This window comes from Ixodes scapularis, unplaced genomic scaffold (assembly GCF_016920785.2).
Source record: "Ixodes scapularis isolate PalLabHiFi unplaced genomic scaffold, ASM1692078v2 PGA_scaffold10__122_contigs__length_95168666, whole genome shotgun sequence".
Taxonomy (NCBI): Eukaryota; Metazoa; Arthropoda; class Arachnida; order Ixodida; family Ixodidae; genus Ixodes; species Ixodes scapularis.
The window spans coordinates 27,181,824-27,326,002 of record NW_024609836.1 but is presented as its reverse complement, the minus strand read 5'-3'; the positions used below and the strand labels follow the sequence as shown (position 1 = coordinate 27,326,002).

General features: G+C 47.5%; 3 protein-coding genes and 1 pseudogene across 3 annotated transcripts; 2 read left to right on the top strand and 2 right to left on the bottom strand.

Annotated features, from left to right (window-relative positions):
* The first annotated feature begins 41,866 nt into the window (after positions 1 to 41,866).
* Positions 41,867 to 43,568, top strand: LOC120850336 (annotated as a pseudogene).
* A 35,246-nt stretch (positions 43,569 to 78,814) lies between these two features.
* Positions 78,815 to 99,956, bottom strand: LOC8038499 (SUMO-activating enzyme subunit 1). Its single transcript, XM_029971496.4, has 9 exons — positions 99,578 to 99,956; positions 99,358 to 99,469; positions 99,233 to 99,292; positions 95,642 to 95,901; positions 91,642 to 91,741; positions 89,027 to 89,129; positions 85,315 to 85,447; positions 81,082 to 81,151; positions 78,815 to 79,873 (listed from the first exon to the last, which is right to left on the bottom strand). The coding sequence occupies exons 1-9, from the start codon at positions 99,670 to 99,672 to the stop codon at positions 79,784 to 79,786; spliced, it is 1,023 nt and encodes a 340-aa protein (XP_029827356.3). The 5' UTR covers positions 99,673 to 99,956; the 3' UTR covers positions 78,815 to 79,783.
* Positions 99,957 to 101,166: 1,210 nt separating this feature from the next.
* On the top strand, positions 101,167 to 103,470 carry LOC8038498 (signal recognition particle 14 kDa protein). Its single transcript, XM_002412661.4, has 5 exons — positions 101,167 to 101,242; positions 101,427 to 101,499; positions 101,696 to 101,817; positions 103,221 to 103,253; positions 103,328 to 103,470. Exons 1-5 carry the CDS (start codon positions 101,219 to 101,221, stop codon positions 103,409 to 103,411), a joined length of 336 nt encoding a protein of 111 aa, XP_002412706.1. The 5' UTR covers positions 101,167 to 101,218; the 3' UTR covers positions 103,412 to 103,470.
* A 4,176-nt stretch (positions 103,471 to 107,646) lies between these two features.
* Positions 107,647 to 142,628, bottom strand: LOC8038497 (Golgi resident protein GCP60). Its single transcript, XM_029971498.4, has 9 exons — positions 142,453 to 142,628; positions 138,632 to 138,773; positions 136,226 to 136,366; positions 134,355 to 134,468; positions 120,507 to 120,594; positions 118,627 to 118,855; positions 115,420 to 115,517; positions 113,030 to 113,216; positions 107,647 to 111,439 (listed from the first exon to the last, which is right to left on the bottom strand). The coding sequence occupies exons 1-9, from the start codon at positions 142,625 to 142,627 to the stop codon at positions 111,207 to 111,209; spliced, it is 1,407 nt and encodes a 468-aa protein (XP_029827358.2). The 5' UTR covers position 142,628; the 3' UTR covers positions 107,647 to 111,206.
* Positions 142,629 to 144,179: the final 1,551 nt, after the last annotated feature.

Genomic DNA, 144,179 nt, shown 5'->3' with positions numbered 1-144,179 from the left:
ACCTACACGCTAATTCAGCTTCCCCGCCAAACTGGGTGGGAAACATACATTACGGGACGCCGACTGCACATGGGTGCAACCACGAGCTACAGCTAACGCTAAACGCTTGTCAGGTCAGAACGTTTCACGCAGCCAACAAAACTGCCTTGCAATTTGCCACGCATTGTTGTTTTTGTCGTTTTTTTTAATTATTATTCCGCGCTCCCGCAAACAGCACTTCTTTTAAAGTCACTCTGAGCTCCGTGAAACTTCGCAGTATGTGTAATCGTATATGCGAAGCTCGTAGTATCTGTAACCCTATATGCGCAAGAATCTCGTCTTCCTCGTTAAGAAATACATTAATCATTACAATCATGACTCACTGCTCAATAAACGTAGAGTGTGGCGACTACTAAGCATCTTACTATCACTCAGCCCTCAATGAGCTTGCGGCATCAGTCCATGAGAAAGCTGAAAAACGAATCGCAAAACGAGACCTTTGAGGATAACAAGCGGCCACAGCTACTTTTGTTTTTTCTTTTCGTTATTTAGTCGCCTGTCCCCTCTTTCTCCCTTTGTCACAAAAAAAAAAAAAGGAAAAACGTCCCGTCGCGGAAGCGGGAAGCCATAAAAACACACACACAAAAGCAGTAAGCAACCCGGATCTAATGCCGAGGGCTCGACGCAACATCGACCGCAGTGCCGCCGCGGCAATCACGTCCACCGCTCCAAAACCCAAGAAACAAGAAGTGAGCATCAGACACGCGACCCGCCAACAAGCAAGCAAAGTACGCAACACGCCAACGCTGCTTGTTGTCCCTCGGGGGACGCAGCCGCTATTTTTCACATCGCAGCGACATTCATACTCGACGGAAACGTTAACAGCAGCAAGAACGATCGCAAGTAATCTCAACCAATTCTTTTTTTTTTTTTTTGTGTGTGTGCGTTGTTTAAATAACGTTTGACGGATACAAAAGGACGACTGTAATCACATTAATATGGACGGGAATGGCATAAATATGATGCAAAGGAAGCGGGGGATTGCTGCTGCTGCCAACTGCACGTGACTACGAAGCGCGAATGAAAGGTAATGGGAGGCTGCTTTTGTTTTTCTTTGCAAACAGGTAGACAGACAGTGTTGCACTTTTACAGCGGAGCTGTTAAGGGCTAGTTTCCCCAGGATTGTGTCCGTCCTCAGATTGCCTGGTGACACAGAACTCTGGACAGCTACCACCATCTATGAGCGACGGCGGCAACCAGAGAACCGGCTTGCCGGTTGTCTGGTTGCCACCGTCGCTCATAGATGGCGGCAACCTTTCCAGCCATTCCACTCTGGCTTGCCAACTTGCGGCCGGTCATTACTTCATTTCCATCATAGTAGGTTTTTTTTTTTTTTTTTTTTTTTTTTTTTAAGTAAATACATTTACGTTTCTCAACATGTAGTTGGACCGTCGGAGCCTTCAGCATTCTGTCGCAACGAGTGAAGGCCCGAGCTCCGTCCGCTAAGATACGACTTCACGCTGACCACTGTGGGCTATAGCACACGGTAAACTCTACCCATGGTCATAATATTCTTAACAGTTCATGGGGAAATATTTGTAGGTGATGTGAAACCTGGCAAACTAACTTAAACTTCCGTAAACCCGTTTCTTGACTTTTTCTGGACGTTCATCACCTTCTGTGTTTAAATATTCACTTGACGGTTTATCCCGAGAAAGAGTTTTCTAATATAAATGCTTTGGCCTCATCTTCGCGCCAAATGTATGTTGGTCAAAGCGCATTGTCACGACATGTAAGAAATCTCTTAAAATACTTGGATACCTGCGGCGTACTTTACGTGTTGCACCACTGGATACAAAGCTTTTAACTTTTAAAACTTTAATTCCCCCAAGCTGTGATTGTGGTTCCATAATTTGGTTTTCCTACAAACAATCTGACATAAATAAAGTCGAATCAGTTTTTACAAAGAAAATCAGTGCTCTTTATTTGTCATCGGTATGACAGAAACTTTTCTCCTTCCTCCACCCTTCCTGTGTTAGGCCTAAGTCCTCTTTCTGAGCATCGTTGTTTTGAGCGCCTAAAGTCATTGTATTTTATTATGAACTCATCACGTCTCGCCTCTCTAGATAACTACATAAAGTTTCTCAAACCAACTTTAACAAGGAGCCGCGAAGATTTAAACATTTCACCTTTTCATGCGCCTACCGACATGTTTAAATACAGTTTCTACACCATGACGCAAATGAACGTTGGAATTTGTCACCAGGAAACTATCGGTCACTACGACCAGGCGAATTTCTGGGTGCCGTTGATTGTGGTTGATTGTGATGTCTTGGCTGTCAGCATATAATCCCCATTCCTGCCATAGCCCCACTGGAGTGACTGCAGTGTGTAAAAATATATAAATAAATACGTGTCTTGGCGAATGACGACGACGCGTTTCTCAGGATGTGGCAGAGATGCGTGATTCATGCATGCCTCGACCTTCAAGAAGTGGCAACTGCAGTGTGACACTCTATGTAACCCGAACTTAACGCCGCGTAAAATCTAAAAGTTTTTACCGCAGAAAAAAAAAAAATCTCCACAAAAAAAAATTTTTGTTGTTGTTAAAAAGAAATTTTGCCAAACACTTTTTTACGATGTTTCAATTGTTTTTGAAACATTCTAACCAATATTTCGAATGTCAAAAATGCTACTTCGAAATGTTTAAAATATATAAAAGTGTATAAAATATATACAAATATATACAAATATATTTCCCGCTAAATTTAGCGGAAAATTAAGCGAAAATTTCCCCGATCAAATTAACGGGTGAAGTTTCCCCGCTAAATTTAGCAGGGAAGTTGACGTCATGTGGACCTCAACACCAATTTAGTATCCCCGCTAAACTTAGCGGAGAAACTGTGACGTCCCATAATGCAACGCGCGCGCTTACGCCAACGCCGACGCCGCTCAACCCGAAAACGGGCGCCTAAGAGCTGCTCTTTAAGATTAATAATTCAGTGGAAATAGTAACAGCAAGAAGTGTAGCACTAGCTTGATCATGCTGAAAAAGACTAAAGAGAACAGAATGTGATGTGATTGAGCCAGGCACATTCTAGGCCTGTGTGTGAGTATGTGTGCGAGTGACTTCAAGTGACGTCATGAGGCCACATGACCATGTCGCCGCAAGGCGTCACGTTGTCACAAGGTATTATGACGTCAGGCGACGTCATGGCGTCGCAGATAAGACACGGTCAAAACACGTCATAACGTCACGATCTTTTGCGACGGCTTTTTGTGACAATGATTTATGCAAGCACTTTCATAGAATTCGGCTCATATTAAAAAGAAAAATCCTGCAAAGGATAACGGCAGCAATCAACCCAAATGGTCCTCTTACTGAAACAGCTCACTTCACATCACATCCTTTGTTTCACGATTGATGGCGGCCGAGGTATACTAAGACGAGGCTTTATATTTTGCGTAAGAGCATCGCCGACAGTTTCCGGCGCGATGGCGTGACCACTCTACCTTTTTTTCCGTCAACGAGAGAACATATCACGGCCTCTCCGTGAAAAGAGCCCCTCCTATCGATAAATGTGGTGAGCAGATAGGGATGAGATTTTGCCGTGATCGCTTTTATTGCACTATTATCTCCCCCTCTTTCTCGGCCGTTTTTAGGAACACGCTTGGAGGGAGTCATGGATGCGTGTTATTAGTCGGACCGCGCCACGCCCCCTCCCCCTTGGCGGTCCCCTTTGCAACCCCTGTGGAGGCGGCATCCACGCAGTGCTTACACACCGAACTCGCGCACGTGTTTGATTTGAGTGCTTTGTTTGACGGCGTCCCACGATGTTCTCGACGTTTCCAAAACAGGGAGGAAACAAAATCAATACGGACCAGAATACGTCTAGCACGACACCACAATTCGCGATTTCCGTGTGTATAGTTCCTCTACTTCAGCCAGCAAATAAATGTCCGTATAAAATAATCGAAAGACGGTAAACAAGGTCTCCCAAAAGGACAACGTATCATTGGGCTGCTCAAGTAAAAAAAAAATACCACAGAGAGAATAGTGTATTGTTTGAAACGTACTCCACGAACACCCGTTATTTAAAACAAAAACAAAAAAGTGACGTTTCATATTACTTTTATGCAGTGTTTCTTTTTTTTGTTTTGTTTTTTAAGGTAAAATAAATGTTTACATAAAAGAAAAATATCGTTTTATCTATTTATTCTTGAGCGGCAACTCAAACAGGCGCACGACAAATGTTGGGTGTTGCACATTTACACCGCTGGTGACCGACGACAATACCGAATACGTGTTTCATAAACACAGCTAGGAAAAGAACAATATTCGGGAATTCAAACAAAGGAAACAGTACAGACTGCGAGTGATGTTAAAGTACAAATACCTATGATTATAGCCTGGCGGTATAAAAGGTCCAAATAAAAACCTTTGGAATAAAATACATTCGGCTAGCATCACCATGTACGCTTGAAATTTTGTTTTTTTTCCTTTTTTCTTGAAAAAAAAAAACTTTTTTGAGTCTCTTTTCCCGCGCGGCTCTAGTTTTTCCATAGACGCTCTCTGTCACATTTGTTTTATGTCCGCTCCTGTTTGAATGTTCAGACCGCAGCGTGTTTGTAGACGTCGCGCTTCTATGACTGTACAAGCCACGACCCTGGCAGTGTCCCAGCAGCGGTGGTGTTTTTTGGCAGACGCCTGTTCTGCTGCAGGTCATTCTCTAGTTTTGACAGTTCACGGAACTTCAGGAGCCAGCAGTTGTCCCTCCGCAGCTACAGCGGCACTCGCGTTCGTACTGACTTCTTTTTTTTTTTTTTTGCCTGTACTTTTAGCTTCAACCGCCAGGATCGCGACATTTGACAGCGTGACACACCGACTTCTGTGACGTCGTTTGTCGCCAGTTAGGGGCCACTTCCGATGTAACGGGCAAGATAAGACCCCGAAAAGAGACCAGCGGAAGACGCGTTCCAGGCAGCCATCAGACACCCGTCCACCCCGACTTTCGTGCCAATGCTTGTTGTCAAAGGACACCGAGAGGTTCTAACCGCCTTACTCACATCTTACACCCCATAAAAACACCTAGAAGACAAGGCCTGCGCATGACGTCATCGTTAGTGGACCCCCAGCCACCCAAAGCGAGAAACACGCTGAAGCTTAACGACAGTCGCCGCGAAGCGACAGACGCGTCCATCTTGGCATCGCCTTGTGCTAGCATCGCGCTCGTGATGTAGGTGGCACTGCGTCGTTCCACTATTGATGGCGGATGGGGATAGAGAAGGAGAAAAAATGGCGCAGGATTTTTTTTTCGGGGGGGGGGGGGGGGGGGGGGGAGGTGGAATTTGGTTGTGTTTTTAGCTGAGCTACAACACCACCGCTCGCCTCTCTGGCCAACGTGCGCGGAAAAGGTCCGACTTTACAGCGTGTTGCGAGATCCTGCGGAAGCACGTTAACGGTAAATCAAGCTCCCATGTCAGAACGAGCCTGGGCGTCTCCTACCTTGTACGCAATGAATTTAAATTGTAATCTCACACCGTCGTTCATTCGCGGCTCTGGGGTGTCCATTCAGCTCTCCCAAGCTCAAGCCTCGACCGAAGGTCTCGCAAAGGCAGACCCGGTGGGGATCGCCATTTGTTGCCAGGAATGGGGAAAAACCATAAACTCAATTAACGGGGTCTTTTAGCGCGAACCGCTTTTCATTAGGCCGGCGAGCATAAGCCTCGATTTGGGTCTTCGTAAAAAGCAGCGCTGTCCGCAGCTCAGGTCTTGGCGTCACGCGCTTTCCCGCTGACGAGGAACAAATACGGACATGTGGCAGATGATGACCCATCTACGGCGCCGCGGGTGTCATCGTCGGACTTGACTTGGCAAAAGAGAGGGCGATAAAAGTGGTGTATTTGCATATACGTACACTAAACGTCTACCTGATATGTGCTGATTTGCTGTTTCGCGAAAAAGAAAGGAGGGATTAAGGTTAGAGGCAATATATTTCATTTCACTCTAAGTCTGACTACAGCCAACGGTGCACATGCATATGGCATATGGCAGAAAGGCAGATGCATTTAGCTTGAGCGAGCATGATATGGATGTGAGGTCTTCCCCTTCCGGGGCCATATGGTGGTACACTGTGACAGGTACGGGTCTGTGCCAGGCTTTACTGACACTGCAATTGTGACGCGGAACATTATTCAAAGCTAGGGAGATAGCGGAGGCGTTCAGAATGTCACGATGCGCAGAGGGCATGTGTGTCAGTTCCCCGTCTATCGCTTCGTTTAACAGCGAGATTGCATACATCTGTCATTTTGAAGCGAGTTTGTAAATACCTTCGTAAGATATGCAGACAGGCAGTGTTTGGCGTTTTTGGCGTTTTTGGTGGTTCGACGGCTTTGTTTTTTTTTATACTAAAATTCAGTAGTAAGTCACCACCTGTCGTGTCTACACCTTCTAGGTGACCTTTGTCACTTTTTGCGCTATTTTTTGTTAGTAATGTAGCACCAACTCGCCCAAGTTACCCCTCTTATATAGCTAGCTTTGCGTCTACCCGTTAGTCATTCCAATCAGAGATCGGTGTTCCAAGCCCCCCCCCCCCCCCCCCCCCCCCCGAGCGCTCTCGTCTCCACGTTTTCCTTACTTCCTTCCCGCATAGGCAAGATAAGACGGGGAAGCGCTCAGAGAGAAGGAACAATATGAAACAACAAAGAAACAAACACTGATACGCGTTATTCACATCCTAGCCTAGAAAATTTTGTGCAGACGAGGATTGCTTGGCCTCTTTAAGAAATACGCAGGGCGATTCCACTCTGACAGTGATCATCCACTGACCAATGACTATAAACTAGACTATGCGTGAAAAGAGCCCAAAAGTGCCATGCGGCAATTTAGCTGATATATGCGAAAGAACCGACAAATATTTTACATGTCGGCCTTTTAAAACTAGCAAATATATCATGCGCAACTTGTCACGCATGTAGCGGGCACCAGTAAAATATTCCACCTTTCTCTTTCGCAAAAAAAAAAAAAAAAGAGCGTCAAAAGCGACTGTTACGCAGAGAATGACTATCCCACGCACATTCCGAACCGCCCAGGCCAACCGCGTGGGAACATTCGAAAGCCAAAGCACGGCTCGCTCCCTCAGTTCTTCCCCACTGCACTTTACTTAATCACTGCCCTTAACTAGAGAACTGCGAGGCGGCTCTCGCCCGTGCATAACCCAGAACGCCTCGAGCAATGAGTAAAAATGAGACCGCAGTAGGACTTCCCACTGTGAACCCGCAATCCGCTTCCCCAACCCCACTTCAAATCCTCCATCATTACCGAGCGCACTCAATCGCGGCAAGTGTGAACTGCCACACTAACCAGGCTTTCTGCCACTTCCTTTCTTTCTCTCGTTTTTTTTTTTTGTTTTTTTTTGAGTTATAGCGAAATTGATGGCACAACAATAACCCCATAGAGTCAACTGAGGCTAGCTATTACAACCCAAAGCCGTTCGCAGCGAGGAAATAGACCCTTTTCGAAACCTCATCAAGCAACGTTAACGGTCTCCATTTTGGGGAAACGAAGCAAGTACAAACCCAAAACAATGGTGGGCACAAATATTTGGCGGAGAAGCTACAAGATTGCGCCCGCATTCAGAAAGAGTCAGAGACGTTCTTACTAAGAAAGTTATAGGCCTTCTTAAGGACATTTTGACAGTCTGGCAACCACAGCAGCATAGTCTGACAACTGGGGGATGACTACTTCAGTCCGCCATTTTGGAACTCTGACTCGTAGGGATTCTATTCGATTTCTCAGTAATAAAGAAGAGAAAGGAGTAACAACATTTTGTATTATCGCGGAATCGGCTTGTTCTAGCGAGAAATAAGCTCCGCCCATTGACCACTTTCTTAGTTGAAACGGCTCTGAAAAGGGACCATTGCCAACAGCGGCAAAGAAAAAGAAAACTGGGTAAATTGCGTCACGATGAGTAAATCCGCAGAGTCCAGCCATCGTTGTCCTATAGTCATTGTGGGAGACTCGTCGTTGAACCAGTCAATCACCAGCCTGGTGCCACGTGACCGCACACTCCAGGGCTGGCCTGCATACGCGAGCGACGCGACCACGTTGTGTAAGAGCCAATCTCGATTGACACAGGTTCTGCAGGTGAATGAAGTGCGAGCGGCAACCAGGGCCGTCCGCGACCACCGAGTTTATTCGTCCGGGTCCAGATTAACGAGGCTGGCACGCGCCACCACCGCGGGATCTACGCTGGATGTACGGCCTCACAGCGACGGGGGTTGCGCAAGCGGTGCGCGTGTCCTAACTGTACGGCAAGGGGCGCTGCGACGTCCCGACGGGCACGAGCGGGGCACGTGCGCTGCCCAGCCATACAATCAAAATAACGTGTGAGCGGCCAGCTCTAAGTAAACACAATGACTTTTTTTTCTAATGGAGTTGCCCTTTTACCCCCTTTTTGTTCCCCAATCATGATTAAAGTTATATTCCTCGGAAAAATGTTTTCGGCTCTGGTTTTAGGGTTTCTCTTAAAGAAAAAATCTCGCCGGCCCACGTCTATACTTTGTCTTGTCCTACAATGGACTAAAGCAAAAAGCTACGGATCGCCAGGTTCAATCACGAGCCACTAAAACATTGCGTGGCCGTGACAGCCTTTCACGCAAAACCGGCTCAACGAGGCCCCTCATGTCGCTCACAAAAGCCCACTGCGCGTTCTCCTCGACCTCACACCGTTTCAAATAACTTGAAATAGCTGAAAGGGCCCTAAAAGAACTCTATACTCGAAAGTGAAGCGTCGTCTGCTCACAGCGACAGGTGTCACGCACGGAGAAGAGCGGTCGATCGGGGGACGTGGGCGAACACGACACTTCGGGTCCGGAAGGTTCGGAGGCGCGAGAGAAACTCGAGTTGCAGGACGACTCAATCTCTGACGTCACTGCACTGGCACGGATCGCGCGGGAACTTCAAAGTTGGTTTTTGGAAATTGCTTTTTTACACCACAAATATTGAGTTCCCAAGTTTCAAATTGTTTGGGTAATGTCCATGCATCGTTTCCAATCGAGAGCAGAAGGCGGCAAATCGCAAGTGCCAACATCGGTTGTCCCGAGAGAACGAAAGAGAGTAGAAAAGAGCTGTCAAAAGAAAGCAGATGAAAAGTTGGGCATGTTCGTTTCTCCGCGAGAAGTTGAAATTGTTCGAGTACTTGTTAACTTTACTTTTCTCAGAACAATGGCGGTGTTTTAAGCAAAATAAAGCTGGCAAACAACTAGGTACAAACCTTGCAATTTGTATTTTGCCACCTGGTTGTGTACACTAAAGTGTCGCCAGCAATATGGCACCCCTGGGCATACCAATGTCCGCGTTTATGCCCACCGGTTCGAAGCAACCGAATGCATGAGAAACTGGAGGACCTTTTTCTACAGATTATAATTTTAACTATATGTCACTAGTAAACAGTAGCTAAAAGTTCAAAGTCTCTACTTCGCTTCCCATGGGTCGGAGTAGCGAATGTCAACCAAGCGCGTCTGTGGTCCGCCGCAGGGGGCCGCCGTCCCACGTATGCGACGTCCATTGTGCAAGCTTCTCGCCTCGGCGCCCCTTAATTATTACTCCCGCGAACAAAGTGCCGACGCATGACCAGCCGAAACCGAGTGCTCCCCCCTCCCTCCCTCCCTCTGCCCCCCCCCCCCCCCCTCCAAACCGGGGTTACAATTCAAAATGCAAGAAATGAAAAAATAAAAAAAGTTACGATTCTGTTTTGAATTGCAATCTTTTTATGAAGGATCGCCTCCTATACATAGTGGGGACGGAAATGGTGGAGGGGGGCGACGGTTGCCAAAAGCCGACGCTGCCCCGACTGAGAGCGCATGAATGTCCCGCAATTTTACCAGTACCGGAGCTGGAATGAACAGGGAGAACACATTTGCGCCAAAGGAATAGTTCTGAAAAAATTCCGGTTCCTTGCCGTGCCCCACAAATGAACTGCGGCAACAACCGAGACGCTGCACAGTGCAGCACCGACACCACCAATTCTGCAATTCACCTCAAGAACCATACTTCAAGAAAACCCCAGCTTCTCGCAAAACATTACTAATTTCTCCCTTCCTGCGTTGAATTAGGATACATCATGTATGTTGGTAAGTATATACCTTATGTTAGCTGAACGTTCTTTTATGGTTCTATCGAGACGTACAGGTTCCAAAAGCCATAATCATCGCTTCTTTGTTCGATAGCCAAATCTTGTAAGAACTACTCCGGACGAACGCGTGAATACGCAAAAAAAACTTTTGTTTAATATTATCATTTATTGATGCGACAACGAGCATAGAATAACCAAAGCCGGTGCACTGGAATTGTGACGTCATCAGGGTGAGATTAAGCGAAGACACGGATTGGATACGAGTGCTGCCTCAGTGCTCGGCAGGACCTCGTATCCAACCAGCGCGCCTAACGCTCGGCATCGGGCTCGGGTCCAATTGCCGAGTTGGCGCCATTCGACTGTCATGACGTTCCATGGATGAAGAAGAGGTCGTTCGCAGACCTCGATTATTCTAGGTGGTATTACTTAAGTTCCTCGATACTTCTTTTTGCAAGTAACGACAACTAATACTAATGACAGAGCACATTCCGTTGGAACGAAATGGCGTCATTCGGTGCAGTCGTCTGCTGTGCGCCGCCATTTGTTTCCTAAAACCAGCACCGTCAAGCAGTCGGCGCTTCAAAGAATGTCGCTACTTGTAAGAAACTCTTATCTAGGAACTTTAGGTTTTTACAACTGCCGTGTTTAAATTTGGCGGAGTAACGTTCAGGTAAACTTAACGGACGGTGTTCACGCGAGCAGACGATTCGCTCTGTTGTTTACTCACTTTGCCTACTGGGAGATGGCGCCACAAGTTAGTACCGTTGCTACTCTGTCGTCTGCGAATACGTACGCCATTAACCCTAACAAATTTGTTAATCTTATTAGTTTTTTTTTACAGAAAGGAAGCTACGCCTTGAAATTTCACAAACTAATATGCACCACTTAAAAGCACGTTCTGCGAAACATTAAATTTTCAATGTGCAGGTAAAACTTCTTTCGGCCCGTTTTACCCAGCGAGATTTACGCAGCTACTTTACAGAGTGTCTATTCAATTTTTAACCTTAACATTTTTTGTTAAAAAACGACGTGAACGGTTTATGCAGGTGGGTTATACGGCCAAGGGGACATAGTACAGTTGGCTAATCGTAACCATCAGTCAGATAAATATGTATAATTTGTTAATCATAATTTGTTAATTAGTGAAAACAGACATATGGTTACAATTAGAAACTTGCTAAGCATCATCGAAAATCACCAAATCAACTCATTTTTAGGAAGATATAAGACCGGGCCATCATTTTACGGCGTTCTGATAAAACGCTCAGTTTGGACGCATTTTTAGGCTTCAGTATCTTATCGGAGCGCATTTTTGCGGCCGCTATCCTGCTCCCCAGTGGTCGCGGCGCGAAGCCACTCCCTCGCCCCCCTCCTAGGATGAGGCGAAGTAGGGTGCACGTTTGTTGCGCGTCTCAGCCACTGGGAAGCAGGACCGCTGGCACAAAAATGCGCTCCGATAAGAAACCGAAACCTAGAAACGCGTCCGAATGAAGAGTTTTTACGGAACTCCGCAAAATGCTGCCCCCGCGTTATATATTTCTAAAAAAAGAGTTGATTTAGTAGTTTTCGATGACGCTCACCCACGTTCTAATTAGAACTATATGTTTCTTTCGCCAATAAAAAAAGTTAATTAACAAATTTTACTTAATTAGTCGACTGATCGTTACGATTGGGCCCCTATACTATGTCCGTGTGGCCGTATAACTCACCTGCACAAGCCGCGTAAGTGTAACTTTCACGGCTTTTTATAAACAAATCTGTAAAGCTTAAAGAAAAAACACCCTGTATAATCGCCGCTGCACAGTCAACCTGGACAATCTCTCTGACTTTTCTTCTCTTTCTCACTCTCTCTCTCTCTTTATTTCTCTGCATCTTTTTTATATCTCTCTTTCTCGTTCTGAAGGCTCGTCAGTAATAAATTAATTATAAAAATTCGAGGACAGGCCGGTAAGGCGGCGGTCTCAACGCTGTGCGTCGTTCTAAAACCCGGCCTTCCTGTTCGACTAGGCAAACAAGCGGCAACACGTATAGACATCTCAGCACTGCCGAAACAGCGGGACCTGAAGAAAGAAATCCCCTTCCTCAAACGAAGAAAAAAACGCATTCATATACCAATTAGGCACAAACAAACATGGCCGTTGCAGTTCGAATTTGCATTAGATGCCGACGGCTGTCGCGTGCGCGGCACGGCGATCTCTCTCGAAACGCAAACCCTAGAAGAGCCGTTGTCGGAGGGCTCGAGCCACGGGTTCAGGAAAAACTGGCTCGGCAAACAGGGACCCTAAATGTCAATATCGTGTTCCGCTCAAATGTTTGCCCAGCCGTAGAAATGTCGCCCGCGGTCCGCAATTAGAAATACAGCGCCGCAATAACATTCGACCGACCCGCCACTGAATAGGCAAGCCGTAACGACCTGTTCGACTTTTGGTCTAAGTTAAATAAAAGAAACTCTCACTTTTTTTTTTTTTTTTTGGCTGCTGCTTTTTGCGTATGATAGCCATTTACTTCACTGCACCATTTCAACTGTTTTCTTTTACCGCGTTAAATCAGTTTCTTCCACGCTTGTCTAGCGTGCTCTTAATGAAAGGGGAAATCCGGCGAAATGTTTATGGTCATTGCTTTGCTTCCAGATCGGCTTAGCATATAAACATCTGAACGGTAACTTATTTTACAAGTCGCAATAAGTTTCTTTTTCGCCAAGTTATTACATTTCTTTAGAGGATTTAGTGGCAGCATTCAAAAAGTCAGGTTGGCTTAGAAAGGCGAGGGTATAAATCATACTTTTGATTTCTAGGCTAGGTGGCGCAAGCTGTCCACTATAAAGGGTACAACCATTAGCATCCATCCATCCATGCATTCAGTGCTGTGATATGGTGGCGGTACAGCTTGTTTCCGACGGACTACAAAAAGTTTGATGCTAGGAAGTGAATTCTAGTGAACCTCACGCCAGCAAATTGAAAAAAAAGAAACGCGCGAAATACTGTTTGTTTTTACGGTGCCAGCTAGATTTGCAAGTTATACAAAATGTGAAGTCGCCCCACTGGAGAGCGCGAAAAAAACTTTGTAATGTTCTGTTTGGCGTAACTTTCATTTGTCGTTATCGCAATGGCTGTTTTGACCTTAAAGACAATACTAGATAGCACACCGGGAAGAGTAAAGCCTAGGCATTCCGAAAATGCGTTTAGTTTGAGTGTGTGTTTACCGCGTCCAGAAAGGTGGTCCATCGAATTCCACCTGATGACATCATGGAAGTATCATAATGTCGCCGGCCGCAATCCTGGCGGTGTGTCACAGCAGCAGGGGTGAATGTGGCAGACGCGCCTGTTCTGCTGCAGGTCCATTTCGAGCTCGACAGTCCACGGAAGCTTCGGCAACCAGGAGTTGGCCCGCCGCGACAACAGCGGGGCTCACGTTCGATCGTGCTTTTCGCAAGAACATTTACGACCAACCGCCAGGATCGCGACATTCGACAGCATGACACCCGGCTTTTGTGACGTCATCTGTTGACACTTCGGGACAAGTTTCGCCGCATGGACGCGCTAAACATTACAGTCGCACACGCGTTTCAGGTACCGTAATTTGGGTAGCCCTCAATAAATCGTCGACCCTTTTTTCTTGAAAGGAACCAACGACGGGGGGCCCTAGGCATGTGCATCGATCGTTTGGCGGTCTCCTGCTTTACATAAAGTGGCAAAAAAAGCGTGAGAAGGGGGAAAAAGGGGGAGGGGGGAGAAGCTGTCGAGCTCTTGTCCACTTCCTGACCCGATATGAAATACAAAATATCTCCATAAACGGTAGCTTTCTGCTATGCTCTAACAATTATATTTTCCAACCAAATATTACAAATATTACCATTCATATACAAAACATAACCGGAGCCCTAATAGATAGTTATCCTTGAACCATTCCGTCACACGCATATCACCGGTCAAAAAATAAATTCGGGGCCAGAACCACATGGCGAGGGTTCCGGGGTTCCTTTCTAGAAATATATTAACCGATTCATGCGCCATCAGTGAAACAAGAACAAGTGGCAGCCATACAGTTCTGGGGAAAAAAAAAAGAAAAAGAAAAAAAAAAGAGAAATCAAATTATGCAATCCCACAAACTGGGATGCAAGTTACTCCTCTTTACAACTCCGCTGGATAGAGCATGCGCGCACTGCGCTCCCCGTGCCCCCGAGAAACCGGAGGGAGAAAGGTTGTGACATATGCCGGCCATCGAAACTGTCAGACTCGGAACCCGCGGGCACCACCTCGGCCATATTGCTCCCCAAACTTCGTTATACGCGTCTTCTTCGTTGTAGGCAATCTTTCGTCGAGCCGTCCACAAACAAAGAGCTTCGCAGCAGTGAAAGCATCGCTGAGCACGCCATCCGCAGCTTACGGAGAGTGCCAAGAATTGAAATACGTGGGTAAATACCGGGCAGGGGCCGGACGCTTTTTTTTACGGGATCGCTCTTTATTGCCGTGGAGCTGTGCGCTGACTGCCCGGTACTTTGTTCCGATCTCAGAACGTGCAATAACACACAAGAAAAAACAAAAAAATCAGATCGGCACAAGTGATTGGCGGCCAGTGCGGTGAAATTGCCACTTGCGTTGTCGGAAATACACCGAGATCGAGAGTGTTCGGGCCGTTCCCTCTTTGTAATCTCGGGGGTTCGTCAACAGGTATGCCGTAAAGAGAGATAACTTACTTTACATCAAGAGAAAATCGGCTGAAAATATGGAGTGTGCTAACTTTGGGTGTACAATCAAGAAAAGTTTTAAAAAATTGCTATCTTTAGACTTTAGGTCGTGCCCCTTCCAAGCTTGTTATGGTGGCGAGGGGCAACGAGGCAAAGATGACTGTATCTTCCCGGTCAGCAATGCCGCATTCAAGCCGAGGTCATCATTGATCCCAACACTACTATTACTAGGAGTGGGATATCATTCGGTGTTCAAAAAAATAGAGCAAATCAAGCCAAATATGGGGGTGGGGGTGGGCTATCTCTCGGGATGTCACGTAGTCATATTTTCAAAATATTTTTTTTCTCCGCTAACTTGAATCTGCCATCAAAATCTTTAACCAGTTTAGTGCCTTCGTGCATTTCTATACACTGTTTCACTTTGCGTATCCGACCGCAGCCGACCTTACGGTCCGATGGTGTCAATCAAGCAGCACCAAAATCGCATTGTCACGGCGCTGGTTATCTGGTGGGTTTGCCATAAACGGCTAAACCATTCGCTCACAGATAAGGATCGCGGGATCTCGGCCTCTTCACAGCGCTTGTGTCGTTTCGGTCGGTGACGGCAGACGCAGACGTACGCGCGAAGGGGATAAGCGCTGTGGCGTCATGATGCCACTTGAAGTCATGATGTCACGTCACTCTGTGCGCAATATCACGTGACGTCACGACCCACTTCAGGGGACATCGTGATGCATTGATGTCACGTGACCGTCCTTCGTGACGGTTCTTGGCTGTGTTGTGCGAAACGACGTTTCTGAAACGCGGTTTTTTTTTGTTTTTTTTTTTTTGTTTTTTTTTAGGAAGGGAAGAACGCCTCCGTTTCGTCACGCATCGGTGAAACTTGATCAGACACTCGCCACGTTTTCGAAAAACAAAACAAAAAACGGCTGTCCTTTTTTTAGTTACCCTTTTACTTGAATTTAGTAGCATTCGTGGTTTTTATCATCGACTGTTTCAACATCAGAGTTCAAAGGATGGGGAAGTGTCCTAGAGACAGTCGAAAACAAGGAACTGGAACAAATGTGATCGTGTCAACTCGACGCGTAGTTTGACATATATTTTCGCCTGGTCGCTCTATTTTATCTACGGATTATCCGGCACAATATTTTATTAAACGACGAAACACGTAACGTTAGCGTAACAACAGGTTTCAATCTTAAAAAGGTAACGGTAACGCGTTCCTTCAGAACAACTTGAACATGAAACGGGAACTCGTTCCACGATTGAGGAAGAACGAGGAAAACGAGCTCTCGTTCCTGTTTTCATGAAACGCCACAATGCCTTTCTTGTTTTAGAGCGTAGCTCTTAGGCCCCCGTTTCGAGCTTGAGCGGCGTCGCCGTCGGCGTAACCGCGTGTTGCAATATGGGACATTTCTCGTGACTTCACACGTGACGTCACGAGGAATACCAGTGACGTCACTGGTATCACGAGTGACGTCGCGAGGGTTACGAGGGAAGAGGAGGGGGAGGGGAGGGAGAAGAAGGAAAGGAGGGGGAGAAAGGGAGGAGGGTACGAGAATGAAAGGAAGGGCAGAGGGAGGACGAGGATGGAACGAGCAGAAGGGAAGGAGGAGAGTACGTAGGAGGAGGAGGAGGAGGAGGAGGGGCATAACCTCCGTTTCGTACCCTCTCCTCCTCCTCCTGCTCAAGAGCTGCGCTCTAATTCGGCACTACAGGAAATTGTAAACGTCTTCCGTATTTTTAGAATGTTCTTTGTGTCGGTTTCTTCATAACATTTGGCTGATAAAACACACTTTGTGTTAAAAGTTCAAAGGAAAAAAATTATGATCGATGCATCCTTTCATGAAGCTCCTTGTTTCTTGTCCCAGCCTACGCCTTTCATGTCCCTGCCGCGCCAATAACAAAAGAAAACACTCCTCGTCGTCGGTACACTGTTATCGAGTTAGGACGTACATGATGAAGTCGAGGGTGAAAGTGTCCCCAAACCGCAGAACCGATCATGAGCGCAAACTTCCTGCAACGCGTGCACAAAATAAATCCACCCACGGAGATCCGAGACAGCACAAAATACAAGAGGGAAGAGAACAAAGAGAGGAGAAGAAGAAAAAGAAAAGCGGTGAGAGCTCCCCTCGTGTCGAGTTCGTTCACCGTTACGTGCGGAAAACGTTCTGAACTCTTTTCTTCCCGCTTCCGAATTCCGGAACTAGATCCCCCCGTCTTCCCGCAAACGAGGAAGGGGAGCAGAACGGGTTGCCGATGATTGATCGCTGTGCGGAGAACCTAGCAACCATGTGCCTCATCGCTACATTTATTAAGGGACATATATATAGTATATATTCAATCTTGGGGGGGGGGGGGGGGGGGGGGGGCTATTAGGTTCCCTCTTTGAAGCACGAGACACTGATCCTTCGTCATTTGTCTCCTTCCCCTTTCGTGCCTTTTTTTTCTTTTATGACTCTGAAGCGCAATTGTCGTGTAATCAGTGTGTGCCTGTAATTGCAAATACCCTCCCCTTCTGAAGCTTCAACAGAGGCATTCCGTATTTGCCGAGGAATGCACGTTGATTCGTCACATTAGATTAATCAGGGGTAACAATTTCAGACACTTAAAGGGTAATGTATCATACTCCCATTTATTAAAAAAAACTACTTTCTTTTTCGACGAACTATGCCTGAAACCGTCGCATGCAGAATGTGGGTAGACATTGAGGGAGCGGTGGAGATTAGAGCGCGAGGGGATACCAGAGAGCCGAGCTCTGACTGCAACGATTAGAGGGTAGACGCAAAGCTGGCTGTCTTTGTCTCACTCACTGTTCGAACGGGAACGCCGGACGCTCGCGTTCGGCCTTCGAACGCCGTGTCAGCGTTGCCACGTCCTTATTTTGTACCGTTTCTCTTGCGTGCGTGCGAGCGTGCAGTTGTGTCTGTGCGTGTGCGTGTGTGTGTGTGTGTGTGAGCGTGTGTGTGTGTGTCTGTGCGTGTGCGTGCGTGCGTGTGTGTATGTGTGTGCGTGCGTGTGTGTGTGTGTGTGTGTGTTTGTGTGTGTGTGCGTGTTTCAAAGGCTTCGCAGTCGGCAGTCTTCTCTAAGCGTCTCGGAGTTGTCTCTGATACTCTCTATTTTATTGTTCGTGTGTATTTTTTTTTTCTTTTCTTGTGTAACCGAAAGAGCTCAAGACCTCGCCACGCTTCACTTTTTTTTTAAGCCAAATGAAACTTATAATTTCTTTAAAAGTGCAATTCTGCGTTAAAAATGACTAGGATTGTATTCACCCGAGACGATAACAAAATACTTTTCGATCATTCTTGGGATCAAAATGACAATGCGCTAATCTTGTTGCGTGACATAACTATCCGATTTTCGACACGTTTTCAAGGCATGCGTAGAACAAGTGAACAAGAACCATCATTAATTAGTTTGATTGTCCATGCTTTTTTTTAGCCTCAACGTCTTCGGGTAGCGGTGAAATTCAATACCGGATTCTTTTCCGTATTCGCATTGCGGCACTGAACAGCGGGTCAGCGTAGTCTCAGACGCTGCGGTCGTGAGAAAACAAGCGCGGGGAAGCAAGACGGGCGCCAGATAGCGAAGCGGAGTCCTTCCCCTGATGTCACGGTACAGCTTGCCCAATCAAGGCGCAGCGACCGCAGCAACGCTTGTGTTTGCTCTCGAGTCTAATACGTGGTGTTGACTCAGCCCGCAAGTACAGCCCACAACCGCCACGATTCTCCTTCATGGTCAATAAATATTCTCCCGTCATAAATTGTGGAGGAAAAAAAAGAAGAGACCATAGAAAGGACCTTCTAAAGAGAGGAAAAACCCGGGAATAAAGCGGGCGTCATTTTCAAACAAGGAACGCGATGGCCAGTTTCGGCCGACTTGAATCCCGCGCATAAATTTGCATAATTGATTACGCTTTTTCCTTCTACGGCAGACCGACACGCGTTACGCTCCCACGCCGTCGCCACCGCACTCCGCTCGAAGGCACAAAAAAAAAATGGCCCTCAATTAGATATGAGAGGTCTGCCGAGATAAAAGCGATAATTCTTTCTCCCCGAGCTGCTTTGTCTAGTTTGTTCCCCCTTTCCTTTCTTTTTTCTGGGCGGCTTGCTCCTAGTTGTAAAAGGCTAACTTTGTTCCCTCCTCGTTCATCTCCTGGAGTCGGGGTTTCACCTATATGGGACACGCGGTGCGTCACTCATAATCGCCTCTCGTTAGCCGACCGTTCTTTCTCGTAATTAACGTAAGTGCGTTCGTCGCTCACTCAAGTGCGCACCGGATTGAAATTTCCGCGAGACTGATAGTCAGACCCTTTCTGGGCGCTTGGAAACCCTATAGTCTCACAGATGACTAATAGGGACTGACCAGGAAGTCCTCCCTCTCTCCTGAGAACAAAGAAACGGAAACAGGATTGCGTAAAGACTCCTCAAAATAAATTCCGAATAAGACTGATTTTCTAGTTATCCAGAACAGAGATGCGCAAAATGGGGGTCGCGAGACAACGTCTGTGGGTCGTGGGCACCTCAGAAGGCCGAGGTGCTGATAACGCGTTGATGCTGCTCTAAATACTTTGCTATACACTCCGTGCGACGCGACTGGCGCGCCGCCGCGCGGCCGTTACCGAAGGTAGGCAGTGAGAACCCCAGAGAAAACGAAACCGAAACCACGCCACGTACTACGTTGGTACGCATTGTAGTCGGAGCGGTGCGGTTGCGCTGGGTTCACGGCATGAAGCGCTTTCGGTGCTGCGTCGTTAAGTACTTCAATAGTTATGCGTCGTATCTCGTTGGGACAACGTTTCACAGTTTTTCACCTCGCCGATGTTTTGTGGGACAGCGACAACGATGGACCCGTTCCTTACTACACAAAAAATTTAGTCTCCCAATCATATCTGCCACTGTGTCGGCACGGCTGACATAATCTACTCTGCCGCTTTGCGCTCTGCGTTTGTTTTCGTACCAGTGACGCCTGCATGTGTTAGCGCCGATGGGACGAACTGAAATGCTATCCCACACTCGCAGGTATGCAGTGCAAATTTCGTTGGATGAATGCCCTCCAAAGAAGTTTCGTCCCCATTGTACGTGTCGATGATATTTCCGGACAAATATGGCACGCAATCTGTACTTCATGTAAAAGATTGGAACGGTAAAAAAAAAGTGACAAATATGAAATTAAGGAAAACTACAATGAAACTCGGAATCACTGGAGGATCGACGATTGAGTATGGAAGTTTATGTGTTGTGCTTTCTTTTTTTGATCAGCCTCCTTTTGGATGTGGAAACGCTGACACCCCGAGTTCTGTAGACAACAATTTTTTTTTCATCGGCTTTAGAGCCACCTATTACAAAGTTGTTCGAACTGGAATTACCATCCACTTGTCCCTTCCTACCTGTAAAGTGTGCACCTCCCACGATGAGTGGTATTATCTTGACAGCCTTTGAAGGTCAAAACTGGTTCCCGTTTAGTTACGCCGCCCAAACTAAATTTCCACTTGGTTTCGCTATGCCACCTCTTTTTGGTATAATAAATTTTGTGTCAAGTTACGGTCATGTCAAGTACATGTGTGCCGAAAATCAGCACCTCGCGCAACAGGTTATTACACAACAGCTGACCGCAAAAGCCTTTGATGGCCAAACCGTGTGTTGGCCGACAACTTTGTTTTCTCGGCTTTAGAACCACCTTTCGTGAATTTTTTCAATTGGGAGTAGAGACTACTAGTCCCTTCCTACCTGTAAAGTCTCCACGTCCCACAACGAGTGGTATTCTCTTGACAGCCCTTTCATGGTCAAAACCGGTTACCATACGCCGCCCAAAACAAATTTCCACCTGGTTTCCTTATGGCACCTCTTTTTGGTATAATAGGTGCTGTATCATGTTACTGTCAAGTCCAAGTACCTGTGTGCCCAAATCTGCACTTCGCGCAGCCCGGTTATAACACAACATTTTGGGTCCAATATTGGATATCCTGTACAGCTTTATTTCTTTATTCGGTAGAAACATAACTTTCACACCTGCTGTCTTAATGAAACTTGACACACTTTGTGCACAAACTTAGTGAACATCTCACTCGCCTCCAAATATCATCGTTCCAGCAGTCCCGTTTACAGCGACGAGCGAAACAAATTTCCAACTCAGAGCAATTATGATGGCGGCCGTTTTGCTTTTCGGAAAATTGCTCCAACCCCTTTTTCGGCCGCAACTAGAGAAATTACGCCTAATAACGACTTAAACTCAATATATAAGAAGTGGAGAACAGCTAGATGCCCTTCTTAGGTCTGCCCCAGTACTCATGCAACGTCACCCTCAACGTATTGGCTCAAAAAGCAAAAGTTTCGTCCGTGCACGCTTCCGCCGCCAGAGCTTGGCATGCGAAAAGGCGCCGCAGGCTGCTGAACGCGCCTCACTGTCGAACGCCAGCTCCTCCGCTAGCGGCGCTACGCGCGTTTTTCAAAGCGCCCCCTATAGTTCCCGCACGGAGCGTATATCAACTTCGAACAGGAAAACTTCTTCGATTCACTTCGCGGCGCACTTGCAGTAAAACTGAACAGCTGTTGAGATGAGCGCGGAGGCTCAAAAGGCCCAGCGGCCATGGTGGTGTTACTTGGCAACAAGCATGAGAACAAACAAGGAATCGCGCCATTTGGTCAAACCATACAAAATATTGCTTTCCGCGAAAGGCGCGAAAGGCGGAATAATCTAAACAAAAAATAGGCAAAAACAAATAAAACATTCTCCAGAATTCGCGTCATCCCATAGGAAGCGAGCGCGCCGGTCGCGTCGCGGCGGTCGCCTATTGTTTGCCGTCCCCTAGCGGTAGCCGGCGCAAAATCACCGGGGAGCAATGGAGACGAACGGAACAGCGGACGGTGTCCCCGTCGTGATTACGACGGGATTTAAGGACAGTTACGAATTCGGAAAGTTTCTTTGGTAGCCGGTGCCGCCGGCGCAGAGTCATCGGGAAGCACAGCGGACAGTGTCCCCTTCGGGGTTTAAGGCGATTACGAATCCGAAAAACGTCTTCGGTAGCCGGTGCAGAACCATTGGGGGAGAAGCAATGGCGACGAGTAGCACAACGGACAGCGTTCTCGTGCTGATCATGACGGGGTTTAAGGCGCTTACGAATCCACAAAGGTTCTTCCATGGTGCCAATATGACGAAAGGAAAACTGCTTCATGCATCTGGCCGCGTGTACGACGTGAAGGAGGTCCGTTTCGACAAACAAGTAGATGTCACGGCGCGTCGTACCCCGCAGACAAAATTGAGCGCGCCCGCAAAAAAAAAACTTTGATTTTCTTGTGGGCGTTGAGTGGACTGCACCAATTATGTACGTTTATTATTTTCTGAATCAGCTTGACAATAACTGGGCGATTGTTTTCGCGCCGTTCCGCGATTCCCGCTATTATCTTCCTGCAGGCTGATGGGAACATCCATGGGTGGGCTTCGGTGGGCGACCGCATTCCGCTTCTCGATTCCGGTAAAATACAGGGTGTCACAAATGAAAATTTACATGGTCTTTTTTACCGCAAAAATAAACATCGCCGAACGCTCATTCTCCGCCCAAAGGTAGAGCTAGAGGTCACAACCAGATGCCAAAGTTTCAGCCCGATCCGATAACTTAATCAAAAGGTATAACTGATTTTCTGAAAATTTCAATGGGAAAATGGAGCCCATTTTTGCCCGTTTTCGGTTTCTGGTGCCATAGAGCCCCATGTGTTCAAAAACTCCGTCGGCCATCATTTTCCCATTGAAAGTTTCAGAAAATCATTTATAACTTTTGATTAAGTTATCGTATCGGGCTGAAACTTTGGCATCTGGTTGTGACCTCTAGCTCTACCTTTGGGCGGAGAATGAGCGTTCGGCGATGCCTAGTTTATTTTTGCGGTAAAAAAGACCGTGTAAATTTTCTTTTGTGACACCCTGTATTTGCTGCATAGTTTAGTTCGCCGTACGTGCCCATGCTGTTCCATCGTCGCTAGAATAGAAAAAAAGTTAATGCTATTATTCGTCAGCAGCTTAAAGCAAAATGCGAACTGCAAAGTAAGAAACGCCCCTTACCTGCCTCGACGAACAAGTCGCTCCCAGATCGTGCGGCACTCCGCCTCGCACGGCTTTGAAGGGAAGCCGCAGAACTTCGTGCCGTGCACGCCCTTGTACGTACTGCTGCAGCCGACCGCGCAGTAAATGTTGTGGCTTTCTTGGTGCGGAATAGCCAGCTTAGAAATTGCAGTGCTAACCAGCTACAACGCTCAACCAACGCGGCGGCGGGCAGAAGCTGCCCGATGCAACGGACCCGTTTGCCGCTAGGGGCGCCCTGGTCGGGGCCTGAATTAAATGTGCACGGTTCCTATGCCGCTTTTCGCTACAAGCATAGAGTCATTATATGTACGCTAGAGGTTCAAGTGCCGCTAGTGCGCTGACGCAAATTGAAGCAGACAGCAACCAGTCGAAAACTGACTTCCGGTAATGCATTTTTATGGGAAAAAGTGAGTGAATTTCCTCACTGCGCTCGATCATAAGAGCAAATATCCCGAATAATTCGTACGTATTAGGTAGCTTGGGACATTTCTCAGTCGTGCCGATGAAATAATTGGTCAGTTACGGCGTTTTTCTTTCAAACTCATCGCATTAAAAACGATGCTAAAACGGCTTAGTGCGTGTATTTATGTGCACTGTGGGACACTGTTAGCGCGAACGCGACGCCGACGCTTTTTAGCATGAGAAATATACGTACTAAACGAACGAAGGACATCTGGAAATAAAGGGAGATGGACGGCAAGAACTACGAAGTAACACTGGATCAGTAACTACCCGTGCATGTGCGATCAAAATGTATTAAAAGCCACGTAATAGATTCCGATTTTCAAATAAGTACTGCTTTATTCCTTCTGCTCTGTGTGAAAATACTTATTCTACCTTCAAAACATCACCCGCAGGCTCGAAATCTTTAACAATTGTTCTCAAAGATTTATCGGGCACAAGTGACCAATATAAGCTGTCCGGCAGAGAAAACAATACGAAGAGACACCTTTCATAGCCCACGTACTTTATTGTTTACGTTTTGAATGTTTTTATCCGCTCATGCACGACAAGGTCATTTTCATACAGTTACAGGACTGGCATATTATCAATATATAAGCGTCACCGGAATGCTGGCGAGCCTTGAACACACTCTATATTCCTTTCGATTGAAATTTCGCTTTGAATCGTCGCTTGTTTTTGCACACCTGCTGCGGAACACATGTTTGAAACTGAAATGTAGCGAAGTTAAACATCGTCTACCGATGAAGAAAAATGGGTTAACTAAAGCAATTACACTTTTACAATGTTAATCGGGGTACATACTATTCGGCACGCTCCAAATAACCAAAGTGTTCCATGTTATTTTCCGGCGAAGAGACAAAATGCACTCGCGTTTTCCCATAAAAATGCACAGGAGCACCGCAAAAGTAGACTGGCTGCTGTCTGCTTCAATTTGCGTCACGGAAGTCGCATAGACACTAGCGCCAGTTGAACCTCTAGCGTACATTATAATAACTCTATGGCTACAAGTGAGTCAACGTCAATGCACGGTAAAATCTTTAGCCCAATTCAACATCTTATCAGTTCGTTCGTCCATGCATTTTCCGCTAAATTTAAAGGGGAAATAGACGTCACGTAACCTAATGCCAATGAACGGCAGAAGCTTTTGCCCTTCATACCTTTTTTTTTTTTTTTTTTTCCCTATTCCTCTTTTTTCTGTGGGGTACGCAGGAGACGGAACGCAGGGGAATAATTACATGTTGCCTCGAAATTGAAAGAAAGTGTAGTTTTCTGCGTCTTGCTTTCTGTTTCGGGGCTCAGGGGATATCTCGTCACTGGAAAGATGATCGCAGTTATGATATCGTCCTGTAAATTTGCGACACTGCCCAGAAGATGCCCTCAAGAGAATGACAATTTAATATATACTTTATTTTTGCTTCGCAACTTTCATTTCAAGCACACGCGTATTTTCTAAACACGGAAATTAATAAAGGACAGACTAATAACATTGTGTCAGTTTATTTAGGTCGAGCAATTAAAAAGGGCGAGAGGCGAGGCGGTCACTCACCGCAGCAAAGTACCCGTATACACGTGGTAAGACGCTAGTAAACTACTAAGAAAATATCACGACATGCAGTAATGGCAACACTTCCTATCGGTTTCAGTTTTAAACATAAAGCCACAACAGCGTGCTCCGAACCACATAGTTTGTCAACTCTCGAGAAAAACACGCACACACACGCCACGTTTCACGTGTCAAGGAGGGCTTCTTGTGGCTTGCACAGTTTGGAGTTTCTTGGCTTTTGGATTCGCGAATGGTTTACCACCGCTTTGTGATTTGCAGTTGACGAAGGAATTGTGGCTCGAGAAATAGCAAAGATAAGACGTAAAGCGCGCGAAATAACTGGGTACCGGTTGTCTCCGTGTAACATCGCAGTGCTGACGACGGGAAGACCGAGTGACTGCTTTCGAAATGCAAGTTTCTTTGCCTGCGGGGGGAAGCCGGCTTCGGAAATAAATACAGACCACGGAAAGCTCGTGTATACGCTTTTCTTTGCTGCTTCTCTCGCCACGTACAATAGGTGTAGCGACCTCGTCAAGCCTTATTGAGGTCGATTTGCTCGATTCAGGGCCGCTATAATGAGATGCAGGCGACGGAGGAACTCTGCTCCTCTGCTTCCAGGGCAGAAGTTTCTCCCTTTCTGAAGGAATATATATGTGTCGAAAGCGTTCCTCCCTTTAGGGAGGAAAACCCTTTTCGTTTTTAAAGAGTGCTCAGTATCACTCAGTTATTCCCTGAACACTCTGCGGTCGCACACGTTTACGGGTTGCTTCGCCAGATATCCGCCTCCGATTCGCATCTGCAGCCCCTGGCATCCCAACCCGATCCGCAGTCCGCCAAATCTGATTCATTTTTATCCGCATCCACGTGTACACTGCGGATATACGTGTATGATCCGCGGGTAATCCGCAGATATACAGGGCCTTATGACGTTGTGACCTTTAAGTTTGACCTACAGAAGGTTTCCTCAGTGAGCCGAAAAAGGCACAGGTGGTTAAAACGCACGGCTCAAAAAGGTCTCCAATAACAAGTTTGATTTGTGACAGTTGTGAGGAACCGCCGACTTCCAAAGTGCCGACAGTTGTTGACCAAGCGGACAAGGCTGCTCAAGCTTCAACCGGCCAACTGTTCCGAATATGTTTATGTTGCAGAGACTTACGCACATGACTGCACATTTCTAACGGCCACATTTTGAGTGATGCACCCATTTTAAGAAAAAAAATAATAGCAAAATTTCTATAGCAAAAAAAAAATATTTTTGCATGGAACACCATTCATATTTCGGAGGGTGCGAAAAGGGTGTGGAAAAGTGTGCTACGGTAAAGTGAGGCGAACACCCTTTTGGATGCGTGTTCGCCCTTCAAAATCAGCTTTTGCGGAGTGAAGCGAGAAACACATGTATGACAAAACCGTCCGATCCGACGTGCGGACTGCCGGGATGACCTTCGGGGGTGAGGGTTTTCGTAGCACCGGAGAGCGTTGAAAACCCTCGCCTCCGACCGTCGTATTGCCTGATCGGACGTCGGATCGGACGGTTTCGTCGTACATGTGTTTCGCGCTTTAGTTTGGCAAAGATGTTGAATAATTTTTACTTGTATCAATTATATTTTTAAGATATATTATACTTTACGTGATATATCAACGACAACAAAGTTCCTTCGTAGTTGCGGAGAAGATCACCCGCGAATGAGCGTCTCGCGTGATTTACTGTGTCTGCATTGGCCTTCTCTGTGCATATGAGAGCTGCATATGGTGCTTGTTTTTTGTAAGCTTGTTGCTCGTAAACGCATATCCGTTGGAGGCTGCTATAGAATTGCCGGCATCCTATTTTGTCGTGTTTACCAGCGGTCGATGGGTGTTTTTAACACACCCTAAAAGTGTGAGCCCTGGGACTACTTTTCAGTGTGTAGGAAGTAATGCACTGGTACACGGCGCGCTCGTCCTACCCCGAGCGATACTTTTGAAACGGAGTTATCTGCCGGATTTGGCCACACTGACGTTTAACATGAGCTTCCGTTTCGAACGTCTTGTACAACTGTTAAGAAGCAGTTTAGCTTGTATCTAATCAAAACGGTCTGTCCTCCTTCTTGTTAGAACCGAAGTACAGCGTACTTCTTGCCGCAGGGTCGCGATGTCGTCCCAGCGCAACCATGCGAAGTCAACACCACTTAGAATCACCAAAGCCTCTGCACTATAATTCTGACGTCGTCACCGTAAGATCGAGAGAAGACACAGATTGAACACGAGTGCTGAGTCAGCGTTTGGCTGGCCCTTGGGTTCAATCAGTGCGTCGAAGGACGCATGGCGTCGGGTTTGGACCCAACTTCTGATTTGGCGCTATCCGAGTGTGATGATATTAGGTGAAGCTAGAAAAAGCTATCCTCGGGCTTTGATTATTCTATAGGTGGTGTTGAGAAAGCACAGCCTCCAACAATGTGAAACACCCAATCGCCTAGACAGTTTTTACGGCGGTTCTATAGCAAACGCTGCCCTTAGGAACTGTAGGTGTAGAGCGAGAGTAGGACTAGAGTTAACTTATTTCACCGCCCCAAGCTATGGGGACCCGGTGAAAGTGAATTCAGTGCAGCCGCCTGAAACTGCATCGACGAAGGGGTCTCTCAGATTGGCAGGAACTGTATATTGTCACGAATGACAAGAGCAGAAGCGACGAAAATCCTGCTTCAAACTGAAAGATTGGTGAGCGAACTTGTGCCAAACGAAATAAAGAACGAGAGTCAAGACAGCAGAAATGAGGGCGGCGATAAGGCGGCGTAACAGCAAGCGAGAGCGAGACTGACTCGACAAGGTCCCGGGCAGCTCCTTATCTGTTGTGCGTAGGCATCGAGAAAATTCGGCCCAGAAGGTTCGAGCATCGAGCGTTTGGGGTGAGAATAAACCGACACTTTCGAGAGAAAGTAGGACGAAATGATAAAAGTTACGTCCCGAGTAAGAATAAACATAAATATTCTAGAAGTCCGTGACCAAGCGTTGCGTGCTCGGCTCTGCGCGCGGCAATATGTCATAAAACGCTGTCATGGGTGCAGTCTCGAACTGTTAGCGTGGAAGCGTGACGTCCAATCCCGTACCTTGACGATGTACAACCTACAAAGTAGAGTACACGTCATCGGTAGGTCCGCGCCGAAAAAATAGCGTCCTTTAAGAAAACTGTCGTCGAAGTCCCTTTTGTGACCTGGTTCGGTTAGTACGAGAGAATATTATGCCAGCGAAAGGACATACTACAGGCACATCTCTTCCGTACCCATAAAATTTTCCGTTTCCAAGACGCGTAGATTCCAGAGGCCACTGTCAAGAAACAAAAAAAAAATTTAATTCAACAAGGCCCAACCTTCGACCCCATCAGCTTGAGTCTCCTGGTGATGCCGCATCTGTTTACACAGCATCCAATCTGTCCGCCCCACGAATTACGAAAACATAGAAACAAAAGAAATGGTCGAAAATCTGCGGGTCTCTACTCCTGTTGAAAGAGAAGAGAGCGAGAGAACTAAAGACTAGAGCGTGGACAGCTTCCCATTGACCAACGCGTTCCGAGCAGCTGGAGCTTATCCAGTACCACAGAAAAACCAGGCCTGCCTCTCCTCCTTCCAAAACGTCATAGTTTTTCTAAGTTCACAGAGCGCCTCCTAGCTCGCATAAGCAACGCCGCCAGTGGGTCTTCTAGCATTTCGGAACAAGCGGGATACATAGCACGCGGCGACACCGCAAGCGCATGTCCGCAGCTTTGCGCCGCGGGTCGGGGATCCACCACCGATGACGTCATAGGCGGGCCTTGTCTCCAAGGTGACACCGGCTGACCCCGGCTGATTCCAACCGACAGAGCGCGGGGCGTATATATATATATATATACCTACACACACAGAGGAAGCGACGAGGGGCGCGTACCCACCGCGGGCGCCCCCGAGATGCTCCAATTCGATTGGAGCTGCCAGTCTCCCCACTCGTGTCCCGCATCGGTGAAAAACGACGTCAATAAGAGCGGGCCATCTCCGCACTTCGACGCCGTTTCCCCCGACTGGCCGCCGCCGTTCCCCTCGACAGGGTTTCTTTCTTATACACCGTTCTGGCAGTGCGCGGTAGGAGCTACGTGCTCGTTGCACCGGTCACGTGATCGCGCTCCCGCCCACAACCATGTGCAGAAAGCGGGGCCAGGTGGTGAGAGGAAGGCGGCTGATTGACACAAGCTGACAATGGCCGACGACCACCACTATCAGCTTGGTGGTCGTCGGAGTATCTTCCGCAGACGAGTGAACGACGCAAACGAACCGAGGCGAGCGACCAACAAAAATGTCAAAAGAAGATTCGGCAAGACGGGAATCGGACCCATAAAAGGTCGCTAGGCTCTCTATTTCCTCCCCGCAGACAGTGGTAGTCTGTTGCCGCCTGGTCCCGCTGGGCTGGCAATGGCGCACTTTTGCGAGTGCACGTTAGACACCGCTGTGCTTAATGAAATAGGGAAACGAGGCAACAGTAGGCGCCACTCGGTGTTCAACTTCACACATCTGCAATAAAATTTCTCGTTGTCCGCGTTCACGGTTCGTCCGTGTCCATGGTCTCCACCATAAACTTCCTTCGGTAAGATGCACAAAGAACCTAAGTTTTTTGTCAATATTTATGTCGTTTATTTTCGTACTAAACCTTCGTAAGCCAAATTAGACATTTTCTCCATTTCCTTTGTGTTGCCTTTGTAATAATAAAAAACAAATCTTACGTCGAAAGGTCACTGAACAGCTGGCTCGAGATAATGAAAAACTGCGCGACACACGCGTTACTACACAATAAAGAATATATACTGAGTCAGGGCTTTAGAATATGTTTTAAAAAAAAACCTTAAAAGATTTTTTGTTGTTTTTTGTGACCGGCTGGCATAAACGCAGCAACCGCGCGACAGCCCATTCTCAACGACTACTGTAGCGTAACTGCCGCCGGGCAACCCTAGCGTGCGAAGTGCACGTCGGGAAAGAAACCCTGATGAGCCGAAGTCCTCCCGAAAGAAGAACAGTGGTCACGCGCCGAGCCGGAACCCAACATGAACGTCAACTCCTCTCGCTCCCCCGAATTTTACCGCCTTTCCCGATCCAGATGCGGGGCGAAGGATACAAGGCCCGGGATCTTTTGTTCCTGACGCGGCTTTTTTATGGGTGTCCTCCCGTCAAGGCATGCGTCTCGGACGATGGTTCTCCAACGCATCTCGCGAGCGGAGGGACATTTCGAGGGACCCCATTCGCCGTTTGTGCGGACGACCCGCCATTTTCGGCCCCGTTTCGACTTGATCAGAACGGAAAAGGATCCTTCCCGTCATGCGCCCCAAGAGGCCCGATTCCCGGTCCGCCATTAGGGAGTTGTTTTAGACAGAGCGCAGCTCTAAGGCGCCCCTTTCCGGGCTTCGCGGCGTTGGCGTCGCCGTCGGCGTAACCGGCCCGTTAAATTTAGCGGGAAATTGAATTGATGTTGAGGTCAAGTGACGTCAATTTTCCAGCTAAATTTACCGGGGAAAATGGCGTCACATGACTTTGTGTCATGTCACCTTCGAACAAGTTCAGTTACTCCGCTAGCTTTAGCGGTCAATTTTCCCGCTAAATATAGCGGAGAAACTGAATTTGTTCATGGGTGACGTGACACGAGGTCCATGTGACGTCCTTTTCCCCGCTAAATTTAGCAGAGAAACTGAACTGGTTTGAGGTACGTGACGTCAATTTCCCCGTTAAATTTAGCGGGGAAACTTAACCCGCTAAATTTAGCGGGGAAATTTAACGGGAGAAGGAGAGGAGGCAACGAAGAGGAGGAGGAGAGAAAGAGGGGCATACCCTCCCCTCCGTACCCTCCCCTCCTCCTCCTCGAGAGCTGCGCTCTAATTTCGCATTACAGAGAACTGCAAACGTCTTTCTTTTTTTTTTTTTTTTTGCTTTCATGTATTTAAGACAGTTCTGTTAGTACAATCATTGTCTCGGGTAACATGGACGTAAAGGCAGATTGAACGCGTGACGAAGCCATGCCACCCTTTCAGCTACAGCGACGGCACATAACGTGCATGCTAGTAGAAAGCTTTAGTATATCGTTCCGATACCTCCGATACCCCCGATAACGATTCCTGATAACAATAGAGAGTTTTAGTAGATCGTTCCCATGACTCCGATAACGATATCCCGATACTTCGCCACCGCCTCCCTTGCGCATGCATAGTATCGTTATCGGGGCTATCGGAAGTATCGGAACGATCTACTAAAACTCTCTAATAGAGAGTTTTAGTAGATCGTTTCGATACCTCCGATAGCCCCGATAACGATACTATGCATGCACAAGGGAGGCGGTGGCGGAGTATCGGGTATCGTTATCGGAGTCATGGGAACGATCTATTAAAACTCTCTAATATGATGCACGCGCAAAGGCGGTGGCGGAGTGTCGGTTATCGTTATCGGAGTCATCCAAACGATTTACAAAAACTCTCTAAAAAGACTATATATCGTTCCGATGACTCCGTAAGGATAGCCAATATTCCGCCGACGCATTTTTGCGCATGCATCGTGTCGTAATCGGGTACCGCCGTCGGAGGTATCAAAACGATCCACTAAAACTTCATGGTAGAGAGTTTTAGTAGGTCGTTCAGTTGACTCCGATAACAATACCCGATACTCGTGAGACGTCTTTGCGCATGCATTGTATCATTGTTGGAGGTATGGGAACGATCTAATAAGACTTTATATTAGGGACTTTTAGCAAACCGTTACCGTGTTCAGCGTACCGCACTACCGGAGCCTTTGAAGCACGATTTTAAGCACGCGCCCGGGTGATACCAACACCTCCTAGTCGTTGATGATACCGTGACCGCGGGGCGCGCGCTTAGAAGCACGCTTCAAAAGCTTAGGTAGTGCGGTACGCGGAACACGGTAACGGTTTGCTAAAAGTTCCTATAGGCAGTATTCACTGGCGGCCATATCTGCGTGCATGGTTGCTGAGCGCGTGCTGACGGCGAGCTTCCACAGTTCTTTTGCAACGTGCATTCCACACCATCAAGATTGCCGGTCTTAACAGGCTATTAATGTAAGCTCGTTCTGAGCATGCGCCCTAAACATCGCCCTCAAATATGGCGTCCAGTGAATGCCGCCTATATATTGTCGCGGGAAGGATGGCTGCGTCCGACGGTTCGACCCAGAATGCACAGCGCGAGGGCAAAACGGGTTCTTCGAGGCTATAAACTAATAGGGAGTTTTAGAATAACGTACGCAATTTTAGCGCACGCTAGCGCTAAATTTAGCACTTGTATTAGCGCACGCGACGCAAGAGAGTTTTAGAATAGCGTTTCTCCGCCGCGACGCAAAAGCCCAAGCATCTCGCGCTTGCGACGCCACCAAGATACAGTAAAAGAAAATTTTATTTCACACACGAAATGCTGGAACTTTAGAAAAAAAAAACGAGTTTTTTTTAGCTAGAGTAGCATTTTAATTTGTTTAAACATGAGAACGCGACGCGAGCGGTTGACCGGTCGTGTCCGCTTGCGTCGCCTCGGCAAGAGAGGTATCGTGTACTGACCTTCGCACATCGTTCCTTCGCCGTGAAATGTTCGCGCGTCGCAAGCATCAAGTTGCCGGTGATCACTGCCAAACCGAGTACAATGTCGTCCCGTATTGAAAATTGCAGTCGCAGGGATGCCGCCGACGTCTCACTCACGACGCCGCCAAAGCAGCCGCCAACATAATCCTGGAAGCCGCCATTTTTTTTAAACTGTGCTCGTCTTGGCTTTAGCCAACTTCTCATCACGAATCCTCATTGGAGAAGCGCAAAGACTCTTGCGTACGCACGCTAATTCCGAGAAATAGCGCACGCTAAAATTGCGCACGCAAAGCGCAAAACCTGGTTTGCGTTCGGAGCATGCGCAGTGGCGACGACGCTATTCTTTGCGTACGCAAAGCTTTAGCGTGCGCTATTCTAAAACTCCCTAATAATAGGGAGTTTTCGTAGGTAGCTTTCACCGTCCCACAACGCTCTCTGCTAGCCACTACGACCCCCAGAACTATACAGTCAAGGCCATTGGCGTGCAAGCGCAGTAGCGGCTTCTTCATTGCGGAGGGTTTAGCGGAAGGGGAAACGCGTTCTACGAAAACTCCCTAATAATAGTAACATATAGCTTATTCTACACTTAAACAAATGGCGGGGAAAGAGGAAACAAATTTAAAAATGGTGTTTGACGATTTCTTCGATCCACCGGCCATGGGTGAACCAACAGTTTATGCAATGAATGAACAACACTCACACAAAAGTACGCTTTTATTCAGTGATTGAAGTAACAGTGGAAAACCGCTACTGGAGTCAGAAGAACAAAATAAAGAGAGGTTCAACTACGTTCCATCACGCTAGAAAGCTCAAAATAGGCTTAATTTTGTAAAACGATGAAAAGTAAATATATTGTAGAAATTGTGCCCAAATTTGTGTTAATGTTTCTAGGATGGTTAAAAAGCCGAGAAACGAAATACCGAGGCATTTTTTCCCCATAATTAGATCTACATGTGTGAACCAATATTTTTTATGACGGGAAAGGTAAAAGAAATTATTTTGCGCCTTACGTTGCTATTTTTTATGAGAGTTTTTTTTTCTTTCGTATTTTTTCTGTTTACGTTGATGCTTACTTTATAAGTATACTTAAAATTTGGAGTCTGTTAAACATGGTCTCGGTATGTGAATTGAAAGGGCCATTAGAAATCGCTCTCACTACTTTCTTTCCTTGTGTTGTCTCTTTTTTTTTTTTCAAATCAGGTAAATCTTATTCGGATAAAATTCCGTCGTCGTACCCTACGCGAGACTGCATGGAGCTCCAATAGTGTGCTCGCATTCCACAAACCACTCTTACATGACGGGTATCCCTCGCGCACTCCGCTTTCAGGAATGCTTTATAATGGGTTCTCGCAGGAAACGACAGGAATAACATGATGTGTGAACAGGGTTGTCCTGAAAAGTGCCAACGCCACTCTCCTTCCCAAAATTTGCCGCCGCCCCAATTTCGGCCGCCCTAGGCGGCTGCCTCCTCCGCTTATCGGTGAGCCCTCCCGTTTGGACCTAAATAAAATACCGCGCAATCTCGCGCCATCGCTTTCTAACCACTACAGTTTAGATGCGCGCTTGTCACTCTCCAACCACCAAATGCGCTCCTTGAACACGCGGTCGTATGCGCCCGGCCTCGACGTACGCCATGGGAGGGCCGGGCCGCGCATTTCCAACTTCGGGCACGGGTGACACGCGTGCGGTCGAGCCATCCCCGGGGCATTCACGCGACCTCGCCAACACAGCCCCAAACAACACTCGAGTTCAGCCCGCAAGCGAACTCCTCCCTCCGCACGGTCGACGTCCGAATTATCGTCGCTGTCCCCACTGCTATCGACTCTCTCCGATCCGCTTCTTTCCGAATCGTATGCCCGCCAGGCCGATGTTCAGAACTGTCTACACCGACCAGAAACGATCAGAGGGCAGAGGCATTGTGGAGAGCAAGTTCGTCTGCTTCTTGCAGAGGGGTTGCGATGATGTCAGAACGCAGAGCTCTTATTGGATGATTAAAAAGTGAAAGCCGTTTACAACTCCCTGTAATGCCGACTTCGAGCGCAGCTCTTGAGGAGGAGGAGGGAAGGGTACTGAAGGGAGGGTAGACCCCTCCTCCACCTTCTCCTTCTCCTCCTGCTCCCCTCATTCTTTAATATGCTCCGGGGGGTCACCTGACCTCGGGGGGAGGGGGGGGTTGTCGCGTGACTTGGGGGGGGGGAGGGGGGGGTCACGTGTCCTCGGGGAGGGGGGCCACGTGATCTGGGGGGTCACGTGACTTTGGGGGGTTACGTGGGGCCACCTTGGGGTCACGTGACCTCGAGGTGACCTTGGGGGTTACGTGACCTTGGGGTCACGTGACTTTGGGAGGGGTCACGTGACCTTGGGAGGGGTCACGTGACCTTGGGGGTCACGTGACCTTGAGGCGACCTTGGAAGGGATCACGTGACCTCGGGGGGTCACGCGACCTTGGGAGGGGTCACGTGACCTTGGGGTGACCTGGGGGGTCGCGTGACCTTGGGTAACCTTGGGAGGTCGCGTGACCTTGGGGTGACCTTGGTTACGCCGACGGCGACGGCGACGCCGCTCAAGCCGGAAACGGGTGCCTAAGAGCTGCGCTCTAAAAACAAATATTAGGTAGACCTCAAGGCATCTAGCATTAAGGTCTACCCACTACCCCTACAATCAAAGCCAATCAGCACTCGGCATCGTTCTGACCTCACCGCAACTCCTGCGCAAGAAGCAGACGACTTGCTCACCGCGTAAAATGCGTTCAAGAACGAGCCACACACCTTTGCCCCGTGTTTCAGCACGAAAAATAATCCGTCCCAACTGCGAGCTAGAAAAACATACTTTTCGGGTAAGGCTTGTCAAAATATTAGGAGTTGAAATAAAAAAATCTGCTAAACTAATCTGCGTTACGTCATTATTTCGAACTCTTTTTGTTCGTTCCGCTCATGGTCAAAAAGCTCAAGAACGCACCTGACCTCGCGGCTCCAGCGTCTTCCGCACAATAAAGTCCGTCTGGTGTGGTCAGCGTCATCATGGCAACGAAGCGTCTTCTTTATGAACGAACGCGCAAACGCATGCGTCTAAGCCAACAACGGCAGACGGAAGACGCCATGCATGTTCCGAATGCACACGTGGGACTGATCCGCGGACGGATTGATCACGTGACGACATGTCCGCGGTTCATCCTTCTCCGAAGCGCATCTACACGAGGGAGACGACGAGCAGAATCCAGCGAGGACGTACCGAACAGGTTCGGTACGCCTTCGCTGGCGCCTCCAACATCGCACCGTGGCACTGTTGTCCAAGAGAGAAATCAACGTTTGCTACCGCGACAAAGGATCGTACGCCGCTGTTGCGGCACTGTTAAGTACATATCGAGACAGAACACCGTGATAGCAAATCAGTAATGATTCCTGGAGGAGGGGAACAAAGGGGACAAAGGACAATCACACATGGTGCGCGCCCGAAAAAATCTGCCTGTTCCGGGTATCGAACCCGGGATTTCTCCATTCTCTACCGACTGAGCTAATCAGGAGTTAGACGTCAGTAGAGCAAACGGGTTTTATCAGCTGCCACCAGTCTAACACCAACAAGGGTGAACGGCCTGTATTTTTTAAGGTTATGATTAAGATCCAATTAATGCAAAGGTACAAGCGAGCTGGACAAGAATGGCAATAATGACCAGGCGGATTTTTTCGGTCGCGCACCAGACACTCATGGCTATGTTCCGAGATTTGTGTTTGTCCTTTGTCACCTTTGTTACAATTCTCCCGTGATTATTATTGCCATCCTTGTCCAGCTTGCTTGCACCTTTGCATAATTTTGCATCTTAATCATAACCGTTAGGCTTCGCGCCAAGCGCCAACCTTCACTTACCCAATGCCTGTGCAATGCCTGTGGCAATGCCTGTGCCGATGTCGTGCCTTGCAAGGCACGACATCGGCACAGGCATTGCCTTGCTCGAAAAGGGTTCGGCGTAGAAGCGACGAAGTTCTGGGCTCGCGGAGGGTCGTTTGGAGATGTCTTCCCGCACTCTGCGCTCGTACACAACCCTTACGTATACCACAGCCACAAGAAAAGTCTTGCTCGGTGAAAGACTGAATGGACGTGCAAAATTTCTCACAGCGTGCTAGACGAGTTTTGACGGGAGCTTCCCGACACGGACCCGGAAGAGTACGGGAACCGGCGTCGCGTCAGCTGGACAAAAGTTTCTGCAGTTTCTTTCACGCGTGAAACCAAGAATCGAGCGACAAAATGAACCAGCGAACGCACAAAACAAGACGATGCGCCATTTTTGTTAAAGTACCCGAAAAAAAAAATTATTTCTGCCAGACTAAATGGTTTTTAGGTCAATCTCAGGCCAAAAATCCGCGAGTGAAAAGGCGCACGAGTTATGAGTCCGCACGTCCGCGGGTGAGCCGCGGATCGCAGGTATCGGTGACGTGACGATCACGTGGTACACGGTCAACGGACGAAAATCGCGATTCGGTCTGTTGTGTGAATCGGTGATAAAGTAAACGCGGCAACGGTATCGGTGCCGTTGTGGAGGTCGACCAACGAGGTAGAGATAAACCGGGGTTCCGGTCTGCGCACGGCATTACGTGACACTGCGGCTTCACGTGACGTCACGCAACACCATGTTGTCACGTGACATTGTGACGTCATGCGTTCAGATCAACACGCGCAAGGAAGGCCTCTAGAGGATTCCCGCATAAAGCTATCCATTTAAAAGCAAGGATTTTGTCGCCGCAATGTACGGTAAGAGTATACTCGTTGTCACATCGAGAAAAAACAATGTGCCAAATCCGCTGCTGCCGCCACGCTGATTCTCGGAAGAAATTCGTTTGCATTTTGCGCAGCGCTTATACATAACAAAGTAGGGTGAACGCAGCCCCTCAGTACTTTTCCGCGCGGTGAACATACCCGAAATCCCTCTTCTACCTGGTGCAAGCAGACCAGGTTACTTAGCGTGTACATCGAGGACGTGACATTTCGTTGTTTTGTATGCGTGCTGTGCATATAAGGGCGACGACACCGTGCGCTTACGGCCCGGCGATGTCGTAAGACGACTGCGCATCAAGAACGGTGTCGCAGGCCGAAGGACAGAACCGCAGCCCGTGTCCATCCACAGGCCTGCAAAGCCGACGGCAGACGCTTCCGAGGGCGCCCAAAGCGCGCACCCGCGCCCCGGCCGCTTATTTCGAGAGGCTAGGCGATAGGACGCATAGCAACGGCGGCCGAGAAGGATTGGCTAGTTATAAAGTGCGACGGCGTGACGTAACACCTAGCAACCGAGGTGCAGTGGGGCAGACTGGTGTTACGAAGCGGCGAGAACGGGGATGGGAGAAGTTAACACGCACTCCAGTGATGCTTTAAAAAGTTAAAAAGCGCAAACAAAACAATGGCAATAAAGACACAAAGACGACAGGACGGGCGCTAACTCACAACTGATTTTATTATCGTCTTTGTTTCTTTATTATCTTTGTTTTAATAAAATCAGTTGTGAGTTAGCGCCCGTCCTGTCGTCTTTGTGTATTTATTGTCCTTGTTTTGTTTGCGCTTTTTAACCGTTTAAATCAGTATGAACCAACTCGCCCAAACACAAGTTTTAACCCAGTGATGCATTCGCCGTCCTTCACTGCGCGGCGCCAAAATTGGCGAAGGGGGACGTCGCTGGCGATCTTCTGCTGATAGATGTTACAGCAGGGCGTCGCCTTTATACTCAGCCCATCCGGTGCGACCTCCGCTGCTACGCGTACTATCGCCCAGCCTCTCGCAATGAGAAGCCCGTCGCCATCTGTCGGCGCTTGCAGAGGGTGTTTCCTTACCAGTTTCCACAGCCAGTGGGGTGGTGGCGCCATCCCGTGGCGACGTTGCGAACTTTGAATAGTCCAAACGCTCTAAACCGTCCGAGATCAGCCTGGTGTCCACCCTTTCCCGTCACCCCAGAAATAAACAAACAATAAACAATCCGAAATCAGCGCATTTAGCAGGGTACTAATGCTCGCGCATTAAAATGAAGTTTAGCGCATTATTCATGCGCTACACGAAGTGGTTATTACATGATTTGGTTGTCGGAGAAAGAAACTATGCCTTTGGCGTTTGAAGCGTGTATGTTTTGATAAAATAACGGCAAGCTAATATGAAATTTACCCACACACATCTAATTAACTGCATAAGGTAATGCTCCTTGAGAAACCAGACTACTTTTGCTCTGGTTCCTTGGGTGAATACGAGTATAAAAGGGGAGGTGTGATTAACGCACGGGCAAAAGCGGTCCCAGAAGCATGCCCATAGAGCACAGCATAATCGATATGCTGGAAACAGCACCACCTTGCACTTCGGGACTATAAAAAAAAATAATAACAAAAGTGGGCAGACGGAGCGTTTTACCTCATTCTGTAGAGGTGTTGTTCATTCGTAACTAAGAGCACGACCCCTTATTGTTTTATTTTTTTGGTCACTCCGCTTTATTTATAAACCCATTTTCCAAACAATGAACTGATATTTGTCGTTGCGGTCCTGCCGCCAGCTTACCGATGGTACAATGGTGTGGGGGGCAGACGGACACACGAGGCATGCATCCTGAGTCCACCCTCGGCCGGTGGGAGAAGCGAGCGATACCCACAACTCTTCTTCTAGCCCACCATGATCGTGATGTTCGGTCCCCTTTGTCAGGTTCTCGATCTGTTCGGCGCCTGCCCCTCGGAGTCCGATGAGCTCACGGCGCAGCTGCCAGCTGCACCGGGCCGAGGAGGCGGTGTGTGCGCGGTGAACCGCAGAGCCCCGTTCAAACAGGGGAACCCTCCGGATGCACAGGTGTGCGATGGGTCTTCGCGTGCATGACCCCAAAGGAGCACGGGCCCCTGTCGCACCTACATCGATGTGACCTTTCCGGTCTGTTAGGTTCCCTTTACCACCCTGAAAATGGCAATGATGATATTCTTACGTTATTAAATGCGGTAACATTTCTAGGGCTGCCAAACCGCGAGATTGCGTGCGTCCGTCCGTAGCAACTTAACCGCTAAACTCGGAGCGAATATTCCCCCGCTAAATTTAGCGGAAGGCCAGAATCAGTGTATACTTGTGGTGTCGCCTCGTGTGACTCCGCCTCACATGAGGTGACGTGACATCGTGACGCGTCACAGTCATGTGACTTCACATTAGGCGTCACGTGACTCATAGTGCCAAGCAACGTCACGCTACGTGACTCCACGTGACATTGAGATGTTACGTGACACCGTGATGTCACGGGAAATCATGGCGTCACGTCACGCGACAGCGTCACATGAAACCGTGACGGCTTTATGTACTCACAGAGCCCTGGCGCCGTTAGGCAACAGCGGGCGATTGTCACACCTCCCCTCTATCACACTGCATTGATCGCCGCTAGGGGGCTGGATGGCGCTTCGAGTAAGGAGGTAGAAATTGCCACCGGAAGTAAGCGGCTTGTCCCGGAAGTGAGCGGTTGATAGGCTTTCTGATTCTTCCGAGCGTTGGTCCAAACAGTGTCCATGGCGCTGGATTTGCTTTCGATATATCAAGAGAGCCCGCTTGTTACGCAATAACAGCTGATGCAGGCCCGACAAGTCTTCTGGGAAGCCATTTGACGTGTGAGGATTTCAAGAGTCCAGTTGCTCAAGTGTGCATGCCCCGCGTTCATATGCCCCATTCATAGGATTGAATGTTAAACGGGGTTATTGATACCGACGTGAAGACTGGAGAAAGCGTGAACCAAAAGAGTAACTAAGCGCTCTAAGAAGCCGAGAAGACACTCGACTTCCGGGACAAGCATCGAACTTCCGGTGCCGTCACTCGCGCCCGGCTCGGAGATCGGTTAAGCGCTCCAGAGATCAGTGGCCCACCACACACCAAAACACTACTTACAAACAGGTCATGCAAGCGGGACTTCCCCTAGTTAAGTTAAGGCGTCGCAGCCTAACAAATGAGACCATCTATCCAGCGACGCCCATACAGGAGCTAGTTCAACACTGATTGCAATTAATCGGATTCGACGAGCGTGAACAATCCCCCACCGCTTGGACAGAATTCGCCGAGATCCACAATTAAACGAGAGGGGAGGAACCGCTGTTTATAAATAGCCACGCTCCCAAAGGGCTTTATCCCGCCACACGCTAAAGGCACTCGCAGTGTGCCTAGACTACAGAGTGCGTCCAACTGCTCGACCAAGGGTCACGTGGGTTATGGGCCGCAAAGAGGCAACAAAGGCGTAGATCGTCTGCAAGCAGCTCCAAGTTTTTTTCAGCCTCTCCACCCGTTATCCCCTTCCCCACGTGCAAACCCACACACGCGCATATGCTCCCAATTTGCGCAGGAGGCGTCTGCCATTAAATTGTAAACGCTCTTCTTAGTTGGAGTTGCTCTATCTCTTCTATCTAGGCACTCTAGCCGCAGCACGAGGGCTTCCATGACCCATCCGGTTCCCTTTTTCACGGTTTATTTTATTTTAAATGAGCCACAATCGAATTAGGCAAATGATAAACCCGGTTTTATGGTTTCCCGTGTGCGTGATTCATGCACGCCAGTTTTCGGTTTTTGCCCGGAACAAAAGGCGCGCAGACGACGAAACAAACACTCGAAAACGTGACTGACATATCGTGGCGTTCGCTCGCGTCTTTGGGGAAGCCGCTAGACTGGGTAGAAGCATAAAACGGACGAAGAGGATCGATTCCAAAGCGCCCTCCCGTGGAGCTTCCGCGAAGTGTGAGCACCACGGGAGGGCGCTTTGGCCGTTCGTACAGGTTGCCGCTCGTCTCACAGCATTTTTGCCGTTTCTTGCTGCTGTCGCTCGTCACCTACCGTGCCTCCACCTGTATCTCTCCTCCGAATAGCGTGGGCCTTCGCGGTCTCGGTTTGTGTGCCGCCACCGCGTCCGACGCGTCCTACGCGAGATGCTTAAACGGGCCCGACGCTGCCGTTAGGCTTAAGGGATTTATGACCCCGCGATTGGAAACACTCTGCTGCCTGCTTGTTGTTCTGCCTCAGCACAGAGTGGCTGGTCGACGCGACGGTTCTTCTCTCCGGCGACGTCGCTTCAAACTCAGGACCTCAGCACCCCACCTGCACCCGTTGTACCAAACGCGTTCTGGATTGCCAGGCCGCGCTGTGCTGTGATGCATGTGACCGCTGGTCCCACCGTGCATGCGTGTATGTCTCTCTGCCGGAGTACAGGAAGTTGAGCTCCAGCAACGATTTGTGGTATTGCCTGGGTTGCTCCCTGCCCGCTTTCGCGGATGACTTGTTTGACCTTCCCGTGGCCTCCTCGATACAGCTTCCTGCCTCCCCCGCTACCGGCAACATGGAGCAACATGGAGCACCTGCCTCCCCCACTACCGGACCACAGCAGCCGACGATCTGGTTTTGCAACGCCCGGTCAGTCCGCAACAAAATACCCGAGCTCCAGCAACTATGGCCTCGATGCCACGAACGATCTTCGCTCTCTGCGAAACATGGCTGGACCCATCCATCCACGACAGCCAGCTCGTTCCCCCCGAGTACGTTGTTTTCCGAAAGGACCGAACGACTTCCCGCGGGGGCGGCGTCATGGTTGCTGTCCCAAACTCGCTCCAGTGCCCCAGAGTCGAGGAGCTCGAGAGAGATGACTTGGAGGCGCTGTTCATTGAAATAACAGTCAAGAAACGGAGCTACCTCGTGGCCTCAATTTACTGCCCCCCAGCTCTCCACGCCGAGTCATACAGCCTTCTCCGTTGCTCAGTTGAACGCATCGCAGTCCTTCGCAGCACGTATCACAACGCCTACATTCTCGGCGACTTTAATGCCCACATCGACTGGACCGTTCCTCAGTCCCCGCTGCCACAAGCCCCCACATCTGACGTGCTTCTGGACCTGTTTGACACAAGTGGCTTCACACAGCTGTGCATGGAGGCTACATACACAGCTAATACAGGAAAATCGTCGTGCCTTGACCTCTGCTTTACTCTTAATCCAACTCTTGTCCGCGACTGTGCTGTCACTGCTGGCCTGAGCAACTCTGATCACAAAGCCATTCAGCTATCGACATTTCTATCCCTTCCTACCTGAGGGAAGCACAGTCGGCTTCTCCGTGCCTACAGTAAACTCGACTTTGAGCACCTCCATCGGCTTGTGCGCCTTGTCCCGTGGGACGCCCTGCTTTCAGAACACGACATTGACGACATGTGCGAGACCTACACATCTCTGATGACCGCCATTACAAGCGACACTGTGCCACTCAAGCGTGCCCATCGCCCACGCAGCGCGCCCTGGCTTACATCAGACATCATTGCCCTCTGCAAACAGAAAGATAGAGTATTCCGGAGGGCGAAACGGAGTCGCTGCCCAGAGAATCTCGCCGCTGCCAAGGACATCCAACGTGACGTCAAGAAACGTATACGTATGGCTCACCGCGCTTACGCTGAGGACATCGCCGCTCGCGCGATCAAAGAGCCTAAATTATTTTGGGCATTTGTTAACTTGCAGTGGCAGCAGGCGCTGCACCCCACCTTCTCTGTCGCTAACGGCTTACTCTCGTGCCCGTCCGACATAGCTGAAGCATTTAACAAACAGTTTGCTGCAGTCTGGGCCGATTCTTGTGCTAACTCGCTGGCCCCCTCTAGTTCAACTACCACTGTTCCTCGTGCCGCCACAGCTGGTCAGCCTGCATCCGTTTTATCCTCTATTACGATAACTACCGACGACGTCCTTGAGGCGGTGTCCCAACTTCGTCCTTTCCAGAATCCGGGCCCCGATGGTATCCACCCTCTTATACTTAAGACCACAGCCCACTACATGGCCCCGGCCCTCTGCCGGATGTTCCAGCGTATACTGGACTCGGGTGTTACCCCTCGTCTGTGGAAGGTAGCCCATGTCACGCCGGTACACAAAGGACACGGTGCTCGTCCTGATAATTTGTCTTCATACCGTCCCATTGCATCCACCTCAGTCTTGTGCCGCACATTTGAGCGAATTCTCAACTCTAAGATTCGCCTGCACCTTGACAGCAATAGCCTTCTGTCACCCTCACAGCATGGGTTCCGCCGCGGCCGCAGCTGTGAAACTGCCCTTGGCACTCTGGTCCACATCGTCAGTGCACACCTTGACGACCGCACACCCGTTGAGTTGGTCCAGCTAGATCTCTCTCGTGCCTTTGACCGGCACCCCCATCCTGGGTTGTTGGCGAGTGCTGAGCTAAAAGGGTTGCGTGGGCCCCTGCTTCGCTGGCTCGGTTCCTTTCTCAATGGCCGTACCCAGCGAGTTATCTACCGAGGTGCTTCCTGAACAGATATTCCTGTCCTTTCTGGCGTCCCACAGGGCAGCGTCCTTGGCCCTACCCTATTCACCATGCTCATCGACAGCATTACAGATAACTTGGCCTCAACTCCTATCCTATATGCCGACGACATCTCTCTGCTCCAACCCATCCGCTCTCCTGCTGATTACGTCAGTCTACAGGCTGACCTAAATCGTTGTCTGGGTTGGACGCACCTGCACCATCTCCCCATCAATGCAAATAAGTGCTCGACAGTGACTTTGACTAATTCAAGTCGCCCACCATTTTTTCTCCAACCACCTCCTCTAAAACTTGGGCATCACGTGATAAGCCGAGCCAGTACGGCTGTGGTGCTTGGAGTCGAGCTTGACTCTCGGCTGAACTTTTCCACGCACACAAATCGTACTCTATCCAGGTCTCGCCGCCTGCTAGGTTTTGTGACGCGCATGACCACCGGAATGCCGGCGAGTGCATTCCGATGTCTGTACACAGCGCTCGTTCTTCCTGCCCTTGAATATTGTAGTGCCGTGTGGTTACCCCAGTCACAAGCACTTCAAACAAGTCTAGCCAGCGTTCAACGCCGTGCAGCGTACACCTTTTACCGCCGCACAACACGTAAGAATGGGCAACTCGTTGGAATTTCCTCCACCGAACTGCTCCGGCATGCCTCCTGGCAACCCCTTGACTCAAGAGTACGGGCCTCAACAGTGCGACTAATGTGCCGCGTCATGTCCCCTGGCCACCAGGAATTGCCCTACAGTCCGCGCCTGAACAAACGAACAGGCCGTCTTCAGCCACTTCTTACGCGCACGCAACGCCACGGCTCATCTTGGTTGCCCCGTGCAGCAGCTCTATGGCGTCGGCTTCCATCTGACCACACCAGAACTTTCCCACCCGACGCCGACGACCTCAAGACTATAATGAGGGCTGCCCTACGGGCCACGTAGTGCAGCGCCAGTATTGACACACGAACTGACCCGTGAACAACTATGAACAATAGGACCCAGGCTGGGCCCGCAGGCCTTTTGGTATGGGCACTCTGCCTTCTGCGGCCCTTGCAGGCCTGGATCTCCTAAAATATATGCAAATAAAGTATTATTATTATTATAGAACAAGAGTGCCTAGATATCAGTGTAGATTCAACTGCTCGATCGAGGTCGCTAGGAGATGACGAAAGTGTCGATCGTCTGCAAGCGTCTCCGCCTCTCCAGATTCTTTACTATAGAGAACACACACAATAAATAGCCTTGGCGACGACAGCGTTTGCGTAGTTGGAACGGCACGACGCGCACGGCCTCAGGGTCTTCCTTTTCGAATTGGGAGAGGTGGCTGCCACGATCTATGACAGCTCCCTGGCGAATCCGGTGCCTCGATGCGCCGGCGGCGGTCCTCTTTGACGGCATAGCGCGAAAGTTCGACAACGTGGTCGGCGCGATGCGCTTCCGTTCCCTCGGACGTGGAGTTTGCGTTAGACAGGCGCGGTAGGCTCGTTCTCTTACGCAAAAGAGTGGAGGTTGATGTAGCATACTCCTAGCACATCCACTGTACTCCTATACTTGGTTTTACCTAGTGATGGGACGAATCTTTATTCAAATGGGGATTAGGAGCCGAATCTGAAGATTCGAAAAGAATCGCAAGAGTAGCCGAATCTCAAGCGATTCGGAAAAGTTCGGAAAGATTCGGAGCGTTGCCTGGTGGCCAGATCACGTTGATGAGTGTTTCAACTTTTCGTGATATTAAATTCCCTAAATTCTACAAAGTGGACAAAATAATATTGTAATAGAATATCATAGTAATAAATAAAATGTTCCGCTTTGTTTACATTGTTTTGTATTTTTGTCAAGAACGGTAGCTAGACATCGCGGGAAAATTGGTTTCGGTTCCGTGTTCCGCATTACGACCAAAATAGGCATGCTTGGTGCACGTGGAAATACAAGCGCATGTTTCCATCGCCGCCAGAGATCGATGCCGTACGTGCTGTTCGGTACATAAACATTTCGTGCCCATAATTACGGTCATAGTGGCACACACCACACAAGGGAGTATCTTCGATTCGATTATCTTCAACGTGTGTTCACTGAGGTATTGTTATCGGAACAAGGGAAACAATCTGAAACTCCTTGCACCGTATACTATTACAGTCTCTTGTACTGCATTTGTACCTTACTGGTTAATGATATCCGATTTAGTGAGTATTTGTTTCCGAACAATAACGTTGCGTTGGACACCCCTGTGTTGTGTTTCTTTTTCATCAAATAAAGTTCACGTGTACAAAACTTGCTGCCGAGAATGGTGAAACGACAGCGCGACGTTTTTCTTCGCCACCGGTGTCGGTACGCGGTCGAAGTTGTGACGAGTAACATTCATCTCGCTCTCGCGCCTTACAGGTACATACGCAGCTCTAGAGAAAGAGACGAATCATTTCCTTGCCTGAATATATTTATTTGCGTTGCGCCACATTATGTATAATAAATAGCATTTCGCTACATTTTACCGATCACCGCGAAACCGGCCAAAAACCGAGAACGTGCATTGGTTAGGCCTACGTCCGCCATACCGATCAGCTCAGCTGGACCTGGGCGCGTTTCGGGGTTTAGAATGTCAGTGCAGTACATACCATACGTTTAAATAAACAAGACGAAATCTGGTGATATGCAGTAGCAGTACCCAAAAAAAACAAAAAACGTAACTGACCGCATTCGCGAGGTTTACGACAAGGTTCGCGCTGCCGTCTGCAACCGGCGACGAATCGGACGAATCTCCGAATCTGCCGAATATTCGTCGCGGGAAGTTCGGAAATTTCCGAATTTGTCCGAATCAGAATCTCCAGTGATTCGTCCCATCACTAGTTTTACCTCAAGTCCAGACGCAGCGGAAGCCACGGGCTGAAGGGACCAACCAGGCAGGGTCGCAAGAGCGCCATTGCGGTGTTCGTCGTGTTTCTGTACATGTTCTATCATCGTTGAATTAGTCATAAACAGAAAAGGCCCAGTGATTTGAGCTTTTGACGCGGCTTGACATGCTCCCATTACCTGGCGTCGGCTGCTTTTGGACGTAGACTGAAACGGAGTACGTACTTACAACGTGAATGTGAACTGTGTAACAGGCTTTGCCTCAAGTCCAGGTTAACTACAGAGAAGCATGCTTTACAGAATGCCCTCTTGATGCTGAAGTCCAGACGCAATGAGCCAAGGTGGAGAACAGAAATAAAATCGACGCCATGGCGCCACCCTTTTGAAAATAAGGTTAATCATCATCACCGTAATCATCATTGAAATTGTGATTAATATCATGATTTCAATCATCACTAAATCTTGATGTTTATCGCACCAATTTTCCAATTATGATTTAGATCGAACTTTTCCCGCACAACTACTTTTCAAAATATTTTGACAATTTGTGTATCATTTTATGTGTTTTATGTGCATTTGTTTTGTATTGAAATCAAATAAACATCAAGCGCGACATATTTATTCCGGGCTGAAAAGGAGTAAAAAGCGGTGCTCTTCTGGGCGAATCGGAGTGTTAATCGAACTTTCTTTCTTTCTATATTTCCCTCTGTTCGCCAGTTACGTAATGTACTATTGCAAAGATATCAGAAAGCGAAAGGAAAAAAACAAATACAAGAAAAATAATGTCCTACTGCAAGGAAATCCGAACGTAAAAGAACCAAATGAAGCTTTTTGACAACTAAAAAAATCAAGCTGCATTTGCTCTACAATAACAGAAGTTAAATATAACAAAAACAAAATTCAAGTTTGATTGTACTTTATATTAGCGGTAAATCTTTTTTTCCGCCTCGTTTTTGGTGATTGGACGAATTGGTCAAACTGCCATGTTTAAAAATGCATCTAGTGATAAATAATCACCCTTTTTTCAAGCTACTTCGATTTAAATCGTATTAATTTAATTTAAATAAAAAATAAATCTTGTTTAAATCAAACAATTTTGATTTTTTATCATGATTGTTTTATACGAACTGATGGAATTAATCAGTCAGCTTCAATACCGCACCATCACGGTGTTGGTCATGTGTCTGTATGTGTTTTATCATCGCTGAACAAATCACGATAACGCAACGCGTGCGCACTTGCGACCAATCTGGGCAGAAGGCGTCCGCCATTAAATTGCAAATGGTCTTCTTGGTTTGGGTTGCTCCCTCTCTTAAATCAAGGTTCTCTAAATGAAAGAGTTGCAACGAAATACGCGCTACCCCACGGCGTGCTTAAATAAAAATACAATAACGCGGTTGCCCGCGCACGCCACCTCGCGTCGGTGATTGACAACCCTTCCGAGCAGACGACGTGGAATTACGGCGGAGACACTGGCGCACAGACACCGGGGTCGTGCGAGCGCGACATTAAACTCGTGTCGATTTATCAAAAGCCTCTCGGTGTCGAGCGAGCAATAATAAATACACAACAACGAAGAATATAAGGGGGATTCCTTATATCTGCACACCCCGAAGCGGCGATAATTAATTGAAGCACTCTATCCGGGTAAGGGGATTAAAGAAGGGCAGAGAAAGGGGAAGGGGGGAGGCGCACTGTGTTTGGAGCGGGCTGGAGCCATGTTCGGATCCAGGAAATGACGTTAATTAGACGGGAACAAAAAAAAAATAAATATCGGCCTCTGGCTCCTCGTGAACCCGCAGATTTGCATAAGTCCTCACCACATATCAACCATCTACCCCTGCGGCGCAATATAAAGAAGCGCCAGTTCTTTGTTTGAGGCCTACTGCTGATTCCTGTCGGTTTCACCACAAGTAGGGACGAGAGTGTGCGCCTGCGCGGCGAGTGAGAGGCGCAACGACGGGACGACTGACGCAGAGATCCGGCTTGAAAAGAAAAGATCCTGGCATTTTCGCCCATTATGCAGTTCCGCTCTTTCTCTTTCACTGAACACTGTGTTTACAAACAATTCCACGCTATCTGCCGACACTAGATTCGCGTGAGTCACAGTGTCTGGGCATGCGCCGCGCCGACGACAGCGTGACGTAAGAACTGCGCGTGCACACTTCCATATCGATATTATAAACGGATGAAGAAGGCCTCAAACTCCTCTCTGTAATCTTCTTTTCTTTTTCTTTTCCTTTTTTTTTACTCCGAAGAAACTTTTGTTTTGTTTTCCACCGTCTTTGGAAAGTAAGCTCGATAAATCCGGCATCATTCGGACCCCCCGAAAAGGGTTGTAATGGTTGCTCGTTTTCTGCCTAAGTGGTTCGGCTTTCGGGAACGACCGTTGCCACGAGCTTGTGTCTGCCACTGCAGCCGCTTCGAGTTCCTTCCGCCCCAAAGAGGATTGGCCATTGAGAAGTTCTGCATGAGATGGGATGGGTCCGCAAATAGCCTCGACGAAGGAGCCGTCTCCGTGGCAGGCTCATCCTAGCTGTCTACATTTCTCAGCAGAAAAATTTGTCACCGCCGAAGAGAAAAAAAAAAAAAACAGGCGTAAACCGTCGGCACTCCGGAAGAGATCTGCGTTCAGCGCCTATAATGTTCGGGCCTACTATTACGGGGATGGATCGTTGAGGCCGCGTGGACCCCGCTTTACTCCGTTCACCCCTAGGCCTGCAGCAATGCGGTGACAGTTAGGTGCTCGTTGCGCATAGAGTGCCTTCAACCCTAGTTGCGCATGCTCGGAACGCACCTTACAGCCCGGGAGACAGGGTAGCAGCTTGCAGATGCCGATCATTAGAGTGTTCGCGTTCGTGTCTATAGCCCCACTGCAGTGAATAGGGCACGCCTCGGTCGGCCACCAGTCAGCGCGATGGCGAATTTGGAAAGGTCCGGGCAACGAACGATTTGGGCAAGAGCATTGCGTCACCATTCGGCAGGTCACTCGGACGTTCGAGCTCGAGATCGGGTTTAATTATTGCGGTCGTGGACAGTCTCACGGTTACGAAAATCCTACTGAAGATGGCGCTACCTGGCAAACCAAACTGCATTGCCCGCTCGGTATACTCTTCGGACTCTGTGCACTCTTAGAAAAAAGGGTATGGATAGTCCTCCCCTAGGGGAGGAACGGTCTTGTAACCTATGTTCCTTTAGAAAGGGAGAAACTTTCGTCCCTGAAGCAGTGGAGCAAAGTTCCTCCGTCGCTTGCGTCTCAATATGGCGGCCCCGAATCGAGCAAATCGAGCCCAATAAGGCTTGACGAGGACGCTACGTCTCTTATACGGGACGAGAGCAGCAGCAAATGAAAGCGTAACACGAGCTTTCCGCAAACTGTGTTTATTTCCGAAGCCAGATTCCCCCCAAAGGTACAGAAACTTGCGTTTCGAAAGCAATTACTCAGTCTTCTCGTCGACAGCACTGCGATGTTAAACAGAGACAACCGATATCCGGTTACTCCGCGCACTTTGCCTCTTACCTTTGGTGTTCCTCGAGTCACAATTCCATCGTCAACCGCACATCACGGAGAAGGGCAAACCAATCCGCGAAACCAAAAGCCGCTCTCGAAAGAACGAACTCGAAGCCGCTGTTTATCGCGTAGCGTGGAAGAAGGTTAAATAGCTATCCACCAGATGGCGGGGTCAAGCAGAGTAGTCGTAAGTAGCTAGGCTAGGTGGCGCTAGGTACCGCCCAATTCATGCGTTACAAAAAAAAATATTTTTGTTTTCTTACGTCACAATTGCGATTCCTTCTCTTCGGGAACCTCTAACACATGTAGACACGTTAAGCACACTACAAGCATCAGGTGAACATACATTGAGCAGATACACGGCGCACACAAATATCAATACAACGGAACACCACACTAACCCGAACACTACACCCGTGCTCTGCGTTTCCGTCTTTTATACTGGTCGTTTTGAACGTACGGAACTTTTCAGTGACTCCCTAAGCAATAAAAAATATTCCCAGCATGTTGATTTTTTCCCAGCAATGTCATACCTCTGAGAGTATTTTGAATGGCTCAGGGGATGAATCTCTTATTAAAAACTAAACGCTCGATCATGACGCAATTATTTGAAAGCTAATAAATCAAGCCGCTCCAATGCGGTTCGAAGGCATGAGTTTGTTTCCCCACACGGCAAGTCGTAGCCTGTATTTCTATTGGTTTTTCTATTTGTGCTGTTCGCGCAAAGCTGCAATTGCCGTCTTGAATTAATCTCTGTAGAGCGGATATTCACTCAGCTGGAAGTGATGCTTCACGGGCTAAGAAATCGCTTTTCGATCAACTTGAATGCAGCCAAAGCCGCGACTTGCGGCAGGTGTTAAGTGTGCGGAGCTACGCCGTGGCGAGCCCGAAAACTTCTAGCGCTCATCCCAGCGCGCCACGGAGGGCAGTTACAACAGGAACCGTAGGATATTTAAACAGCAAAATAAAGGGTAGCTTTTTTTTTTTTTTTCGATTTTACCTACGATTGTTTTTTAATGCCGAAATTCCATACGGTAAATATACGTACTTTCCGTCACGATTTCGTACTGTTCAGTCCTTGCACCAGAGCGCAATCGCTCTCGGGGACGAGACAATTCCGACAGCCACATTGGCCACTCTACGATAGGAGCCTCTACTGAACCAGCGTTCCAACATGACTATCCGCACGTTGATCGGTTGAACGTAATCCCTGAAGTGGTATTAAACTTTTTAATGTAAAGCGGAATGTCAACCAGTGTTGCGGAGTTGCCACTCCGGAGTTGGAATGATTCCGGAATCATTCCACATTTTCGCAACCCCGGAATGGAATGGGGAATGGAATGGCGGCAACGTTGAGGGGAATGGAATGGGAATGGAATTAGATACCTTCTGCCCGGAATGGAATGGGAATGGAATGGGCCGGGGTCTTTGTATGCATTTATTTATTTATATATATATATATATATATATATATATATATATATATATATATATATATATATATATATATATATATATATATATATATATATATATATATATATATATATATATATATATATACATCTTTTCTTTTTTTTTGGGGGGGGGGGTTACGTTTAGCTATACCGAGCCAGTCGGCGAGTCAGTTGTTCACAAATAAAATTAATACAAAAAACAAGCGTCAAAGCAAAGAGCAGACGGGGGAGGATGGAAGGGGGGGGGGGGGGGGGGGGGGGGGTCCGGGCCGACGGTGGTGCCGCTCACGGACGCGCTGGCGACGGGCTTCACTGGTGTTACACGAGAGCGAAACAAGAAACCAAGCCCCAAGCAAAAGAAACGAAGGGTGCGGCATAGGAAGAAACCGCCATTCTCGGCTCCTCATCGTCCTTCTTGTCTTGCTTTTTTTTCTTTTTTTTTTTTGCGACGCGCGCGCAAGGACTGAGATCTGGGAGTGGGGGGAGACTCATAACTTGCAGAGCACTTATGACTCGTTGACTTCCGCGCCACCGAAAGATGATCAGTTATTGTTTTCTTATACACTCCGTGCGACGCGACTGGCGCGCCGCCGCGCGGCCGGTACCGAAGGTAGGTCGTGAGAACCCCAGAGAAAACGAAACCGAAACCACGCCGCGTACGTTGGTAGGCATTGAAGTCGGAGTGGTGCGGTTGCGCTGGGTTCACAGCATGAAGTGCTGTCTGTGCTGCGTCATTAAGTGTTTCAATAGTTATGCGTCGTATCTCGCGGAGACAAAGTTTCACAGTTTTTCACCTCGCCGATGCGACAACGATGGAGCCGTGCCGTACGACGCGAGAAATTTGGTCTCCCGATCATGTCCGCCACTGTGTCGGCACGGCTGACATATTCTACACTGCCGCTTTGCGCTCTGCGTTTGTTTTCGTACCAGTAACGCCTACATGTGTCAGCGCCGATGGGACGAACTGAAATGCCATCCCACACTCGCGGGTGTGCAGTGCCAATTGGCGACGTGCGCGACCGAAAGCGTCGCTGTGGTCGGCCTTCCACGATTGGCCCAAAAGCTGACTATGACGTCGGAAAGGGTATACCATCGACGGAAATAAGAGGAATGAAAGACCTTTAATTTCGACGGTGTTGGCAGTTTCGCTTTGAGAGCGCAATGATTTCAGGCCTCCACAATACTATTTACAAACACGATCGAACTTGTTGTTCGCAAAATAATGACGTCACAAGGGGGAACCGTAGGAAGGCGCCACCAAAACATCTCGCCGCTAATTTCGTTGGAGCAATGCCCTCCAAAGAAGTTTCGTCCCCATCGTACGTGTCGATGATATTTTCAGACAAGTATATGGCACGCAATCTGCACTTGATGCGAACGGTAAAAAAGTGACAAATATAAATCTAAAGAAAACAACAATGAAACTCGGAATCACTGGAGAATCGACGTTTGTGTATGGAAGTTTATGTGGTGTGCTTTCTTTCTTGATCAGCCTCCTTTTGGATGTGGAAACGCTGACACCCCGAGTTCTGTAGACAATTTTTTTTTCTCGGTTTTAGAGCCACCTATCGCAAAGTGGTTCGAACTGGAAGTACCGTCCACTGGTCCCTTCCTACCTGCAAAGTGTGCACCTCCCACGATGGGCGGTATTATCTGACAGCCTTTGACGGTCAAAGCCAGTTCCCTTTTAGTTACGCCGCCCAAACTAAATTTCCACCTGGTTTCGCTATGCCAACTCTTTTTGTTATAATAAGTGTCGTGCCAAGTGACGGTCATGTCAAAGTACCTGTGCGCCGAAAATCAGCACCTCGCACAACAGGTTATTACACAACAGCTGACCGCAAAAGCCCTTGGCGGCCAAACCGTGTGTTGGCCGACAACTTTGTTTTCTCGGCTTTGGAACCACTTTTCGTAAAGTTGTTTCAATTGGAAGTACAGTCCACTAGTCCCTTCCTACCTCTAAAGTCTCCACCTCCCCCGACAAGTGGTATTCTCTTGACAGCCTTTTCATGGTCAAAACCGGTTCCCATTGAGTTACGCCGCCCAAACCAAATTTTCACATAATTTCCCTATGCCACCTTTTTTTTTTTTTTTTTTTTTTTTGTATGATAAGTGATGTGTCATGTTACTGTCAAGTCCAAGCACCTGTGTGCCCAAATCTGCACTTTGCACAGCCCGCTATAACACAACATTTTGGGTCCAATATTGGATATCCAGTACAGCTTTATTTCTGTATTCGTTAGAAACCTAACTTTCACACCTGCTGTCTTAAAGAAGCTTGGCACTCTTCGTGCACAAACTTAGTGAACATCTCACTCGCCTCCAAATATCATCATTCCAGCAGTCCTAGGTTTACAGCGACGAGCAAAATAAATTTCCCACTCAGAGCAATTAATTATAGTGGCGGCCGTCCTGTTTTTCGGAAAATTGCTCCAACTCCTTTTTCGGCCGCAACTAGAGAATTTACCCCTAATTAGTCCCGTGCGCGACCGAAAGCGTCGCTGTGGTCAGCCCTCCACGATTGGCCGAACGCTGACTATGACGTCGGAAAGGGAGTTTATCATCGACGGAAATAAGAGGAATGAAAGAACTTTAATTTTGACGGTGTTGGCAGTGTTGCTTTGAGAAGGCTATGATTTCAAGCTTCCACCATGCTAATAACAAACACCATCGAACTTGTTGTTTGCAAGGTAATGACGTCACAAGGGGGAACCGTAGGAGGGCGCCACCAAAACATCTCGCCGCTAATAACGACTCAAACTCAATATATAAGAAGTCGAGAACAGCTAAATGCCCTTCTGCCCCAGCACTCATGCAACGTAACCCTCAACATATCGGCTCAAAAAGCAAAAGTTCCGTCCGTGCGCGCTTCCGCCGCCACAGCTTGGCATGCGAAAAGACGCCGCAGGCTGCTGAACGCACCTCACAGTCGAACGCCAGCTCCTCCGCTAGCGGCGCTGCGCGCGTTTTTCAAAGCGGCCCCTATAGTTCCCGCACGGAGTGTATAGTTCGAGGAGCGTTGTTTAGCACGCGGCGGCCAACCCTGCTGCCTTCCACGTTCATTCGCGCGCACTCCTTTGAAGTGAGAAATCTGGGTTTGCTTCGGCATTAAAACAAACCGAGATTCACTTCTCTCTTCTCCTCTTGCGCTTTGCTCCGACTCTTGTATTTTATACAGCATTTATACGTGTAAGTCCGCCTTTTCCTTGGTCTTAGTTCCGATGCTTGTTTTCTGTGTTATATATTTTACATTCTGTAGGGTTAGGGTTGCAAGCAAGCTAGCGGATTCCCGTTCATTTCCTTTGACTTTAGTATCTGCATACTTTGTTTCACCTTGCGATGGACCGCTGCGGACGCTACGAGTCATCCCAGGCAATCCAGCACCGTGAGCTTAGTAAAATCAGTGCTTTTTTTTTTTTAATATTTAGCTTTTTTTTCTTTTTTTTTTGCAAATGTCTATATGTTTGATAATGTCAGCTTTCAACTGCTTATGCCGGCGACACAACAAGCTTGGGTAGTATCGTATTTCAGGAATACATTTCGTATCTGTATTTCTGTATCGCGCAATACATTTGCTCACCAGTATCTCTATTCCTCTATCAAATACATGTGGAATGTTTGTTTTTATCGCGATGATATCAAGATGACATATATTTCGTTACATTTCTTGAGGGATAACCCCCCCCCCCCCCTCCCCCCTGAAAAACAAGATACAAGTCCTGTGCTTTTTTTTTTTTTGTTGCTTTTTTATTTTTGAGGGCATTAGGGCCAAGGAGATATTGGTGCAATGTTACTATGCTGAGCAAGGTTCATTCCGATTTTACAAATTATTTTTCTCTTCTGAGAAATGTTGCGTAGTCGGGACTCGAAACAGGTAGCGTACCAGGAGTTGAGTTGGAGCATCTTCTACCCCAGGTCCCTAGGTAGGGATTTCATGAGTCATTGTTGACTAGGCATTCAGTGCCCGCTTCTAGTTAGTTAGAGCCTTGAGAAATTGGAAATCAATGGAAGTGTTGCTTGGCATGTGGCCGAGTAGCTGAGTCACAGTCCGCTGCAACACAAGTCTGGCGGTGGTTGACTTGAAATTGTAGGATGACCGAAGCAGTGAAATTCAACACATATCCAAATGCGTATGCGCCTGTAATATTGCACTGCTCAAGGGTATCGTCATCAGTCGACGTGAACGTGACCCGCTGCTCTGGTGATCCGATAACCAGGAAGGAGGCCAGACGTGGCCTCGCTGTGCCGACCCAGACTTCGTACACCTGCGACTTGCCTCGAGCGCGCTGTATCCCGGAGAGCTCGCACCAGTGCCGGTCATCTCAGGTCGCAATCCACAGGTTCTGTTTGGATGATGCTAGGCGAAACTTGAGGACTGCCATTCGTGCGTTGGAGGCGGAGGGTCGGCAGGAAGGACCGTCACAACAGGGATGCCACCGTATCGATTTTTCAACCGTAACAAAAGGTGAGATGTGCTCCAGGATACTTCAGGTGGTCCACTATTCTCAAAAATTCCAAATGCAACTGCCTACATGATCTTCAACGAGATCACCTACAACGAAAATACGTATTGTTCTTTCATACAGCAGCGTGAGAAAAGTTTCATGTTCAAGGCAACACCTACAGGTACAAGAATACTAGTTCATTCCACCGTGACGTCATGGGATCAGTGTTGACAGGGGTGCCGTTATTGGACAGTTGAGTGGTGACGTTATGATGGATCCTTTCGCAACATTCGTCAGACAGACAGGATGCCAGGGAAGGGACCGCGGTCAATCCTTGGGAACGTTTTTTTGAACCCATTGAAGACTGCCCTCCGTTCAGAACCCTACCTTCAAGGCGAAGTGCCAAGCCTGCGGGATAGTAATTTTGGGATAAAAATCTTCCACTTCATACTTAATAAAGCCTCATCTCAGTTGGCGTCTCAAAGAAATTTGAAAATTGTATTGCATTATCAGTATTTCTGCCCTCTCTAAAATGTATTCATATATTTGTATTTCCAAAGACTTCTTACCACTTTTTAAAATGTATTTCCGATACGTATCGCGACGCATTTTTACAGATATGTTTGAGTATCAGTACTTTACCTACTATTTTCATCTGTCCCAGTATTTGTATTTCCAAATATATTTTTTAGTATTTCTGCCCAACCCTGCAACACAATGTAGCTGTCAAATGCCTTTTTTTACGTTTAGGAATTAGAGGAATGGAATGGAACGATTCAACCATTCCAGGAGTGCGAATGGGCCCAGTGTCCTCATTCCTGCGAGTTGAAAGGAATGGAATTATCGAAAGCTCTAATTCCCCGGAATGGAATTGGAATGGAATGGGGGTGCCCATTCCGCAACACTGATGTCAACCTGCGACACCCCGCTCCCTCCGATCACGGCCCGACCAGCGGCATCAATTCCCAACAGTTTACGATCTCATCTTCTTGTTATACCACTGATACGCGAACAGACGGTCACATCGGCGATAATTCCAGTCTTCTGTTCACAACCCACAACACTGCCATCACGATGTTGCAGCTATGTTGCTGACACGCACAAACACAGAACCACGTTGAACGCCGGTTGCACTCGGCATCGGAAAACACAACCGAACTCAGGGGGGAAGGCACCCAGGCAGCCGGCAGCAAAACCTGCCTGTCTTGGACGCAGTTCCTGCGGTTTCCATAACGTCGAAAACGTCGACACAGTTCTGCGTGGTTTCGCCACTGTGGTGACTGCAGTGCTGTAGTTCCGTAACGCGCGAGTCCCGCAAACGCCGCAAACCGGAGACGGCCATCGCCCAGTGTACGTGGCGCTGCTGGCACTGCTCCGGAACTTCGCTGTTTCTAGCGGCTTCGTTTGCTCGTTTGATAAAATTAGTGATAAAAACGTCAATGTAACCGAAATGTTCTGCACGTTTAGACTAGAAGACGGAATTACAGGCGGCCTTCGCTGCCGCTGAAGCTCAATCAACTCAACAGCTATTTATTAAACAACGTGCGCGACCTGCTCGAGAAATGAAACCGAAAGAAGATGAGTCGGGAGGGCGAAAGCTTTCTCCCGTCTGCTTGGAGAAGGGGAAAAACGTTTCGTTCCTCCCCTTTTCTCGTGTCCGCTTGGGGGCGCGTCAGTAGAAGGGAGGAAGACGCGCCGTTGCTACTTTTTTCCTCCATTTTTTCTTAGAGTGTGGTCATTTATTTCAGTTGCTTTACAGATGGCACTTCCTTCTCTCCCTTTCTCTCGCACTCACTCTAGAGAAGAAAATGCATTTATCGAAGATATCTTTCCCATATCCGAACCTTGTGAGAAGCGGACAGGAACAACCGATCACTTCTTCTCTTTAAACTGGCAAGCAAGCGCGAATGAAACTGAAGCAAACGCGTGATTAAAACAGAACATTGCAAAATCAGTTTGCTTGTGTTATGCTTTACTAGGGAATACATCTTCTTCATTGAAAATCCAATGGCTTTGGAGCCGACAGCCCTTGCGTAGTTGGAACGGGTGGACGCGGGAGGCCTCGGGGTTGTCCGCTGGAATCGCGGGAGGGTTCACAACTCACTGCCGTTATCAATCGTCGTGGAAATCCTATTAGTGGCGCGTTTACACTTCCGGATTCACCGGCGGATACGCGCAGGCATAAAGTAGATTTTTGAGTCTGGTGGCGAAATCGACTGGTCGCTGTCGGAAAATATGGATAAATCCGGTACCCCTTACCCAGCTTTTCCGCCAGCACGAATTGATTTCGCCGTTCGGCTCCGAAATCCACTTTCCGCCTGCGCGGATCCGCCGCCCGCGAATCCGCAAGTGTAAACGCGCCATAAGACGGCGGATACAGCCGTCTCTGCTGTCACGGAAAATCCGGTATCTCGGTGCGTCGGCGGCAGGCCCTCTCCCCTCGGCGTAGCACATTGAGCGCGGCAGCAGCTGGACGGCGCGATGTCCACGCGTTCCGTTGGACGCGGGCTGTCCTGCTGTAGGCTCGCTGTCTATTCCAAATGACCGGAGTATAGAATGTAGCCTCCTAGTAAGTCTAGTAGCCGCTGCGCGAATTTTCGAGTTCATGATTGTTTGGGGACGCACTTCGAGCTACGTCAGCGCTCGGCGTGAACTCGGCGAAGCTCGTATCGAAAGCGAGTGCGGCGTCATCTGTCGGCGGAGACTCGAATTCAAGCACGTACTTCGTGCCCAAGAAATGACTACCGCTAATGCTGCTTGATGGGGGTCTATTAAGCAAGGAGTACTGGTATCCTCTGTTTCTCTTTACAATGAACCACAGCGGACAGCCCTCGGAACCAATAAAACTGAGGGATTTCACGTTAGTTACCTTTTCATGAGGTGTTGACTGAGGTGGCTCGTGAATCGTAACGTCTACCAGGTGGAAACTGAATCTCTTAGAAAAACCGGTCCGTTTATAGATAAATACTTTGGCGCAGTATAGCGCGATTTCTTTCTTGGGTGCAGCATGGCGCATATATACAAGTGAGAACTCATTAAAATGGCTCAAGTGACGCGGCTAGACCACCCCTGCTGTCTGCAGTGTTGGGTAAAGTACATCTAAAAAGTAATTGAAGTAAAATGCAAAGTAAATGAAAGGTTATGTACTTCACGTAAAGTAGTAGTAAGTGCACCGGACGCAATGTACTTTTTTTAAGTGCTATTAACACAATGCACTTTCAAGAAAAGTACAAGTACTTTTTAAACAAGACATTACATTCCCTTACACGGTGTTTTATTAGACTGGTATGAATTTCCCGAGGAGTAGTAAGCGCGTGAATCAGCTATTTTCAGAAATGGCTAATAGTGGATAAAGTCGAGTGGCCACCGAGTAGTTTTACTCTGGTTGACTGAGTGTGTTAAACTATTTTAACACAATCAACTTATAAGTCGGGTTCGGTGTTTTCGGCGTCTATTTTTCTTCAAGAAAAGCTAAAGAGGTTCATAAAAAAATTAAGTTAGAGGTTAATTATAATTTATTGCGTATTTTCGTCTCGTCAATTTGAATATCGGAAGCATTTGACCCGAACATATCAATATATGCGTGAAAAACAGAAAAACCAACCGCTGGGAGTGTCGTCATACCCAGAGGTTTTAACCGTGCTTTGAGCTTGCCGCTTGTTGGAAAACGCATGCAGCGCTTTTCACTGCTCAGGTAAGGCTTGCGGAAGGCGCGGAAGCTTCGCGATCTCTGCATAATACGTCATGATTCCCTCCTCCCACCGAACACGGAGGGAAGCTGGGGCTTCAGAGCTATTTTGAAAGTGCTGTTGTGGCTACTTGCCTCATCAATCGGAAGTATAATTTTTAGATTCGTGGTCTTGGAGGCCAAATAAAAACAATTTAACTGTTTTTTTTTTTTGTTTTTTTTTTCTGAAATACACAACTGCTTCAGCTTCTGTTTAAAACTCGGAAGTGTTTTATTTTTTATTTTTTTCGGGATTCATTGTTTTTCCGGAATCGGTGTTTTTCAATGTTTATTCTCAGCGCCAGGCAAGAAATCGGAGGTAATCGGGTCTAATGTTATAAATCACCTGCATATCTATACATCTGAAGTCCTAAATGAATCCCCCCCCCCCCCCCCCCCCACCCCCCACCCCCCTCTTCGGTGTTCATGGCACCTCCGCCTTTGACCCAAATACTTTAACAACCTCATTCCACCACCGAGAACAGAACCGAATGGACGTGGTTCCCAAAAAAGGAAGCAGCTTCAAGAAAATTTAGTAAAGGTTACGTTGGGGATCCCCAAAAAAATATGCTATATATATATATCTTTTTTTTTTCAAACACTGGATTTTTTAGTTGCTTTTTTTTTTCTTTTTTTAAGGGCAGCTCAATTTTTGGTTTTCCCCGATTTAACAAAAACCACTTCGGGGGTTAATTGTCAAGGTTTATCGTTATTTACAGAAAACTCGGAACCCTCTTTATAAGGAACTTAAGAGTACCGGTCTGATAGCCACCATTAGTTCACTCAAAGAAATGACCGGATGACGTCTTGAAAGACGATAGCGCGTCTTCACATGATGACACGCCTTTTTTTTTTTTTTTTTCGTTAGGAGTTGGTGAATTTTTATGCTCGACCTCAGAAGTTGTGTATAGTTGTGGGAAAGCCAAGGACGCGAGCACGTTGTCCTTGAAAGATCTTAATTTCACCGAACCAAATTTGGGGAGTGCACTTTGAAGTGGGGAGTTGTACTTTCCTCGGAAACTACAAGAAATGCTTTAAGTACATGTACTTTAAGTAAAGTACAAGTTTTCTAACCTACTTAAGTAAGAGTACTTTAAGTACAATGTGCTTAAAGTACTTCCAAGCACTGTCTACCTGCAGCCTACTGAAAAGCACGCAAAATGTGGAAAGCCAAGCACATCATCCGAGCGAGTGCATCCGATGGCCACGTTCTCGTTCGAGGTCCCTCGAGCTGCTCGAGCTTCACCTGATGACGTCACACGTGCGTCACGCTGCCGCCTGCCGCAACTCCGGCGGTGGCACGGGAGCGGAGATGGACGTGGCACATGCCTGTTCCGGTGCAGGTCGCTCTCCAACTCCACAGTCTACAGGAAATCCAGCAGCCACGAGTTGGAACGCTGCGACGACAGCGATACTTGCAGTGACCTGATCGACCCGAATTATATCGGAGAACATTTTGGAGCAGGAAAGATTGCGCGGACGATCAAGCGACGTGATGCGTATGGGCAGTGGCAGCTGGTGCGACATTTCGATGATATTCCGTCGTGATTGACTGGAACTTCCGGTGATGCATCGTGCGATGTCTCGCGTAAACCACAACTGATCACACACAAAACAGCTATATTAAGTTGCAGCTCATGAAGGTACGGCGAGAGAAAGGAAGGTTGGGGAGGAGGGAGCGGACGGAACGCTGGAGAGGAGAGGGGGAAATCTCCTCCTCTCTCGCGTTCTGTCTGCTTCCTGCTCCCCGGCCTTTCTTTCCCTCGCCCAAATATGTTCTCGCGGACGCGCTGTATAAATTGATTGGTCGCACAAACGTGTCCTTGCTTCGCGCGGTAACGTTCTCTTCTCATGCCGCTTCACGGACAGCATGATCTTGACGCCGAATGCGTTCCATCCTAACAACGAGGGTGAGGCTGTCGGCGCCTACACATCGATGACGTTTTGTCTCACGGTCACGTTTACGCTGTCGAACAGCCGCAGCTTGCTCCGGCGTATGCCTTGGCCGTCCCATTCCAGCGCGCAATGGTTTAGAGCGCCGAGGGAACGGGCGACCGAAGGCAAGAAAGAGCAGGTGGCGAGGACGGTGATGCCATGACCGCCAGCGAAATCGCGATTGTCCGAACGCGCCGCGCCTCGACCGCGACTATTATCAGAGAAGGGGCGAGGGTGTCAATGCTGTACTCGCGTAAAGCCACCCGCGGTAAACGCGCGCAATTACGTTCGTTCTCGGCAACACGACACCCTCCAATATACAAGCCCAGTACAGTCAACACCTCCTAGATAACTTCAAAGCCTGCGCGTTACGTCACATGACGTCACGTCCGGGGGTCCAGCACGGGCGCTGATTGGATGCGAGTGCCGCGTCAGCGTTCGCGTGGGGCCCGTTTCCTATCATAGTCCCACGCGAACGCTGACGCGGCACTCGCATCCAATCAGCGCCCGTGCTAGACCCCCGGACGTGACGTCATGTGACGTAACGCGCAGGCTTATAAGCTGTCTAGGAGGTGTTGGTGCAGCTGACGCTGTAGAAACGAACTTTAGTGCACAAGCATATACTCCATTCTAATTCATTCCACGGCAAATACTTCGTTAGATTGATTCATATGTTAGTCTGCCCGACTAAAAGACAATGCCTGCTTTGCTTTCCAGTTTCTGTGCAACCACTCAGTGTCGTGTATTGCACAGCAGACAGTTTAATTCCTTCAAATATTCAACTAACAGTTTGGTTGCGCTTAAAACCGGGCGCGGAAACAAGAATGTTGTGGCAATTAGTTATTTGTTTGTTAGGGAAGATCCACTTTGAAACATCACGATTGATGGACAAAAACATGAACTTCTGTTAATGGTTACACTCACGACAGACACCTTTGTAGAATGTTTTTCCGTATTGGCTTATTTATGTACTGTTTACGCCTGAATGATGGATGGGAGCACCCTGTCAATCGGCATATCAATAGCATTTTAGACGTCAAGTCTTATGATAACGCAAAAATCAGTATGTGGGCTTTAAATAAACATTTAAAGACGTTCGGCTGAACTCTTGAAGGTTTCTTTCACTCGTTCAGTGCTATGGCTCATATAGTTTTAAGAGTAAAGCTATACGCACTCCGGAGTGCACTTCGGACGGAAATGGCAATACGCACCCCTCCGAGATCATGCCGCTCGGGCCGCCCTTTTCGAACGGTGCGTGTATCACTGGGGAGTTCGTTAACACAGCCCCCCGCCTGCGTTCACGCCGCTTCGCGGCGACAGTATCGGCTACTAATTACAAAACGCAACCAGTACACGCCGCTTCGCGGCGTCCAGCCGGCAATCCAAGCCCCGCTGTCCCCGATCGCACCTCCGGAAAGGGAGTCCCATACCATTGTCACGGGTGTCACGGGTGGTGACCAAAAACAATAGATGAACAGGAAGAAATAACCGTTTAATGTGGCGAACTTGTGCCAAAAATAAAAGAGTACAAAAGATAATAACAAAGCGTCGCGGGCGTCGAAGTCGGCGAAACCGCAGGATCGAGCGCTGGGGCGAGACTGACTGCAGATCCCTACGCGGAGCCCCTTATGTACACGTGCGGGCTTCTGGAATAATCGGGGTGGAAGGTTCGGCGTGTAGAACATTCCGACCTCGAACAAGCAACACGGTTGTCGAATTTACCAGAACATTACTTCACAGAGTCAACAAAAAATGTGCCTCCGCGGCCAGAAATCGAACCCTGGCTTTCGGCTTGGAAAGCAAGCGCGATAACCGTTAGGCTACGCGCGCGCTGCCTACTTGGCCAGCTGCGCGCGCGGCAATACGCACCCCTCCGAGATCATGCCGCTCGGGCCGCCCTTTTCGAACGGTGCGTGTATCACTGGGGAGTTCGTTAACATAGCCCCCCGCCTGCGTTCACGCCGCTTCGCGGCGACAGTATCGGCTACTAATTACAAATCGCAACCAGTACACGCCGCTTCGCGGCGTCCAGCCGACAATCCAAGCCCCGCTGTCCCCGATCGCACCTCCGGAAAGGGAGTCCCATAACATTCAGTTCTGCAAAGTTTCTCGACAACATTCGATTTTTTTTTTTTTTTACTGTTCATCGCAAAAAAAAAAAGATGTCGTAAATATCGCCAAATGCCTCGACAAAAAATGTTTGAGAAAAAAAATTGGGCCCACCGCGGATCGAACACGCATCCACTTGCGTTTGAAGCGGGCACCTTGACCCCTATGCTATGCCACCGCTTAGAAAACTGGTTGCGACCACTCGTTTTATACGAGAAAAGGGGAGTGCGTATAGCCATTTCCGTCCGAAGTGCACTCCGGAGTGCGTATAGCTTTACTCTAGTTTTAATACGAAAGCATTAACTGTCTCATGAAGCGAGCCGCGCCAAACGCCACCTCAAATCCTTTCTCCAAGTGAAGCCAGCTCGCAGCTATGAAACCACGAGCAAAGCTAGCCAACGGCACCTAAATTCTCCGATCCCAAAGGAGCGGAGTAAAACTGATGGATTTCGGCTTCGGTTCCATTGGCTGGTGCGCGCCGACGAGCTCCTATTGGCCGCTGCGCGTCAGTTTCAACGACCGATCACCCCATGGCGCTGCCTGTCCATCACCACGCCGTTAACACGGAGCGTCCAAGGTCATTGCGCCGAGGAGAGCGCGCGCGCTGACCGGCGACGAAAAGTACGCAGCACACCAAATAAGGGAGCAGACGAGCGCCTTGCATGCTTTCGCATTTACTACTCGTGAGAAGTGCTTATGTGTACCTCGAGCCTTCTGCAGCGGAGCTGTTAAGGGCTAGGTTCCCCAGGATTCTGTCCGTGTATGTCGACACAAACCTACCTGGACAGCTACCGCCATCTATAAGCGACGGCGGCAAGCACACAACCAGTATGGTTTCCGCCGCCGCTCGTAAATGGCGGCAACCTTTCCAGCTATAATAGAAGAATGGATAGTTGGGCGCGTTGGTGGAAATTCATCGTAGGAAACAGCGCGAAAAACAGACGACGACGAAGAAGAAGCACACAGTGTATCGAGTACAGCTCCGCTGGTCTTCCTTCTTCACGAGAGTGGAAAGGCTACACGTTTCTTTCTTTTTCTTTATTTATAAACAAAACAGGGGATATTACTTTAAAACAAACCACAGTGCCGTTTAGCTATACCTGGGTCATTCTTTGCCAAAGGAGACGCGGCAATTGTGTCATGTCTGGGATATGTACGAAAAAAATAATTTGGATAAAAAAGCCTCTGAACTCCAAGAAAAGTATTTTTCTGCAGAAAACATTTAATTTTTGCTGATATCACGCTCTAAATTTTTGAAATTTGCATAGGATCCGTGTAGTTAAGAAAAACATTCTGAAAAACGGTTGCGTACCACACAAATTTAAGTGGGCGCCTAATTACTTAATAACATGCCCTATCTTACAGTGAAATACCAACACTGCAACACGCCATTTTGAGTCCCAATAAAAGCTCCCCCCCACCCCCTCCCCAAAAAAAATGTGTTTTTTTTTTTTTAATTTTTTAGTCAGCTTTGAGTTGAGTGTTAGCCAGAATACCTTTTTTGTTTGTTCACATAGAACTAATAATTGAATTGCACATGTTAAATTTTCAAGGCCTCGTTTTGTAACGTTTTAAGTAAATGACAAAACCTCTAGTTTATGCAGAAGCGGCCTTATTGAGAGCAAGAAAAAGCAATGTGGGTATCAGGGCCCAAAACTTTCGAAATAGCCAAAAGCTCAATCCACCTCATCTATTCAACATATCAAAAAATTAGAAAAGTATTTTTTGTTCTCGCTAAGACTATTTTTTTTAAATGAGCATCTTTGACCGTGCATCCAGGCACCTGCCTCGTAGGCGACGCACGCCGGCGTTCGCCAACGAGGCGACAACACTGCGAGACGTCGGCGCTAGGTCTTCAACTCTCTCCTGAAACAACTCTTTATTCAGTTGAAGTGGAAATTATTCTGACATCCACGCATCCGTACCCTCTTTACCTTACGTAATGATACTGGCGTCTTAATTTTCCTCTACTGCACAGAGCAGTAGAGGAAAATCTATTCCTCCCCCCCCCCCCCCTTCCACCCCCTTTTGCCTTAAATACGCCCCTGCCATAAAGGCCATTTCACACATTTGCGTCTGAATTTGCTGGACTGCACCACTCCTTTGTAACCGCTTGGACTAATTTTAACTGCTACAACATCTTAATTTTGACGAAATGCGACGCATCTTTTATTAAAGTAATATTATTTTTAAGAAGGTTAATTGGGTGTAGGAAAAAATGTCCCCGGAATAAATGTCCCCGGAAAAAATGTCCCCGGAAAAAAAGGCCCCGGAAAAAAAGGCCCCAGATGGAAAGTAGGAAAAAATGTCCCCAAAGGATTTTCTATCTCTGGGTTTCCCTGATCCTCATGTGCTTCGGGCGGTCCGGTCATATGTCCTGGGAAAAAAGGCACCGTGTGGCAGGTAGGGGAAAACGGCTCCGAAAGAGGATTAGTGAGAACGAAATTTTACCGTTTGCATTATATCCCCAAATAAGCACCTTCAATACCTATAATAACTTTGATGACAATTAACCTCTCGTTTCTATAAAAAAATGACCGCACCTCCACGTGGTGAATTATGTTGATTGGGGCGAAGCTCTGGTGGTGCTGATGATACTGATTTTATTGTTCATAGGTAGTGCTGATGGTGCTGATTTTTTTTTTTATTGCTCATAGGTATTGCTGAGTTCTGGGTTGCGTTTCGACTTCATTATTACTGCTTTATGGTCGGTGAAATGCAGAGCCAGTGGTTCTTCTAGCGGATCAGCTTGGATCCGCTGGATGCCGTGGGAAAGCATCTCCACGTCCATGTCAGAAAGAGACTGTGTGGTATAGAACGTGGTTATATACGCATTTGAGCATTTGACCGCAGCGCCCTCCGCCCTCTCCTCTATACACCTTTGCAAGTGGGATCCCGGCTTAACCTCGAACCGCGCGCCAAGGTGAGGCGGACCTACTCTCCAGCCAGGACATTCGCTGGTTGTCGTACAATGTTGCCAAGCGTCTCTCGCCGAAGCATACACCACTGAGCGCAGAAAGAAATTGAAAAAAATAACTACAAAACGTACACGTGTCGTCTTCGACCGCGAAAGAGCTCGGATAATTAAATAAAATGCCTAAACCGGTAACAAATCGAAAAATTTCAAAAATATCCAAAGTCTCAAGGCGCTCTTCAGAATGCGCCACAAGTCGCATGGCCTTTGCATCAACGATGGCTGCGCTCGCGGCAGCTCTGGCTTCCACAACATGCAGGAACAGAGGCTGCGATCGTTATAGAGTCAGCTCCAACCCTTAAAAATGCCCCGCCCTACAATATGTGACGCTACAATTCTGTGTGGATACCTCCTCCTGCGTTCCGAGACAGTAAGTGTGCCGCTAAAGTTAGCCATCGGTGATGCAGCAAACGGCACGATCTTGTCATCGCGCACCCCACTGACGTGCTCCTGGCGCACCCCAGCATGGCGGAAACGGTACGGGGCGCCAGCATCGCTCAAAATGGCAGCGCACAAGAGCCTTTCTTGCAAACGTGTATAAACGTTGGGCTAATGCATGCAAAGTTTAACGCGATTACATACGCATTTGACCGCAGCACCCTCTGTTGTATAGACGTTGAGCGGCTACATGCAACGTTTCATTTATGACATCCCCAGCTCTTGAGATACTACCACATCTCAGAGCCCCTACTCGTCCCGCAGTTAAGGCGATGGACTAGAAATCCATTGGGGTCTCCCGCACAGGTTTAGAATAGAATAGAATAGAATAGTTTTATTTTCCAATACACACATTTTCAAAAAGTACAATGACGAGCCGGTGTAAGCCTCAGGGGCTTGTGTACCTGGCTCAGTGCAGTAGGTGACAAATTCAGTATGTGTAACCTTAGTATAAAATGCTCACTCAGCATCGAAGTACTTATTCAAGGAAAAAAAAACATTTTAAGCAGGGACCAAGAAAAAATGAGCGAAAGACGGCATCACACTACAGAACAATACGCACTGTCCTGAAAAAAAAAAACAATCAAAGGAAAAAGAGGAAACCACCATCTAGCACTCGTTCGCTGGTCTAAATTCCGCAGTGCTTTTTTAAGTTTTTGTCTTGATGTGGCGACAAACAGGGACTCTGGCATGCTGTTGAATAGATGGGGTACATAATAAATACGCGTACGTTCCCCATATTTAGTTCGAATTCGCGGCATGTTAAATCGAAGTGATTGTCTCACTGGTCGGCCTGGAGTGTACGGAGTTATAAAATTTGAGTTCCAAAAGTGTTGCAGTATCACTGTCTCCTTAAATAACCCCAAAAAAGACGGCAGTTTTAATTCATTAAATATACAGGGGCTAGAGACCTCGGCCCGGTCAAACGCAATACTTCTTAAAATACCCTTCAGCAAAGAATTAACTCGATCTCGCCAAAATAGAGAACACCTTGCAATGAGGGTTATACCGTATCGAATGTAACTATAAGCCAAAGCATGTGTGATTATCTTTCGTACAGTAAAAGGCATGAACATTTTAACGTTGTAAAGACAGCACGAAACACTTCTTAGCCGTTTACACAAGTGCATCATATGCGTAGACCACGATAAATCGCTATCAAAATGGATCCCTAAGTACTTTACTGAATTGACATGCTGAAGAGGAATGCAATCACATGACCTGCAACTAGAAGTGTGAAGAGCGACAGTAGTCGATAGTTCGACCTTTTTTTGTGGGTTTTTAAAACAAACTAGCTTCGTCTTTGAGGAATTCACTCGGATTAAGTTTGACTGAAACCAGTCCATTGCGAGAACAAGGTCTTTTTGTAATTTTTCAATAGCAACACCATAATTCGCATGGCTTGAAACCAGAAGCGTATCGTCCGCATATTGGAACACTCTACACTCGGAAATGGCGGAGGGAAAATCATTCACGTATAAATTAAATAATAAAGGCGACAAAACTGAGCCTTGTGGCACCCCGGCCGTAAGGCACACTCTACTGCTCTTGAGCTCTCTAAAAGTCACAACCTGGGACCGTCCTGAACAGTACCCTTTTAGAATTGAAAGAAAACGGCCCCTGAAACCGAGTCTGTACAGTATGTGAAAAAGAATTTCGTGATTTATGCTGTCAAAGGCTTGAGATACATCCAAAAAGACTGCACAAGATAGCATATTATTATCAAAACCTGCGAGTAAGCAGTCGCTGAGATTTTCCAAAAGTGCCCGCGTTCCTCGTTCCGCAACGAAACCGTACTGGTGAACAGACAAGGGAGTTTTAGCAGTGTTGCGACGGCCTTCACTGGGGGCTTTAAACTAAAAACAGAACGTCTTCCTGAAGCCACGAGACCATCTGGAATCGCGGGCCCTCGCAAGGAGAAACACCGGCGTACGTGTGCGTGCCTGTGTGTGTGTGGGTCTGTCGGTGTTGAGTTTCAGCAAGAACGTCGACTCCTTACATCAGCCACTGGAGCGCGGCAAGAACGTCGAGGGGTTACATCATCTGCCCCTCGCTGAAAGAACACCGGGAAATTGCCTCAGCCGCCCCCGCACTTCGGACACCTCGTGAACACTCCAACACCGGGGAAGGCTCCTCTCTCTCAGAGGGCCTTCTCGCCCTCGAAGGGCTATATAACTTGGGCTCAGAGAGCCCGAAGCCGCCGACTGCAGATGCCGATTGCCGATTAATTAGTCGACCATGCTCTTGTATATTCACTGTATATAAAAGTTCTCCTTCAGTACTCCCACTCCAGGCCTGTTTCCTCGGGGCCATGGTAGCAGCGAGCCGCAGCCCCAACTCTTCGTTCCGCGCCTGAGGTCGCCACCCTCCCGAACGCAACAGCAGGTCGTTTCCACACGAACGGTTCGCCCTCGAACGTATCCGCGACGCCACTGCGCATGCGCGCGCGAGTCGTTCGGGGAGTCGGGAGGCTCTTCTCGTTCGTTTCTCCCATTCCGGCCGCTGGAGTCGTCACCGCAACGCAGCCAGCACCGTTCACGACTCGGGTAAAAAAAAGATGGCGGTTGGTTCGGTGACCGCCTTCGCCGACCCAGCCGAGCGTTAGGCTTAGGACAGCGGGAGGCAATTCGTTGTCCTGCTAGTCTGCTTCATCTGAGAGGTTGAACCAAATCATTTCGAGGACTGCTCACAATGGTAAGCGATCGTGAATGCTGTAAGCGGCGCATGCTAGTAAATTTTTGCGATCTGCGGGCAGACTAGCTGCCGTGGCGACCGCGAGCAGACGAAATAATTTGGTTCGACGGCACACAATGTGAACGATCGTTCAAGTTCAAGATGACGGAGACACACCACATACCTTTACGGTCGTTCAGACACTTTTTACTCTATCTAGCATCGCAGTTCTTGAAATTCCGACCGGCAAATGTTACGCCGGCCGTCTTGTTTACATCAGTCGTACGCCGGAAACACGAGCCGCCACGGATTTACACGTTGCAGAATGTTTCACATGATTACTAGAAGATGGCGCCACCGTTAAGCATGATCATCATCATCGTTTACACGGTCGCGCCACTTTCACGATTCGCTAAAGTATGTTGAATTTGACGTACGGTTTCACGGAACGGACCCGCTGTACCGTTCGTGATTTCGGAACCGTGTGCTTGAAAAACGACTCGCTAAAACTCCCTAATAGGGAGTTTTAGCAGGTCGTTTCCACACAAACGGTTCGCCCTCGAACGCATCCGCGACGCCACTGCGCATGCGCGCGCGAGTCGTTCGGGGAATCGGGAGGCTCTTGTTCGTTTCTCCCATTCCGGCCGCTGGAATCGTCACCGTAACGCAGCCAGCACCGTTCTCGACTCGGGTAAAAAAAAAAGATGGCGGTCGGTTCGGCGACCGCCTTCGCCGACCCAGCCGAGCGTTAGGCCTAGGACAGCGGGAGGCGATTTGCCGTCCTGTTAGTCTGCTTTATTTGAGAGGTTGAACCAAATCATTTCAAAGACTGTTCACAATCGTAAGCGATCGTGACTGCTGTAAACTGCGCATGCTAGTAAATTTTAGCGATCTGCGGGCAGACTAGCTGGCGTGTCGACCGGGAGCAGACAATATGATTTGGTTCAATGGCACACAACGTGAACGATCGTTCAAGTTCAAGATGACAGAGACACACCACATACCTTTACGGTCGTTCAGACACTTTTTACTCTATCTAGCTTTGCAGTTCTTGAAATTCCGACCGGCAAATGTTACGTCGGCCTTCTTGTTTACATCAGTCGTACGCCGGACAACACGAACCGCCACCACGGTGTCCGCCACCTTCGCCACACGTTGCAGAATGTTTCACATGTTTACTAGAAGATGGCGCCACCGTTAAGCACGATCATCATCATCGTTTACACGGTTTCGCCACTTTCACGATTCGCTAAAGTATGTCAAATTTGAAGTACCGTTTCACGAAACGGACCAGCTGTACCGTTTGTGATTTCGGAACCGTGTGCTTGAAAAACGACTCGCTAAAACTCCCTAATAAAACAAACCGTTCTACGAAACTAGTCATTATTTTTGAAAGATGTTTCTCCAGAATTTGTGAAAAGCATGATAATATTGATATTGGACGATAACTTTTAACATCGTCCACTTTCCCTCCTTTGTACAGTGGCTTAACAATGGCGGTTTTCATTGCTGTCGGCCAATCTCCAGTGTCAATGATACTGTTCAAGATTGCGAGGAGTGCAGGTTTAAGCTTTCCAAAGTTCCTTCGGAGATCGCGCATCCGGATCTCATCAAAACCTGGGGACTTCCTTTCCTTGAAAGAAAATAAATAATCGCGTAGCTCCCCTTCCGATATTGGAGGAAGAAAAGCTGAGACTTCATTATATTTGTGCAAGGTAATGTTAGTAGCGTCATCACGTGGCTGGAGTGCCCCGGATGTGCGAGAAAATGAGGCGTTGAATTCGTCAATTGTTTTCTGTGTAGCAGGCGCAAAATATGTGTCTATCATATCGTCAATAGAACGTTTTTTAGTCCTACCTAGAACCCGATTTGCGCACTCCCATGTTTTTGCGGTATCGAAACGATGCCTTTGAAATTTTCCCTTGAAATGTCTGCGTTTAGAAGAACGGAGCAGGGCGGCCGCCTTGTTCCTGGCTATTTTGAACTCATCCTTTAAACTTAAATTACCTGGCGAACGTTTACAGCGTCTCCAGAGAAAATCTTTATACTTTATAGCACCTAAGACGTCTGACGTAATCCATTCATGATCCTCCTTGCGCCTTTTAATGATTACTTTTTTTTTGCACGAAGACGAAAATTGCCAGAACAGGTCTACTATTGTATCGTATAGACTTGGTGCTTCCACCGAAGTTAAAAGACCATCCCAGTCGTAGTCATTCACTTTTTTATCGAACTGCGCTTGATCAATAATAGTTATTTCTCTTTTCATAGTGCTCGAGCCCCTCCCCTTGATGTTAGGTTTTACCTGACAGGCTATGTAATAATGATCTGCCAATTTTTCTGATATTACAGCCGCTTTCACGGTGCTGTCGAAAATCCGGAGGTTAATATGGTCAATACAGGAAGAAACAAAGTTGCCGCCTAAAAATTCCTCCCGCGTCGGTGCCTGTATAACGCTGTCTATACCGTGGGTCGCCAATAAGTTTAGATAATCACAAACTACATGACGCGAGGAATCCATTATATTTATATTAAAGTCGCCTAACAAACACAACTGCCCCGTTGGGCTGAATTCCGATAAAGTTTTAGATAGCTCTTCTAAAAACAAATTCGCGTTGCTAGACGGGGGTCGATAGATGGCAATGAAAATGAGAGAAAAATCTTGGCAGCTAATCTCCAGACCTACGTGTTCCGCATTCGCCATCGTTAACACGATATTAGTTGTGAACCAACTACTTCTTAAGTACACGCATATTCCCCCTCCCCTTCCAGACCTTCTTGTGTAGGCAAAACGATTATAACCGGGAATAGAAAACTGAGTTATCATATCCTCAGTAGCATTTATTTCCGTAAGAATAAAAGCATCGATGACAGTGTCCAAATCTTGAACAATAATCATGAAGTGGTCCCAGTATTTTCTGATACTTCTAATGTTAACATGAAAAAAACTAAACGAAAACTTCGACGGTTCTTCGAAATTATTTTTAAGTAACGAACAGCTCGGAAATTGAAAAAAATCCATGGCTTGTGCTTAAACAACTGCGTCCAAATCTGCAACACGATTAATGCGCAGCACTAGCGAGTTCTCGCTCTTCTTCACAAAAATCTTCCCGTTCTTCACCCACGTGAACTTATATTGGTTTTGCTTTGCTCGTTCCCTGACCATCCAGAACAGCTCTCTGTTCTGTCTCGTGAGATTGTCGCAGAAAAAGAGCCTTGGCGCGTCTGCTGTTCGCGCGAGATCACGCAGTTTGCCACGGGCCTGGAGCCAACAATCCTTTAGTTCACGGGAGCTGAACTTAACCAGAACTATTGGGATTGATTCCGGCTTAGCAGCCGGGATCCTGTCGACTGCGCAAACTTTTTTTTCTTTTTTTAAGAAGACAGATGGGATGGATCAATGTGAGCACGGACGCCGGACGGACAAGGCTAGACCCTAAAAAACTTCGCCCCTTAAAAAAGAAAAAAAAGAAAAAAAAAACTAGCGATCGCTTGTTCGTGTTAAGTGTCGCGCTTTTTACCTATTTGGAAAAGGGTACACAAGAACCTCTCAAATTTCCCGACACAATAATTTGGTTTTAGCTAGAAGTGTTATGAATGTTTTATTCACAATGAAAAACAAACACAAACAGTTGAGATGCAATGTTGCAAAATCAGGAATGAAATGACAAACTCTTGATTCATACACAAAAGTCAAAAACGAATTGTACTTGAAGTGGAAAAAATGTCCCTTTGGGGACATTTTTTCGTACTTTCCACCTGGGGTCTTTTTTTCCGGGGACATGTTTTCCGGGGACTTTTTTTCCGGGGACATTTTTTCCGGGGACGTTTTTTCCGGGGACATTTCTTCCGAAACCCGGGGAGTGTCACGGCAGGCCACGAGGGGGGGGAATAGGGCGGTGCACGCGAGAGCGGGGAAGGGGGGTGTCGCAGAGGCCCACCGCCCCGGGTGCCACTGACTTTAGTGACGCTACTGACTGTAGGTACTTACTTTGCGTTGTCACTTTACGCTCATAACCCGCCGTCTGCCATGGTTGGTAACGAGAAAGTTGAAGAAAGGAAGAGATGAGAGCGTGTGGAGGGGACAGAGCGCCTGGCTCCCGTTGGAAAGATTAGTGAGTGGAGGCAAAGGTTAGCTTTGTCTCCACTCACTGTTCGAAGAGTGAGTAGACAAAGGCATCTAGCATTGCGTATACGGAGTAATCATTCAAAAGACCAGCCCGGCACTCCGACATCCCCGCACAGTCTCCCCTCTTCCTCTTCCTCAGTTCCCCTCCTTATTTAAAAGGAAACGTTTCTTAATCTCGTGTCCTTTTTTGTTTTAACAATTTTTTTTTTATTTAGGAAAAATCGTTTTGTTTGAAAAACAGTGGTGAAAAGATAAGTCGCATTCAAGGAGCCTTTTGTGCTCAACTAAACACGTGCCGATAGTTTCACCTCCTGACAGCATGTCTTGGGGTACTGGACATGAGGTTTTATTGTGATCTGATAAACTTGCACAAACCAGCAACGTGAGAAGTATTGCAGCTCATTACCTGACGATCAGAAAAGACCTCAAACTTTGTACAGTGTACTTTGTCAAGTACAGGGCACGATTGTCTAGCCTTGCACGCCGCTGAGTGGGCAAACTTTCTCCTGCAAACAAAAATTATTATTATTATTATTATTATTACTCGTTTTTTTTTTTCGGCCCACATAAATTAACTACGCATTGCAGCAGGCTGAAACTCCATCAGAATGGGACGGTAGCTGTGGGGATGGGACGCCAAAGTTCGAGAGCATGACATTACCTGAATCTAAAAATAAAAAATACGAAATTTCTCTGTTACCCGACGTCCACTGAAGTCTAACTTTGTCAAAACAATAAATATTATTGTGGACGCCTGTGGCATTTATTTTAGTGAAACAAAAAAAAAAAAAGAAGAAAGAAAACTTGGCAGCAACCTTTAAGTTCGATGTACGATAACTAGGGTTCGAAGTTTTCGGTTTAAACCGATAAAAGTATGCTGAATCCATTTTCGGAAATTCGGTTTTAACCGTTTTTGGGGCCGCGTCGAGGTGAGTGTGTGTGTGTGTGTGTGGGGGGGGGGGGGGGGTGGAGAGAGAGAGAGCTTTGGCAAGGTTCGACATCGTGTGATGTCTTCGTGATTGCCCTCTTCCAAGCTTTAGCATGCAACAAAAGAGGTCTTGGGTTGTCCTTCGCGGGACATCTGTGTCCTTTCTGTGATCGGGCTTAATGTGTCAAGTTCCCGGTCCTAAAAAAAAAGTTTGGATGTGGGCTAGTGTAAGGTTTTTCGCTTCCTGCACTTAGAGGACATCGAAAAAAAAACGTCAATTATAATCTTTCTTAACACCCTCTCTCAAACTTCCCTCTAATTAAAAACATGAATACAATAGTTTTTTTTTTTTTTTTTTTTTTTTTTGCCATTCCGCCTGGTTCCTGTACCGTCATCACCTCACACGGTCACGTCGTCAGAATAGGAAGGAAAAAGAAGCGCGCTGAAGAAGTTATGCCCGCGAATTCCGCGATTTTGAGGTGTGTCCTGACGGAAGTTGTAGCGAAGACCACGCACGTATAGACCATTCCATTTAGCGCTCTCTGGGCGGCACCATTTTGTTCGGCCTCTCCGTTGCCCTCTCCACACATTCGGGAAGTTCAGCGGGTTCGGCGGCGTAAAACGAGAGAGAGGGCACGCGCCCGACTCCGCCAGCAGACGACAAACCGGGAGGTTGCCGTTCTCCATCTTTGTGGGCTGCATCGGCGGGATCTAGCGAACATCGAACTCTCGCTCGTGGCTGCCGTTGTGAAGTGGTTCGCGTTCTTAGAAAAGTTGTGGCTACTCCAAAATCAGCCTATAGCTCTCTGTTGTTCTGTTTTGCTAAATGATCAACTAGCATATATTTTTTCGGTTACTTAAACTGCAGTTGAGTCAGCCGGCAGTACTACCCTCAACTACTGCTTGTATTGCGGCAGGAGAGCACGTTTTATTTATTATTTCAGACTTCCACTCATGGTCGCTAAAGGCCTACACCAGTGCGAACTTTTGTATAGTAAAAAAGGTACAGCAACCGGATTTACTTTTCGCCAAAGAGACCGGCCAATCTGACACAGTTTTCCCTATTTTTGTTTTTTATTTGCACGCAGGTAAAAGCGCGATTGGACCCTGTGACTCTTTTTATCTAGCATAGTATTACACGACAACTGGCATACCAAAATCTGCTCATCTGCGCTTGAAATTCCCAAAATGACGCGATTTTAAAAAGAGTTTGCACGCCAGCCGGACGCCAGCTACAGCCCACTCGGCGGAGCGGACGAGATGCGGGGTGAGAGGGGGAGCGCATTTTTTTCTCTTTTACCCTCTCTGCTATGACCCTAATGGAACGGTCTATACGGTATATGTGCCGTTATTCTTCAAGTGATCACAAATATCTCAGCTACAAGGAACATCTCATCCTTTGCCGTTGGTGTTTCTTTAATACTCACCAAAAGAAAAAACGGTAAAGTTTCTGGGGAATAAATATACACCGAAAAAAAAAACGAAAATTAAATTTTAGAATAAACACCGAAAAACAGCGAATTTTGAAAAAATAAAAACCGAAAACGTGGAACCTTAACTATAATGCATAAAAGGCAGTATTCAAAAGCAACTGCTTCAATTGTTTGGTAGACATTAAAGGGCCCATGAAACGATTTTTGGGTTGGGATAAATCATTTTAGATTGGGATTTTACTAATAGCACATCGTTCAGTGGGCCAAAAGAAAAAAAGTAGAACGACAAAAGCCTGACTTTCAGAGCGAAAATTTGAAAACACAGCGGACTATTTCGCACCTCCTCCCCTTCGTAAGCTCTCTGCCTTTTCACTGCGATACATCCGCGGTCCCAAAAGCGCGTCATCGGGTCCAAACTGACGTCACACGCAACCGGACCTCACTTATTCCCCTCACCCCTAAGCTGACATTGTGGTGGAAGCTACGCGCTTGCCGGACCAATCAGCCTCCTCCCTTTCATCACCTGACTTCATTCTCTGCAGCCACATTTTCCACGCTCACGTGGCAAGTGTGGCTGGCCCAACGAGCACGTAGCTTCAACAGCACTGTCAGCTTCGGAATGAACGGGGTGGGGAAAGCAACTTCTGTCTGAATTTTGAGCGACGGGCTAATCTTCTAGGGGGAGAATGGATGTGTCCGGGATTATACAAACGAGAGTGCGAGCAAGAGGGGACTCCCCCTTTTCGTCTTTTTTAACTGTTTGGTGGAATGCGCGATTTATGAGTTGAGGAGGAAAGCTAAACAGGAAAAAGTTGGAAAAGCGTTTCATGACCCCTTTAAACAGATGTTTCAGAAGTAAAAACCCCAATTTTATCAATTTTTCGGAAACTGGATTGGTGTGTCACGTGATCAGAGAGGAGGACGGAAAGAGGACACTGTAGGATGGTGAGGAGAGGGACTGGGAGGAGGGAGAGGGGAGGGAGGAGAGAGGAAGAGAAATTGAATTGGTGTGTCACATGACCAAGGAAGTATGACGCAGAGGGAGGTCATTGTAGGGGAATGGGATGAGGGAAGGAGAGCTAGGGAATTGCAGGAGGAGAGAGATGGAAAAAGAAGAGAGATAGGGGAAGGATCGTGAGGGAATTGGTGTGTCACGTGACATACATTTCCCCGCTAAATTTCGTAAAGAAACTGAATTGTTGTGTATGCCACATGACATCAGGTCACGAGGTCGATTTCCCCCCCAATTTAGTGGGGAAACAGGATTGGTGTTTAGGTCACGCGACATCAGTTTTCCTTCTAAATTTAACGAACGCACAAACGAACAGACAATATTTTAAGATTGGGGGTCCATTTAAATGCATTTTATGTTAAAAAACAATATTGTATTTCTCGCTCACAAGTTTGGTTTCCTCAAATAAATGCCACAGGCACATAATGTTATTTACTGATTTGATGAAATTAGTTGGGTCATAAAAAAAAATTATGTTTCCCTTTGATCCAGGTAATGACATGTTTTCAAGCTTTCGCATCTTGTCCCCCCCACTAGCATCACATTCTAATGGAGTTTCAGCTTTCTGCAACGTGTAGTTTATTTATGCGGGCCGAGGGTTTCATTTTCCCGATCGAATGCTACTACAAATTTTACTCTTACTAGCTTTGGTACTCTAAAGACTGTCCCCAGACCGAGGTCCTGTCTTATATACACTTTGAGCTAAGAAGCATTATAAGTACCCCAGGTACAGGTTGTCTGTTTCACTGGCAGTGTCTGATTCCCAAACGTTCCCTTGCTTGCAGAAGCGGAAGGAGCGAGAGGAAGACACACGCAACCACGACTGGCTGGCAGACTTTGTGACGACGTGCATGCTCTCCGTGTTGGCATGGTGGAAAAGTACTGCGTGAAGTGGCAACCTCACGGACTCAAATGGTGTGCATTCCAAGTGAACAAAAAGACACTGTGTTCCAACTTGCCTAATGTGCATACACAAGACGACGGAGTGTGCAAAGTGCAATGTTGCGTCACGTGACCCAGAGCAGCAGACACTTGAGCGGCGCAGATGCAAGCGGCAATGTCACCACGCTTTTCTCAGATCAAGGCTTCTGTAGTTGAACTGACTTTTTGTATCCAGGAAATCAACAAAGGAATTTTGTACATAGGAAAAGAAGCAATGTTCCGGCGAATATTTTATTTTCGTAAGGCAAACTTAGTCAAATAAAACATAATCAGAATGTAGTCTCTGGACATGTTTACTTACACGCTAGTGGCATAGCCAGGGTGGGTGTATGGCTGAAGGCTCCCCCTTCCTAAAAAATAACAGTCCAACCCTTAATATAAGCCGGCATGATGCCCTCCCCTCACAAGCCACAAAGGTTTTAACCACCCCACTGTCTGCTTCCCAGAAAAAAAGATCCTAGCCATACCACTCTTAGAAGTTGACACATGGTGAATATGGTCAAAATAATTCGGATGAGTTTTGGAAACGGTTAACACTGAAGATTAAGTGGAACTCAAACATACATCTTTATTAATGAAACCTCAAAAGACATTTCAAAATGGGCAGCATTGACCAAACTGTGCACCACTACCTCATAGAAATGCATTCACTAACTCGTAATCACTCACTGTAATAAGTGGTGAAAGAGTTTTCAAGGACAGTTTTACAATACACATGTGTATATCAAAAAACTTTTTTTTTTTCAAACAATTTAAATGCACAATTAATCAGTTTTTTTTTTTATTTTGTTGCTGCAAACCAGAATATTAAAATGAAAATACTAGTCTTTGTTGGGCAAGAGCTTTCAGGCTCTATAGAAACTAATTAACAGCAAACATTTGTTTTTCACTCAATAAAGTGGAGATTTACAAAATTGTACCTTAACAACAAAATTTACCTTCTAATATTTCCCCTAAATAAAATAGGAAAGCATTACTAACCACTTAATTTGCTGACAGATCAGCACCTATAAATTGAGTGATTTATAAATTCTGGATGGAAGCACATTGCATGTTGGGTAGCTCATACAGAATACTAACATGAAGCTAATGATGCCCAGTGCCTATGGTGTATGTGATAGGCTTTGCAAATAAAAAAAGAAAACAATACAGTGACTGTACAGTTCACATGCCAAAACAATATGCTATTAGTAATACAAATTGAGTTTCCTTTACTCCTTACTGAACCCACAAACATGTCTGTTGTTTCCCCCCCCCCCCCCCCCCCAAAAAAATCACGTGGTTCCTGCCTGAATCTTGCAGCTCCTGTCCCAAACTTCATAACATTCCAGGAACAGAATCATTAAAATCCTCCAGCGTTTCCGGTCGGCTATCGGTGCACCTCTGAAAAACGCAGTGCGACATCGGCTCAAAGTCAGCGGCTGGACCTTGGCTTGAAGTCAGCGGCCGGACATCGGCTCGAAGTCGGCGACTGGACGCGAGCTCAAAGTCAGAAGCCAGACGTTGGATCAATCACCTGCCGATGTTCTCCACCAGGCCGCAGCACTCGATGCCATCAAAGAGGAAGAAGTTCTTGAGAGGTGGGTCACGACACGATGCCACCTGGAACACGGATCGCCGTAGAACAAATGTCAAAGTGTTCAAAAAAGGTCAGAGGAGAAAGTGTTGTGTCAAAGTGTTCAGAAAAGGTCAGAAGAGAAAGTGTCATGAAGGAGGCAGCATCATTAAATGTTCCGCCTACCATGCGGGAGGCATTGTTTAGAAATGCTCATGGCAATTGGAGCATGAAACGCTAGTGTCCCGTCTTAATGTATGAACCATAGTTTCTGTTCACCGACAATCAGGGCCGTAACCAGGGGGGGGGATAGGGGGTTCTGACCCCCCCCCGAAATGTTTTTCTGTGTACGGCCCTGGTCGGTGCACTGGCAGCCAGCCGATTTTAATCTCCACCTCTGCGCACACGCAGTGGCGCCGGTCGGCTACCGGGTACCAAACCGGGACCGGATCTCCGGTTTGCTGTAACTCTCCATTATATGCCACCGATGCACATGATTCATAGGCGAAAATAAGACAATAGACACTTTCAAAATGGCCGCCGTTGTCCCCGAAAACCCCCCCCCCCCCCCCCCCCCGAAATTTTTTTCTGGGTACGGCCCTACCGACAATGAATTGTGTCGGACCAACTGGAATTCTAGGATGGTGTTCTGTGCCTCCCCTGTTTCCCTTAGGCCAGTGGCAATGACTCTTCAAAGCAGGAAGTGTTACATGTTTCACAGGCATAAGCAAGAATCGTCCCAACTTGAAAGACACTTTTCAGGGTTTTCATTGACAAAACCAAGACTTTTTCATAAACCCACCAATCCTAGTTTGGCCAATTTTGGAGCAATGCCACTTTAAAGCCTATTTCCTCGAATATCAGAAGCCAGAATAGTTATTCTTTTCTCCACACTAACAGATTACATTCTGTGTTACCACTGCCTTTGCCACGCTAGTACAACGAAGGGGCGACTTTCTCATTTTTTTTTTTTTTTTTTTTCACCAATAATTACTGTTCTTAGTGTCTGTCCAAAACAAATCATTAAAACATGCCAATATCTAAAACACAAGTAAATGCCGAAAGACACTCGCCGACATTCCTTATGAATGAACACCGGAAAGGTTATGGTCTCAACATGTGGTGCAATTCTTTCATTACAAAGAGATGGAATAACACCTGAAGCTAGGAGAAAGCTGGCAGTCTTGCCATAAAGAAAGCTGCCCCAACGTCCAAAGCTGGCACATCCCCGCGACCGCATCGTGCAAACACTTGCCTTGATCATGTCCTGTGCCAAAACACCGCCGACCACAGCGCAGGTTGCACATAGCTCCCGAGATATCAACCTGCACACGCAAGAAGCACACAATCCTGAGAAACGAAAATGTGTCGCATATGGTACCTTGTTCGCACTAGATCCCGACGCAGCAAAATATTTAATCAGACAGGATACCCCAGTTCAGTCTTGTCTAACGTTGCCAAATGCCACGTGAATTCTAACAGACAATGTGAAAGAAGCAAAAAAATTGTAGAGCCTTTCCACTTTTTTTTTTTCTTTATTGCCTCATTTTTTTTACATGACACAAACATTCCACTTCACATGAAGATGGAGGACCAGTGAAGCTGTTATTTTTAAAACGCCTAGGACGATGCCTAGAGGATGACGTCTAGGACGACCTCAGTGACGACTTCTAGGACGACCTCGGGGACGACGTCTAGGACAAGCTCAAAGACGACTTCCAGGACGACCTCGAGGACAACGCCAAGAGGACGTCTCGAACGACTTCTAGGACGATTTTGAGAACGACTTCTAGGACGACCTCGGGGACGACATCTAGGACGATGTCTAGGACGACCTCAAGGATGACCTCAAGGACAACTTCTAGGACGACCTCTCGGACGACCTCAAGGTCAACTTGGAGGACGACCTCGAGGACCATGCCTAGAGATGATGACAAGGGATCAGGACCTCACTATATAATAATGCCAAGGAAGGCTGGCTCACGCTGGTTGCCCCCTTCTTTTATTTTTTTTATTCATACTTCCTACGACCAATGGGGAGTTTTCTGTCAACATTTGCCCGGACGCATTTTTTTTCCAGATCCTAGCGCATAACTGCTTCGCTGTAAAGAGAGATGCTTGCCGGCCGTTGTAACTTGGTGCATTCACAGAGCATCTCAGAATTCACAGAGCACCTCTAAGTGTGATGTCCAGGTGGTACCACTATCTGCACCGGATAAGCTGAAGAGGCATTGTCTTATGGTTCATTTCTAACAGGAATAATGTGACCACTGTAAGGTAAAACATGCACAAACATGTGTAACTAGTGCATCGGTATAGTGTACATACAAAGTTCCATTTATTTGTGGGCCAAAGTATTTGGCCAAAGAATTAGCGTAAGGTTACGGGAACATGTTGTCACCAAAATTCCTACCAGGAGCCATCCAGCCATTCGTGTCATTCATGTCAGAGACTTTCAGGCAACTTCTCTTTTGTTTAAAGCTGCTCAACACAGAAGCTTTTTTTTAATTTTCTTATAAGGTGGAGATTTATGCAAGAATAAATTGACTTGCACTGGAAGTCACTTTATTCTTGCATAAATCTTCTTCATCTTGGGGACTTCTAAAATTACTATACCTAGTCCTTAAAGGCTATTCTCACCCTTCCGGTGGCTATGATTAAGCCTGGTGGCAACCGTTAATATTTCTTTGCTCTACTTACTGACTGCTGGCTCCCGGTTAGCTCAGTTGGTAGAGCACTCCGCTAGTCTTAGACAGGTCTCGAGATTGAATCCCCGATCCGGTGAAATTTTTCAGCAGCCACCAGTTACCTAGATGACGCGAGTTGTGCTCCACTTCAGGTCAGGTGGAAGTCAATTCATTCTTGCTTAGCTTTATTTCGCATGAAAACAGCAGCATCGTGCACCGCATGCAGGAAAACAACCAAAGTTGAGGAACACTCAAGCCACTTCAACGTACCATGGGAAAAAGAACCCAGCCAAGATACCGCACGCCAGTGGCGTCGCAAGGGGGGGAGCAGACCGCCCCGGGTGCAGCGCTCAGGGCGGTGTCGCGGCGGGCCATGAGAGCGGGGAGGGAGTCGTGGCGGGCCACGCAAAAACGGAGGGGGGGGGGGGGGGGGGCGTGTCGCAGCGGGCTACTGCCCCGGGTGCCACTGACCCTCGTGACACCACTGCCGCACGCTTTCTTTTCCACTCTTACAGTTTGTCACGCCTTGCTCCCATCTTTACCAAGAACATCCTAGGTATGAAAGCCAGAATGCTGGATTTTTCTGTCATGTATTGAAGGCTAGCACCAGGCTCATATTAGACACGAATACTACCTTGGAGTTCGGCTGGGACCAACATTACTAGGTGAACTGTTACGGAACTGCCCATAGATGCTGCTCCCACAAGTTGCATCCCCCTCTTCCCCCGAAGTCCACCTCCCATTGTTCGACGTGCCATTGTTTTCTGGGGAGACGGCTGCCATAGTAACTACAGTTACACAGGTTTTGAAGCACAGCATCCATGTGGTGCTTTACCGCAGTGTCTCCAAAGAATACAGTTTGGAAAGGCAGCCTCTAGATGGCGCTTCAAACAACATCATGTGAAGTGCTTGAGGGCGAAATGGTACTTCCATGTGCGGGAGTTCTACAACTGTGTTGATTTAATGACATTGGCTGGGAGTCATGTCTTCACTGAATTAATCAAATCAAACATTGAGGTTTTATGTGCCATACCAACTAAAGGCATCTCGCACGCCCTAGCGGAGGACAGAAAATTAATGGACCTTTTTTCAGTAAGCTTCTGCGCAGGCAATCGCCCCGTTCCCTGGCCTTGGTTCCCGCTGTCGCCATTTTTGTGGGGTAAATTTCCGGTCGACCAACATATTCAGCACCTATCTTTGCATATATTTCATCTTGGCCTTTCTTGCTTGAGTATATACTAGTATGGGTCATAAAAGGCAACGAAGATCATTACAAAAGCGCCATGGCAATGTATTTCGACGGACGAAGGCAAGTTGGGCTGCCCTTTATTTGTAGTTTGAAGACAACACAGATGGCACTCGTCACTGAAAAAAGGTCTATTTTGACTATTTGGGGATCTTCTGACGTGCAACTGAATCTCGGTTATAGAACACCTTCTCTGCAATAAGCACTTGGTTGCAATTCGAACCCGCTAACTGGGGATCCATAGGCGGGCGCTTTGCCTTGTAGTTACCGAGGCAGCGTCCTCACCGAATGGACATGAGTCCCAGCCAAACACTGACGCAGCGCGTGTAACTCACCTGTGCTCTGTGCTGGCCTCCGACAGGTGTACAAAATTATGGCACTAAGCCAATTTTATTCATACTTTGTTTCACTTCAAGTGAGAGTGCAGTCGATGCTACAAGCTGAAGGGGCCAATCGAACGGCGTCAAGAGCGCAACATCGTGGCATTCATTGCTTTTGCGAATGTGTTCTATCCCCTACTAAACCTATTGAGAGGGCTAAATTCCTCGTAACTGGTGCTTTTAGTATGTATCAATGTTTGTATGTGTTTCAGCCTTCATCTGCGCCTCGACTTATAAGGAAACGAAGCATGGGACATGCTTCTTTGCACCCTGGAAAAACGGTGTTGCTTTACCCCCCAGGGCGGAAGGTACTGCTTTACACCCTTCAGAGTAGGTATTACACTACACCCCTGGGAAAAAGGTGTTTCGTTATCCCCCTGGGAGAGAAGTGTTCACACACCTAAAGGCTCCTCTATACTGAAAGTAAGATGAACCATTGAACTCAGCTTTCCTCTTTTCTAACAACCTTACCCTCTAAATTTTTTTCCCCCTTTGCTTACCACTTTGTGAATGCATACCAAATGGACAAATTTGTTCTGGTGATCCTATGCAATGCTAAAATTAGTTGCACTTGGCCAGCATCAGTCGACATTTTTGAGCATCACACTAAGCTAAGCAGGCTGGTGGGTCTCGACGTGCTGCGTCACCGTTCAGCTAAGACTCTTGTCCTCAGTGATTAAGGCAAGTTTCGGTCAAACGCTGATGCAGCAATCATGTCCAATCCGTACCCTGGATTCCCCTTGCTCCATGGCAAAGAACATTCAGCCCTCCTTTTTTGTTATCAGAAGTAGCTGGCCATGCTCAAAAATAGTGTCGTCTGCCATGAGAAGAAAGATGTGGAGGATGGTCCATCCCTTACTTGGAGGAGGAACCGGCGTGTGGAAAAGTTTGCATATCTTTTCTGTATACTGGAGCTCTAGATTTACCCTCTCTTTTGAGGAAGGTGTTGTTTTATTCCCTAGAAAAGAGGTGTTGCTTTAAACCCTTCTAAGTGGGAGGCGTTGATTTACCCCCTGGAAAAGAGATGCTGCTTTATCTCCCTTCTCAGTGATGGTATTCTCTTACCCCTTAGAAAAGAGGTGTTGTTCTAAACCCCCTAGGTGGGACGTGTTGCTTTATCCCACTGGGATGGAAAGGTTGTTCTACAACCCCAGCAGAAAGAAAAGAGCGCTCACTGAAGGCGGTCGTCTGACAGGCGCTCCTTCTCCACAGCCAGCTCCTTGGCTACGGCATCCCAGAGGCACAGCAGGCGCTCCTGGTCAGACTCCGTGGGAGCCCTGCCCTCCTCATCATGAAAGCGAAGCAGAACTGGACAGAGAGGGATCGCGCTCAGCCCTCTGCCCCCAGCCAATCCCGTCTAGTACGCAATAAAAAACGCTAAAATCTAAAAAAAAATATTTTTTTTTTTCAAGGTTAGGAGCATTATTTTATACACCAAAGATGGCTAGGAGGACATATGCAGATCCATAACAAAGAACCATATTAAGTGAAGAGTTGCACTACAAAAGGGGTGCGGTTGTTTTTTCATTTCGTCTATTTCAGTTGGTGGCCACAGCGAATTCCACTATGAAAGCGATCACTCATTATGTCGCTGACCTTGATGTCCTTTCTCATGTATAGTGGAACAAGGCTGCCAAAACCCAAGATCCTTTATTTTATATTTCTTTCTTGCGTCACGGGTTGGGGGAATATGCTTACTTGTGAGCCGTGAACCACACTCTGATCTGTAAAGAGTCGCATCAGGTGCTAGCCTCGGCATTCTTGCTCTTAAACTTTACTTCAACACAACCCATTCCGGCAGGAATGCTACACGCTGCTTTTAAAGTTCACTGACATGGTTCATTTTACTTACATTTCGAGCCTTTCCGCACCTACCGTATTTACAAGACTGTAAGTCAACTCGATTATAAATCCACATTGCACATCAGCAAAAAAAAAAAAAAATCTTTAGATGGGCAATTTACTGCAAATACATGAGAATGGCAAAGTATCTGTTTTGAAAGCCCAGCCTCCAACACGCAATCGATGCCTTCAGGCGTGCTTTGGCTGCGCATGCACCCGCGAGGTGCATGAAATGTTCAGGCGTTGTCGAAACTAGGAAGTTCACGCTGGAGGCGGGACAACTGAAGCTGCTCCCTGTCGTTCTCACTCCATCCGCGACTAGATTACAACTCATCCACACTGGTGATGTCAGTCCAGTCGTCATCACTGTTACATTCTCGAAGCACGTCATTGGCGTCGTCCAACGAAATCTCGCACTTCGCAAATGACAGCACCTTCTGCATCTACCGCGCTTGCTCGGCGATCGCGTTGCACGCCACGGGTAGGGACCGACTGTGGACTTTTGCGGCGTATGTTGCAAGCCTGACCTCCACCTCTGGAACGCATTCCCACCTATCCAAACTTTGGCCTGCGGAAGCCTCTTCATTTGCCGTCACAGTTTAAGATCCCGCACCATTGCAGAATTCGCTGGAGCATCACCCGCTCCGAAGGGTCGAACTTACGTCCAACAGCGCAGTTGTTGGTTGCTTCTGAGTGAAGAATGGCCATAAACGAGCACCGAAAACCTAAACTGCCCGGATCACGCATGTCAATACATAAAAACATAGTTAGCGCTCCAGCATGATCTCGACGCTCGATCAAACGACGTGCGCCCGTGAATCATGCGAAAACCTGCGAAAAGGAGCCGTGGGGAGTGAGCCGTGAGACTGTTCCCGGGTTCCAGCAGCCTCCGGAGTGGCTCTTACAAGAAGTGCCGCCACTCCCAGGAGTTGAGCGCACCGTGCACCTTTCACCGCCGTACATTCGAGTTAATTTGCGAATCCCTATCAATAATACTTGTTTGTGCAAATAAAATAAATACTAATTTGTGAAATGAGCGCATAGAATAGCACAATGCTACAGGCAGGGGCAGACGCAGGTATTTCTAGAGGGGGGCTCAGGTCTTGGTCAACGTATCATATGATTAAGACCCCCCCCACCCCCCCCTTTCCCGTTTTCATGCCATAAATTTTTACACATGCAGAGTTCAAGAGGGGGGTCAGGACATCCGGACTCCCCCAATGAATCTGTCCCTGGCTACAGGTACAGCCAGCTGAACTCGTAACAAGCCAAGGTGTTCTTGATATTGCGACTGTTTTGTTTTTGCCAGTGGTGGAATGCTTTGGTTCGATTATAAGTCGACACCCCCCTCCCCCGCCCCCCCTTAAAATTTTGAAAAATTGAAAAATAGGTCGACCTACAGGCATGTAAATATGGTACTTCAGAATGTCATCTGACTTTTATGATCAAAGCAAAGAGGCATTCACAGCTGTCATTTAACTATTATTTTGTTATTACATAGAAGAAAATCCCTTTCTATCCGGAGGAGAAAACTTCCACAGTGGTCAGCAAGCCGACCCTGCAAGTCGAATGACTCAAAAAGACATATAGAGGAATGCCAGGTTCTCAAATGCGAAGGTGCAAAACCATGTGAAGTTTTTACTCTGGAGAAGATAGAGAAACTGGGCCTTGGGAAGGCACCAGTATTGGGAAGTACTTTAAGTACATTGTAATTAAAGTACTTCTCGGAGTATGTACTGGTACTTTAATTATTTTTATTAATTTTTTTCTGGTATTTTCCAAGGAAAGTACAATTCCCGATTTCAAAACACTTTTCCCAAACTATATCTTGTTAATTTTGTAACCCAAAATGATGATTTGTTAACAAATAAGTGCCTCAAAGTGGACTGAGTGAAATAGTTTGTCAGCAAGAATAGAACAACTACTCTGTGACTCCATTACATTAACCAACAGCCGCCGCCATTTTCGAAAATAACTGATGCACCCCCAACTACCCCTGGAGCAATCCATACCAGTTTTAAAAAAATATATTTATAGAGGAATAAAAGGGCATCATGAAAGACTGCTAAAAAGCACTTGCACTTCAAAAGTACATGATATTTATAGTACTTGACTTCAAGTACATGGTGCCCGGTGTACTTACTACTTTACTTGCAGTACATAACCTCCCATTTACTTTGTATGTTACTTCCAAGTGCTTTTTAGATGTACTTTACTCAACACTGGTAGACGCAGACACAGCCAAAATGCGGCGGGCACAGTAGAAGAGGAAAGAGTAGGCAGCACTTCCCCATGCAACATTACACGCGCTGCCAGCAAGCTAGCAGGGTAGAGCGGCGTACCCCCCTCCACGTCGCATGCTCCCAATAACTTGCTGAATCAAGGAAACATGCGCCGCAGGAAACCATTCATTTTTTTTTTATATTTACAGTAGCTGAATAAAATTTTAAGTTTATAGTGCTTAATTTTTTTTTTTTATAAATCTGGAATTAGCTTAGGAATAAATCGCTTTTTTATGTTCTAAACACAGTGCACATGTACAAAAAGATATGTTCTTGTGCACATGTGGTGCATGGCAACAACTCTGAAAAAGTGACACAAAATAAGGTAATTCACTCCTTGTAAACCACCGAGTGCATTGAACAAAAAAAAAATTATGCGTGCGATATAACCTCTTTTTTTTAGGAGAAGTAAAAATCACGAACAAGCCCCTTTCAAGGGGCTGACAAACATTTCTTTATATTTTCGTAACTATAAATATACGGGGTAGTTTTTGTTTGTTTTTCAGACTTTACAGATCTAATGTGGGCTGTGCAGGCAATATATGGCCTGGGGTAACAAACAGGTCAGAAACCTACTGGCGTTACGCGGGCTCGACTAAATGCGACTCCATCGCACAAACGCTCGCTCGGAGTTTCAACACCAGCCACTCCTCTTCGAGGCCTTTCCTCCTAGCAGCTCTACGACGTAATTGGTTTTCCCTAGAGAAAATCATCTGTCGAGCGGATACGCCATTCAGTGAAGGGCGCCCAGCAAGGGAGTTACCGTGCAGCAGCAGGAACAGGGGAGATGTCTTCTTGTCCAGGCCAGCCCCCGCTTTGCCAGCCCTCACCTGCAAGGCGCGCCCTAGCGGAACACAGCTCACCGTCTGCAAGTAACAGGGACCTCTCGTCAACAACATGTGTGGCAAACAGACACAGGACATGAATGAAACCAACCCAGATTGTTTTTCTCACGTAGGTGACTGGCTGCCGACTTACACCACAGATCGGCATGTGTTTTCCAATTTTCTCAGTTGTCTCGGGGTGTATACTAAAAAAATCTCGACACCTCGAACATGTCGCCAAGATAAACAAGCTAAACAGCAAGTTTATTTACGGCAATAGCTGTTACGGACTCTTCCCACCACTGGAAGCGACGTCCACTGTCGTTAGTTGTCGTAGTAGGGCGTAGGGCGTCCATCGCCGATATTGTCAAATGCTTGAAAATGATCGCCCGCCGCCGCGGTGTTCTTGGGATTCGATCCCGGGTACGCCGTGTGTGAAGTGACGCGCTGCCACAGAGCTATGCCACAGGTTCGAGAATCCGTTTAATCGGCGTTCGATCGACACAATGCGTACAAGTCTCGCATAGCACCCGCTAGATTGCCACAGATGCCGAGACGTCGCGATTGAAAATTCTTCATCGCTCTGAATTTAATCCGAGTTAATCGTAGAAATGAAAAGCTTCAGCCAGGTGGTGTTAGCCGCCGCCCAACTGAAACAGTTTGGCCGTATTCATCCGTTGCTCCGTTTATCATTACATCACGCCACTCGTCACGTCGTATCGCACCGCACGAGACATCACATCGGGCCACCGGACCCGATACCACTTGGAAGACGAGGGCTGCACCTTTAACCTCAAACGTCACCACTAGTGGATCTATGCAAAAGTCTATTAGCTCGCATCGGCAACGCCGCCAGTGCGTCTCACGGCGTCTCACAACGAGCGCAACGCTGGCACGCGGCGACGCCGAGATGGACGTGTCTTCCTGGCGACTTTCGCTGACCGATTTTTCGGACTTCGCGGGCACCGAGAAAACGTCCAAATGATAGAGCAGTCCAAAAAAATCTGCAGAATAACAAAACTTGCCTTTATTACATCTAAGCAGGCTTAAAAAAGCTGTAAATTGTGCCTTGCTTCAGGTTACGCTTGCGCACCCTGTTTCAGGTTACGCCACCGTTTGCGTTCAGCAACTTTCTATTAGCTTGAGAATTGCTGCCTTCTTTTCTAGCGTTATGATCGAGTACTTTCTGCACTTTTTAGCGACACATAGCGGCGGCACAAGAACAGATGGGGCAATGACGTCCAAGCCGGCGTAGTCCGAAAACACGATTAACCTAGACGAGATCGAGATGAGAGGCGTAAGTCCACAACTGCATTGGCAAATGAATAAAGCAAAATGGAGACAACAATGATGAAGATAATGATTGGCAACTGGAAGAAAAAAAGCCGTACAGTCACCTAGCGGTAGGACTTATCGGTACTACTCAAGTAGAGCTGTCAAACCAAGCCGACCCATGTGCAGCCAACATAGAATCTAAAATGGCCGCTTCTCGGAGGTGTTTTCCACTGATCGCTCGCAACGATTTTGTTAGAAAAATCTAACTTTCAGACTTCAAACTGTTTAAACATTGGTCGTGTAAATGCACTACTTCTATCGGGTAGGTTACAGTTCCTCCTTTAGGTCCGAAATATCAAACGAGCTTGAATTATCGGCGTCCGAAAAATCGGTCGGCAACTGTAGCCCAAAACGCAGCGTGCGAAGCACAGAAGTGATGGTGACTCGAGGTCAGATCCCTCAGGGCGTGTTCCATATTCACTCTTTCTCATTCCAGAGCAAACATTGTTTTGTACCATTCCAAAACCTACCGACATGCAGTGTCCCTCTACCTCTGCTATCACGTGATGTGACCCGCGGGAGCAACTCGGATCTCCTCGAGCAAGACTTGGAACACAGCCAACGTAATGCAATCAAACGCCGCTGTTTGAATGCCTTTCATGAGGCCGTAGTGTTGGATCTACTTTAGGCTGCCTTTCAGAGACTGCCGCGGGGCACAGTTGGACATGAGCGCTACGTCATCGTTTGGCCGGGAGTCGTGCCCGATAGGTGAGGACGCCGGTTCCAGCCGAACACCGACACAGCACTCGTGCGACGGTCTTCCATTTTGGGCGATACATTTCTGCTAAATATAGTGGGAAAATTGCGACGCCACGTCACATGACGCTGTCGTGTCACATAACACCATGTCATAATATCGCACGATAATATCACATAATATCAGCTCATAATATCACACGTGGCAGGGGCTTTGACGTCGAGCCAACAATCAACGGCTTCGCTCCGTTCGGTGCAGCCAATACGCCAAACTCATGCCGTCACGACCCCAGGCACGTGACGGCACGAGTTGGAAAAGGGCCTAACACAACTGGCTACACACACGCTAGCTTTCCCCAGCCCCGGTTAGGGAAACATGCAGACACGTTGAACTGTAATTGTCCAACTGCAAACTTCTCCGCGCCGTCCATGGCCCGAGGACTCATCTTTTTTTTACCCTCATTAGACAATATTTAGGTAAGACACCCACACCCAAAGCGAACAAAAAGGTTTATGCATTTACCTTCTGAATGAGGTTGGAGGTCCCGTCGTCCATTTTGGGCTTCTTCGCTGCTCCGGGGTCGGAGTCGTTTGCCTTCTTAACCGCAAAGAATGGCAGTTCTCTGTTTGTGCACCCGGAAAAGGAGACGAGATGTGAGTGGAGTTCAGCAGGACTTCACACGGTTTGGAAAACAGAAACACAAAGCAAACGAAGAATGCCTTCGACAAAAACCTCGCATTAGGCTCTGCCGCACCGTCAGAGCTTTAGGGTGCAGTTACGGACCCAGAATGTACCTTTGACTGGGGAGCTTTGCGTCCCACGCCGTAAAGCTCAAGGTCAAAGTGTCAAGTGCAAGGTCGAAGAAAGACATCCAATTTTATGCTCGACCGTTGGCTAGACATGCCGAGAAGTGTAGCACCTCCAAAACGGGGGCATTCTGAAGCAAGAAGCCAGCATATGAGCCCACAGCCTCCGCTTGCGGCTTCAGAGTTTGACGTTGCAGACTCAGTATGCCAACGAATGACATGTGGAGCTGTAAAATTAACTGGCTTACCTCGAAATGATACCGATTAAAATAACTTAATTGCCAACTCATTTTTCGGACAATTATTTGGTGAAAGGTGCAGTATTTTAAATGGCCGACGTGGGCAGCGTATTTGTCGCCGCCAAAAGCCAGTTGGAGAAATTAACGAGCAAAGAGACGTTCCCACCCCTTAAAAACACCACATTTTAAAAGTGCTTGACCTCAAATTATCCATTTCTTCGCACATAAGTACTGTAAAAGACTTATTTTTTGTGGGCTCAATATTTTGCAATTTAGGTCAAAGCTGAAATTTTCAAATAATTTGCGGGTTGTAATTTTCGCGACACACTGGGATCTCAATAAAGATTCCAATGTGTTTACATTTTACCTGAATTGTTCGCGGGACCCATTTTTCGCAAAATGCAGGCGATTCGCGAAATTCGCGAAAATGAGGTTTCTGCAAAAATTAAGTTGTTTACAGTATGTAGCAAAATGTAGAGCACCTTGAACCATCTAGCATCAAAAGTACTAATCAAAAGTTGTACGCAAAATCACTGACGTCGAGTCACTTCGACTCAATGTCAATCTTGGCTGTATGTTTGCTGCTATAAGCTACGGTCTGTCGCAGGTTAAGAATAGCAGGCAAAGCTCCTCTCACAAAGTCATTCGCTCTTTTCCACTTTAGCACAGTGTAAAAGGGACTTGCATCCCCTCCAACATTTGCTCTGCTCAAGTGGAATGAGTGGCGGGCTTTGTGGGAGGTGCCTATCCCACGTTTCTAAGGTTGCAAAAGACTATAGTAATCATTTTCGTGTTTTCTTGAACAATGGGTGCCTCACTGCCGATCTGTACCGAAATATTACTATCAGTTTCCTGACCATGCAAATACAGCATCGATCACCCATGATTGACTGGTGCAGACGCCGGTTTCAGAACTCCGGCAGATCTCTTACATTTCTCCTGCACCATCCTGTAGATAGCTTGAAAACTACGGCTTTGGTTCCTGTGTTTCACTTCCTCTTTCCGCGTGGCAGCAATTTTTAAAGCGAGCGTGAAACTGACGGCAAATGCGTGTCTCTGACGGTCGTAGCCGCTTCCATGGGTCCGGCGTGCGCTCGCAAGCGTGGCTAATCTCGCAAATCCTCTGTCAGTTATTTGGACTCGGACAGCAGCAGTGGGTCTGATGATGAAGCCAGATTATCATGTTTCAGTTTTGAAGACGTGTGCTTCACACAATAAGAAACTGCTTAGCCTAATGGAACGTCTGTCATGAAAGCCGACTAGACATTTGGCACATCAAACTCTTTTTGAGTTAGAACTCTACAGGGTGATTCAAGGAGACGCCAGGCTCTTTAAATCAACCGCAAAATTAGGTTTCTAACCTATCGCACTATGACTTTGTGCAGCGTGGCCCACGGAAGGTGCATTTTTTTTGTGAAATTTGCAAAGAGCGAACTTACCTGAGGAAAAAGTGAAGAAAGAAAAAGGCTTAGCTTCCATGGAAATGCAGCGACGCCACCGGTCTTCAAACAATACAGCACCGTTTCGCACGGGAGACAAGAGGTGGCGCAAGCAGTCGCGACACCAACTGCCGCCAAAGAACGAGCTTACGACGCCGAGAGCCGGCGTCTTTAGCAGACATGGAATTGCAGTTCCTAGTTGTTACCGTGCCTGTTTTTGTTTCTGCGACTGTCGCCGCCTGCGGAACGCGCGCCGCTTTTGAGTCGAAAAGATTGTTTGCTAAAGACGCTAGCTCTCGGCGCCGTATGCTCGTTCGTTGGCGGCGTTTGTTGCGCCATCTCTTGTCACCCATCCAAACGGCACCATGTTGTTTGAAGACCGGTGGCGTCGCTGCGTTTCCATAGGAGCTAAGCCTTTTTCTTTCTTTACTTTTTCCTCAGGTAAATTCGCTCTTTGCAAATTTCACAAAAAAAAATGCACCATCTGTGGACAACGCTGCACAAAGTCGTAGCGCGATAGGTTAAGAAACCGAATTTTGCGGTCGATTTAAAGAGCCTGGCGTCTCCTTGAATCACCCTGTAGTTTTTGCATTGAGTTTAGTTGTAAAATTTAAAAAAAAAAACATTTAGTGTATTTTTATTTGCTTCGTCACTTCATTTTTTTACAGCGGAGCTGTTAAGGGCTAGTTTCCCCAGTTTCGTGTCGATGGACAAATAAATCTCGACACAACCCTCTGGACAGCTACCGCCATCTATGAGCGACGGCGGCACATAGTACCAGCTCTGCTGCTCTTCCTTTTTTATCAGAGTGGAAAGGCTGAAAATTTTTTTAGATATAGCTATATCTTCACCCAGTTTGGACCAATTTTTGGAAAACAATAGTGTTTGACGAAATTAAATATTTCTGAAATTACGGTCTCTGCTTTGATGTTTACATCAATCAAGAGCCCATTTATTTAGCTTTGTTTCTCCGTATGATATCATATTGCAAACCAAATTTCCGCGGAAAAAGAAAAAAAGATTGTAATAAAACATTACGCAAAACGACCATTTTATTCATCGTCAGTTAAGAGTTTAACTTGTTAAAAAGCTCTTCTATATATACGCTGCCTAGACTGAGGCTGTAGAATAGTCTCTCATATTGGTGCCGCACTCAATAGACTTTTTTCAAAAAGTGCACGCCATCTAATAGCTGCTGCGACAATTTTCCCGTGTTCGCCATTGTTTTGACACATACTCTGAGCATACACTGGACCCAAGCGTTGCGTCAGCGTTTGACATGAACTCGTTTCAACTCGTACTGAAAGCGAGTGCTGAAGTCAGCGTACGGCGAGGACTCGGATCTAATCGCACGCTTTGTATCCATGGATGGATGCTAATGGCTGCACCCTTTATAATGGGTGGTGGCTTGCGCCACCTAGCATAGAAACCAAATGTATGATACCTCCCCTTGCCCTTCGAAGCCAATTAGCTTCCCCCTGCATTTTGGCAACTATCCACCAGGCGGTGTGGGATACCGCCAAAATGACCTTCGGGGGGGTCGAAAAAAAAACAACTGAACCCCCGCCACCCGCCCGTCACATTCCACTTTCCTCTTAACCTGTTAACGACTATAGCAGACCGTGTGAGCCGCTGTGCGGACCCAAGGGATGAGCACATTCCAAGACGGACACAAGCGGAAAAAAACTTTCCCCTCGGCAAAAATAAAAAAAAAAAAATGCCCGGAATCGGAGGAAAACTTTTTGGTCCAAAAACAGTAAATGCTACGACTGCAGAAAATGCATCCTGTTTGTACAGTCTTTAAACGCGGACGTACAACCTCGATTTTCTGCAGGGAAGATAATCCTCTTAGCACTTCCCTCTCCTAATTTGCGAGGGGAAGCCATGTTGGGGCAAGGTAAAAAGGGGAGAGAATATAGGAAAGGAGGAGGTGGGCAAAAGTGGAAAGCGCAAAGTGTACGTCGGCCTTTAAGCGAAGCATCCTTATTATTGGAGTCTTCGTCTTCGAGACATGACGGCAGAAGAGGGCGGCTCTCACTGTGTGTAAGTGTGCTCGACGAGGTCACTGAAGAAGTAGCCGAACAGGCCCCAGACGTGGCCGCAGTAGAACTTGACCCCCAGGGCACGGCAGGCCGCGTTGAGGCGCACCACAGCCTCCGTGGAGGGTGTCTCCGCGCAGCAGACCATGTCAAAGCGCCCCAGGTAGGCCTCGTCCAAGTCCACCAGGCTGCCCTCCTCCGACTGCACCTCCACCATTGGATTCAGGCTCTGGGCGTACGCCTTGGAGCTGTGCGCGCGCTGCGGAGACGCGTGGGGAAGTCGCTCGTTGAAAGACGAGACCCGTACGTTCCCGCCCATGGCGCAGTGCCTGTCCGTAGCATCCTACAGGTCTGTAGTATGTAGTTCTCGAGTTATGAGCAGCGCCCCTCGCGAGCAAAGTTAGATATGCTTAGGTCGCGTTTTGGTTGTGCATCCCTACGCTCGCTCGAACTATGTGAAATAAAACAAATAAAACAAATTTGTGAAATAAAACAAAACAAAAAGCTGAAAAAAATATCATTTTAGCGTTTTTATAGCACTCCAAAGCGTAAGTTGCAACTTGTTTTTTTTTTGTTTTTTTTAAAGATCTTTTGAGTTCTCTCACACGCTTCGTCAGCGCACGTGGACAGACGTTGAAAGACGCCAACAGAGAAGCATGGGACGTCGGGATGCCACTTTACGACAGCATCGAATAGCTGCGTCCCACAGATGTTAGCATAGGCTACTGTTGCTACAGCGCCCATTTTGTGGTCGTGTCTTGCGGATTCTACGGCACCCCCTTGTTGAGAGGAACAGGCCTATGCGGCGAGCAAGCCAACCAAAACACGTCCCATTGTGCGTTTCGTTTCATTCATTTCTCCTTAAAGGACACATGCAAAGGAAAAAAACATTTTTTTTAAATAGCTTAGATGGAAAAAGGATATCATAAATCAATTTTACAACCAAGAAAAAAAAATTTTAGAACTATATTTACGGCGCTATACGAATTTGTAGTTGGCACCGGCGGGCGCCGTGGAAAAGTGGCCCTTGACGGGTCCATATTTGTCACGTGGTGCTTGCGCTCTTTCGGAAGCTTCCTATGGCCTTTAAAAGTACCTTATTCATCTTTGTTTGAAGTATAACAAAAAACTAAGATGAATAAGTAGCTTTTAGAGCCCAAAGGAAACTCCTGAAAAAGCGCAAGCAGACTTGATAGACCTGTGCGCCGGTCAGACGACGGCGACGGTGCCCCGAAGCAGACGAACTTGTGCGGCGGCGGCAACGGCGGCGTGGACAAACGCGTTGAAGCGGCGTTCGCACAATGCTCAGCGTGCGGCGGCGACGCAGCGCAGTGGCGCGCGGGCCTACCACGTGATTAGCGGCGGCTCCCGCGAGCGCCAACTACAAATTCGTATAGCGCCGTAAATATAGCTCTAAAAATTTCTTTTCTTCGTTGTAAAATCGTTTTATGACATCCTTTTTCCATCTAAGCTGTCTAAAAAAAATGTTTTTTTCCTCTGCATGTGTCCTTTAAAGGGAAGCTCCAGCATCTATTTGAATGTTGTCAACTATAAACATATTTTCTGAAAGAGCACAAGAAACTGAGCCTAGAGCAGCAAGTAAATTTCCCAAAAATCTTTCTAAATAATTTTTGATCTCAGTGACACGACATGACCGAAGTCGAAACATTACTTGCAATGTTACCAGTCTGCCATCTTGTTGTGACGTCAGATGTTGATAAACATACCACGTGGGCAGCTTGAGCCTGTTCCTCCTGTTGACAGAAGCAGTCGGAAGGCCGTCGCTATCGTCCGTGGGAAATCATGGGCCATGATTCATCGAGCTTGTCCGAGTCGAGCAATGACCAGCAAATGTTTTAAGATTTTCAGTACGAGATTTGAGATGATTCTCAGTTCGCATTCTATCCGCCGGCATCGCCTCCAAGCAAATCACCCGTGGCGGCTGCATTCGCAATCCACCAACATGTGGACTCTGATGCCGCTTCAGAAGCAGAATGGTATGAAAAGTTTTCTTTGCTAGCACGCGCAAACTGTTTTCTAGCACGACGCAAACGTTATAAAGCCGGTATTCGCGTTGGGCTCCTCAGACCCACTTCCGTCGCAGGAACTTCTCGGTTGGAAACCGATAAGATGTCACTCTGCTGTACTTCTTTGTGGTGTTACTGCACTCCACAGCACATCTACGATTTCCCCCCAATCGCATGCCACAAATCGCCTAAACCAGACGTAATCCGCAAAACCAGACGCTCACTATCACTACAACGCACAATGTGTGGAGCAAAGAGTATTGTCTACTTTCGGATAAAACATACTGCTTGCAAATATTAGTATCGACGTCGAGCATCACAGCTACCGTCCACGCTCCTTTTGCAGCCCGATCAACATCGCAACTGAAAATAGCGAGCGGAATCTCATCAAGTAAATAAGCCTTTAGCATCCATTCTGCAGCAGTTATGCAGAATTAATCGCCGCGCGTCACATTATTCACGGAAAGTTTTGCAGTGCAACGAGCCTCGTTCATTTCACCCACTAAAGTAGTCAGACATTGCCGGGAAGACGTATAATCAATGATTCCAACGCAAAAAAGAGCATAGGGACTCGCACCGATGCCGAAAATGTTGCATTCCAATGGTTGGTTGATGGGGGGCAGTGCGCTTCTTGCCCACACCCCATACACGTGTGTGGCACCGGTGGAGTGCCACTGGGGGCACTCCGGTTTGTCTGTTAACATGAGTTGGTGTATTGGCAATGTGTGCAATCGAAAGCGTCGCTGTGGTCGGCCTGCCACGATTGGTCGAATGCTAACAATGACGTCAGCAAAGCATTTCTCATTGACGGAAATAAAAGGAATGTATAAACTTCAATTTTGACAGTGTTCGCAAAGTTGGTTTCAGAGCGCTATGATTTCAAGCTTCCACCATGCTCATTACAAACACCATCGAACTTGTTGTTCGCAAGGTAATGACGTCACGACAGGGAACCATACAAAGGTGCCGCCGTAACATCTCGCCGCTAATAGGGGGCAACCGCCGTATGCCATATTTGAGCGCACTTACAGTTACGGGCTGCTAAGACTGGCAATCTTGGTGGTTTGGAGTGCAGGCTGCAAAAGCAGTGTGAAAGCTCACCATCCGCAGCCACATACTCAGCTATGGACGTCAGCGGATATCCTTTATTGACGACGAGATGTTTCAGAGGGGCCTTACAACCAGGATTATCAGCTGCCAACGACGAGTTCGATGGTGTGTGTAAGACGCGTGGTGGAAGCATGGAGTCACCGTGTTCCTCATCCAACACCGCCAAAGTTGGCGGTCCGACATTACCCTATTTCTTTCAATGAAAGCTGGATTAATCCCCCTAGAAATGCCATGGTCGAGAATCTGGCTAATCGTGGGAGGCAGAGCCAATGGGAGGCCGACCACCGCGACACGGATAGATGGATGGATGGTATTGGCTATACCCTTTGTAATGGGCGGTAGCTTGCGCCACCTAGCCTAAGTCTAAAAAAACTTTCGGTTGCGCATGTCACAGTCACTGACGCTCTTGAAGCGGCTTCACTAAAGAGCTACAGAGTGACGCAACATATTCACGTTTTTTCCGATGTCCGTCCTTTGAACCATGAACTGCGACGAGAAGTCATCAGCGGAGACCTGCGAAATCGAAGCAGCGGCCCGAGTTGCAGTCGGAGGTTTACCACCAAAACTGACGCGCGTACATTACGGTGATCCAAGAGCGTGATGGACTTGACGCCCGCCAGGACCAAGCTCTTGGTCACTTCGGCTCCGAGGCCGTTCAGGCCGGCCACGAGAACCCTCGTCGATCGTAGCCTGGGAAAAGACACCGACCGCTGTTTTAGAAAAACTTTCAAATTTCGCCGGTTTCTTTGAGGAAGACGGAAAGACGCCACCGCACCTCGGCTTCCTCGGCCGACTTACCGCTTCTGAGATTCCAATCCCCAGAGACGAATCTGCCTGTCGTAGAGGTTGGCTTCTTCTTCAGACAGCTCGGTCCGTAGCGTTTCTTCGCCCATGTTTGCTCGAAACAACCGCAATCAAAATGTTCGTGTACTCAGCGCCAACAAAAACTGCCGGTATATTCAATCAGTGTGCTCGATTGGCCGATTGGCCTCCATCGACCACCAGCACGAATGACGACACTTCCTAATCACGTGATTGTAAACTCGCAGTTCCTTTTGTTTACACACTTTACTCAATTTAACTATTGTTTTAGGCTTCATAAAATTTAAACAAGCGTATTATGCTACTAAAGCAAGCCACTCAACAACCTTTTTTATGACGTCAAACCCACGTGATCAGAAAACAGTGACGCTACATCCATAGAGTTATTATAATGTACGCTAGAGGTTCAACTGGCGCTAGTGTCTATGCGACTTCCGGGAGGCAAATTGAAGCAGACAGCAACCAGTTCACTTTTGCGGTGCTCCTGTGCATTCCTATGGGAAAACGCGCGTGAAATTTGCCTCTTCGCCGGAAAATAACACGAATGGCTTTTATTATTTCGGTTGTACCGGATAGTATGTACACTTATTAATATTGTAAAAGTGTAATTGCTTTAATTACAGCATTTTTCTTTACCACTGAACGATGTTAAGCTTCGCTATATTTCAGGCCCAAACCTATGTTCCATGGCAGGTATGTAAAAACAAGCGACGATTCTAAGCAAACTAACGATCGAAAAGAATGTAGAGTGTGTTCAAGGTTCGCTAGCATTGCAGTGGCGCTTATATATCGCTAATATGCCCGTCCTGTCACTTTATGAAAATGACTCCTTCGTGCATCTTTACGACGGTTAAAAAACATTCGAATGTAAGAAATAAAGTACGTGGACTACGAAAGGTGTGCCTTTTTATTATTTCCTATGTCGGGCAGTTCTTATCGGGCCCCTGTTCTCTGACTTCTTCCTATTTGCAAAGATTTGGAGCGTGCGGTTGATGATTTGAACCCAGAACATGCATCTTCGCACATATTCATGAGCAGAAAGAATAAAGCGGTACTTATTTATTGCAAATCGGACTATATTAGGTGGCTTTCAATTTATTTTGATCGCCTGCATTCACAAGGAGTTACGTATCCAATGTTACTGCGTAGTTCTTGCCGTCTCTCTTGGTTTTCCAGATGTCCTTCGTTCGTTTGACACGTATATCCCCATGGTGGAAAGCGCCGATGCCGTGTTCGCGTCAACAGTGTCCGACAGTGCACATAAATACACGTACGAAGCCGTTTTAGCACCGTTTTTAATCCGATGAATTTGAAAGAAAAACGCCGTAACTGACCAATTATTTCGTCGGCCTGACTGAGAAATGTTCCAAGCTTCCTAGTACGTACGAATTATTCGTGATATTTGCTCTTATATTCGAGCGCGGAGAGAAAATGTACTCGCTTTTTCCCATAAAAATGCATTACCGGAAGTCAATTTCCGACTGGTTGCTGTCTGCTTCAATTTGCAGCAGCACACTAGCGCCACTTGAACCTCTAGCGTACATTATAATAACTCTATGGCTACATCCGTCTTGTTCTTCCTTTCCTTTTCGTCTTGTCTGTTTTGGCACTCGCAGCATGGTTCTGTTGGAAAATGAAGCGGTAAGCTTGGTTATATTGCACTGTTCGTGTCCCTTGTCCCGTTATTTCGCCACGAATAACCGGGCAATGAAATGAACTTGGGCCTTTAACAGCCGTTCCAAAAAGTCTTGCTGTATTGTGGTTGAAAGGCTCACGTACCAGGAACCGGAGAACCTATCTCATGGTTTTTTCTTGTCACTTTCAGTTTCTCAGCGAACTTACAAAGTTGTTCCAAAGGTACAGATCATCGGGATCAGTGTACATCACTATGAAACGCTGTAAGTATCTCTCATGGCTGGGACAACTTTCTCTCGCTTGAAACGTATGGCATTATGTCGAGACGTGCCTGAAGCCACCGATAGGCACCACGAGTGTAATAGAACTGTGCTGATGAAATGCTGAATCCTGCTCATCGCGAGGCGGTGTGACGTCATGCCCGCCTATCTGCGTCATGTTCTGGTCACGTGTGTGCAGACGACGGCCGGGTGAAGCCGAAGCCCAGGGCCGAGAAGCTAGCTGCCAATCCTATCCAGCCGCCAGCTGAATACAAGTGTCTCCTCAGGGCCCACGGGGGACCAAAGAAGATCAGCACGGTGGTGAGTTTTCAAAATCTTGTCGGCCTCTCTCCATACCGGTATGGTGCTTAAAACACGTCTCCGACTGGTGCACCTAGCGTCCTAATCCTCCCATATGTCAAAAGCAGTTCCGAAGTGGCAACCAATGGACCTTTTTCCAGTAAGCTTCTGCGCACGTGTGCACCCCCTTCCCTGGCCCAGAGCCGTATATGTAGAGTCTGGCCATTCGTCGGGAAGTATAGGAGACAAATGAGGAGGCGCCAATGACCGAAAGCGGTCTGGGCATCTTCCAGGGCGTCTTCATAAATTCGAATGTGGACAACCAGAAGCCGGACATAATACCCTGGCGGTGGTCGCGAGAAACAAACTTGGTAAGTGCATCGGAGTGACTCTTTGTGACTGAAAACATAGTGCACGTGATGTTTCCATCACAGTCATCCAAAATCATGGTGGAAGAGTGTGACTAGCGGAACGATCGACATAATCCGTGCGCCAAGGGCCAAGAATCTGCCGTCTGAGCTGTCACAGTCTGACCGAGCAAAACAGAGTTGAGTGGCACATTCGTTTGTTACATCTTTCTGCATGATCATGATTGAAACATCACGTGCACCCTATTTTCAACCACGAAGAGTTACTACACTTCACTCTTACACACTTATTAAAACTTTATACGAACATAAACCTTTGACTAAAACAATTTCTCACTACCACCGCTAGAGGATTCTTTTAGGCTTCTGGTTGGCCACGAGAGCATGCCAAGCCCACTTTCTGCATCTGGTGCATGCCCTGGCTCTGCCCGTGCCTCCCATTGACTAAACTCTCTGTATACATGGCTCTGCCCTGGCCTTGTTTCCCACTGTTGCCATTTTCGGAAGGCAAAGTTCCGGTCTATGTACGCTAGTATAGGTCACAAAAGGCAACGAAGATCAATACAGCGACACAATGCCAATGTATTCTAACGGGCAGAGGCAAGTTGGGCTGCTTGTCAACTGTAGTTTGAAGACTACTCTGCAGACGGCGCTTGTTACCGGAAAAAGGTCCATTAAGTCGCAGGAACCGGTGTGCCATGCTGTCGGATGTTGTGATCCTGGTGGTTGGTCTTAGAGCTTTGGACAAAAAGCATGAGCGAATGCGAGTGCTGCTGTTGTTGCCGAGTCCCAACTCCTGACTGCTAAAGTTTCCGTTGACTGTCAAGCTGGAAAGCAACCTGCAGCAGAACAGGCATCTGTCACATCCACCACTGCTGCCGTGACGCCGCCAAGATCGTGGTCGGCGATGACGTGACACTTTTGCGACGCTGTCAAGCGGGAATCGAGGGACCACGTTTTAGAGCGCAGTAATTGCACCAGTCGGAGATGCATTCCAGGCACCATAGTACCAGATAAAGGTTTCCAACCCGTCCTCTTACACTCATTGTCTTACAGATCAATGCAAAAGACGTGAACAGGTTTCAACTGGTGCGTACCGCAGCAGCTTCCACAATCTCTTGGCCAGTTGCATTTCCGAGCGCTCACAAACGTCTTGATTTCAGGCATACGCCAACCTGCTCAAAGGCAACATCGACGGACTCAAAAAGAAGGACAAGAAAAAGAGCACGGCGAAAGCGACGCAGTGACGCCTATTTATTTTCGTTGTGTTTTGGACAATGCACAAATAAAGGCCCTTTCATATGTGCATGCCTTTGGGACCGAGCTAGCACCCTGCCCTGCTTTTTTTTTTTTTTTCCCAACATCCTCTCCAGACTTTGCATGCTCAGGGTGTCTGTGCATTGCAAAAATAATTTCGTGCTTTTGGACGAAACCCAAACGATTGAGAAAAACGCTCGCCAGTACCGAAAAGCCCAGATATTCTATGCACCGAGAAACTGAGGGGGGAGGAGGAGACGAGAGCGCACAGGGACCTCGGAATGCCGAGCTCTGGTTGGAATGATTAGTGGGTAGACTTAAAGCTAGCTGCCGTTGTCTCCACTTCAGTCATCGAATGCATTCGAATGCGAGTGCCACAAACTGGCATTGCGTGTTATAACCCGTTCGACGAGTGCAATGGAGACTAAGGCTGCTAGCTTTTGGTCTACCTGCTAATCATTCCAACCAGAGTTCAGTGCTCCGAGGTCCCATATGTTGTCGTCTCCTCCTCGCCCTCAGTTTCTCGGCACATGATCAGGGACAGGTTGAGAATGTAGTAGAGGCTGTACCTCCACCACACACTCGTAGCCCTCTATTGTACTTATGAGTAATAACTGGGCTGTCATTACACCACACAATCGAATTGCAGTACCTGTGATCCGATTGTACATTGCAGGTTACAGGACCTGGTGATGGCTTAAAGGGGGAGCGCGACAATCTAAGCGCTGAAAGAATTTGCAGCTTCTGTTTTTATTATTGTTCATCTTGGCACAAGCGAGAGAAAGCTCGCAATCTTCCCCCGAAATGCTGCAACATTGCAAAGGAAAAAAAACTCGTTATTTGCCGGCCTGCAGCAATGTGCAGCAGTCGTTGGTGGTACGCAAGTTTTTGTGGTTGCCATCTAGCAGAAGTCAACCAAAACCATTCCCTCCCCACTGCTATGCTCCCTGCCATCCCTATGGCGAACTCTCCTGTGCCTCGATAGCTCACTGTGACCTTCAACAACACCAAGCTAGCTTAGCAGGTGGGGTGCTCTGTCATGATTGAACTTGAAAAGTCGACACAATCACAAAGGGAGCGTCGTGCACCCTGAAGATGGAACCCAACGGGGAACAAGAGGGTACCCCTCGTGACGTCCCAAGGACGGTGCAAGAGTTTGTGTACCCTGAACTTTGATCTGCTTTGCTTCTTTACATAATAACTAGCACATGCAAGAAAAAATGGTTTCCGGCTCTTTATTATATAGGTGGCATCGACTAATCCGTGCAATTAATTAGCCAAACTCCGAAAATTATTTTGCCGCCCTTTTAAAGAGTGCTGTAGATGCTCCCCCTCCAGTGCGAGCTTTCCGCTTTTGGCAACACTTCAGCACACGCGTAGCCAGAAGGCAACGAGCACACGAGTTTACACCTCGTTACAACACCTGTTGCTGCTCGTTTGTTTTTTCCCCAATGAAATGTATCGTCAATATAGTCCACTCTAGGCAGAGCCAGAGGTCGGCATTTTAGGTCGCCCTCACTCACCCTCACCCTCACAGCCACACTCACCTAAGCCCCCTCACTCACCCTCACAGCTACACTCACCTTCAGCCCCTCACTCACCCTCACAGTCACACTCACCTTCAGCCCTTCACTCACCCTCACTGAACCTCACGGCCCTCGCGCACTCACCGCCCTCACGCCCCTCACCGCCCTCACGGCCCTCACGCCACTCACCGCCCTCACGGCCCTCACCGCCCTCACGCACTCGCAGCCCTCACGCCACTCACTGCCCTCACGGCCCTCACGCCACTCGCCGCCCTCACGCCCCTCATCGCCCGTGCTGCCCTCACACCCCTCACGCCCCTCACGCACTCATGGCCCTTACGCCACTCAGGCCAGCTTCAGATGGGGCAATTTCGCCCAGAAACATTACGTCGCAACACGGGCCGCCCGCGATCACACGCAGCAACCAATTGCTGCAATTTGCCATCGTCATCATAAAATTTTATTTTGCTTGCACTATTTAGACACAATTACGCGTTATAAACGTGTTTTTATGCATTTGAACCTCGTTAAGAATACTAATGCACCTTTCTGAAACAGTTTATTTCCAAAAAAAACGATCGATTTCAAACCAGAACTAAGTCATTCGGTGACATCATCACCGGCACGAGGTATCGCATGAAAATTTTGCGTCCCTGATTGGATGCAGCCGCTTCAAACGTATTCGAATTGCTCCGAGTTGCTTGCTTATTTCGAGCCGGACCCGATCTCAGCAATTCGTGTCGATCTAGGGAAAGCTAGAGAACAACCCGCCATTAACACCAAAATTGCCGAGAAAGATGCTCGATCTGAAGGGGGCCTCACGCACTCACCGCCCTCACACACCTCATGCACTCACCGCACTCACTGCCCTCACGCACTCACCGCCCTCACACCACTCATGCACTCATGGCCCTCACGCCACTCACCGCCCTCACGCCCCTCACGCACTCATGACCCTCACCGCCCTCACGGCCCTCACAGCCCTCACTCGCCCTCACACTCATGAATTTTCCTGGTTCAGAAACTCACTCACCCTCACCTCACCTGTGAAGATGAGGGTGAGTGAGGGCCCTCATGAGTGAGGTTTGCCGAGGTATGGGCAGAGCACCTAATGTAGACCTCTCTACACGTGCAAAATTGCGGCAAGTTGCGTTTCGCAGCTATAGACGCCTCCACATTTTGTACACCTCGAGTGCAGGTGGAGACTGGGCATTTGAAAGATGTGCCTTCCGTTCTCATTTTATCGGAGACCATAGTCTCTGGGACACTATTAACATCACCCTAAAACTGGAGTTAGTACTCCAGGCATTATTGTTTAGGTAGTTACGATGCCAGCCAACCTTTCTGGTCACGGCAGTGGTTGGGCACTCCCAGTTGGCACACCAAAAAAAATGCCCGCTCGCTCGAAAGCAGCAGTTTGGAACGCTCGTGCGCAGTGGATTTGGTCATCATTCTGTTGCCACGGTTACTCCAGAAACGTGGCAGAGCGTTCGGTACAGTCGTGCATCGTTAATATGAACCCCGTTAATATACATACCCCGCTATATGGACACCGTTTTCGGAGACAAAGTAGGAAGGTACATGCATGTTTGTCTCATTATTATGGACAACTTGCATTATGGACGATTTTTCGGAGGAACGGAGGTGTCCATATTAACGAGACACCACTGTAGTAGGAGCTTACATAGGTGGGACAATCGTCAACTTGAGTGTGCGTCTTGACTCCACTCATGACAAAGATGTGGGATTCGAGATTTGAAAGGACCACGAGATTAATTTTCGGCTGGGATAAAACATTTTGGATATAGATCTTACTAATCGCGAGTCGTTTAGCAGGCCAAAAGAAAACTAGTACACGAGTGTGGAAAGCCAAAAGCTTGCATTTTGGTACGAAAATTTGAAACTATAGTGGACTATTTCTTACCTCCTTTCCTTTGAAGGCTCTCGGTCTTTTCACCGCGACGCCCGAGCATGTCTGCTGAACCCAGCTCGCACATTGAACACAAGCGCTCGTCATCGCTTCCGAATGACAAGTTTCATGGTGCGTTTAAAAAACACGGTGGAAGCTTGGAGTCGTCGCGTCCTGTACGCAAACGCGCTTTGCAGCCACGCGAGTTCTCATTTCGCTTCAGAGTTGAGAAGAAAAGCTATAAAGGAAGAAATTGAAAAATCGCTTCATCTTCCCTTTAAACCTCTGGTCCAGAACGCTTTGGAACTTTACGAGCCTCAAGCGTGCTGGAGGCCGTGCATCCAGACGCCCCGCCGTCCTCGCCTTGTTGGCGACTACTATACGTAGGCCACAACTTCCCAGTTTTAACCGAAAAAAAAAACAAAAAACGGCAACAAGCATTGGTGTCAGAAAAGCAAAATCGGCTAAAACGGAAACGCCGATAAGCATCTGTTAATGTCCAAAAGATGCAAAAATTTCAACAAGTTTTTGCTCCAGCTTCGATTGTTTTTGTCGAAACCTCCCTATCTTAGGCTAAAATTTTGTTTTGTCGCGTGCAATTTTTAACTATGATCACCGTTTTCGGCACGTCCAAAGCAGATCACCGAAACTCGCCGACATCTTAAACATAAACGAAAACCAAATGACAATGACGTTTGCCGATTTCCCCATTAAGTAAACTCCGCAAAATCTATGGCCAAACTATACCAGAAGAAAAGCGACAACCAATTACCAACATGCACGCAGACCATTCTTGGATAACAATAATTTATTTGCGCCATTCGGCACCCGTTCCACGCTTTTAGCAAAAAAGACCGGCAATGTGCGGGCACCCTCCATCTTGTAGGAAGCTCGGGTGCTCCAGAAGGACGAGACTGCGAGCGACGCAGCTGGCCCGTGTACGGATGTTGCCCCGCACGGGGACAAAAAGTCTTTTGGTTCCAGCTGCATTACAGAATGTTGTAAAAGCACCTTTCCCCTTCCCCCCTCAAAAAAAAGCACTCTGGTCGAGCAGGTTGCAAGCAAACACTTTACTAGGGAACACACATTACTCCGCGAAAATGCAAAGGCTTCGGTGCCGACAGCTTTTGCGTATCGCGCGGGCTCGAGATTTTCCCCTTTGAACAGGTGAGCGGCGTTTGGCAACTTTCAGTTCGTTAGGAAATTTCGTCTAGCTGCTGACAAACGACGACGATCCGCAAGCCTGTCTAAACATGGTTCTGAAAACTACAGTCTGGAGGTATCAGAATTATGTTAGTACAGGCATGCAGCTCGCTGTCGTCGTCTGTCAACAGTGAAACAAAATTTCCTAAGGAACCGGAAGTTGCCAATTGCCGCTCACCTAATGGGGGGGTGGCTGCTGCCATCTATCGTAGTGGGCCCGGGGTAAAGACGGGAGCAGAATGCAGAAAATCCCGCACACCGACGTCGTTGGTCTTAAAAGCAGACGAAAGGTTAGCCATATTTGTTTTGCCGCAACAAGTTGAAGTGGCTCGAGCGCTTGTCAACGTTTAGTTTCATGCAGTGCATGATTCCGGTGTCTTTCTGCAAAATGAGCTAGAAAAGGATAAGGTACAAACATTACAGGTGATGTTTTGCTGCCACTTTGCGCATATTGGGGCATTGCCAGCAATATGGGCCCACCGAGACCGCCAGTGGAGACCGTCAATGTCCACCTTTATGCCCTGCCATTCCGAAACGGCTCAAATGCATGGGACCTTTCCCTTTAGATTATTATATAACTCTTATGTCGCGGACAGCCCCCGAGGGTGAGGAGACGGCCATCTTGGTGAAATCGGTATCTCGGAGCGGCGGCGGCGGCCGTCTTTCCTTGACGCCAGCGCGACGCGTACATATTCTATGCGGGCTGTCCCCACCGTTGGGGGGATCTGGTGCTGTAGGCACGTTATTTGATGCAAATGAGCGGAGCAGAGCGGTGTTCTCCTAGTAAAGCCTTTGTTGCAAATTTGGTGTTGAGTTCTGGAACGCCGCTTCGCCAACGCGAGGCAGTGCCTGGCAAAAGTCTATCGCCGGCATCTAAGGCGGTGCGTCGCCACCAATGTGTATGGCCGTGGATGCACCTAGAGCCACCAGATACGCTCTGCTTGAGAGTACTGACACTCCAGCCTGTGGATGGATGGGTGCTAACGACTGTACCCTTTATCACGGGCGGTAGCTTGCGCCACCTGGCCCGGAGACCAAAAGTATGATTCCTCCCCTCACCCTTCTAAGCCAATTTTTTTCCCCTCTGCATTTTTGTAACTATGTATTGCTGCTCGAAAACCATGGTTGCCAGTTGCAGCTGAAAAATTTATTTGAAGTCGGAGGAACGCTTTTCCTTCCTCCAGAAATGTTATAACGGTCTGCGACGGAGCAAAACGACATTGCCCAAACTTCCCGATGCCGCATTCAAGGTTTGGGAAGTCGCATTGTGTGATCATACCCATCGCCAATCGCACCTGCTCTGAACTAGGCAACAAGATGGCGGCGCCCCCAAGAAAGTCCAAGAATGCAGTGTCGATGCTCTAAGCATAGCCTATTCGGTGGCTCCAGATGCACCTCTTCGTAACAAAGCAGTTTTGAGGCATTCTTCCCTCATTAACACGTGCTGGCATTGCAAGGGTGATGTGACGAGTACCGTCGTCCTTTTTTAGTAGTGTTACGCGCCTTAACGTACACGGCGCAGCGGGGTTAGCAAGAACACAAAATGGGCATTTTCTTGCATTCCACTCCCACAAGTTAATACCCACATCGGTAACTTGCGATCGCTTCATGCAACAGTTTCCACACCTTCAGCTTTGAGAATGCATTAAAGCTTCTAGCCCCAAACCAGAATCTACTAATGCCACAAGACCGTCGGCCCCAAGCCACATTCCCCCGTTTCTGAAAAACTTTTATGCAATTAGTCTAGAAAGGGTTTAAAAAGGTAAAACCCTTTTGAACGTTTCCACTTCTCACAGCCTCCGAAGCCGTCAAAAGGGGATAACAAACCAAGTCACGCCCACAACCGAAAGCGTGAGGAAGGAACAGGCAGAAAAATTGCGATCTCGGGTAGAGCTTTCATGTTACCAGCAATCTCTATCCGTATATAAATGCCTCGTCCCAACTGGAAAAACATCTGCGTCACTCATCTCCACTTGTAACCTAAAAAGGAAAAGGAAAACAGAGATGCATTTATTTCTTCTTAGCACATAAAAGACCCATTGCACCCTAAAGGAAACCATTAACAAAGCCAGAAACCTGTGCACATATTTCTTTTGTCCAGTGTAGAGCTTTGTTGCTTTTGCTAACTGGCATGGTAACTTCAATAAGAGAGCTGAGAGCTCGACCACAAATTTTTCTTGACTGTACCTTCTCATGCTTTTCTCCATATAAGCCTGTTCAGCAAGCAATGCAGCAAATGGAATGGGGCTGTACAAACACTTGTCCCCACCGCAGTAATACAGGAGCAGGCAGACCCCCCCAGGCCAGCTGTGGAGGTTTCACCTTGCGTGTGTGAAAGAGTCGTTGATGAGACTGTTTTACGAGGGGTGGTGGCAAAGTGGTAGTCTATGCTCACTGATACCAACAAGAACCCGTTCTACAGCGTGCGCCGAGCGGATCGTTGGTGGTCTTGGCGTACAGAGTACCGCGTGAACCAGTTTCTTTACGCAACATCCCGCTGCAACGTACAACAGGGGATGCAATTGGATGGTAGATTTTTAGAGATACAAAGATTGAAGCTTACTTGAGTGAGACTAAAAGTAGAAACGTTTCGATGAGCTGCAAACGAATCGCAATCGCATATTTTGCTTCCCTTCACGGGAAAGAACACAAACTTGTTACATTGAAATCAATGCACCAAGCAACTCCGTGCTCGTTGCTGTTAGTATATAGTTTTACCGAAAATCAAACATCTGGTCACACTCCTACGTAGCAGACTTCAGAATGGTACACCAAGAAATGGATTTCTCCGGTTCGGTCACGGTCCTCTGACGCCGGTGAGCAAATAGTATAAAGTGTGATGCACCATTTTGAATGCACCGTTGCTGCTGCGAATAAATACGGCATGGTCTCCAATCAAAGCCGGCAGCAGAAGTCGACGACCATAGACAACTAAGTGTAACGGTCAACAGACGTCCGTATCCTAACGAATTCGGGAGCATTCAAAAATCTCGATTTCGAAAAAACTCGTTCAAACTTTATAAAAATTTAAATGTAACTCGCTAAAAAAAAAAAAAATGAACCAACATTAACAAAGAGTGAGAGACACCGTTCTGAATTGGGCCTTGTACAAATTGTGGAGATGTGGGGGGAGGGGCGAGGGGGGCCTCATCGGGTGTAGTAGACGCGGTAGTAGAGGGTCTTGGAGCGCCAGAGGGAGTAGGAGTTGTCGAACTTGAGCAGGTACACCCCCTGTCCTGGGTAGAGGTGGCTGCCCGCATACACCTCCTCGTGGCAGTCACGCCGGTACACCGGGATCACCACGCTCAGCGAGGCCGGGCCGCCCGCACCGTCTCCCGCCGAGGCCCCCTTTTCCACGTCGCCGCCGCCCTCCCGTTCCTCTGCGAGATATTGCGAGGGCACTGCCGGTGAGAAGCACGGCCTGGTGTGCCTAGATCGCAGAGAGTTTCCAACTGCTCCGTCAAGGCCACATGGTTTACGGGCCGTGTTTATAATACGGGTCGCGAGGTGACGAGAGCAACTGTCGTCTGCAAGCATTCCCGCCTGCTTTCCTCCTTGCCTGCAACCGATCAGGGTGGGAGCCGTCTGCCGCTTAATTGCAGACTCTCTCCGTGGTTTCAGCTGCTCCCTCTCTGAAATCTAGGCTCACTAGCATGGCCACAGGTGGCACTAAAACAGTGTTTCTCAAACATTTTTATCTCAAGAAACCCCCACCAGCTGAGGAACCCCACTTGGTCTCAACATTCATGCAATATGCGATGCAGAAGCCTACAGACATTGTAAACAGTTACATACAAACAAGGAAGCAGTTGGCTTATACCTGTGCATCAAGGGATGGCTCAGATGTGCTAAAATAATGCTTAAACTGCAAAAACACTTGGCCTAGAGGCAGGGATGGTCGAGTGAATTGGAGAGCTCAGGAAATCGGGGAACCGATAAGTGTACTCTGGGGAACCCAGTTTCACAAACTATGAGCTAGAGCAGCATGTGGTTCTCAGAAGGGGGTGCACAAGCCCTTTTGGGTTCCGCAAGGCCTCCTCAGGGTCCCCAAAGCTGTCGAACGTCAACCGAGTCGAGCAATAAAACTTTTTTTTACTGACGCTAGCTATACCACAAAGGTAAATAGACCAAGCCCTGTGTGCCAAGTGAGTAGTGCTGATTATTCTGTTTTAGAGCCTTCAAAGCTGCTTCAAAGTTTACTTTTGTCATTGTAATCATTCAATACACCCCCTCCCCTCGCAGTGGATGGGGTCCCCCATCACTTCCGCCGATCCAGAGGGGGTCAGGGGCTTTCCCGAGCTAGGCTAAATATCAACATCAATGTCCCCAAAATACTGGTTGAGAACCACTGTACCAGAATATGGTGCTGGCATGCGTCTCTGACCGGTACGTTTACTGCGTCTTCATTTCCAGTCCCCGACAAAGCGACACGGGCATCATGCTGCTGCGGGCCACGATCGTGGCGGCAGCACAGCAGCAAAGGTGGATACATCGTACGCCTATTCTGCTTTAGATCGCTCTTCGGCATGACAGTCCACAGAAGCTTCAGCAGCCAGGGGCCGGGACACCGCAACAAAAGCGACACTTGCGTCCGCTCAACCTTTTCGTTGGAACTTCCACGATCAACCGCCAGGATCGCGACATCCGATGGCATGACTCACTGGCTTCCGCGGCTCAATCGTTGCCTGTTTCTTATGCAGGAGTTGCATTGACATCAGAATGACGCCGAGCTGATTGCCTTTGACTGAAAGGATAGTGGGTAGACCTCAACACTAGATGCCTTGAGGTCTACCCGCTATTTTTTTCAGTCAGCCAATAAAAGCTCATCGCAACCCCTGTGCAAGCCGCAGACAAACTTGAGCTCCACATTGGTTGCCGCTTTGGGACCACCTTTGATGCGTCGGCGTTACAGGACGCTACACACACGAGTTGGAGACACGTGTCAGGCACCCTGCCGTTGCCCGTCCCACCTTCGTCCTCGTCTTCGTCCTCGTCGCTCTCGCTGACGTGTACGGACATCTGGTTGCCCGGCTCCGAGGTCCACTCAAAGTAGAGGCCGAAGCCCAGGTCATAGCTGTCCGTTGCAAACTCCCAGAACAGGCAGTGGCCATTGGAGTGTGTTGGCACCCGCACCGTCACCGTCTCCCCGTGGCCCACCTGCGGGAGGCAGATCGGCGGCACAGACATGTCACGGGCAATTTGGCCGGTGCGGCGCGACTGTTAACCCAAGATACTAGACGCGAATCGGTCATGGTTCCCGTATACAAGGATGCACATGAGTGTTACGCTGCACTTGCAATTTGACCAGTACTTGCAGTTTGGCCGGAACTGTACTGGCAATTTGGCCAATGCAGCATGACTGTTAACCTAAGGCCCCTGATGTGAATCGGTCAAAGTTCCGATACACAAGAGTGCATATGAGTGTCATGCTGTACTTGCAAATTGACCAGAACTTACAACTTGGCTGGAACTCTACTGGCAATTTGGCCAATGCTGCACGACCGCTAACCTGGGCTTCCTGACGTGAATCGTGGGTTGTATCGGCATGCATGAGTCCACGTCGGTGCTATGCTATACCGACAATTTGAACAATGTATTGGAGCGGCATGCTGTACTGATAGTTTGGCCAGTACAGCGTGACAACTAATCTAGAATCCCTGTGACATAAATTGGGCATCGTACCGGCATACAAGAATGAATATCGGCACAGCATTCATCCGTAAATAAACTGGTAAAAGTGGCAGTTAACCAGTTCGACCCGAGCCAAGTAAGAAGTTTCTACCAAAAGAGTCTCTTTTACGGCAGCCCTTCGGTTCTAAGAGACAAAGAGAAAAAGCCGGCGATCACTTGTTCACGCTAACAATGTCGGGCAGTGTTAAGATTCATCCTGGCTGTTTTGATACTCTAGGTGTGAATGTTTTAAGGCTGATACACTTCGTTCACCCGTAAGGTGAATGTCCAGTGGAAGCAATATGCCTGTGCCACCAGTTATACATACAGTAGGCTCGCAATATTTCAAACTCTGATATTTCATACTTCTGGTTAATCCAAACAAATTTCAAAATGTTGGTTGTCTGCAATGTTTTGAATGTATCTATAAGCCGCTTAATTCGAACAGTGTTTTCATGCAATTCATGTTGTTCATTCTCGCAGCCACATTGAGCGTGTTTCTTTCAAATCACCAACGCACTGCGGAGAAGCAACACCCGCGCAGCTCACTTTCGCAGGTGTTGCTTCTCCTCAAAGCATCGGCGCTTGTCAAGATGCGAGCTCCACGGGGCCAACAGTCCACGATGGACAACTTTTTTTGCTGGACGAACAAACTTAATTTTATTGTGAAGTGTCATATGCTGTCTAAACAGTCCACGATAGAGGACATTTCTGAGGAACGGACCACAGACAACAAGCCATTGTCTCTGGTCCGCTTTCGGACAGTGAAATCGTGAAAGTGGTTAGGCCTAATTTCAGATACTCCGGGTAAATGCGTTTATTTAATCCATAACAGAACGGCACAGCGAGGTGCACGCTGCGCTGTAGGCTGAGAGTGTCTGGTAGCCTCTCCGTGAACGAAACTTGATCCGTGCCAGTGGGCTTCAGCAATCGGCGGTAGGACATCGTAGGAGTTCTTGTCTCCGTAAACGAAACTTGATCCGTGCGAACGGGCTTCGGCGGTTGGACTTTGTGGGAGTTCTTATACACGTAGTTGCGGATATACCTGAGCGTGCCGCCGGATACTAGCAATATATATCGCCTAAGAACGGTCGCATTGCTTTTCGTGCTGAGTGAGCTTCGTAGGGCGCTTTCCTTTGGCAAAAGGCACCCCAAAAGTGCCCTAAAAAGGTTTGCAATTTATAAAGCATGGTTACTGTGGCGCGTCCCCGACCAGCCGTGGGTGCGCCTTCATCACTGGAGACGTGCCACGGTACCTTGCCGTGTCATATTGGCACGTAATAGGACATTTGCACGAAGTGTGTAAATGCAAAAAATTTTACCCCGTGTAATGAACGCCCTCTCCAAATATCTGTCAATTTTTCGGGGGAAAAAGTGCCTTCATTATGCGAGTAAATACAGTATGTAGCGGATTTTTTTTTTCTGCTTCACTTCCCCTTCCCCTTCCCCTTCCCCTTCCCCTTCCCCCCCCCCCCCCCCCCCCCCCCCCCCCTCTCCCGATGTCCAGTTTTCTAGTACACGGAATATGATGGCCACCTTACCCAGGGATCAACGGAGTATAGAACGGCGTTGCGCCGTGTACCTCAAGGGAGTCGTCCCGGCCGTCTCGCCACTCCACGCGAGAATGTCGGAAGGTTGTTCGGTTCTGCAGGAGTTGTTGAGGAGTGCGGAAAGCACGCGAGAAACCCACCTTGAGGATGCCATTGCTGCCTTCCTTCCGGATGCCTTCCTTAAACTCCCGGATGTCCTTGCGAGTCCACATAGACGCTGTCGCAACCGCAGGCAATTCTGATGGAGACAATCAAGCAGTACCAAAAGCACACCGTCAGGCTGGTGTTCGGTAAAGTACATCTAAAAAGTGCTCGAAGTAAAGTACAAAGTATATGAGAGGTTATATACCTCAAGTATAGTAGTAAGTACTCTGGGCGCAATGTATGTGTACGAAATACAACAACAATGTACGTTTACGAAATTTCAACATACACTTAAAACTAAAGTACAAGTACTTTTTAACGCAATTTTTCATGGCCTTTTAAACCGGTATGCGTCACCCCAGGGGTATTCTGGGGTGTATAAGTTATTTCCGAAAATGGCGGCGAATATTTTATAGAGGAAAGCGACCCCAGAATGGTTATTTTCGGAAATGGTGCAAAATTCGGAACTTCCTTCGACTTTTGAATTTCTCACCGCCCGCACCGGCTTACACCCAAGGGGGCTGAACATAATGGGAAAGAGGGTGTGCGGATGTATCACAGCGAAAAGGCAGAAAGCTTTCGAAGGAAAGGAGGTACAAAATAGTTTGCTATATTTTCGTATTTCCATACCAAAAAGCAGGCTTTTGACTTTCTACCCTCTTTCTTTTGGCCCACTAAACGATACATGATTAGCAAGATTCCAATCTAAAATTATTTATCCCAGCCCAAAGCTCCTCTCATGGCCCCTTCGACGGTCATCGCCGCGTTTGTACGGCGGTGATTACATGTTAGAAAGTGGCCGCCTAAACGCGAAACTGCTCGCACCGGAGTAGGTGTTACTATTAGTTGCATCTCTGGCGAACTGTAAACGTTATATTCGCACGGTGTTTCACTTTGCCGGGCTATTTAGAGTTTTCAAATTAGACGCTCCGCAGACGCGATGCTCACTTTGCATATCGGCCGCCCTGTTGGCAGTGCCAACGGGAGCGCAGCCTCTTCCGATTCAGACTTCTAACGCTTTTTGAAATTAAAGGGACAATGAAACGATTTTGAAATCGAACTTCATTCACCGCACGTCGTGAAATGTGTGAAAAAAAAAACCAAAACCCAAAAATAGAGAGCCCAAAAAAATTCTTCGCTATAGAACTTTTAAAAGAAAACCTGGCTCTTTTACACCTCCTTTCCTTCGAAAGCTCTCTGCCTTTTTACTGCGATGCATCCACGGAACCGCAGCACGTCAGCCAAATCCACGTCGCCTATTGGCTAAAAGCCTACCTCACCAGCACCGCGATCATAAACAATAAATAGCCGGCAAATGTTTCCTAAAAGTTTTGTTAAATAATATTCAGATCCACGTTTTGTGGCATAATCAGAGATGTGATGAAAATTGCCGAATTCGATAATGCTCAGAGCCAAGCGCCATCTATCGTGTGGTAAACGAAACAAGAGAAAGACCCGACTGCACCTGCGCAGTCAACCCAAGAGCGTCGTCTGCTGAATGGGTTTGCTCCTGGTCACACTTTCTTCGCAGAGGAGACTTTCGTTTTCTGGCTGCTCGAGTAGTGTTTACACTGTTTGTGATTGATCGCTCGGTTGCTATGCCAAAAGGCTGCAGTGTACCGAAGTGCCCAAATTACAATTTCTGTAGCGATGAGAGGCGCCGATTCAGAAATTATGTCGGTGGCATCAGCGCCATCAGCGCAGTAAAACCTACCAGCACACCGCCAACCAGCACACCGTCACGACTGTCAATATTACGCCGCAGCTTGTTTTGCGGTGAGTTGGAGAGAAAGGAAAAGTTGATATTTTATTAATTTTTTGTGTAGAAGTTAACAAACTGAAACGAAAACGGATGCCTCTTTGGCATTCAGTGAACATAAGGTTTAATGTTAAAGTTAGTTATTTTGCAAAAGTAAAAAGGTCATTTCATGGTCCCTTTAAATTGAGAGGATGAAGGTCATCGTCTGAAGGAGAAGCTCTGTAAGCTACCTCCGGTCAGAAATCTCAAGCTACTGGAATGTCGCGGAAGGGGACAGGGCAAAATGGAATTAAATAAAATAAAGGCGACAACTTTTCACCGTCAATGTTTTCACTTGATGTTTCTAAACCTTAACAGCCTGCAAGCAATGTGCATCCTCTCGCTAGATATTTAAAGAAGAACCTGACCTTTTCTTTAAACTGTTCCTTCGGAAACAAAGCCTCGTATACTGCGAAGCATCTTTCAGAAAAAAAAAGCCTGACCGTCGAGAGGTTAAAGGGCCCATGAAACGATTTTTGGGTTGGGATAAATCATTTTAGATTGGGATATTTCTAATAGCACATCGTTCAGTGGAGCAAAAGAAAAAAAGGTAGAAAGTCAAAAGCCTGACTTTCAGTGCGAAAATTTGAAAACAGAGCGGACTATTTCGTACCTCCTCCCCTTCGCAACCTCTCTGCCTTTTCACTGTGATACATCCGCGGTCCCAAAAGCGCGTCATCGGGTCCAAACTGACGTCACACGCAACCGGACCTCACTTATTCCCTTCACCCCTAAGCTGACATTATGGTGGAAGCTACGCGCTTGCCGGACCAATCAGCCGCCTCCCTTTCATCACCTGACTTCATTCTCTGCAGCCACATTTGCCACGCTCACGTGGCAAGTGTGGCTGGCCCAACGAGCATGTGGCTTCAACAGCACTGTCAGCTTCGGAATGAACGGGGTGGGGAAAGCAACTTTTGTCTGAATTTTGAGCGACGGGCTAATCTTCTAGGGGGAGAATGGATGTGTCCGGATTACACAAACGAGAGTGCGAGCAAGAGGGGACTCCCCATTTTCGTCTTCCTTAACTGTTTGGTGGAATGCGCGATTTATGAGTTGAGGAGGAAAGCTAAACAGGAAAAAGTTGGAAAAGCGTTTCATGACCCCTTTAAGGTCCGTACCTGAAGAAAAAATATTCATACAAGTCGCATTGTTGTACAAAACGCACCAACAAAAATTGAGTAATAAAAAAAAAACGATGAAACTTATACATCTGAATATATGCTAACCCATTCGGCTTCTCTTCTAACAGCCGCCTTACCTGCCAACTTAGGCAAGGACCCAACAAACCCCTACACAAGCTTCCTTTTTTTTATACATGTGTAAATTCCGGGCTGTCTAAAACAAAACCACCCTGTACGCATTTGCAAGGGGAGGGAGAGAGGGGGAGGAGGCATGTCCTCACCTTGGGCGTCCTCCTCCGTGGACTCCTCGTCGTCCTCCTCGCCCGAGCTGTGAGCCCTGTCCCCGTTTGGTGTGGGCTCCTTCTCCTCGGGGGGCCCGACGGGGGTGCCTTCCCCCTCGTCCATGGCTGCCGCCGTCGGCTCCGTGGTCTTGCCCTTCTGCTGCCCCAGCACCTGCTGCATGTACTGGTGGTAGTGCTGCTCCTGAAGCTGCCGGATCAGCACCCCTTGCTGCGCATGTCCATGGGGACCATGTAAAACTGGAAGCAACTTTCGTCTGCAAAGTCCCTTAATGCACGTGACGGTCACTGCCGCACATGTGCGGCACGGCAGTTGCACATTTGAAGGTTCCCGTCTAAATGCAAAACCACACTCTTCTCAAAAGCTGCCGTCGTCGTGAGTCTCACAGAAACTGCAAACATCATATATTCGCACCCTGTTTCGCCTTACTGGGGTTATTCATAGTTCCAAAGTTGGAAGCTCTGAGCGCAAAATTGGTTGCTTCACATGTTGATTGCTCTTGTGGTAGTGGCAATGAAAGTGTGAGCTCTTCCGATTCATACTTTTAACGCCTCCCAGAATTAAATTCGTAGGATGAGAGCTCATCGTACGATGGAGAGGCTCCGCAAAGTACATTTGGTTCAGAGTCTGTGATCGCCGAAGTGTCGCAGAGGCAGATGCGTCAGAATAAAACCAAATAAAAGAAAAGTGACAATTTGGTGTCCGATGTCACGACACCGCAAGACTTGAAGTCACGTCACGATTATACGTTCTGGTGTCATTAAACATCACATCGTGTGGCACAGTGTCACACAGCAGCGTGACATCACACGCTCTGTGCCACGTAACATCATTTGGAGTTTTCCCGCTTGGAGAAAGGTCACATTTACCGAACCGCCCAACACCCGACTTTGCTCCGGAAGACTACTTATTACTCATAAAGCTAAAGCTATTGCCGAAGGGTGCGAGGTTTTTAGGCGTTCCAGACACGTAAACAAACGCGATGACCTCGCTGCAGAAAGCTCCCTAAAGCTTTCGGTACCTATAAGAGCAATGCCGAAGGCTTCGGAGGAGGCTTTTTCGGGTTTTCGCGGTACACTTCGTTTTTTTCACGTCACTTCTTACACTTTGCATATCCTCTTTGCAGAAGAGGAGCCAGCATCAGGCAACAGAATGTGCGTCGGAAGCACCGGGTAGTCATCTTGAAACGTCAAATTGTGGCAAGCACTCGTAATGGTGCCGACGCACCAACATGCAACGGCATCCGTCGGGAATTTGCTGATGCACGTCGGCATCGGGCCAAGGATTGCGTTCTCGAAGATTTAACATGAGCCTCGGCCGAACGCCGACGCGGCGCTTGGGTTTTAATCTGGACTTCGCACCGACCTCTGGTACGCAACGTAGAAGATCGAACACTAGTAGTCGAGCGCCTGAAACGTTTTCCGGCTGGTGTGTTTACCGCGTCCAAAAAAAAGCGGTCCTTCAACTGCCGTCCGACGACGTCATAGAGACATTGAGCTACCACCGGCTGCGAAAGCGGCGGCGGCACAACGGCAGCGGCGGACGTGGCGAACGCCCGTTAAATTGCGGGTCACTCTTTGGCTCAACGGTCCGCAGAAGCTTCGGCCACCGACACTTGGGGCTCCGCGACGACGATGGCGACCCTCGCATTCGTTCACACCCTCTGCCGGGACTTCTGGCGTCGGCCGCCCGGCTTGCGTTGTCCAACGACGCAACGCACCAGGTTCCACGACATAGTCTGTCGCCGTTTCGAGACCTACTGTGACGCATGCTAAACGTGCCGGTCGAGGACACGTTCCGGACACATTGCTAATGCAGCCTTCTTATCCAGATAACGTCCGGTAGAAGGAAGGTCGCCCACCTGGTCGGGACTGGCCGGGAACTGCTGCTCCGCGTATGCCTTGAACTGGTGGTACGTCTGACGGTTCAGGGCCTCTTGGATCAGTCGCCTGTGAGGGAACACACACACTCACAGAGTTAGCTAGAGTGACTCTGCCCGGAGCCACTAAATCGGTTACAACTCGGCGTGTCGACGCTCTAGTCGTGCTCTCGCCTGAAATCGCAGTTGCCAGTTATCCGACACTTATTCTTCGACCGCAAGAAATGCTTCTCCGCCCTCCGAAGAGTAGAAACGGTCTCCAAAACGATAACACCCGATCTTCGTGACGCTGTGCCCGAAACTCGGGAAATTGCAATTTAAATCGCAATGGCCACTGATTGCGCAAGTTCCGCACTAAGTATCAAAATGGCGGCGCCCGTAAGGAAATCGAGAATTAAAGTGCCAATACGCCGAGTGTAGCCCGCTTAGTAGCTCTAATCCCCACCACATGGATGGATGTATAAATGGCAGTGGCTATGGGCAGTTGCTTACGTCCCCCAACGTACGACTTTCAAACCTGTTTGTTCCTGCCCCAGTTTCTTTCTACTTTCCAGTTCTCTGGAACTATTAGGAGGCCCTCATTTCATTTATCTGGCTCAACAACATTCTTACAGAGGCATTACGTGAGCGAAGATTTGTACAAAGTAAAATAAAAAACCCCGAAACAGATAGTAAAGCAACGATTACAAATCGAAACAAGAACACATTGGTCAAATTGAGCAGGTATGACACCGCACTGGCAACAATAAAAAAATTCACATTTTACGATCTTATTCAACATTCAATGAAACAAGTCCCGACACTTTTTCTTAAACAGCCCTGTGTCTTGTTTAGTTGTCAGAGGATCTGGGAGGTCGTTCCAGTCCCAAATACATAAAGCGAGTGGGGATGAAAAAAAAAAGAAATAGATTAGTAGGGGACTGTGTGCAAGTGTGTGTTATCAACTGTGGCAAAAACGGATGCAGGTCTACAGAACACCTGTTTAAAACATGAATCGCTGAAAGGTGTTCTGGGTTCATTAATATGCAGCAACCAATACGTGTTTATTACAAAACAGACACCTAAATACTTGTAAGATGTTTCAACTTCAAGGTGAAGCCAGAAGATGGTAAACTGAGTCAGTAACACTTTATTTTATTTTTGTGTGACAGTATTTTCGTGCATATTACCCGCACTAAACTTTTTATAAATCGATGGCAAACTAGCGGTGCGGGTTATACGCGAATTTCGGCGGGCAGTGTGGCTTCACGGCGAAGTGTGCACAGTCGTAGGGATAGATGCCCCAGAATCCCTCGTTTCCGGTCTCTCCTAGGGACTTTCTTCTCCCCAACTTCTCTTCCATACTTTCCTTCTTTTTTTTTTTTTTTTTTTTTTTTGGTTTGCCATATTTGCATTGTTTTTATGGGCGGAGCTGAACTGTCAAACGCACCGACTGTCGTTAGATTCGTTGAAGAGATTAGAAATAAAGCGGCCAGCCGGAACTACAACCGTTACCACGTTGACGAGTTATGCGTGCGAGAATGGATGGAGGAGAGCACAGAAACTGCAAGCTGTGACCGAAAAGCGTTCCGAGGTACCAAAATCTGCGAGTTTGAAAAAGCGCTTGCGAAGTTCATTGAGGAGAGGAGAGGTCGCGGTCACGCCAAACCGACAGAGATCCGGCGTGACCACGACCTTTCCAGACAAGATGGTGCGAAAAAGTTTCAAAACGTGCTGCATCAGCAATCGTCTCAACAACACGGATGACGACGCTATCTGCGACAATGAAGGTGCCTTGGATTATAGCTGCAGTGACTGGAACGACAAGTATATTCAAAGGAAAGATACAATTTGGCATTCGCTATCTTATGAAATGACTTGCAAGTTCCACAATGCAGTTGTTCCACCACTGTGCAGTGGTTCCAACCTTCTAATAATCGACGCGTGATGTTTGGAAGGCTTCTATAGGAAATATTACATGCATTGTAAAAGACAAAACATTCTATTCTGAATTACAAATATTCTTTCTAAAAACAGCATATTTTGGGTACTATTATGATTGCATATTCAGTGCCATATAAATGACCTTTACCGCTTTAAAATCAACAGATACTTTTTGCAACAATTTTTTTACACACTCGATAGAAACTGTTAAAAATGATCCCCAAGAAAGAAAACAAATAGACATTCTTTCGAGTTGTCTATCAGCTTTTCATACTGTACTTAAGTCTTCCTTCGATGGGCCAAACACCAACTCACTGGAGGTGAATGAATTTTATATTGAATCATGCTTCAGAGACATTGATCGTAATGTTTAGAGAAATTCTCGATACAACTCGGGCTTCTTTGCCTTTTTCTTAACTTGTCTTCCACGTCTTCAAAGAACCACTCCAGCAAATAAAAGTATTGGCATTGTTGTAGTTTCACCTCATTGGGGATGACTGTCAACTTCTACATATTCGGATCCCAATGTCTAAAAATGCCATGTCTAAGAGCGATTAATACACTAGCTGATTTGTTAAATTTCATTCGTTCCAACTGTAACATGAAAACGCAAAAAAAAAAAAAAAAGGTGCCAAAGGAGCCAGACGATTTCGACCACTATTAAAGACAACAAACTGAACCGTTAACAACCGCATCGCATTGTCAAAAAATACAGTACGCCACTCTGGTGGCAAGACTTCCTCATTTACTCTAGCAACGCGAGCGATATTTGCGGCACCCGAAGACAGTCTTTTCCACGCTGCACCAACAGAGCGGACACCATTCGCCATATCCTCGCCCGGTCGATCTCCCGCGGAGCCTCGCGATTTCGGGAAGAGATAAAACGCTATCGCGCAAAACAAGCTCTGACGACGACTCCGTGAATTCTGCACAAGGCCCGTAAACGAAACGGCAGCGGCCGATACACTGATCGATGATCGGCGAGCGAGTGAAGGTTCAACAAGTCTCGTAAGAACACGCCATCGCACGAAGTGGCAACAACAGAAGCGCGTTATGAATCCCCAAAGGGGAGTTTTACACGAGACGTCGTGGTCACTCAATAAAGAAAACGCCAGCATGGATCAAACGAACTCGGCACCAGCCGTCACGGTACGCATCTTCGGCCGATTAATCGCGACACATCCGTTCATTTGTTTAACGGGCAAAAGCGAGCGCCGCCGAGGAACGTACCTAAACCATCGGCGACCGCGGACGTCCCCCGGAGAAGCAGCTTTCCCGCACAACAACGGCGTCAGGAGGCGAATCCAACTCACTGTCTTTTTTCCTTCCTTCGGCAAACCGCTCGATGCGTCAAAGCGTCGGAGCACAAGGCCGCGCGACTCCGGCAGTGGCGACGGCGGCGGCACGCAGAGATCGATTCAAAACCCCACGTCGCCTATTCGCGAGGGCTAACAATTTGCTTGAATCTTCGAGTAACCGCTGGGAAAACTCGCTGATAAAACAGATCAATCGTGGCCGTAGTTACGGCACTTGTTCCTCTCTAGCCTAGCCTAGTTTTTTTTACCGCTCGATCGGCATCACGTGGTTTATCGGCAGGCGACGAAAGCGTCGACCGTCAACAAAGAGCTGCACGACGCATACTTCCGCTATTAAATTGCAAATGTTCTCCGCGGTTTGAGAATTGTCCCCCCTCTTAAGGCTCGCTACTCCTCGCCGTCCAGCGTCTGAATCGCGGGAAACAATTTCAACAAAGTCGCGACGCTTGAACGCGCGAATCGCTGGGAAATCAATGGAACGCGGCCTGGCAACGAGACGCCGTCAAGGTCAACGGTCGTCCCGCTGTTTACATTTAGAGAGCCGAGATTTAAGAGAAAGAGCAACTCGTGCCATAAAAGGCGTTCGCAATTTAGTGGCGGACGTCTACGGTTTGGTTGCGAATGAGTATGCTGCGTTCTTGCGTGCAGACGATATCAATGCTTCCGCGTCCTCCTCTCATATTGCATTGCACACGCGGTCCATAAATCACGGGGGCGCCCTTTTGAAAGCATACGAGATGCTCTCTTACTGTAATCGCCTCAGCCGTCGGCTTCACAAAAAAAAATCGTTCGAAAAAGTGTTTCAAAAGCGGCAGCTGCCGCACAGTTGGCCAGCTGCCAAGTCGATTTCCCCTCTCACTCCAACTGCGTCGCAGCGTCTTGTCGTCACGGCTCTCGTTCCAGCTACGTCGTGGAATTGTTCAGATAAATACTGCCTTAATGTAGCAAAAAGCTTTATTTTGCATTTTGACATAAGCTTCAATTGTATGCTCCCTGAGTATAAATATACCTACAGGGAAAAATATTTGTATCAATGAACTCGGTAGAACGAAACTTCACAAAGGTGTCTTTATCTGGTACATCCATCACACTCAAATTTAATGAGTGTTTGTCTTAGGCATCGATGAAGGAGCTAGGAACCTTCTGGAGGCAACATGACGCCACCAGCGGTGAAGCCAGGGAGACTTCTGGTTTGGAGGGACACGCCCCCAACGATGACCGAAAACAAAAGACGCTATTGGACGGAATTAAAGGACAGCTGAATAGGCACCAACAGCGATTTTGGCTGTTATACCTCCAGCGTCACTTGGGATTTGCTCGTTTGGCTGGCTTCAGCCGGTACGTCGCCGCCTCTTCTTACTACCAGGTTTTAGGAAAACAATCAAAGCATAAAAAAATCCTGCTTACTGCTGGAAAAAAAAGAGCCGATATCTTATTCATTTTGATACATAAACTCATGTGCTTATAACGGTAACAAAAGAAGTTAAATCTTCAATGTCTAACTTTTTTATTCGAAATCCCCAATCTGATTGTAGCAAGTGAAACAAAAATGAGGTGGATTTTGATGCCAAATGGAACGGGTCCCTATCATTTCGTCGAAACTCGTTTCGTGGAATTACGTTTCGTGGACAACTTTTCATAAAAACATGTTTCATGAACACGTTTTGTCGACACTGTGACGTTACATCAAAAATCGTTCCGTGGACAACACCACCCTAAAACATTTCATCGACAAACTTTTCTTTTTCTTTTTTTTCCTCGCGGCGTCAAAAGGAATTCTGGAAACTCAAGGTACAATTGGTTGCAACAGACCACAAAGACAATCTTGGAGAGCAAGTGCTCTCCAATGTTGCCTAGCAAAGTTTCTCTCCAAGGAGAGCAACTGCGCTACCCCCTAGCTCTCATCCATGTCACATGAAATAAGCAAGAGCGCACAGGACTTCGAACGCGGCCGATTCGGATATTTGAAAGTTCAGATGCTCGTTTATGGAACCGAAAATTACTGGAAGGTTACAAATTTTACCTTACTTTGAAACTAGTGATGGGCCAGACATTTGCTGAATCATAAATTCGGTGCTGAATCTTGGAACTCGGCAAAGCCGAATTTTTGCCAAACTTTTTGTAACAAGTATGCAGCGCCCCCTCCAGTCCGCCCGCCTACGGCCGTCAGGCTCGGCAGGCAACATTAATCACCGCGCCCAACGCGCCCAATAAACGCCGTTGAGCGCACACCGCTCCGGTCAGTCATCGTCCACCCTCACAACCAGGCTGCGTATCGTCTCTCCTCGGCGGGTGCTTCGGCCCCTTTTGTCCACGTTCGAGAAAGATTGTGACAATGGCGACGAGGATGAGTATGCTGCGTTCTTGCGTGCAGACGATATCAATGCTTCCGCGTCCTCCTCTCATATTGGATTGCACACACGGTCCATGTTCGAGAAAGATCGTGACACTTTTCTGAAGATTCGACAAAAATGCTTTGTTGCCAGGCACAAAAAGATTTTAGGTTTTGTATTTTAATGCATATTGACAAAGTTACTACTGAATAAAGAGATATTCTAGAAGATAATTGTTTTGGTGTCATTTTGGCGTGTTTACAGGCAATTTTACAGTGAATTTTTGCAGAAGTGGTGTGACAACGAGGGTGGGTAGTAGCGGGTGCAGTCATGGCAAGCGAGTTTTTATGATGCCTCATCAGCGCAAGCCTGCAAGCCCGTGTATGTTGTTGAAATAAATGATTTATGTTGCACATCCAAACATTCCTAACTCTCCCCATCTTCCTAAACGTCCGTGTGTGTCTTAACACCAGAAACCGGCATTTTAAAGGTTAAAAACGAGACGTTGTGAATATGGGACGCACACTTTCATGCAAAGCTGACGTCAAGTGACTCAAATAGAAAAACATGCATATTTACAATAATGTTGTTATCTCTTCTGGTGATGGCTCAGCAACCATTGCACTCATTTTCGCGCACGAAACGGTGACTCACAGAGAAAGCAAGAATGCAGTGTTATTGCCTTCATTTTAACAATGTACAAACACTTGCAGGCTTGCGCTGATGATGCCTCAAAACCAAAACTCTCGTAGCGTGATTTGTGACTGCGCCACGCTCGCTACTACCCAACCTCGTTGTCACGCCACTTCTGTAAGCAGTCACTAAAATTGCCAGTAAACACACAAAAACGACACCAATACAATTATCTTGTAGAATATCACCTTATTTAGTAATAACTGTGTTGAATACATAGAAACTTTTTTCCACAGAAAAAAATAAATATCAACATTAAGTCTGGTAACAATGTAATTTTGCCGAATCTTTAGAAAAGTACGGCAAAAGTTCGGCTTTGCCGAATCCGAAGATTCGGCGCCGAACTTTTGATTCAGCAAAACTTCGGCCCATCACTAGATTTGAGTCACTTCAGCTTTGCATGAAAGCGTTCTTCCCATTACCACAACATCTCTTCTTTAACTTCTGAAATGCCGTTTTCTGATGTTAGGACACACGCGGACGTTTAGGAATAGGGAAGAGTTAGGATTGTCGGATGTCCAACGTCGAGCATGATAGTTCTATCAAATACTCGTGAAGTATTTGGTTCCATGTGCAAAAATATTCCGAAAGCCGGGAGAGGTCATAATTTAAGAGCACTGACTTGACACACCAGAAAAGACAATTTCACTAGATGTTTCGCCTTCCACGCGACTGGCATCTTCAGTAGTTACAAGGCAAATGCTAGGTTCAACCCCAAGTCAACACTATTTATCGGGAATGTCTGTATAAGCTTCGTGGAGATGGCCGCGGCCTTCACGACCAAACATAAACAGGTTTTTTTTTTACATTAATGCGATTAATTTTGCATACCGTCTACAATTGTGCAAATATTCTAATACTCGTTTTTTTAATAAGACGCCATTCGATATTCACCTGGAGATGAACGGCAATATTCATATTTTTCGAAGTGCTGATTGCGATGGGTCAGCCTTGTGAGCACACTTCTTACCGAGTACCAATGTACCGAGGAGAAGCCACACTCGCGGAAGTGAGCTCTGCGGGTGTTGCTCTTCCGCAGTGCACCGGTGCTCGATAAAGAGAGCGCTCAACAGGGCTCGCCCGCAACGGTTTATATAACAAAAAGTATGAATATTGCAGTCGCGTGCTTCGGAGAAAATCACACTTTCAAAGCGGGATGGTGCATGCCCGCACCTTGAGTATCTAAAAAAAATGAATACTTTGTGAATATTGACATCTACATTACAGTAAAATTTTCCATTTTATTGCTATGCGATTATTATTCGTGATTGTATTTTTTTTATTCGAAACTAAAGAATATTTGTGTACAGCAAGTTTTTGTTTTTAAATACCCTCGATTAGGCATAAATGGGAATCTCTATAGGTTTAATTTTATGTCAAAGCTGCCAATTACTTGCCACCCCAGCGTCAGCATTGGACTTTCTCAAGCCACAGTCTGCAAATACAGCTAGATTAAAATGAATGTGTAAATGGACAAGTGGAAGCTTGTCCATTTACCTTGACGACTTCAGCTGTGTTTTCGTTTAAAAATGGTGCAACAGTAGTCAGGGATTGGAGAAAGTATTCAATACTTGATTCGAAAACACTCGGTTAAAACCACTCTTCGCATCAAATACGCTTCAAACTCAAAACCCAATATTCGCAAATGCCTATCGTTCATTAGAGAGCAACCAGTGTCTCGAGCCGCCAACCACCAAAATGTCAAATTGCATCACCATCAATCAAGTCTGACGATCAGTGGCGGTCGAAGCATAAATATTGATTGACCGGAGAAACTGCAGACAAATGACACGCCGAAGAATAATTACTGCATATATTAGCATACCGCAATCACTGGTCTCGACAGCTCTTTTTTTTTTTCACTTTGGGTACATTTTTTAGGTAGCCATTATTTCTAAGAACACCTCTGCATGGCACAACTCATTCATCTTTTCTGTTTCGTTATGTATCATGCCAAGATCTACGGCGCCACGGTTGCCGCAGTGCTAGGGTTGTCGCAGTGCCAGGAATGGCGGCGCTGCGATCGCATCTACCGTAAAATCCCGAGAGATGCCCCACCCCCTAAAGATAGCCCACCCCTATTTCGCTTGATTTGCCATATTTGTTTAAACACCGAAAGATAGCCCACTCCTAGTGATAGTGGTGTTGGGATCAATGATGGCCTCGGCGTAAGTGAGGCTAGTTTGCTATGGCGGGATATAAACGAACGTAGCTGACTGGGAAGTACAGTCATCTTTGCTTCGTTGCCCCTCGCCACCACAACAAGTTTGGAATGGACACGACCTAAAAATAGCAATTCTTTTCAAACTTTTCTTGATTGTACACCGAAAGTTAGCCCACTCCATATTTTCAGCCGATTTGCTCTTTATGTTAGCTGGGCTAACTCTCGGGAGTTTACGGTATCTCTACACTTGATCACATTCTATGTTACCACTGCCTTTGCCACAATAGTGGGGGAAGGCACGATCTTTCACAGCTGGCACGCCAGTTTCTTTTGTCTATTTTTCAAATACTGTATCACATTTTGACTGAGGACAAAGGGCTAGTTATGTGAAATATAGTAAATGTGCAAACTCGAGAACTCGTTTGCGGCAGGAATTTTCGTTTTTCGCAAATGTTTATCGGGTTTGTAATTATGCTAGGATCACGGTAATATAAAGTGTGCCAAGATTAATCTTTATTTGAGGCACGACCCGGCATTTTTCTCTGAACAGTTACCCCATTGTTCAAGAATGCAGCAACTAGTAATATTACGAGTACCGTAGACTACCGCAAATCCACCCATCCCACACTAAGCGCCCATTTCCAAATTTGTAAGATCTTAGAAAATATGCACAGTACAATTATATGTAAAACTGATGACTGGACAAGCGCCCATCCCCCATTTTTTTCGTGATTATCTTCAAATTTTGAGTGGGCTCTTGCCTGGTATTTTACTCTAAGCAAGGTTTCCACATTCTTTATCAAAAAATTTATTTAGCCAGAAAACGGGAGACAAACTTTCGCAGGCACAGATTCATCTATTATCATAGTCTGAAAACGGCTGGACATTGTGAAGTTTTCTGTTTCGATGACCACAAAAAAGGCACAAGCTTCGAAAACAAATTTTTACAAGGCGTGCACCACAAAACAAGAACCTTGCCAGTCTTCATTTCGATATAAATAAATATTGTTTGCGCATTTTGTTTAAAAAAATGTACTTGGCCTTTTAAACAGAAGCCGTTTTAAGAGATATTGCACGAGGATACAATTTAATTTCTTTATGTTATGCAGCATTTGAAAGTGCAATTAAAAGAAAAAAGATTTTAAAAAACATTTACCTTAACCTTAGGGACGAAGTCGAGAGAAAGAATGCAGATAGCCTTGACCTGCACTGGCTGTCTATTTAAAGAGCTTTTCCGAGCTCGGGAGTCGCACCGAATTACACTAAATCGAAGAAAATTTAGCACAAAAATTCAGCTAAATTTCTGCATTCTGCTTAATTTAACAAGTCCCCCTTTTTCATTACTCTGTTGCATCACACTCTTGGGTCACAATTTCTGGGGATGTTCTTGTTTATGAAACCAAATCCCTAAACCAGTGGTTCCCAAGCATGGATGTGTCGGGGACCCTTGGGAGACACGCGAGGGTGATGGGGGACCCCATGCCAGCGGTGAAAGGGGAATGGGGATGGGATAAAGTAAGACAAGTAAATTGCAGTGTGAAGAGTGGATTTTTTACTGTTATAGACAGGAGAAGTTAGGGGCATTAAGTAAAAGGATGAATGGATGGATAGATTGTAACGGCTGTGCCCTTTGTAGCGGGCGGTAGCTGGCGCCACCTTGCCAGGCTCAACAAAGAACAATCATGTTTTACAGCGAACCTGTTATGTGCTAGGATATGGAAGAAAATGTGTCCATGGATGTTAGCAAAAAAAAACTCCCAATTAAACGGCGCTCCTTCATTCCGATTGGTCGTGAGAAGTATAAATAAAATGACCGCATCTCCACGTGGTGAATGATGTTGATTGGGGCGAAGCTTTGGCGGTGCTTGTCTGCGTAGACGCTGAGCCGCAGCATGCCGAGCCTTTCGTTCGTTTTCATCCACGTCAGAAAGAGAATGTGTAATGTGGAACGTGGTTATATACGCATTTGAGCATTTGACCGCAGGGCCCTCTCGTCTATAAACGTTGAGCCAATGCATGCAAAGTTTAACGCGATTATATATGCATTTGACCGCAGCGCCCTCTCCTGTATAGACGCTGAGCAGCTACATGCAACGCTTCATCCATGACATCTCCAGCTCTTGAGTTACTACCACATCTCAGAGCCCCCTACACGTCCCGCAGTCGTGGCCGAGTGGTTAAGGCGATAGACTAGAACTCCCTTGGGGTCTCCCCGCACAGATTCAAATCCTGTCAACTGCGCAAAATTTTTTTTTTTTTGCCCTACACGAGCACGTGAGCGTGTGAGCTCATGAGCACGATCACGAGCACAAGCACCAGCAAGATCGATGTGAGCACGGATGCCGGACGGACAAGGCCAGACCCTAAGGAGTTTCGCCCCTAAAAAAAGGGGCAACCCGCGTCAGTCAGTCTTCCTTGGCATTATTAGTGAGGTCCTGATTCCATGTTATCATCTAGGGTCACAGACTTATCTCAGCTGAGAGTGCGCTGTGAGGAGGCTGAGGGCAGAACACGCTGATATAACCTTCTTTCGCTTCCGCAATGCTGATAAAAGAGACTTGGGCTCTTTATCAGCAGCATCGCTGATAAAGAGCCCAAGTGGCTGTAAAACAGAATAGTCGTATACCAACATGTATAGGTATACCAATGACCAACAGCAGAACGTGCATCGACCTCACATTTAGCAAGAAGGTATCCAAAGTCAAAATACAACCAATGGCGGTTTACCATAGTGACCATAAGGCAATGATTACGTTAGTCACTAAGAATTAAATAAAGACAATTAAACAATGAAGTCATGTACGTGCCTTGATTGCAATCATATGTAAATCGTATCAATGTCAAAAAGTTGTCGTAAAGATAACAGCTTCGGCTGGTCCTCCATCTTCACGTGAAGTGGATAGGCTCTACAAGTTTTTTTTCAAGAAAAGGGAGAGGGGGTTGAGAGTTGAGGCGAGGGATTCGTGGACCCCAAAAATGACTTCGTGGATTTTGGTGGGTTTGTGGAACCCCATTTGAGAACCACTGCCCTAAACCAATTCTGCTAAAGTCAAATATGGGGGTTTTACGTGTTGAACCAACGAAGGGCATCTGGCACACCCTGGGGGATTAGTTTCAACTACCTGGGCCCGTTTTCTCGAACACGAACCGTGGGTTAAAGTTAACTATTGTCCCTAGAAGGGGGAATTCTAGGTCACGTGACTGGGAGAGCAGGGGCGCCGAGGGAGGAGCAGTACCTACAAGCAAAATGGCCGCGACGTCGCTTAATGAGGGCTCATAGTTCTTGGTTCTGCTGAACATTCATTTCGATCCAGCTGTTATATTAATGACGCACCATCAACCTATTAGCACGTCAAGCAAAGCTGTAGTTCAGAGGGACTACTAAACTAACCGATGGCAGCATTCCGCAAACACATCACTCTTCAGCAGTCCGGGATCCAAGACATATGACGGTACACAAGCCTTGCAAGTGTTTTTATAATGAGTAAAAAAATGTTTTGCGAATGAGTGTTGATATATATTTGTACTAACACGTTTAATTTGTTACACTATGCACGCCAACTCGTGAGCAGCGATTACTTTGCGGAGAAAGGGGGTTATCTTCGATAAAGTCTTTGTTCCGGGTGAACAACTGGGACATTGTACTGTTTTTCTGTTCGCAGTGCGCCGACAGTATGCCGACAGCATCGAGGTTTCTATATATCCCTGGTGGCCAGCAATTCAACGGTGATGAGAAGCTTAGCTTCTCGTCACCGGTGGATCGGTTGGGCAAACAGAAGAGAGGGCAAACAGTTGAGATCGGCAGGAATCGCAGAAACGTGCGTCGCAAGGAACAAAAACGAGACTACAGCATCGGCGTTGCCAGACTGGAACGCACACGGGAATGTTATGCGTTGTTTATGGCGAAACATATTGAAAGAAATGTTTCTTACATTTTCGAATATTCGTCGACAAACTCTAGCATAGTAGCTAAAATTTCTTCGTACCATCTGAAGCAAATAAATTGGTCTTCAGGTACAACATTACTATATTTTGACTTAAAATACCATACTAGATCGATAACAACCAGCGGAAAAAAACGATAAACAAAATGACTGGCTTGTTTCACCGATAGATGGCGAATCTTACTGCCCAATCAAAAATAATTATTGTTGTTCTATATCCAGCCGTTTATTACAGTACCTAGGTACTTTTTCCTTCCTAGGCACCGTGGTTTACCAAGATGGGTTTACCATCGCTTCGAGAAAACCGGCCCTGGGGGATCTCTTGACGTGCAACCGAAATCTCGGTGGAACGGTGCCTTCTCCACAATGGGCCTCCGTCCGATCGTGGGCACCTCAGATGGGATTCGAGCCCGCTACCCGGGGATCAGTAGGCAGGCGCTCTGCCTCAAAGTCACCGAGGCGGCACAATAAACAGATTCCGTGTAAAAATAAAATTTTAAGTTAACTTCTAGGATGCCTACTTTTTTTTTTACACCAAAAGTCCACAAGCTTGCCCCTCCGTCTTGTAGCATCTCTTCCTCTGAGGCCACACCTCTCAATGAAAGAGCAGACACCAGACGGCTGTTTGCATCGTCAGCGGAACACGCGTTCTCAGGCCGGGTTCCTACCACCCAGGAGTTCCCCTTAGCACCCTCGTGCATTTCCAGAGCTCCCAGATTTCCATCCCTAACCTAAGCAAAGCGTTCTCCAGGTTTAAGACCTATCTGAGAAGTCCTCAGCCGCTCATTGATGCATAACTATCAGACAAACATCCCCAGTATGTGTGTACTAGGTCCGCAAGCCGCCGCACTGCTTCAATGAATCAATACCGACGCCAGAAGGGGTTTCTTGACTGCCATTCGAAGCTATGAAAGCTATGAAGATATGAAAGCCATGCTGGGATGGGAAACACTCGAATGTAGGCGAAAAAAACTAAGACTAAAATTTTTCCACCGTGTCTTTCACAACAAAACAGGAATTGATAAAGCCACTTATCTTATGGAGCCATCCTACGTTTCTACCCGTTGTGATAATTCTAAAAAGGTTGCTGTTCCCACTTACAGGACTGACAGTTTTGCGAATTCATTTTTTGTCAAAACCGCGAGAGAGTGGAACGATCTCCCGGAAGATGTTGTGTCCATTGATGATAATGACGTTTTCTTTTTCCACTTGTTATAATGTTTTCTAAAACCCCCCTACAATAATGCCCACAGGGCGATGTAGGTACAATGTAAATAAAATAAAATAAATAATAGGGTTTCCTCGAGATCAAACAGTTTGAGAACCCCCCACCGGAGGAAACCAGACTTATTCCGCTAAACTTTGGCACACGGTCGGCCGAGAAAAACCAGCCCCTGACCGAAATTCAGTTGCACCACTTGGAGACCTCCTGCGGAAGGAAATCCCACGGCACTCACTTCTGTTCCAGCTGGTGTAGCCTCTCTTGCTCCTGCCTGGCAAGCTCTTCCTCTAGCCTCTGCCGCTCTCTCTCCTCTTCCTCCTCCTTTCTCCTCTCCTCCTCTTCCTCCAGCCTGGAACAACATGTGCAGTGAAGGCCAAGCAAATGAAACGCCCAACTTCCCTGAACCGAAACGCGTTGGCCGCGCATTTGGAAAGCCGGCGTTCGCAACAGCATTTGCTGCACTGTGGGGCCTGGAACGCATCTTTGACCGGCGTGTTCACCACGGTACTCATTGTTTCTGGCTGACAGCCAGTGCCCCCTGTTGTGTGCTTTCGTTTTTGACGGCTACCAGTCGGACCTGGCACAGAGCAGGGCACGCGGCGAACAAAAAGGACTTTGCAGGTGTCAGCGACGGCAGCAACCGTATTTCATATCTGTATTATCTGTATGTTTAAAATAAACAGACCTATCACACCGCGTCCTCAAAAGCAGCCCTCAATTTCCGCTCGACGAACTCGCAGAACTGCCACGATGTTGTCTGCAGCGATCCTGGTGGTGTCACTGCAGTTGCGGCGAATGTGGCGGACGCCCGCTCTGCCGTGAGTCGCTCTCCGGCTTCACAGTCTGCAAAAGCTTTGGCAGCCTGGAGTTGGGACTCAGCGACGACGGCGATGCTTACATTCGCTTGCTTTCTCTGCCCACATTCCTACAACAGACCACCGGGATTGTGATATTCGACATCCCGACACTCCGGCTCCTGCGACGCCATTTTGTTGCCACTTCGGAGCCACTTTCGACGCGTGGGCACTTCGGGCCAGTAAACACGCCAGTCTGAGAAGCGTTCCAGGCACCATAGCCGTGCGAAACTGTTAGTGCAAACGCGACGTAGAAGTGGTTTTGCAATTTACATTTATAGTGTATTTCTATATTGATTGATTATTATATTTGCAACACCTTGTGAGTGTTCTTAAAGGGAGAGGGTCTCTAAGAATCTTGTCAGGTAAAAATACAGGTGGCAACACATTCCGACCAAGCCTATGTTCCATTCAAACGCTATTTGAAGAAAAAGCGATTCACGACAGTAGGGTTGCTACTTCGAATGGATGGTCCACTTTTTCTAACAGATAACATGAACATTGAATGCAATTTCCTCTAGTGAAACAAGTGTGTTACCGTCAGAGAAGCAATAAAAACAGATTAAGACGGTAGCTTTATAGGGTTAACCGACCTCAGGAACCACATAAGCATGAAATGTGTGGGTCGGTCAGTCCGTAACCACTAAGTGACTTGGAAAAAAACGTCAAATGGTGCCAGGGATCGAACCCCGGCCACCGGCGTGGAAGCCGAGTGCACCGCTGACTGAGCTACGGACCCGACAGGAACGGTAGGAGCAGAAGCAGGTGGTGTGAGGAGGCGTGCAGAGCGGAGACGGGTGGAAAGGGCAAGAAAGAGAGGAGCAGAGTCCGGTGGTGTAGAAAAAGCGTGCGGAATGAGGAGTGGAAAGGGCAGGAAAGCACGCTTTCCCTCTCTTGGTGACCCAGAAAATAAGGGTCATGCTGTTTTAGACACAACTTGTACTAAGAGCACCACCCATCCTATAGAGCCGCCGCATTTAAATGCTATTAGCAGAATGACCAAACATGCAGTAAATATTTTTTTTATTATTTTTGAGTTCCTCCTGCAGGACAGCAATTTTCATTGCAACTGTGATTTCATATTTTTGACTCTCGGTTTGAAGATGTAATTTTCAGCATAATTGTGGCACAGCAAATTTTCACTCATTGTCAATTTATCAAAAAGTCATTTAGTTGTCGGGTCTCAGACTATCCATGCATATTAAAAAAAATTGACCGAGACGAAGGAATACAGAAAGTTTTCCGAGCTCACCTCTTCCGCTCTTTCTCCTCCATATCCGCCTTGTGGGCCTCGACAAACGGCCGAAACAGCGGACACCTTAGGTTTAGCAGTTCGATGAACTTCTCCATGGCAGTCTTCCGGTCAACATCCCCAAGTGCCGTCCACGCTTGCCTGCACAAAATGGGGGTTCAAATGAGCACCTCCGACGACTTCTGGAACGTTGCTGGATCATTTCAGTCGTGGAACTTCCCATAAATGCCATAGTACAACGAACAGCATCTAAAATCGAGTGTGTTCTATCCGGCGGTGGCACTGCCAGCACGTCGGGCTCACATCGTCAGCTATTGTCAATGACAGCTTAAAGGGGCAGTGAAACAATATCCAGTTGGAATGTTATTGTACACAAGCTTGCCGGCACTGATGGTGCCCAAGTACACCCGCACGCAAAGCCAGTAATCAAGGAACTTCTTCGCTGCGGCATGATTTCAAAAATAAAAGTGAGCGTTTTCTTTTGATCTCCCCTTTGCAAAACTTGACGACGTAACTCGGAGGTCACAGCATCGGCACAGTCCCCCAAAGGCGGTGCTTGAATGCGGCTAGTAGATCCAGGATCCGAGCGTTGCACGAGTGCTCGATTTGGGCTCGCGATAACCAATAGCTCGGCAGCGTTCGGGAAATGGCTTTTGTCCAAACGCCACAACGACGACAATAGCCGAACCCTGACAACGTCTGGAACTCGGCGTGTGTTCCGTGTTTTGTCAATCCCGGCGCGTGGCTGCGATAACCAGTGGTGGCATCTGGTCGGCTCCAGGCCACAAGGCTGCTTGCTTTGGCTCCAAACTAAGAAGGTAGATGCTGCTCATTTTTTTTCTGAGGCTTTAATTGGTTTGAAAGAAAAATCTGATGTTGCAGCCAATGAGATGGCCGTATCAGCTGATAAGAGTGCTGAAGAAATTGAGAAGCAAGAAGTGTGAACATAAGAGGTCGTACCCCCGCATTTCCTAAGCTGTCAGTGAGTAAAGCACCAAGTTTTGGATGAAAATCACACGTCATCGGCTTGGTGCTTCGAAAATATGCCGAAAAGTGTCGAGGTTTCTTTGTTGGTGACTCGGCAAACGTAAGGCGGACCCACCGTAAATACGGCGCACGAGCGGAGATGCTTTTTCTTGTGTAACTCTGGAGGACGAAGATTTTAAACGTGTTTTGACACCCACAGTATCGCTAAGGAAACGTCTAATTAATTAACAAAACGAGCAAGTTCTTTTTTAAGCGTAACAAAGCAAATGACAGCCCCATACATTTTAAGAATAGCTTGTCACCCGAAAGCAGAAAGAACGGTGGCCGATAATGACGATTACGTGCACCCCCTAACTATGGCACCCGAACCCGTATTTGACTGGTGCCTTTAGGTCCTACACCGCCCTAGCATCCAAACCGGTCCCGAGGTGGCAACAAGTTACGTTGTGGAAACTGGCCTCTCGTGCTGTCCGACGCTGTGATTCTGGCAGTTGGTCGTGGAAGTTTTGGGAAAAAAAAGACGAGCGAAGCGAGCTCTTTTGTGGACTGTCGTGCCGAAGAGCACAATCGTGCCGAAGAGCACAATCGTGCCGAAGAGCCGAAGAGCAACTAAAAGTTTTCGGGAAGCCTGGATGCTTATATGTGTATGCGCTGCCCCGCACATTTAGTTGTCTTATGCAAGCATTGCATTTAGGCGACGTTTGATCGGATTGCTACTAATTCGAAAATAAATAGGAAGTATGTTCACCTGATTGCCTTAGGGCTTTTCGATAAACCGTTCAACCAGTTCAACGCTTGCTTCATAAGTTGCGACAAATATTGAGTAATACAGGCAGTACTGTCAATACGACAGGACTGAGAAGGAAGGAGTATATTCACGGACCACGGTATTAGAGAAATGGGCAACACTAGTAAAATTTGTAGCACATTTCGCGATTCTGTTTAGATTAATTTATGAAAACTTAGTTTGAAACTGCAAAATGTTATCTCCGTCCATGAAATTCAGATTTCGAACTTAAGATTGAAACTGTCAAACCTTTCTAACTTGCACCCTGAAAAACTTCGAAAGGTTAAAATTTTTCCAACTTGAACCCTAAATAAACTTGAAATGTATGAATTTTTCAAATGATTTGTCAAAAATTTCAAAATCTTCGACCTCAAACTTTTTAAAACCACGACATTTTCGAATTATTCAAATTCAAATATCATTAGGGTCCTAAAGTTGCAAACCTTTCTATTTTGAACCTTAGTGATGTTCAAAATTTTCGAACCTTGTGAACTAGAAGTTCGGGAGGTCTGCGTTATCCCTACTTAGAGCCCATAGATGGAGTTATGGCCATAAATAGACTATCACAGAAAGTGGTTTAATGCCCCTTTAGGAATGCGGACTGCTGTAGGACGTGGACTGCAGCAACGTACCTTCTATCCCTCCCGATGACGTCCAGGTAGCCCAAGGGTCCACACTTGGCCCCGTTGAAGGGGCCGTGGGTCACCTGAAGCGTGTAAGCCACTAAGCTCAGCTTGTCCTCGTAGGAAATGTGAAAAGCTTTACCCTCGTGTTCTGCAAGAGGAGAAGAGGAGAAGAGGAGAGAGTCACTGCAGGCTTCGAAGGACTCTCCAGCGACACCTGTTAAAGGGGAACTGCACTAATTTTTTTTTTACAATCTTCATTTGGCTGGAAATGGACAGACTGTATTGATCACCCTTCCTCAACTGCTAGCCGTTGAGGTGAGCCATGTAAAGGTGTTTGTGCACGAGCCATGAGCCGAGAGTACTAATTTCACTGTACTTTACTGCTGCATGCTGAGAGTTGAGCACCGATCTGCAGTTGAAACAGCTTCAAGATTGGCAATCGCCAACTCAAGCCGGCTCTGCATCTCTACGACCTTCATCCGCGCCAATAAAATCAGGAAAAATAGTGCATATTCTAGCACTGGTCGACATTTCATGCATTCACATCTGTTGTTCACTATGGCTTCGGTGAATCTATCAGCTTTAGACAGTGGAAGCCCTCGCAGCCAGCTCGGGCTGCTCTCGGCATTACAATCACGCGGCCGATCTGTTGACAGCGAGTAGTGAATCCTCTAAACGAAGTTCAAGTTTGAGTTTAGGCATGCTTTTTGACACACTGCTGTTTGTGTCCGATATTACAGAGTTTTAGGAAGCAGGTGTTGGGCTCGGACATGCGATACAGCAGTGGCCTGGTATGTTCGTTAAATTGTTGGCATGCACTTTTTTCCAACAAAAGAGGTGAACACGTTTTTATTTTATCCTATCTCAGAAAAATGTTAAATAGGGTCTAAAATTAGTTGAGCTATTAAAAATATCAATGTTGTTGAGGGGAGGCATGTAAATTCATCGCTGATCCAGGCTGCACAGAACCAAAAAATAGTTTTAAAAAAATCCTATAAAGAAAAATTATTTTTCTTTAACTGCACTCGTCAATGAGTGGTTGAACGCACTGCATTATTACTTCGACAGTGAACAAACAAAAATATAATGTATATAAATTTTTGTTTTGGTTTTTATTGATTTATTTGAATTTTCAGTATTATGTTAGAATTTTATACTTTACTCACTATTGCATCTTCAAGCAACTATCCTTTCTTCAAAGATTGATAGTTTATTTGTGTATTTCATACGCCTATCACTGCACCTGGGTGATGTTTGGCTTGGTGGTTGCAGAGTTCTTTTAATTTTCACTTGAGCACAAACTTTACTCGCCACCTGGCACACACGAATGTGGTTCATTCCAGTCTACACACCATTTCAATGTTTACCGAAATCACATGTGGATCACAATCCAGCACGTGCATGTTCGCCGTTTCGGAAGGCGAACAAAGTATATGCCACACGCACAAATGCTGAAAATGGCACTGACCAGAAGAACTTCTCTGGAATGGTCTAGAGGCATTTTGCTGAGTTACCCAAGCACTAAGGAGCATATGCATGCCACAAATGTAGTTAGCGCTACATGTGCTGGCGTCCGCAGCAGTAATGTTTCTAAGGCAAATCTAAAACAAGTGGCACACGCATTCAGCTAAGACGAGCATGTGCAGCACCTGTAATCATATTCCGACTATTCTCCATGGAACTTGGGTAATAAGTAAAAAAATGCATTGCGAGACTCTTCGACCTTTTTTTGCCAGCATAACTGCTTGCTTGTGATAAAAGAGAAAAGTATTGATGTCAGTGATTTCACTAAACTAGTGAGCAGCGCTTTGAGCTTACCCAGTTACAAAAACGGTTTTCTCAAAATCACATCACTTTTTCATAGTTCAGCACGTAGGCAAAGATCATACTTTGTGCAAACAGAGATTGTTATTAACATCAGCTAGCATAAACAACCAAGTATGCTTGCTGTTAGGAGCGAGCAAGATGGGAGTGAGCATATCTGATTGCCGGCCGTGTGCCTTGCTTCCTGTTGGTGACATCATGTTTGGGTGATGCGAAAAACTGGGGAAAACTAGAGAGAACGAAGTTTTGGTTTCGGTAGCAAACAAAATATTACTTCTTTAATTAACTAGATTTAATCTGGGGGAACGAGACAGCATTTCAAAATCAGGAAGCAACTAACATTCAGCTGATGCCTTTGGATTAGGTGGCTCAAAAAATCAGTGGAGCTCCTCTTTAATGGTTAAAAAAGTTAACAGAAAGCAACGAAGAGGATGTTTATCCACACAACATTACCAGCACTCCCAATTTGTCAAATCTGTTGATGACAATTCACTGGCAATCTTAGATGAGTTTGATGCCGCCGAGCGCGCACCAACGGCAAGCTTCCACGGACCTTCTGCAAAAGGCATTCCACACTCTCAATAATAATGTTTTTAGCACACGATAAGTGTGGCCTCATTGCCAGCATGCGCTGCGAACAATCCACTCAAATAGGGCATTTGTTGAACACCCCACCCCAAATGACCAACAGATGACGCAAATGAAACCTGGAAACGTGACATCCGTTTTGTTCAAGTATGACCTCGTTTTGACAGGCTATAGGTGGTTTTCAGTGGCCATAAGCAAAGTGTTGTGTTGCTCGGTGCGTGCTCAGAGCATGCATTCACCCATCATCATGCAACAATGACAATCAAAGCTTGCTATACTCCATCTCATCGTAACTTGGCAAACGGCAAAGACTACTGTCCCAGACAGGCAATCAGCACGACGGAGGGAGACATGTGTCTATATCTCAGTAGTTGCTTGTAATGCTGTCAAAGCTACGAGCGGGAGAGAAAAAAGCCGCCTTTGTATTAATTTTGAGTGACATGTCTAATCTCCAAGGGGGACAAAAGCGACATCTGGGACGCACGAAAAAGGGTCCTGGTAAGAGAAGGGACTCCCCTCTTAAGGTAAAAGGGGAAGAAGGGACTCCCCTCTTAAGGTAAGAGGGGAAGAAGGGACTCCCGTTTTTCGTGCGTCCTGGAAGAGGGGAAAGAGGGGAGCCTCCTTCCCCTCTTCTTCAACTGCTTGGGACACGCTCTCGCCTCCGTATCTTTGGTAAGGGCCATCACATGCCTCGCCTCCTTCGCCCCGATTGGCTGGAAGGGGTGAGCATTCATTCTTTCCAAATTGCGGAGACACAAAGTATAGCAGTGCCTGCCTGACACAGCAGCGGCAGCCAGGCAGTACACAGATACTGTATGGCAGGCCATACTTATTGCACACCATATAGACAGCTGAACTTCCTGCGGGTGCAACAGCGACGCACGTGCTCCGGTGAACACTCAACACACTTTTCCCGACATCCTATTTCGAACTCGAGAGCGCACAGATTGCTGTTCGTTCGCACCACACAAGTGACTTTAGTAGGGCAACTCAAAGCCGAACACAGCTGTGGTTTGCGTAAAGAACGCGCTTTGACGAACCTGGCCCGTCCGAGCGCTAAGTAAACAACGGTATCCCAAGCCTGGGTTCCTCTCACCCACGCCTACGGCGCAAAAACGCTGGCAATTCGTCGTCAGCACTCTCCAAGCGATAGCTGTCCCTGGTTAAGATCTGCGCGCAGCGCTTGGAACGCAGCGCTCGGTCCTTGCCACGCAAGCCACGGCATAAGGTTTCAACGTGCTCGGTTGGCTCTAGAGCTGGTACTAGGGTCGCGACCCAGGTCAAGCGACCCGCCAGGAGCGTTGCCGGACAGGCGTTTGGACACAGAGAGGACCCGCGAGCGCCGGACACAGCGGAACCACGGCTGGGCAGCCAGCCACCGGACCTCGTCAGGAACGGAAGCGCCGCTCGCTCACCTTTAAAAAACGCCGTCGCCATCCTGTAGAGCGCGTCCAGCGCGAATCCCCAGGAGTGTGTGTGAATGTCGGTGAGGTGCGCGTCCGGGTTTGGTGGAAGCCCCTTCGGATCGGACCCTGTTTCGGTCGGGACCGGCCCACTCGTGGAGTCCGCCATCACTTGCAACGCTGGCATCGGGCAGCGGCAGCGACACTGGCGGCTCGCGCGTCAACCCCTCACAAACCGAAACTGTTGAGCGTGCGGTGGATAAGCATCGTACCGGTGTAGGACGCCGATCTCACTACCCCTCCGCTCCGACTACGGTAGTGGTTTTGGCGTACGCCAAAATCAATACCGTAGTCATTTCGGCGTACGCCATAGTCAATACCGTAGTCTTTTTCGCATACCCCAAACACACTACCCTTACGCCAAATTCAATACCTTGAATATCGTCGGTTCAGCAGGGTTTGAGCTCCGCATTCCGCTAAAACTGGCGGAAGTAACTTTCTGCAGCATAACACCCTGATTGTTTGTTGTTGTTTGTATGAGCGGCGGAACGCGCGCGGCAGGCGTTAATGCGCTGATACGGCTGACGGCGCGCAGAGCTGAAGGGCACAAGCAAGGAAGCTTGGAGTGATTCTGTGTCGATGTGATTTGACATCGCTTCTTTCTGGTTCTTCGATCATGGTGCAAATGCAGGTGCCCGACTCCCGAGCGATTCGAAGGCAAGAGTGGTAGCCTGTCCGCTGGTCTTTCAATCGCATGCACTGTCGTCATTTTGGGCACAGCGGAAGAAAATAAGACGTTCACTATTTTAAATAGCGTGCGATCGGCCTGTCTAGGTTCTGGCGACACCGTTTCAGGCTGTAGATGAGAAAATTTAGCCACTACAGTACGACTGCTAGCCTGGGGTCTGTGCCTCACAACAGATCGAAACGGGTAGGGGTGGGGATCCCTGGCAGCGGGACCTTTCGCCGTACGAGCTGCGGTGCGCTAACACACTCGATTTCCGATACCCCCTTGGGTCACAGCGCTTGCTGAAAGAAGTTTGGATCGTTTTACGCAGATTTTGCAGTGCGTACGAGGCGCGCAACAGCTACGTACTACGTCCTAGATGCCCAAACTGAGGCTCGCTACTTGTGCGCGGCTGTCGTGATCTGCAGCTGGGAACAGTATGCTCGCCATGAAAACGTTGCAGTGAGAAGTACGGAAAAGTAATACTATAAAAGTATAGTATATAAAACTGGCTTACATTGTCACTGAACATATGGAAATAAAACTGATTAGGAATGCCGATCAGATGGGTGGGAATGTTATATAATGTGCTCAAGTTATGTGTGGCATCACGTCGGCACAGGAATTCAAACTGGTTGCCCCCACCCCCGCTCCTAAATTCTTCCAATGCTGCTGGCAGCTTTTTTATATATATATATATTTATTGTAACTTTAAAGGCCCCAACAGGAGCATTACATAAGGAGTGTGTGTGTGTGTGTGTGTGGGGGGGGGGGGGGGGGAAGTACTTGAAAAATACAAAAGATCAACATATGAACAGACAGGTGGCTGATACCTACAGGGCTGGTGAGTAATATAAACAGTGAGAACAAGTGTGTGTGAAATAAAACTGGTACATAAATACACTTGCTAAAAGAGTAATCGAAGCATTGCGGAACAAGACGGGGTTACCTATTGCCGGGCAAAACCAGGGTAATCACCGACTCACACCAAGCATACCGGAGCTTCCAGTCG

What these genes read in the sequence shown, in the direction of transcription:
- LOC8038498 (XM_002412661.4), top strand. Translation starts at nt 101,219, where the DNA reads ATGGTTCTGTTGGAAAATGAAGCG. An exon ending in TTCTGTTGGAAAATGAAGCG is followed by an intron (nt 101,243 to 101,426) that starts GTAAGCTTGGTT and finishes TGTCACTTTCAG; the next exon opens with TTTCTCAGCGAACTTACAAA. An exon ending in GTACATCACTATGAAACGCT is followed by an intron (nt 101,500 to 101,695) that starts GTAAGTATCTCT and finishes ACGTGTGTGCAG; the next exon opens with ACGACGGCCGGGTGAAGCCG.
- LOC8038499 (XM_029971496.4), bottom strand. Translation starts at nt 99,672, where the DNA reads ATGGGCGAAGAAACGCTACGGACCGAGCTGTCTGAAGAAGAAGCCAAC. An exon ending in CGCTCTTGGATCACCGTAAT is followed by an intron (nt 99,293 to 99,357) that starts GTACGCGCGTCA and finishes TCGATTTCGCAG; the next exon opens with GTCTCCGCTGATGACTTCTC. An exon ending in GGACGGACATCGGAAAAAAC is followed by an intron (nt 95,902 to 99,232) that starts GTGAATATGTTG and finishes GCGTCTCCGCAG; the next exon opens with CGCGCGCACAGCTCCAAGGC.
- LOC8038497 (XM_029971498.4), bottom strand. Translation starts at nt 142,627, where the DNA reads ATGCCAGCGTTGCAAGTGATGGCGGACTCCACGAGTGGGCCGGTCCCG. An exon ending in GTCATCGGGAGGGATAGAAG is followed by an intron (nt 136,367 to 138,631) that starts GTACGTTGCTGC and finishes CATTTTGTGCAG; the next exon opens with GCAAGCGTGGACGGCACTTG. An exon ending in CTACACCAGCTGGAACAGAA is followed by an intron (nt 120,595 to 134,354) that starts GTGAGTGCCGTG and finishes GTTCCCTCACAG; the next exon opens with GCGACTGATCCAAGAGGCCC.